Source organism: Adiantum capillus-veneris, chromosome 18 (assembly GCF_014529385.1).
Source record: "Adiantum capillus-veneris isolate H3 chromosome 18, ASM1452938v2, whole genome shotgun sequence".
In the NCBI taxonomy this organism is placed as follows: domain Eukaryota; kingdom Viridiplantae; phylum Streptophyta; class Polypodiopsida; order Polypodiales; family Pteridaceae; genus Adiantum; species Adiantum capillus-veneris.
In genome coordinates this window covers 4,835,933-4,959,544 of record NC_140948.1, presented here as the reverse complement: position 1 = coordinate 4,959,544, position 123,612 = coordinate 4,835,933, and the positions used below count along the sequence as shown (strand labels likewise).

The window sequence follows — 123,612 nt, the reverse complement described above, 5'->3', positions numbered from 1 at the left end:
TCTTTGCACAATGTACGTTAGAATAACATTGTGTACCGTACCAGGAAAGCAGGATGCCCCAGCCATGACTTTACATCCTACAAGCGCACCAGCTACAAATCCAAAAACGCTGGCACTCCCCACACAAAATAGGTAGAAAGGTCCTGTTGCTGTGCAAGCCTCTGCAGCTCCAGCTATGAATACTACAGTACCCGTAGCAGCACCTAAGTCAATGAAATTGCAACATCCGTTTAGATAACTTTATCAATTGGACAACATACATATCAACAAATATTACTTTAGTTAAAACCTTCACAAATATTGATAGAAAGTTAGGCTCTCATATACAGGATTTTTCCATGTAAAAAAGAGGAGTTTCTTAATTTATTTTTAAGATTACTTCCTAATTAATACTACGCTCAACATCATGTGTTGTTGCTCATGCACAAGAAGATTTAGAAATTTTCTCATGTAGGAAAACGGAGTCTTTTCCAGTGTTTTTCATACAATGAATAACATCATGAGCTTTTGCTCGAGAGGCACCGCATACCTAACTAGGTATGATTGGGGGCAGGGGACCCCCGGCCCCACCACCGGGCTGGTGGTCCCCTGCCCCCAATCGTACCTAGCAAGGTATGCGGTGCCTCCCTCACAGAAGCTCATGTTGTTCAGGTAAGTCAGAATGTGGGAATTATTGTGAGAACTTAATTCTTGTGATATGAGGGGCCATGCACGTAACTAGCTAGGCGCAATTGAGGGGATTAAGGGATCTCCCTCATAACCTACAAGGGGGATTATGGTCCTGTGCACGCATTGTGAGATGTGAAGCATGCTTATATGTCACATTATAAATATACTATAAGTCTCTTCTTGATACTGCATATACGACCAAAACTGCATTGTCATCAATATGGAATCATGATTAATGTAAAATATACCTGCAAGAAAGCATCCTGCATCAAGAAGCTTCCGACGTCCTCCTCCTCCTCCTATTGTTGCTACTCCCTTTGACATTGCTCCTTGGTAGTATTGTGTCACATCATCTCCGGTTGCATGAATTTGGCACCCGAGGTCTTGAGCATTTTGATCGCAAATAACCTAGTTAATGATTGTAAAAGGGAGTTGTGATCAATATACAGGCAATCGAGTTTATTTTACTACTACTACAATAATAAGTTGACCAAAGATTAGGAACATACTGCAACAGTGTCTCCTGATTCATCTGTGTATACTAGCTCAACGCCTTGCGGAGATGCAGATGAGGCATCACAACCACCAATGTGTTGAATCTGCAATCATGTCATGCCCACATACTTTCCAGCTAATATCACTGACAGTATCACACTAAGGACTAGTATGTCAAGACATGCACTTCTTCTGTGAGCAATCACATGCAAGCAACATGTAACGTGCGGAATTAATAATAGTTTTTAGCTTTGGAGATAAGGCAACTATGGTTGTAAGTGGATACTTTCAAGTAATTGTAATTGTTTGTTCTTTAATGCTAACTAAATCAAGACAATTCTCTTTACTTTTGCACTGGGGGGAGTCCACTTTAAACAAATTACATATAGCACATGCAAACAAGACGTATTTAAACAACTTTACCTGTATATTTTCAAGTATTGTAGGTATCCCTTATGCAGGCATTTTTGTGAAAAAACTAACCCTTCTGTATAAAAATTTTCACTTTTACTTTGCAACTTCTATCCCTTTTAGAAAAATTCAAGAATACATACCCCATGTCATCTCTATGTCAAGTAGGCCAATTTTTCTACCTCTGTAAGATGTTAATAAAGAATATTTGTTTCTTTGTTTCCCTTCGTGTCAACCTTGTCATTCTCAAAACCTTTCTCCTACTGGAATCTCTTTAGTTAAAAGCCTCTTGGCCCTTCTCATGCTGGGCACATTCTACTCTCAAAGATTTCCAAGAGAAACATGAACCACGACATTCTCTTTTGGTGTTTTTTTCCATGGAAAAATCAATGGTAGGCTTGATTTTTTTCCCAAAATTCCAACCTAAACTCTTATCATGATTTTGCATGTCCATGTCCACTTCTCGCATGAAGCTAGATGCCTTTAAGATGCAAGCACAAGTGATTTCATTTGGATACCCTCACTCAGTGTTCGGAAAAATGTGCCTCAGCTTAATACCGTGCCGTTTTCAATTTCAAAATGCCGGTTGAGGGCAAGGGAAAAAGGAGAAATTCCGCCCCAAAATAGAGAAAAATAGTGTAAAAACTTGAAAAAGTAACCTAATTTTCTAAAATTTCCTCTTCCCAAATTCATGGAAAGGAATTTTGTTGAACATTGCCTCACTCTGAAATTAGTGAAGAGATTTGAATTTTTCCTTGCCATACCTTGTTGGGCACATTTTCGATGTCCATGTCAGCTTCTTGTGTGAAGCTAGATGCCTTTAAGATGCAAGCACAACTGATATCATTTGGAGAGATATCCTCACATTGAAATCACTGCTAATATGAACAATATCGAGAACTTTTGGCATACACATTGCAAGCGTCGCTGCCGCAATACATCAACACCACGACGTCGACATCCGGTCCTACATGTAGCATTTGGAGTTCATCTATCCCCAAGAAAGTTGAGGTGTTTCCTTGTATCTATTTTGGTTGGATTGTTCAAGAATTTTTAATCTTTATTCCTATTTGGCAATTGAGATCCGTTTTTGAGTGCTTAGCATGTAATTTGTCACAAATTACCTCGCAAAAAAAGTCAATTATGTCCAAAAATAATGAAGTGATTCATCTCCAAAGCCTAGATAACCAACTCAAATTCTAGTTTTAGCATCTTGTATTGATAGACAATCAGTCTACGGCCTATGAAAAGCGACAACTTTTTTAATCTTTGGAGAAATTTCAGCTCACGACCAGGGGTATTTTGGGAAAATTGAGAAATTTGAAGGGCATTTTGGGAATTTATGACAAAATATTGGGGGCATTTGAGAATTTTTGAAATTTGAGGGGTATTTTGGTAATTTTTCCTTCATTTAAACCGTTCTATCATTTCATTGAAGCAAGCAGTCATCGATCCTTAGTTTACTGAGCCAAAGCTTTTATTAATTAAACTTGCAACTTTCATTTAATTGGTGTTTATATACGTCAGACATACATTCACTTGTATGTAAGTGAATATTAGCTCTTAGGCTTTTTTATGGCTGAATATTTGTTCTGTTTTCTACTCATATACAAAGAAGCAACTTATGAAGAGTGTGAGTCCTAGGAGTAACATTGTTAAGTGCTTTAGGTGGGTTTTTGAAAAGTGCTATCCTGTTTTTAAATATGCCACGATCTTGTCATTGTTTAAATTATCTGAGACATATTCAATGTGGACAGCTTAGGGTCTTTTCAATTTAAAACAAAAATGGTTTATTACCATAGGTGCTATATGTGGCTTGTTAAAAAAATAAGTAAAAAGGGTTTATCAAGTATATTATATGATGTAGAAGTATCATTTTGGGTTCATTTGCACCGCTAAGGATTTTTGGCTCGCTAAAGGCCTTAGTATCCATATGGGTGAAGGTCATTCAAATTTGTTTGCTTGACATGTGTCCCTTTAAAAGTTGAAGATCAGAAAGAAAGCATTTCCTTTCAAATGCTATATATTACACAAAGCAACTTCATTGTATTTGGCATATTGTTGAAAAAGACTAAAGAACAAAGGATCAAAGAGTCTCCATAGGAGTTTGATCCATATATGATGTGAAGTATTGATTCAAATTTTTGGCTTTTTAAAAGAAGCCTTAGAGGAGAGTTAGGTTAGGCATACTTTCAATGTTTTGAGTGTGTGATGATTGAAACTTACAGTAAGTGTTATTTTAGATTTAAAATAGTAAATGGATCTTTTGATGTCACCTTTCATTTCACATTCTAACATCTCTCAACTTTTCTCACATTCTATTGTTTTAAAATGTTAAAGTGAAGCTTCACCTTGCATAACTTTAATAAATTCAGTAAAAACACACACACACATATATTGGAGAGTTCTTTTTATTTCACATTTCATTTCACAGCTTCACATGGCTTCACTATTCTTGCATTCTATAAATTAATTCTAGTCAATATTTGAAAATGTCTCTTTTCTTAACTGATTGGCGGCCGAGTCTCCTCCTCACAAAGAAACGAATCAAAAATATTAGCATAAATTTAAATTTTGCAAGATTTTTGAACTGTTTTCTCACATATTTCACCGTTCTTCTTGCCTTTATCATGGTTTACAACCGGCTAGTCTCGATTTTCAAGCGGCTCAAGGCTAAGCTAAGACAAATTGCAATCCTTTTCCGTAACACTGGTTCCATTTTAACTCAGCCTAATGAATTGCTCACTTTCCTATTTTTAAAGAAAGCCACTTGTTTTATTTATACTCTCACTTGTAAAGAGTCCTTTTTTAAAAGACTTCAGCAAGATTCATTTTATTGAATTATTAAATTGATTTATTATTCTCTTTGTTTATTAAAACTATCTTTTTTAATGATAACATTAATATATTCTTTTGTTTTAGTGTTAACGTGTTTTTTATTTTATTACTTTATTTTATTTTGTTTTCAAATAATAATGTGTAATGTGCACATTTCACCTTATTAATTAAGTACGGCTTTTCCTGATATATAAACCATTCGAGATTATAGTTGGGTTCACCAGAGCCGATGAAAGTCATTCAAAAAGGAATGTGCCTTCACCATGATGGATGCTGTCCGTTGGCACAAAAGGAAATTATACTTCTCTCGACGCACAAAAAAATAGCTAGCCTTCCCCCGTCTTCAGAAGAGCAGTTCTATTGTCCACTTTTCAACACAAACGTGAATCGATGTGATTGAATTGAATCCAACATCTATGTACAACACTACCACTACACTATAGCTCATTGGACGTCAAAATCATACATAATAAATTTTATAGAGCTACCTCCGTCCCTTGTGAATGAAGAGAGAGGTGGAAGAAAGAGACGAGGTTTTTGCCAACGACTCTTCTGAATTTAGCTTGTGTATGTATAATGAATATATGATGTATATTTAATTTTTCGTTCAAATGATAATGTGCAATGCGTATCTTTCACCTCGTTATTTAAGTGGGGCCTCTTCTAATATATAAACCATTTGTGATTATATATGTATACTGAATAATTTTATATTTAGACACAATAAAAATTGAATGTGATTGTAGGCACTCATTCGAATCTTTCTTCAAATCTCATTCCCTCCCTTAAATTAGCAGGCCGTCGTGTCTCTTCACCTTGTTTGAATAAAAAAAAGGGTTTATTAAGTATATTATGCCTTCTTAATATTGAGTTATTAACAGTTTTTACAATATTGGTGAAATACGTTTGCATACACTTGAAAGTACAAACATATATGTAGAAAGCTTCAAATGACATAGTATTGCGGTTAAAAACCATGTTCATACATTAAGTAAAAATGTGGTTTTCGAAAAGGATAATATAAGTGCACGCCCATATCTTTCTAACAAAGTAAAGTTTTTACGGTGGCCTCAAGAAGACAATATTTTTAACTGCAATGAATTGTGTGTGTGTGTGTGTCAGTGTTTGAGAAAAATCATTTTGAAAAACATACAAAATTTCCTTTGGAATAGATTCAAAGAGGAAATTTTACAAAATAATCAACATTTTTTGTACTTTTACTCTATTTTTCTAAATTTTTCAAGCGGAATTTCTCCTTGTCCCCCTCCCTTCAAGCGGCTAATTTGGATTTGCAACCGTCTCAAGGCTAAGCTGAGGCACACTTTTTCTGAACACTAGTGTGTGTGTGTGTGTGTGTGTGTGTGTGTGTGAGAGAGAGAGAGAGAGAGAGAGAGAGAGAGAGAGAGAAAGAGGGAGGTAGTGTTAGAAAAAAACCGGGGTCCAATGTATTTTAATTAGCTAAAATTATAAAATCTCGGTTAGATTTTGAGCTTGCCTTTAAGAAAATTGAGAAATTTACACAAGCTTCAGTGTTATTACCGACAAAAGATTCATATTTTGACCTAGAAATTAAAGAATTTCTTGTTTATCTTACTTTCACTGGTTAGGGAGAATCTATTTTTTAACCCATGGAGGGTCGAGGGAGAGGGAGAGGATCTTCTTTATACATTTTTAATGCCTTACATCAGCACCAATATAGAGACAACTTTTAAAAAACACTAAAGTGAAAAAAAAAACCATATTGTATCTAATGAGATGGTGATAAAAAGACTAAAATGCAAACAAAGGTTATATTACCTTTAATGTGATAGTGAAGCTTTTAATGGTGAGAGATTTGCACGTTTCCTCCACCAGTCCTCTGTGACCTTCTTAGGCTAAAACCACCGTATGACTATGTTTGTGGTTTGCTCATACATTAAGCAAAAATGTTACGTGGTTTCAAAAAGGATAATATAAGTGCACGCCCATGTCTTTTTAAAAACATAGTGTGACGACCATGCTCAGGGTTTTCTCACCCATATATGTGCTTACACTTATAAACTCGTATGTATAAATGCACTCAACTACCATCTAATCAAAGACACGTATTTGGATTAATTTGAGTTCTATTTAATCACACTATAAAGCTATTTAGCTTTGATGGATTGAGCTAGTGAATTATCTAATTGTCTATACTAGTTTTAAAGCTAAAGTGGATCAAGTTTGGTTAAAGAAAGCTTAATTTCCCTTGATTAGCATTGAATTGTATCAAATTGCATCGAAACTAGATCTTCTTTTAAAAGAATTACATGACATAAGATTTTCCTCATGCTCTGTGATTGATAGCAAGCATAGTGCTCATTCTCAAGTACATGCATATGTAAGTTAAAACAGGAATTGCAATAGTAAAATGTGATGTTGTTGGGCTAGCCCTTCATTTTGAGGGGCTTCGGACAGTTTGGTCTGATAAACAGTTCTATGTATTGGAGAAAGAGACCACCAATACCTATATTTAAGAATAGTTGTAGATGACACTTGGTGTTGGCGAGTGAATTTGGATTTAGTACACTTCAGGGAAAAATGGGACCCTCAACTATTGATTGAGGTGGTCGATATTGACATGGTGCTTAAAAACATTGCTATATTGAAGGATGACTTTGGGCCAAACTCTGTAGAATCAAAAGGTGGTTAATAGGAATCTACCCATGCTTTTTTTCATTGTCTTAAATAGGGTCACCTTATAAAAGACTACCCTGCATGAGCTCATAAAAAAGTAGCAAAAGGATGCAAAATAAGCTGAAAAAAGTAAAGGAAGTAAATGAAGGCTTTCAGCAAGTTAGTAGACGAGGCACTAACATAAATAAAGCTACTACTAAACCCAATGGAAGTAGAAATGCTAACAAATTTGGTGCCTTATCGGATGAGGTTTTTGATTCTTCAAATATGGAAGGATTTGATAGAGATGAATGCGAGGACTCAACTACTCATCCTTTGGAGCCAACCAAAGGAGACTTAGAAAAGGCTAATCTAAAAATCTAGATAAATCATCCCTACATAAAATGATTCACTCCCCTTTGAGCTCATCTAATATTCTCATGGAACATGCTACAGAGCAGACCCTCCCGCACAAGCAGCTTCGAAAACCTTAGAGGAAGAAAGAATCATCCTTGGACCCAAATATAGCTTCCGTGCCTTTAGTCAAACCCTCTAAAAACTCAAAGAAATTAATACTAATGTTATTGGTGTTTCCTTTAACTATAAAGGGCTAATTACTCATATATTCTTGTAGGGCAGCTTGTATAAAAAGAGCCGGAATACTGATCTACAACTGGTTTTTGATCTTATTTTTTTTACAAGAGGTTAAGGCTAGAGAGGAAGCTCCATTTTTTTACAAGAGGTTAAGGCTAGAGGTGAAGCTCCAATTTTTAGCTTGAAAAAAAATTAGCAATTAATTTATATGGTTTTCTTTCACCCATGTCCCTAATAAGGGAGGGACATTTGTGGGGATTGCTAACAAACATGAGCATTTGATTTGTGAGGTACAACATAGTGAAAGGGGTAGTTGGGTGGAGCTCTCCTTGAGGGAACCCTTCGATTGTGCATATATGCTTCTAAGTCCCTTTTAAAGAGCTGCTGATGGTCTGAACGTACTCATCTATTTTTACTCTCTTATTTTGTTAACAAGTGATTTCACCATGGTCACTACTATCAATGATAGATGTAACTCCCTTGTTCATACCATCATACAAGGCATAGAGAAGGAAAGTTGGATAATATGTTTGATAAACATGCATTGGTTGATTTTTCACAAAACGCTGGCTTTACATAGTCTTAACAAACAACATGTTAATTGTTTCAGATCTTGAAGGTTAGACATATTTTACATATCTAGAGATGGCATTGCTATGCAGGATTACTAGCTTGTGAGTTGAAAAATTTATTATTCCATCCTCATATCTGATCATAAACCTTTGATTTTTGAGCTTAATAAAAGTGAACACAATTTTAAGTCAGGGTGGCCTCACCTAGATAGTTCATTCTCCTCTTACTCCTTGGGATGGCTCGCTAAAAGTCTTATGCAAAAAGGAAGATTCATTAAAGCTATAGATATTCCAGGCTCATCATAGTAGTTGTGTTTAGAACAATTTGTAGATGATGCTAATGCATTGGAAAGAAATGATCGAGGAATGATGCACAATCTATTGAAGCCTTTTAGGAATGCCTTGATATCTTTTTCTTAGCCAATACAAATTAAAGAGGAGCACATGGTAAATGTTCTTCTGCGGTAGCATAAGTTGGGTGTCAACCAATTATGGATGGAAAACTATTTAGACTGCTTGCAATTCCTATGGGGTTTCATGCTACTTCCAACCAAAGATGGAACTGGGTTCTCGATAATTTAAAGACAAAGTTCTTTACCTGGCAAAATTACCAACCTAATCTTTCTGTCAGAGGATTTGTGCTTAATCATTACCTTTGTCTTCTATTATATTTTTTCAATCTTGTTGGTTGCCTTCACGATATCAACTTAACATGTTGTTCAATCTGGCTAGAAGGTCTTTGTGGGCTGGCCGGTGGAACTCAAGAGATTAATATAATTCAAAGAATCCTTGAAATACCTACTACATGTCTAAGGACAGAGGGTGTCTACACATATTAGACATTCATAAATTGGCCATCAAATTATCTGCAAAATGGATTCTCAAAGTAGCTGACTCAAATGGTTTTTGGGCCTGTTTTATCAAGAGATCTATGCATTTCTTTCATATAAAGGAAAAGGGAACCTAGAAAGATTTATCTTCTACTCACATACGGTATTCTCATGCTAATGTTGTCCCAAAAGGTTCTAACTTGGTGTGCAGATACTGGAAAGCCCGACTCTCCATCAAAAGCTATTGGGTTTCTCCTAGAGAATTACTACTATCTAGCCACAAGTTTGGTTGAATGAATCCACATGGTTTGGTCACTTCCTCAAAGACAACCAAGATCTCCTCTCAAGAATGGCACATAGCTAATACAAGGTTGGGATAAGATGCTCGAAGGAAGTCTTCAAGGATAAAAGTGGCTTACAAAGCCTGAACTTCTCCAACACTACCAAATATCAAAAGCTTGTGCATATTTTCAACTAGAAAAAATGGAGGTAATGAATTCCATAGCTCCAAGATTCTTCAAAGAGAAACCACTTTCTATAACAAGGATCTGTTTTACCATCTACAACTCCACAAGTGCTCAAGCCAAAATGGACCCCTCTTTGATGAGTCAAAATTGAACTCCGGATGGAGGATATCTTGGAATGCAAACCAATGGGCCTATAGATTCAAATGCTTGTGGGCTTATCCTTTATCTATCAAACACAATAGCCTCATGTGGTTAATCCTACATCACGGTTTATGGACATGTTCAAAAGCCAAGAAGTTTGGTAGCTCTAATGGGGTTTGTTTTGCATGTGTTATCTTCAAGAGAAATCTCTTCCTCATTTGTTTATCAATTGCCCTCTCAACTTCCACTTTACAAGGGAATTACAAATAGTGTGTGTAGATGACATGTTCCAAATATCTTGGAAGTCTATTTTTTAAAAGGAATGTAAACATATGGACATCCCTGTTTGGACCTATGTTAGAAGCGCATACATTTGGCATGTATGGAATGAAAAATATAAGCCAGTCTTTGGAAGACCTCATAATACTAATCCCATCTAGTTAAGGACCAACATTTTGTACATCATGAAGGAGAACAAATCTCATATAAGGGATGCCACTTAGTTAAGTACTAGTGGTATCCAAAAGTTTGTCTGTTAGCAAAAATGGAGAAAGTGTACTTTAGTTTTCATTAGTCTTCCAGATTGTACAAGCTAGATCCATGAGTTTATGGGGTAGGGAAAGCTCAGTAAATGACCTTTCCATGTAAAAAGTGCGACCCCATTGCGACCGGCGGGGAGCCGGGAGCCATGGAAGGAGCAATTTTTATGAGGGAAAGGTCATCAAAAGACCTTTCCTGCCGTCAAGGTCTAGGGGAGGGGGGCCAAGCACTGGACTCTGACGACGAGCACGTGTAGTCATGCAACGGAAGTACAGGCAGCCATTTTTCCACATGCTGAGGTGTCGCAAAATGATTGCCAATCATTGCCATGCGTGATTACACATGGTGACTTGTCTCACATCTGACGGCCCATGCTGAAATTATTGTCAATAATGGACAGTAAATGAGTGGTCGAGATCCCTTGCCCCGCGACCTTGGACTTTGATGGATTGGGTGCAACATATGTAGTCAAAACCCTTTCCCACTTTCTTGTTTCATAGGACAGGATAGCCCCTATCTTACTTTAGGGGCAACTGTCCTTTAATTGAATACAACAATTTTTCCCCAAAAACAGAAGCGGACTCACACACAAACACTCTTTATGCAACCTTGAAGAATGAACCTCGTGCCATGTCACCTTGTTTTAAAAAGCGATGCCAGCATAATTAAACAAAATGATTAAATAAAAACCTGGATCTGGTGGGTCTGCGTGTTGCCTTGGACGGTGACTTGGGCGTCGAACGACAGCTGCCCGCCCTCCACATATTTACACGTGGCTTCCACCATGTCCGCTGGGACGGTACCCAGGAATGCGCCGGGTGTACTGGCAGGCAGCAGGGAAGTGGCCAGGAGGCTAATCCACGTACTGAACTGTGCGCTGGACACGTCTTGCAGTGTGGTCACCGTGAACTCCAGCTGTGCAGCCACCTGCATATTCCCAGGCATTATTACTAGTGCAAGCAACCCTAGCAATGCCGCTGCCCAGAAATCAGCACGCAGCCGACGTCCACTTGAGGCGCTCGCTGCAACTTCTTGTCGTGCTGCGTAATACAGCTGCCGGGGAGAGTCTGCCTTTGCCATATCTCTAATTCTTATGCGCTGGAGACCTTGAAAGCTTATGAGATATATCATATATATAGCTGCGCCGTCGGTCTTTGTGTACCTCATGTACTTGACGACGCTGGTGCCATCAATCGGTTGCATCGTTACACGTTCAACACGAAGTTCGATGCAGGCCTCGTAATTTGGAGTAACTAGGTCACCTCATGCAATACGACAGCCCCTTACATTAAGACGGTATAATTCCAAGTTTGATAATCTCACTATGACGTGAGATTTGTGACTTTTATTTGATGTTGCAAAATAATAGTCACCCTTCGCTTTAATAAAATTTGGGATATGAGGGGAACAGCATCCTTAGGAGTGTTAGAACAAGTGATAAGATCACTAGCCCTGCCAGGCATGTAGAAATTTCTTTTGACATGCAATTTTTAAAGCCCCCTTCCATATGCTTTGTGTAATGCGATCAACTTATATAATTTTTCATATATAACGTTAATGTATAAACACAAAAAATGATAGGCAATTTTGAGATTCTAGCATGTAAAATAATATGAGATATTTTTAGAGCACTTGTTTTGATAGGCAAAATAGTCCTTGACAAAAAAATTAAAAGATATTCCTAGTTCAAAGATTCCCTTCAACAATAAGAAAAATGATGTGTTAGTTTATAGCAAGTAGGAGATTCAATTGATTTAAAGCAAATGAAGCAGAGAATCAAGGGCGATTCTCCAGTGTTGGCAAAATTTGAAATTGCCAAATGAAGGTGAGTTTACTGCCACCCATCACCACAACAACCTGAGTTCGCGCTTGTGAACCTCAGTTCGCATGGGAAAGGTGGGCGTCAAACCTCAATTCGCATGGGAAAGGTGGGCGTCAAACCTCAGTTCGCATGGGTAAAGTGCCTTTAATCCAGTGCATGGCATTTGATAGCGGGAGGGGCTGCCGTTGGGAAATTAGTCCCGCAGGCAACGCTTACAGTGGTCGCGCAGGCAGGAGGTCTTGCCGTGAGGTATTGGTCGCGCAGGAAGGAGGTCTTGCACGAGAGCAAGACGCACAGTGGTCGCGCAGGCAGGAGGTCTTGCCGTGAGGTATTCAATTTATTTAAAGCAAGTTGAAGTAGTTTTATTTGCCTGCAATGACACACAATGTGATTCAATTAAACACAGTTTTATTGTGCCTGCAGTCACACACAATGTGATTCAATTAAACAAAGTTTTATTTGCCTGCAGTCACACACAGTGTATGCAATTTGATTTGCCCGTAGGAGATTCATTAAGAGAAATTAAGCGAGGGCAATTGGAGGTGTTTCACGCAAACAAAAGGTAGCCGGTGATTCAAATAGAGGAACTAGTTGCAGCAGCGAAAGTGTTCTTGAAGGTATAATTTCATGAATCAGCTGCTTGAATGTCATGCTTGGTAAAATTTGTGAAGCGTGGTGTGGTTCGATTGGTTTGTGTTTATGAGGGTCCAATGTTGTAGGTTAACATGGTGAGAATGAAGAAAGCTGCATGTTCGGTTGGTGATATCGGGGATGCATCTGCCTCTTTGGCCCGTACGGGTAGACCTAGGAAAACCGAGGAGGAGTTGTTGGCGGTTGAGAGAAGGCGTCCGAAGAGGCTTTTCGAGCTAAGTATCACTATCTCCGTTGGGGAGGCGGATGTAGACACTGGCTTGCTTCCTGTGCTGAAAGAATTCCTAGAGAAAGAGACTATTGCTGGAATGTGTTCTATCGAGCGTAGCGGAACGGTATTCCACTTGCACTTCCAAATGGTCGTGCGTATTATGTCCACATCTATTATAGTGGTCAACAAAAAGGTGAAAACATACTTGGGATGGGATAGAGAATCGCCTGTGGGTGCCACTGTTATTTGCAGGGCACTAAAGCAAAAGAACATGCACACATTTCAGGGGATGATAGGTTACTGCTTAAAAGACATAGGTAAAGATCATTTTGAGAATGTTGGCCACAAAATATCTCCTGATGGCATTAATAAAGGGATCGAGCTTTACACGCTTCATGGGGTAGACGACATGAAGAATAAAGTCTGCTTGACAAACACCAATGTGTTTGATAGGGCTTTCATGTATTGGAAATGTAGTTTGAATCATCCTTTTGGTCATGACTTTCTTGGTATTTGCACCGCATGATTAAGAGCGGTAAGTACTATCCGTCGTCCACTTGGATCACACCTTACCAAGGGCGTGGAAAGGAGCAATGGAAAATTGCTGTTGTATGGAAGTGCATGGCATTTCTGAGCACAGTTACGTACAACGACATACTCGATATTTTTGTACTCCAAGGTGCCACTCATCCCCGTTTGGATTGGTCTGAATAGATGGCAGAACAATGAAAGGTATTCCATTAACTGCTCCTCTGTAATGTGACGGCCTAATTATTGGTGTTATTATTTCTCTTTATGAACCGCAGGGAGCAAGGTGAGAATACGGCAACGAAGAAAGTGGTGAACATATCTGATAGCGAGGACGATGATATTGATGCTGGCATTGGAAGTGACTTTATTCCGCTGCTGAAGAAAACTAAAACTGACGTAATTGCATGCTAGGTGCGTTGCTACAATTTCATTTTGCTGCATTTGCTTTGTTTGTCAATCACTTTTTCTTTTATATGTTGGCTACCGTAGGTGCGAGCGATGCAATCAACGGAGCCTGCTGTGGAAGCCGAGGGAACGCAAACGGATCTGAGTCAACATGACAGTGTAGACGATGCAGTATTTCAAAGATTAGAGGACGTGCTAATGCAAATCTGGCGACAGCTCTGTGGTGGCAATGAAGATGACAATGATACTCTCCATGCTTGCATAGTCAAGTGCACACAGAGTGTCACAAGACATGTTGCAGGATGTGCAGCTTAACGCTGCTGATGTTCAAGTTGTAGAAATGCAGCAACAAATAAATGCATTGTCAAGGGAAATAGTTTCTTTCAAGTCACAATCCGCTGCCGTGGGTTGTCTTGTAATTCTTAAAATTAATGCAACTGTCTATGGTCTACTGCTTGGATTTAAAGATGAGAATCACTACAAGAGGCTATTCATATTAGCGACGCTCAAAAAAAAATTTCCCGGCGTCGCTATGAGCGTCGCGAATTTCTTTGTAAATTTGCGACGCTCATAGCGACGCCGGCTGGGCTAAAAAAATAAAACCAGCGCGCCCAAAAACTCAGATCTCAGATCTGAGTTTTTCGGCGCCCTCAAGCAAGGAGCAGGTAATGCTCTCCCTCTCTCTCTCTCTCTCTCTCTCTCTCTCTCTCTCTTTTTCTTCTCCACACACACCACACACACACACACGAGGAGAGGAAGGAGAGCCAGGTATGCTCCTTCCCCTCCTCATTCTCATGTTCCCTTCCCCTCTTTCTCTCTCCCTCTCTCTCTCTCTCTCTCTCTCTTTTCTTCTCCACACACACACACACACACACACGAGGAGAGGAAGGAGAGCCAGGTATGCTCCTTCCCTCTCCTCATTCTCATGTTCCCTTCCCCTCTTTCTCTCTCCCTCTCTCTCTCTCTCTCACACACACACACACATACACACACACACATAGTGTTTTTGAAGAGAGAGAGAGAGAGAGAGAGAGAGAGAGAGAGAGAGAGAGAGTACAAACAAAAACAAAAACCACACATCACATACATAAACAAAGAATGCACACACACATTGAGAGAGAAAAAGAGAGAGAGAGAGCATGCATAAACAAAAAACGCACGCATTGAGAGAGGAAAAGAGAAGAGAACATGCAAAACAAAAAACCGCACACATTGAGAGAGGAAAAGAGAGAGAAAACATGCATAAACTCCAAAAAAACGCACACACATTGAGAGCGAGAAAGAGAGAGAAACTAATTTAACGTCGTAGGAAACTAATTAAAAATTAAAAGAACTAAAGATCTAGCCGACGAGGAGTTGAACTCAGACCTATTATTCAAGAGGGAAATGGCCATAATCAATCTATCAGACTTGGCGTGGGTGATAGAAAGGTTATACCATTTATCTCTTTTTTATTGGCACACACACCTATACCATTTATCTCTTTTTATTGGCACACACATCCACACACGCGCACACACACAAGAAGAAGAGAGTTATAACGTCGTAGGAAACTATCTTAAAAGACGTTAAAGATTAGGTTATATGTAGACTTACATTAAATTAGATTTAGGTTTATTTTATAACTAGATTTACGTTTATTTACACTAGATTTAGATTTACGTTATATTAGATTAGATTTAGGTCTCCATAGACTGCGATGCCTGCATGGTCTCCATAGACTGCGATGCCTGCATGAAGCGGGTGAAGAAAGCCCTCAATGGAATATAGGTATTGCTGCCTTCACTCAGGTGGGCTCCGTCGATCCAAAAGTACTGGTGAAATGTCTTCAGAGATAGGGAAGAAGGTGGATCTTCAGGGCGGCAAGAGTCACTACATCCCCACACAATGACCATCTAGACAACCTCTAGTCATTCAACAGCAACTTCAAAGTTAGTAACAAGAGCAAGAACGGTCTAAAGGGCCAATTGCTGTCGTCAGATGTGGATGGAGATGAGGCAGCGTCACCCCCGCCGAAGTTAATCTCACATCTTTAGTGATGAGAATGCCAACTCTTGCCGGTTATGTGAAAAATTATGTGTTAAATCAGTTTTAAGGTTCTTATAATTTCCTGTTAGTTTAGTTCTTTGTTTTTAATATAACATAATATATTTACGTTAGATTTAGATTTATGTTATATTAGATTAGACTTAGGTTTATTTATTTTTTAAAAAACACCTACCCTCACACACACCACACACACACACACCACACACACACAAAAGAAGAAGAGAGTTTTAACGTCGTAGGAAACTATCCCAAAAGACGTTAAAGATTAGGTTAGATGTAGACTTACGTTAAATTAGATTTAGGTTTATTTTTAGTTAGATTTACGTTTATTTAGATTTACGCTTATTTACGTTAGATCGAGTCCACGCAAGAATTACTTACGGTTTAGGGTTTAGAGTTAGACGAACAGTGAAAAGATCTACTGTGAAAAGATGTTAAGATGCTGTGAAGTGCTACAGCTAGAGAAGAGGAAAGGGTTTTGTCCACTACATGCAGTATCATGTAGACGTGGGTGTGTAGATTTCTTGTACCCACAAATATAGGTATTGACCAATAAAGACGAGATTATAACCCGGTGGTTCTGATCTCCATGCACCTCTAGACCGAGGTGTGCGGGGATTGGACATGACTAGAGAATGTGAGGTAAAGAGAGAGAGAGAGAGAGAGAGAGAGAGAGAGAGAGAGGAGAGAGAGAGAGAGAGAGAGAGAGAGAGAGAGAGAGAGAATAAGAATGAGAATGCAAATATTGTAATCCAGGTCTAGTTATAAGTTTTTTATCCTTATGAGAGTAGACGAGGATGTGGGACCGTCCAACCAACACCTACCTCTCTCAACGAGGGTCTTATCCTTGTAATCAATGCAAGCATGCTGTGCGACGGACAAGACGTGTTTCTTTGCAGCACGTTCGTGAATTTGGCGAGTTCGATCCATCTATTATAGATCGAGTTGTTGCCAATTATAACTCGTCGGACTCTGACGCTGGCCAACAAGCAGCAATCTTGCAACCCAATAGACGTGTTCGCAGGCGCTTTGGTCAAGCAGCATATGTGAGGCCACAAGATGTAGCCTCTGACAGCTCGGGGGATGATCATGCAGAGCACATTCCCAACGAGGCAATGTTTGAGCCCGAGATTGATGAAATGATCGAGACGATCATGGATTCAGAAAGGCTTATCTATGATGATATGAAAAGTGAAGCCGATACGCCATTGTATAATGGAGCACGTATGTCTAGATTGAAAGCACTCCTGGTTCTTCTCAACATGCAGGCAAAGTTTGGATGGAGTGACACTAGCGTCACAACGCTTTTCAGGTGATCTATTACAATTAGTTTACTTTAATAAAACTCTAAATGTATAATGATCTGATAGATTTTTACACGACTGTATCATATTTTTATGTTGTGTAGATTGCTGAAAGAGCACATACTACCAGCTGACAATGTGATGCCAGATTCCCGAGATGAAGCAAGAAAGATTTTGCGAAACTTGGGGATGGATTACAATTCTATCCACGCTTGTCCTAATGACTGCATTCTTTTCAGAGGGGAATACATAGACATGGAGAAGTGTCCGAAATGTGATTCCGAAAGATATCGAGTAGATCTCCACGGGACAAAAATTCCACAAAAGGTTTTGCGACATTTCCTCTGCTTCCTCGCATCAAGCATTTCTTCGAATGTAAGTCCATGGCCGCCCTAGCATCATGGCATGAGGAGAATAAATCTTCGGATGGTGTGCTACGAATTCCTGCAGATTGCGTAGCGTGGAAACATATAGATGGAACATGGTCGGATTTTGCCAGGGAAGCTCAAAATTTGCGCTTAGGCCTGGCTATGGATGGCGTAAATCCATTTGGTCAAAGATCAACATCTTACAGTGTATGGCCCGTTGTCATCGTCAACTACAACATTCCCCCGTGGTTGACTACGAAGAAGGGGCACCTATGGCTAAGCTTGATTGTGCCAGGGCGATATAAAGTGGGGAATATGGATGTGTATCTTCGTCCACTATTGGAAGAGCTACAACAATTATGGATTGGCATAGAGGTGGTGGATATGAGCCGACACACAGGACGACGGAATGCTTTGATCAGAGGCATTCTAATGTGGACCATGCATGACTATCCCGGGCTAACAGAATGCTCAGGTGATCTATTGACACTCCTCACTCAGACACTGTAAATCTTGTTTTTTCCATAGTTGATCTATTATCATGTGTATACATGCAGGCTTCAAACAAGCGGATACAGAGCATGTGTCACATGTGGACCTAGACTGAATGCACGTAGGGCACCCTCACTGAAGAAGCAAATCTACGAAGGTCATCAAGCGTATCTTCCAGAGAATCATGTGTTACGCGACGGCTTTTTGGGAAGAGAGCCACCAAGGATGTCTGCACAAGCATGGTTAGAGCAGAAGGAGATGTGCGATGACGGATTGCCTCCAGGGATGAAGAGACTATCTCTATGGTACGAGTTACCATACTGGCCCCGACTCATGATCAATCACTTGCTCGATCCAATGCACATATTCAAGAATGTGGGTAATCTACTATGGGACCATCTGACCGGCAAGAAAGATACTTTGGGAGCCAGAGTTGACCTCAGAAATGTGGATCGTATGGAGCAATATTGGCCGCAAACAGCGTCTGATGGATCGATAAAACTCCCTAAAGCACCATGGATTTTCACAGGAGCCCAAGAACGCAAAGTAAAAGAGACCATTCGATCTTTGCGGACCCCCACTGGCGTAATGCACTCGCTCCGAACGTGTTTTACTAAAGAAGGAAAGCTTACCGGTTTGAAGTCACACGATTGGCATAAAATGTGTCAGGTACGTTCATAGTGGACTTTAATATCATTGCATAAAATGTGGACTTTAATATCATTGCTGCACATACTTTACAGTTTATTTTACCGGTTGCCATTGAGGGATGTTTGTCTCTCGACATCCGTAACACAATCTACAAACTTGCAAAGCTGGTGCAATGGATCTCACAAAAGGAGATCAACGTAGACTCCATACCTTTCGCCAAACTAAATGCTGCGGAGCTTGTGTGCATGTTTGAGAAACATTTTCCTACTACAATGCTAACCATTCAGGTGCATCTTCTTGTTCACATAGTTGATGAGGTGGAAATAGCTGGCACAGTTCATTCCAGATGGATGTTCTTCTTAGAGCGTTTCATGAAAACACTTAAGGGATATGTGCGTCAAAAGGCACGTCCGGAGGGTAGCATGGCAGAAGGTTGGTTGGTATCAGAGTCCCTAGTGTACATTGGAGAGTGGCTAGACGGATTTGATAAATCCCGGGACACGCTATGGCGAACCATAGATGATGAGCGCATATCTGGGATTGTCATGTGCAATCTCGGTGTTGAGAAGAAGATGACGGAAGATCTAGAGGCTAAAATCAACCGATTTTGCATGCTTCACAATCCAGTGATGCAAAAGTGGATTTCACAATATGAGGATGCAAAGCAAGAGCGACAAAGGGCACGAATCGAGTGGAGACGGGGAAGACGACCACCGATGCACTATCCAGCGGTTCTGGAGAGCCTACCAACCTTTATGAGCTTAAGATGGTTGCACAACCAATTGAAAAGCGCACAACAATGCGGTGACGAAGTGACTGAAGAAGAGTGGGAGTACTCTCGGGGTTGCGCGACCAAGGTAAGTTTGCAATGTACGACTAGCAAGTGACTTTATTTATAAACGTTTGAACGGCCACTCATAATCTTTGTTCGTTGTAGTATAAGTCATACACAGCAGCATGGTGTAAAGGTCGACATTTTAGGGTGGAACGAATCGACAAAAAGCGTTTTACTCAAGATTGTGGAATCATGGCAAAATTTGAACAGTCTAGTCGACGACGTTCCTCTGATGCAGATCCTGTGGTGGCGGAACTCACTTACTTCGGCACGCTGCAAGAGATTTTGAGGATCGATTACAGAGGATTTTTTGTCGACTTGTTCGACGTGCAATGGTTCAAGATAATCATGGAGGGTCGCAACGCTACTGTGCGTAGAGGAGAGTCTGGTTTTCTTGAGGTGGATTCTACTAAGAAATGGACTGACCTAAGAGACACTTTCGTACTACCCGAGCATTGTGAACAAGTAAGTATGTAAATAGTTAACATCCCCCTTTTACAAGTTATGTGCTTGAAAGCTCTCATGTAAGTTATGTGGCTCTGGCAGGTAATATTTCATCCTACAAAGTCTACATCAAACTGGTGGTACGTCATAGAGGTAGCCCCTCGTAGTGCAAGGACGTATGAAGGCTACCATGTGCCAATCACAACGACATCAATGGAGGAGATCAGAGAAGATGCTCAATCAGAAGCCGCTGCGGTGGTGCCAGACGAGCATCAAGATGCTACTACTCTATATGGGGTGCATGCAGAGGAGCTACAAAATGAAACAGAGGATATGTGTTTAAACGGAGAGCTCTATATAGATATAGGAAGTTATGCTGAGTTATGCGAGGATGAGAGAGAGATCTCTTAAAGCCACAAATATTGTATTTGAACAATTTTGAAAGCTCTGGCTCTCTAAGTACCTTCCATGGTGTATAACGCTCTTTTCTACTCGCGCTCACATCTTTTGATTGAAAATTTTGAGTTTTCGACTTGCCTCTTCTATCACTCAATTCATTGCGTCATTGTATTTATATGCGTCATTACGTCATTGTATTTAATGGTCTTTGCGTCATTGTCTACTCTATTCATTCAATATTAAGTTTAAATATTCGTGTGTTTAATGCAGGTATGGATGCTGAGGAGTTTCTTTCTTCTTTGTCACCGCAGCAGAGACAGTGGTACGTGGAGCGTCATCGCTCTGGCGCATCATCGCGCGTTCCTACTCCATCCGCATCTCCCTCTCTTTAGGAGCATTCGGCGCGCTCCGAAGCTTCAGCGTCGACGAGACGAGCTTCACACTCGTCTAGACACCGGCGCTCTAGTGGTGGCGGTGGCGGTTGTTGTGGGGATTCCGCCACCGATGCCTCCACACCGCCTCGTGTTCGAGAGGCTCTTTACCCTCCCCTTCTTTGCCCGCCCCCACACCAGCCACAACATTGCTATCTACGCCAGGTTTTGCACGGCTAACTGTTCCTAGAAGCTACACACCTCTACCTACTCCGCCAGGAGCCACCCCACTCGACACTCCTCGCTTCGGGGCCCAGACGCCGGTGGAGACACCTGACGTCCGTACCCCCATCGACACGCCACTAGAGACCCCTGCCGGGACACCCAGGTTCACGCGTCACCGGCCAGAGGGCTTGCCTTACTCCGTCGACATCAGCGGCGGCATCATCATGGATGATGACGGCAAGAAGGTGATCTCGCGCATGCGTGGTCTTTGCTCTCAGCTGTTTAGACACTACATACTAAACAAATGGAGTGAAGTACCAAGTGATTTAAAAAACAGAGTCATCAGCATACTTCATGATGAGTTTCCCGTTCCAACACGGGATCAGCGCTTCAATGAAGACCTGATGAAGATTCGAATGCGCGAATACTGCAAACACAAGCGTTCCGAAGTGCAAAAAGCAATCAAGAATGGGTGGAACAGGCCAGATTGGCTGGCCAAAGAAGATTGGAAGAATGCGAAGAAAGCAGCGCGCGAGAATCCCGACAAGTGGAAGCAACAAAAGGATGCAGCCAGAGCGCGAGTAGAGGCAGGGAGCTCGCATCACTTGGGGAGCGGTGGATGGGCATCATTTGAGGCCGATTTTGTAAGTGTTTTCGCATTGCTCTTTATGTTCGATAGTTTAGGGTTTATGAGTTTTTTAATTCTAACATAATGAAATCTTTGTATGTTTTGACAGTGGTCGATGACACGACGTGATCCCACACCGTACGAGCGCAAGTACGCAGGCAGGAAGGGCTTAAACGCCCTGATGGACATTCTCAGTTCTCGCGGCGGCATGGTTAGTATTAGGGTTTACTCTTTTTTATTTTTTGTATTGTTTTATAAATGTCGTTATATGTTTATACTTACTGAAAGCTGTCTTATTGTCTTTTTTTGCAGAATCCGACAGATACGCCGCTTGGACGCGATGAGACGTCTGACTAGACGACGTCAGTTTAGCCGTAGCTAGATAGCATTAGTTTAGGGTTTCTCATAGCTTATGTATCATGAGACGGATTTTATACGTCTTTTTGAACCATGTATATTATTACATTTGTCACTGCAGTTCCTTTTGCCAATCAATTCTTTATGCCTATGATGTTGTACAATTGTCATTATTACATTTGCCAATCAATTCATTTTGCCTATGATGTGTACAATTGTCAATTTTGCAAACAATGCGTCTTGTGGGTGACTATTTTGGGTCTATTATCTATCCTTGCACTTTTTTTAAAAAGTGAATCAAGTACAATATGGTTGATGGGTGGCAGGGCATTCAATGTCCTGCCACCAAAAAAAAATTCTCTCGGACGTCGCTATAAGCGTCGCTATTTATGGCTCTGTAGCGTCGCTATGAGCGTCGCTATAGTCTTCTGTGTAACCGTCGCTATATATGTCGCTATGAGCGTCGCTATGAGCGTCTCTATGGGCGTCGCTATATAGCGACGCCTATAGCGACGCAGATAGCGACGCTCTCGTAGCGACGCTGGTAGCGACGGTTTTAGCGACACCGGGGGTTATAAAAACCCAGTGTATTTCCGTCGCTAACAGCGTCACAAGAGCAAACAACCTCTTGTAGTGAATCTTGAAAGATATGAATTTCTTTTATGCAGAGCGAGTAGTGTGAATGATATGAGAATGCTTTCACATAGCTTGACTAGCAAGTAACAACAAGCAACGACGAAGCATATAGATTTGCAACAATATTAGCTAGGAAGGACGGATACTACAAATGTCTTTTGAGTTTCCACCTTCATTGTCTTTTGACTTTCGGCTTCATTTGTCTTTTCATTTTCTAAACTCTGTTTATTTATAGACTTGATATGTTTTGAAAGAATTTTTATTTTTTGAAGATTGGGGAGACCTGCCCTTGACAAAAAAAATCCCACTTTAAAAGATCTAAAGTTCTAAGTCCTAAAACTCTAGTGTCTGAGAGTGACCCTTCCCCTATCTGTGGGTCCATGTAACCTTTTTACTTTTTTTAATTCAAAGTTTTGTCTTCTTTAAAAAAAATTCTAGGTCCTCATTGGATCATTGAAGACCTTACTTTAAAAGTTATACATCCTTAAGTTCTAGACTTAGCTTTAAAATCTTAGCTTTAAAATCTCTAAAGATAAAAATAAAAAGTCTCTAAAGATTAAAGCTCTAGAGAGAGAGTAGGCCTGCCAATTTTTGAATGTGGGGTTATTTTTAAGAATCATAGAAGATCCTCTTCACCTTTTAGTAGAAAAGGGGGGGTGGGGAGGGAGGATGAGTTCTTGCGCTTGTGTCTCTCGCTCCATGGTGGGCAAGCGAGGGAGACAACACAATGTTCAAAGATCACGATGCAGAGGTGGAGAATCCACCGCGCAAGAATGCTCTACTTATTTTGCTTCAAGTTCAAAGATTCCAAAGTTTGGAATCGAATCATGCAAATTAATTAATGACTTTGAGAATGGATGCGTGATTTTTGGGCCGATGATCGATGGAGACAAGCGACGACGTTGCATTAGAAGTGGAGGATTTCCTTTTTGAGAGAGAGAGAGAGAGAGAGAGAGAGAGAGAGAGAGAGAGAGAGAGAGAGAGAGAGTACGTTTGTCGCATGGGCCAATGTTCGGGGAAAATGTGTCTAAGCTTAATATTGTGCCGTTAAGGTCAAGGGCAGAAGGAGAAATTCCGTGACAAAATAGACAAAAATTGTGAACACCCAAAAAAACTTAACTTGATTTCCTACAGTTTCCTCTTGGCCAATTCAAGGAAAGGAATTTCGTATGTTTGAACCCTAGATGGGGCTCACGCAGCAGAGGGCGCGTGGAAGAGAGAGAGAGAGAGAGAGAGAGAGAGAGAGAGAGAGAGAGAGAGAGAGAGAGAGAGAGAGAGAGAGAGATGTGCCAGCTGCGAGGGCGCATATAGAGATCTTTTGGCTCTGCAATGGATGGCGAGGAGTATGGGTACAGAGAGATAGTGACGAATGCGCGGAAGAAGCACCAGCACAGGGCCCTGTGTGTGTGTGTGTGTCCGCTTGCAAGCAAGTCAAGAGATCAATCCGCGAATGCGATAGCAAAGGCTTCTCTCTGATTGCGTGCATGCATGCATTTTGAAGGCAAGGACCTCTCTCTTTCTCTCTCTCTCTCTCATAGTCATCTACAAGCAACGTGCTGACTAAAACCAGAGGCTCTCTCTCATTCTCTTTCTATTGCATTCGTCTGCAAACTCAAGATCCCTTTGTGAGTGTGCTTAGGTCTGGGAGGATACATAGGACCTGTGGGGCTGAAGATGCAGGGTGGTGACTCGCGAGGGAAAGGGTAAACGGTGAGGCAGGGCATCTACAGGGTAGGAAAGGGCTGGAACAACATCATCGGGGCAATAGTTGCAGAAGCAACTAGATCGTAGCAAGGTGGGCATAGCAAAGGGATCAAGATAGGTGCAAGATGAGGTCGTGCATTGTTCTGCAAGGTGCAATTGTAGCTGTGTGATTGACAAAATGACAAGGGGGATGAGCTTGCTCATGATGGTGCTATGGTGTTGCCCCTGCTTGTGATGTTGCTATGGTGTTGCCCCTGCTCAGCTTCTGCGCACAGTGTCCGCCCCTCTCACTCTGCATCTCATGTGCTGCTCGTCGACCTTCACGACCTTAGGATTTGTTATTAAAGTTAAAGTAGCAAGGAATCTACGCAACTATTTAATTAGTGAACAAACTTTAGAGAATAGATGCCTTCCTTAAAGTTTGAACTAACAAAAATGATAACTTTAATCTATCACCTCAATTTTCAACGGGTGAAAGAACTTTTCAAAATGAAAAGAAGAGTCTTTGGATTTGTGGAGCCTCTAAAGCTTTATCATTTAACCTCTAAGGCTGCCAACTTTATTTGTGGAGCCTCTAAGGCTTTATCATTTAACCTCTAAGACAGTCAACGTTTCGTGTTTTCAAAGGTAGCCCAAAATCCTTACCTTGATAAGTAAGCATTCATTCATATTTCAAAACCCAAGACATCTCTATCATTATATTTACACACTCTTCATTTAAAAGAGTGTCCACTGTCTTATTTCAACCAATCATCTTATTTAGCCTATCAAAAAATGCTTGAAAATAAACTCAATCTTTTTTCTATTTTAGTTCAGCAAAAAGAGCATGAATCACTATAGCCTTGCTCTTTGGGCAAGCCAAGAAAACCGGGGTCTAGTATATTTTAACCAACTGAAATTATAAAACAGCGGTTAGATTTTGAGCTTGCGCTTAAGAAAACCAACAAATTTACACAAGTTTTAGTGTAATTACCGACAAAAGCTTCAAATTTTGACCTCAAACTAGAAGAATTTTAAGTTTCCCCTTATTTTGATCCGTTAGGAAAATGTAATTTTCTAGCCCTTATCCTTAGCATTCGAAAAGCTGCAAACACAATGGGATTTCTTTCTACTAAGAGCCCTTATAACACTATAATAATAGTCCGACCAATAAAAAAATTTAAAGGTATTCCTAATTTAAAGATTCTCTCAACAACAACAAAAACAATGTGTTAGCTTATAGCATGAACAAACGGGTGCAATGACAAAGCACGTAGATTTGCAATAGTATCGGTTGGATGTAAGAAGAAATGATATAGCATTCGCGAGAGAGAGAGAGAGAGAGAGAGAGAGGATGCTTTAAAGAGAAAAAAATGCTAAAGGAAAAATGAAAGAGAAGAGGAACACAAATAAATCAATGGGAAGTAGAGCACCTCTTTATATGGACACAAAAAGTCTTTTGACTTTTCATCTTCACGTATCTTTTGACTTTTCACCTTCATGTGTCTTGTCATTTCCTAAACTCACTCTTCACCTATGCACTTAAGATGTTTCGAATTTTTTTTATTTTTTCGAGATTGGGGAGACCTAATAGTCCAACCAATAAACATTATTTCCAATCTTCACTGATCAATATCGTGCATGATCACTTTTTCAACATAAATGGCAAGTTTATCTTTTTATTTAGCTCTCAGTTTTTGTGTGACACCATCTCACTCTACTTTTTAACGCTTGATGCCACTAAAACATTTAATCATAGGGAGACGCAACTCTAAGTTAAAAACGGTCTCTTGTTTTATGATCCGCCAGTTTAGTAATCTCAATAAGGTTTACGGTAATAGAGTTCTTTGAGCTTCAATAGCCCCTCAAATTGTTTTTTTCTTTCAAAGGTAGACACAAAAATTGTCATTCTATTGGGTAGAATCATACTTAATAATCTTTTAAATTATTTAGTAAACTTCTTAGTGTTTTTTAAGTCGTGAAATCACTAAAAAAGCCTACAAATAAGACAATTTAGTTCAAAATTATTTTGGTGTGGATATTATAATATAGCTCAAAAGTTTAGCAAAAAAGAAAATTTAGTTCCAAATTGTTTTGATGTGGATGTAATATAACAACACTCAACTCTAAGGGTTCTTCCATATGCTCATATGACAAGTACATGACGTTTAGATTCGGAAGGGTCAATACATTTAAAAAAAATGCCTATCACGTGGGTTCATTGGTAAGGACTGTTTCATTCTATAATTTGTTATAGAATTATAAATATTTCTGGTGTGGATGTAAATTAACAACACTTAACTCTAAGAGTTCTTCCATTTGCTCATATGACAAGTACATGACGTTTAGTTTTGGAAGGGTCAAATACATTAAAAAGATGCCTATCACGTGGACTCATTGCTAAGGACTGTTTTATTCTATGATTTGTTATACTTTGACATACAAAAGGGTATGGAAAAACTAATCTTGCGAAAAAGAAGAATAAAAAAAGGATCCCTTTTATTGGTGAAAAATTCACAGCTAAAAAGTTTTATAGATAGTTTTTGACTCTTGTGATATATAGATCTTACATATAGTGACTCCCTTGAGCGCTTAGTATCCATGTAAACTTGCATGTGGCTCATAGGGGTTTGGGTGTCCGCCCATGTGTATGCTATTTCTATGTTTGGAGACATGTCTCCTACGTGTTAGCGAGATTAGCAAAGTGAAGGAAATAGTGTTGAATGTTAGTCCCATATTTCTTATTTTATTTCATTAAAATAAAGGGAAGAGGTAGGTCTCTTGAAACTAATTAGAAATTTCCTACTATAAAGTATTTCTCAAGTATTAACTTTCTTGTTCATGGAACTATCCTTCATTGAATATTCAATCAATTTTTCAGCTTGGATGTAGAGACGATGTAAGCATTTGTGACATCGTGACAAACATGTGGAGGTTAAGAGCTAGTAATGTGACACCAAAAATCATGTATGTCATTTATTTACAAGGATTCATAAAATCATAGTATGAACATTTGAGTCCTTCACATAGAATTGCATAAACATTACCTCCTTTGTTACACTTGAAAGAAGCCCCAATGGACACTCCCAAACCCCCTTCCTATTTGATAATATCTTTGAGATTCTTCGAGATAATAACCCCGAGAACTTTACGGTGACAAAGGGGCATGGGATTGAGCAGAGAAAAGAGAATAGCAGGAAAGAGGGCATCGAAGATGAGTGCCTTGAAGTTGAGGAGTTTGTACCCTATCTCAATAAATGGAAGAATTGATCTACAATCCCTGGAACGTGAAGGGGAGAAACCCAAAAGAAGAGCCCACTTTTTTGGGAAGAAGTCAGAAGAAGTAAGGGGATCAGCTTCTAGGCTATCCAAGAGCACAACCTAGATGCCACTTGCAAAAGAAAGCAAACATTTAGTAAGAAATTGGCCTTCTATGGAGAGGGAGCCAATAGATTCAGTGGAGTCCTTTCTATTGTGGATAGGGATCTTGAGCCTAAGTCAGTCTTCAATCATCCCTCAGGGAGGGATTTGTGAATCAAGATCAATTGGGCTGATCAAATTGTCACTATAATCAACGTGTATGGTCCCTGTGTAGCAAAGGATAGGGCCAAACTAAGGGAGCACCTAAAAGATATCCATGTTGAAGGAGAATGGCTCTTGGTAGGTGATTTCAATATGGTGGAGAAAAGAAGGGACAGAAATGGCACATCGAACATGTTAGCTGGTTCTAAACAATCCAAATGGCTAATCCTTTGTGAGAAGTGGGCATCGGTGGACATGTGGGAGTTAGGCCCATGGAGCAACACGATCTTACAATATGCCAATAGGACTTTCCAATTGGAGCGGTGCTACTACTCTCATCAAGCTGATTGGTTACCTTCATGCTTGAAAATGAATGTGATCACGTCACCGTGCTTATCAGATCACTTTCCGTTAAGCATAAAATTGAAAAAAAACAAAGGAGCAGATCATTGCCCTCAAGGTTCTAAAAAGCTACTGTCAACAGGGGCCCACCTACTTAAAGACCCTCTTTTCAGAAGCCTAGACCTCAAAGCTATGAGGAAGATACGTAAAGATGTGGACTCAGAAAGCCCTAGTGCCAAGAGTATCCAAAAAGCCATCAAAACTGCATGGCCCAGAAGAAGGAAAAAACAAGAGGAGCAACTCAATCAGCTTGTAGACAATTTTGAAATCTTAACCACCAAAAACATGAAGGTTTCACTTTAGAGACAGAGCACAGAAGATGGCTAGAAGATAAAGCAAAATTAATCGATCTTTAACTGGAGGAGGTGAGGAAGGCCAGAATCCTTTCCAGAGAAACCTTCCTCCGGTCGGAGGAGGCCAATCATACTCACTTCTTTAGAGCCCTCAAATTTAAAAGATTCGGGGCCTAGTCCACTCTCTCACAAATATGGATGGAAATGATATTGAAAATCCTGATGAAATGGCTGCATTAATGCTCAACCACTTGCAGCAAATCATAGTCAGCCTGAGGCTTGCTCCCCTGAGATAGATGCCGCTAGAGCACTCTCCTTGGGAGCGTCAAAAGAACACTTTCCCTCTCTGAAGCAACCCTCCTGGAGAAGGCGTTCACCGAGGATGAATGCTCCCTTGTGTTGCTTGCTCTAGGCAAAGAAAGATCCCCTCGCGCTGGGATGGGGTGACTATTGAGTTCTTCATTGAATTTTGGGAAGATCTTAAGTCCCCCATCATAAAAATGGCAAATCAAGCCTTTGGGAATGGGGTCATGGATGTTAGCATTAAAAGAGACCTCATTAAGCCTATCCCCAAACAAGTCTGTTGCTCCCAACTTAAGCATTGGCGCCCCATAACAATGATGTCAGTAGCCTATAAAATTATTGCCAAGACTGTCACCCTCAGGCTATCCCCCCTCCTCAACAAAGTTCTCACTCTCCACCAGCATGGCTTCATCAAGGGAAGGTCAATCTATGACAACATATTGTCTGCAATGGTCGGCATTGAATATGCCGCTTTCTCAATGCAAGAGTGTATCTTAATGCAGTTGGTTCTTGATAAAGCTTATGACAGGATAACATGGTCGTACATTGAAGATGTCATGAAGTCATTAGGCTTTGGGCCATGGATGTGCCGACTAGTTAGCACCCTAGGTGCTGGAAGCCAATCAGAGCTCCTGTTTAATGAGAGAATTGTGGGTGCTTTTGAGGTTAGAAGATCCATAAAACAAGGATGCCCACTTATGTTCGCCATTGGTTCCCACCCTCTGGTTACGATATTGGAAAACAATGCTCCTAAAGGAGAGATTAAAGGATTGGCTCTGCTGAATAACAACTAGCTACTGGCAAAGATTTTTGCGGATGATTCCTTGCTCTTACTTAAAGCTTGCCTTGAGGTTATCAAGAAAGATCTGGAAATTGTGCAAACGTTTGCCTTAGCCTCAGGGTCAAGGTGTTGTGTGGAAAAATCGAGATTGATTTCTCTCTTCGAGAATGACAGAGAAGATTTTTTGTCACCTAGGATCCCCGATGGGGGTGGGAGTTACTCACAAACAGAGGTTCTTATGGGCTATGGAGAAGTTCAAGACTAAGATGCGCAGGTGGGAGTACGTGCTTCTCCCCTTCCCAAGCAGGATAATTTTTATCAATTCCTTCATGTTACCCTACATAGCCTTCAGTGGTCCGCTACTTAAGCTAGCTAAATGCAACTGGAAAGAGTTCTTGAAACCAGTAAAGAGATTTCTTTGGAAGAACAACACTAAAGACACAACACCCTGGCAATGGGCAAAATGGGAGACGGTTGCGAGACCAGTGGAGCAAGGTGGGCTTGAGATTCTTAACCGAGCACTCACACAAAGGCTCAATGTGCCAAGTTTTTGGTATCCCTTGTGAAGGAACACCAAGCTTGGGCTATTATCGCGAAAGATATGATGGAAAACTCCAAAATTCACTCACAAGGCAGGCAGTGGAAAGAGGTTGAGGTGCACAGCAAGCTGTTGGCCCCTCAATGGGTCATTCTTAAAATTGGGAGTATGACAAGTGAGCTTGCCCGTAATGCAACAGAGTAACATGGTCTTTAGAATGGGGAGAGTGGTCAAAATACTTACACAACTCTATATATTATTGGTTCCCTTGGCTATCCAAGGCTGGAGGCATCCTTTTGACCCCTTTTTGGAGGGAAGTGGCCAAGAAAGTTAATAACAAAGGTATTAGGCATATAGGTCAACTGTGGGACTACAACAGAGGCTGTTGGAAAGAAATTGACTAACTAGCTTATGAGTTTAGCCTCGGTGGGCTAGAAAGAGTGATGATCAGCAGAGTCCTTGAACAACTCACTTTGTGGTATCTGCCAGACTGTGCGTCAACAAGCGTGGCACTGGCCTGTGAAAAGACATTTTCTAAAACCCCAAACAAAGACTGTGTATCTTTCTCTTATGAAATCACACGATTGGTTCTCCCCACTCAATAAATAGTGGGGAAAGAATTGACCAGAGTCAAGGTGGGAAACGATCATCAAGAACATTTGGGCCCTCAATGGCCGGATAGGATGAAGGTCTTCTTATGGAAGGTGCTATGGGGAGCCATGCCAATCGTATTAGAGGTCCTTGCTAGGGGTATTGGTCCATATAGATGCTCGCAACGTAGAGTAGCTTGTGAAGATCTCTCCCACCTGTTTAGGGAATGTCCGAAAATCTGTGGACTTGCAGGAAAGATTTGCAAATGGATCCAAAAAACCTGGAAAATAGAATTCTTCAAGAATGATCTCTTCTTGGGAGGGAAGATGTTTAAGAGTCATACACTGCTCCACAAATTGTGAGATATTGCTACTTTAAACACATCTGGAAGGCAAGGAATAGTCAAATTTTTGAGAACTCTCTGGAGGTAGCTAAGTTTGAGGAGATAGTCCAAGAAATCAGGGTAACGATCATCGCCATTGGTAAGCAAAGGAACTCAGAAGAGTGGATCAAGACCCTTGGGGCTGTTGGAATGGACGTGCAAAGGTAAATGTGTGGGATCATCCATAATCATTGGGTGACTCCCCCTTCAGCCGATGTATATAGAATCCTTGATGTGGTCATGGCTTGTCACGAGCATGACAAGAATCTGTAATTTCTGGATCTATTAATATAATCCACTCACCATTGTGAGTTTTGCAAAAAAAAAAACGAATTGCATGAACATTGTTATGGAGAGTCCTGAAATTAAGAAACTCATAGAGAACATATAAGTGAAATCTTTCCGGATGTCTATAGTTAGGAGATCTTTTTGAGTTTGGGAACTTCACCTCTTAGAGATGTTTGGTATCAAGTGCGTTCATTGAGTAGAAAATCCCTCCCATTTACATGCCACTTTGAATAAAATGATGCCTTTTTCTTCATAAACTTATAGTGTGTTTCAAGTTTGATCAAATAACCCATCATGTAGATACAAATTGTAATATTTCAAAGTAATTTTACCCCTTTTGATGAACGCACAAGGTAAGCTAACATATTTCAGGCAAAGCCCTGGGGATTCTAAGTTTAAAATGACTTAGATCAGATGGCCAATTGATTATGAAGTAGATCATTTTAGCTTTTTTAGTAAATGCAATGCAAAACCAAGAAGGTCCTACTTTATGCAAGGTTGAAAGGATGTTAGATGTGCGTAAGAAAAACTTGTATGCAATGAAGAAAGCACTCAATGTTGCACATGTTAAGGAATCCTTGTGTTTGGTGTGTCTCACCCAATAAGAAGGAAGTTGAGTGCTTGAGGGTTGGATTCAAACAATACATTCAACATTCAATCCATTATTTCCATGAAACAATTTAGTGAGTTGTAGAAGTTTGAATTTGAGAGTTGATGAGTGAAGAGAAAAAGATCCCACATGCCATGTACTTCTCCTATGCCTCATGTCTCGTACAAAAAGGGATTCTTATTTCTCTATGTTATTGGCTTTCTAAAAGAAGCCTTAGAGGCCCGAGTTGATTTAGGCATACTTTCAATGTTTTCAGTGACGATTGAGACTTATCTTAAATGTTATTTCAGTTTTAAAACATTTAAATGGATCTTTTTATTTCACCTTTCATTTCATATCAAGACATGTGTTGACTTTTCTTGCATTCTATGGTTTTAAAATGCTAAAGTGAAGCTTCACCTTGCATAATTCTATTAAATTCTATATATATGTATGTATGTATGTATATATACATACATATATATATATATATATATATATATATATATATATATATATATATATATATGTGTGTGTGTGTGTGTGTGTGTGTGTGTGTGTGTGCGCGTGCGCACACACACACCTTTCATTTCATAGCTTCACATGGCTTTATTTTTCTTGCATTCTATAGCTTAAGTCCACACAGTGTTCGGGAAAGTCTCTTTTATTAAGTGGCCACCAATTGACTTTCTTTCTCGCAAAGAAGAAAATAAAAAACACCATCACAAATTTTAAAATTTGCAAGATTTTTGAACTAGTTTTTCACATATTTCACCAGTTTTTCTTCCCTTTACCATGGTTTCCAACCGGCTAGTCTTGATTTTTAACCAGCTCAAGGCTAGGCTGAGGCTTTCGGAACACTAATATTTCTAGTTAAAATCAACCTAACAATTTTATCACTTTCTTATTGTTTTAGAAAGCCATCGTGACCCTTTCACTTGTTATCCAAGTTTCCTTTGATGAAGTGCAATACTTGTGGGAACTTGTGATCACTCACTTTAGTCTCAAGATTGGCTTTATGAGCTCAAGCTTTCCATCTTGGTACCTAATTGACTCTGTCTATATCTCACTTTTTCACGCACTCATATAAATGCTACTCTTTCTTTTCTTCCAAGGATTTAATGTTTATGTAATTAGGTAAATTTTTGTGTGATCACAATGTTTTATTAATATATTAACATCCTCACACTTAACATGATCACAAACAAGCCGGTTGAGGAAAACCTGGGAACCCGTCGGGCTTCTTTGTTTTCCTTGTGGGCACGCTGGGATTTATTGTTTTTCCTATGCGCCCGTTAAGAAAATGAAGAAGTTCGGTGGACCCACAACTAAATATATAGAGGGGCCCGATCGGACTCATTGGGTGTTATTTTGTGCGCCACACACACACACACACACACACACATAATATATATATATATATATATATATATATATATATATATATATATATAAAGAAAGAGAGAGAGAGAGAGAGAGAGAGAGAGAGAGAGAGAGAGAGCTTGTTTGCAGGTACGTCGAGAGGAGAGAGGGGGTCGTGTGGGAGAGTACTTTGCATCGCATTGCATGACAACATCAGAGTACTTAACCACAAGACTCGAGAGAGTGTGTTGTGTGGTAGTGTGCTTTTTGTTGTATTGTATGGCAATAATAAGGTACCTTATCACACAATGTGAGTGTGCGCATAAGCTATTCTATAGAATAGTGCTTACCATGCGGGTATCATCTCGGTTACATGGGGAATATGATGTGCTTGTGGTAAGTATTGGCTCATCGTTTGGGTACTACGTCGATAACGTGATGATATAGGTATCCTTATGGTGAGTCAATTTCCCTTCCCCTCGCCAAAAAAAAAAAATGGGCGTCGATCGATAACGCGGCCATATGATGCTCGTATGAAAACCATTGTTGCTCTTTAGATTCAAGCGACACTCGATCAGTAACGCGGCTATAGATTCCGTTTGTTAGAAGCATTTGAAATACTTGGTTGATAACACGACCATGAAGAGTATTTCATATACAAATGTCTAAATTGTCCCCGTGATTGTTATTTTTAAGTGTTCTTGTCAAAATTTATAATATCTAATCATATTCAAAAGAAAGTTAATTCATCAATCATTGTTGGTTTTAAAACATAAGTCATAAAAATTATAATATATATGGTATCACTTTTATACAACCTCAATAGTGTCTACAATACTAATGAATGCTATCTTTGCAAAACCAAATGTTTACTAAAATTCATACTCTGCTTTTTTTTAATGTCTACAAAATAGCTAATAAACACTTAATTTAAAAAGATATATGCACACCTTTTGGATGTAAGACGTTCTATTCAATTTATGAAGTGTTTGTTGTTAGCAGATTAATCGAACGAGTGCCCACTTGGCTGGACACGTAGTCGGATGCTACATTTGTGCTTTATTATTTTTCGAGCTAGCGTAGTGATACTCTGTGTAAATCCTGATTCAAGAGTAGCAACTCAATTCCTTGATCTGCAATTTTTTCATGACATTTGCAAAAGTCCGACCACTGGCCATTTAAAAATCCCTGGGTATAAAGGCCAATAACTTTAATGTGAGAGGGGGACTTATCTTTTGGAAGAGAAGAGAGCTATGCTGTATGTATGCTCAAGCGACTACGAAGCTCCAACTTGTAAACACTTTTTCTAATGATTGGGTAATCCATTTTCAATCCTAAAACTTGCAATGGGTTCCTCTTTCCATGCTCTTTCATTCAAGTGTAAGCATTGTCAGTTTTGTTGAGGTTTACAACTACACATTAATCATCAGATTTGAGTGCTTAAATCATTGTTTTTTGACGTTTTGACCAAGACCATAAAGCGACCTTTCCAGATAGTTTTATTGTAGTTTTCAAGACCTTTTTCATGATGGATCATGATTTTGATACCTTGTCGAAATGCAACTAAACTTGGTAGGATAGTACCCCTAGGTGTCTTAGACCTCCTCCTAAAATTTTGATGTATTTTGAGTCCGTACGAGTGCCGAAATGGCTTGATGACCTACAACACTGAGAAAAGACATAAGCAGAGTTACTGATATTTGAGTGATGGTTTGCTTGTTGAATTGGTATGTTTTCTTTCTAGGTTCACTTCTTGACATTGAAAAACCTCAAATAGTCTTCGTGCCCCATCCAAGTCTCTTCCCTGAATATTCACATTATATTAATGCTATATAGCTATGCTACAAACGTCCTTCACGGCGACCTTCCACTAAGATTGGCGCCGCTGTCGGGGAGAATGATCCTTAGATGGTGAGTAATCGAGTGTGTATTTAGAGCATTCTTATTCGAAGATTTGTCTTCCATTCCATTTACACCTTAGCAATGAAGCATCTAGACATGGGATTTAGTGCTTGGTAGAGTCTAGAAGTCAAGGACTTTCTAGAACTATTCTTGAAAGGTAAAGAGGGTTGTGAGTGAGATAGCCAAAAGCATTCATTCTATAATTTTCTCGTTACTTTCAAAGTGTTGTACCATTTTTTGTTTTGAATTTATTTTGTACCATTTTGTTTGTTTTTCTTCCTAGTTTCATTTTAGTACTTAGGAGTAGGGTAAGTAGAAACTACCACCATCAAAATTGGCCTGAAAGATCAGAGAAGAAAAGAGTGAAAACGATATTTAGGCCAAAATGACCATAACTTTGAAATTCGGAAAATTTGATGTAGAGACCTGGAAAGTGATCCAAATTCAAAAAATTGTTGATCAAAGGCATCATAAGACTCTCTAGAAGTAATCTAGAAAGTTTGCGCAAATACTGTGGAGAAACATGGATCCCAATCCATGATTCCCAGAGACCATTTTTGCATAAAAGTAATCAGTGACACTATGCATAAGTGGGCATACTAAAAAATACTCAAAAATCACATTAGAATTGGCTAATAGGGCAAAAATAGCAAACAAGCATTTGCGACTCAAAGTCTGGGATTTTTTAACTTGTTGGAATCCAAATAAAAAAAGAAGTAAAAATCTGATATCCACAGAGTGTAAGCATACTACTGACCAAATTTCATATTTAGATGTGGGGGAACATGGATCGCAATCCATGTCTCCCTTGACCATCTTGAGTTGAGATTTGACTAGTAGGTAGCTGATACCATTTAAAACAACTTTCTCAAAAGGCAGAATAGCACAAAACAAAACACCCAAACAACAAGGGGACAACAACAATGAACGTTGTAGGAGTGATGCCTTCTTCAAGCGGATCTGAGGTAGAACCCATTGTTCCTTTAAAGGTAATGACTCAAGCTCAAGCTCAAGAAGCTGCCAAAAACGCAATCATTGAGGAGGAAAACATATTGCTGCCTCAAACAGAGATTGAAAACATATCGGTGAGAATTGGAAGAAAATCTTGGAAATCCAAACAAGACAAAATGAAAGCAAAAAGGCTAAAGGAAAAAATTGCTTTGGAAATGAAATTGAACCAAACAAAAGAAATTCTTTGACACGAGCAAGAGAGAATTAAGAAAAATTAAAAAGGGTTGGAAGAGTCAAAGACTAACTCAGGTGGTTCAATCTTGGTGGAAAAAAGACATATTTAAGAAATTTGGGAATTATTTAAGTTTTATTTTTTATAACGCTACTTGCAAACTACACATTATTGTGCAGTTTGATATTTCATTTGTTTGCGGGCACACTCAATTAAATCCTTTTTTTATTTAGATGGCACATTCATTTTGACGTACTTTAGCTATTTGAAAAGCCCATTACTTAATAATATTCTCTAAATATTGTGATGAACTCTCCTCTAGTTATAATATAACAAGGACGTTAGGGCATTTGGAGGTCAACTAGAAGGAGTTTGATTCTTGTTGATGAATTAAATTTAGGGCACTTGAAGGTCTATTTGAAGGCGTTAGATGCTCATTATCCCACAAAAATAACTCCTCTTAAAACACGTTTTTTTGATACAAAGTTAACAATTTGTTAAGACTAGTGGCCTTTTTGGAGGGAAAAAACATACATTTGGTTCGAGTTAGAGGTAAAAAAATTATTTATACATGGAAGCCAAGCTACCTAGCATAGAGATTTTATATATGACAAGCACTTTCAAAACTATCGAGCCTGTATCATGGCATGTATGAAAAAGGTGTGCATGCTCGAACTTAAGTGCGAGCATCCACATCAGGTTCAAACTAAAGACTGAAACTCTACTACCACTAGGTACAAAAATGGTAGAGGCTAAACCCCTATCAAATAGAAGAAGGCATAGAGGCTTGAACTTAAGTTCGATCCTCTACCCTTGCTAGATACAAAAATGGTAGAGGCTAAATGAAAGGGTGGTGGTAATGCGTATGCTAGTCTCCACCCAACCGTGCTATCTTATAGCCTCCCCCTAGCGTACACATTGTCCAGACGTGCCGGTGGCCTTGCCCATAGGACCGATGTCCTCACATTTACCCCCCCCCCCCTTGGAGAATCATTTTCGTCCTAAAAAATGATTGTAGGAAAATGTTTCTCAAGTGCGGAGACATTCTCCCATGTAGAACCTTCTTCAGGTCTATCTAGCCATTTTACCAACACCTGTCGTTTAACATGTTTTCTGGTGCGAAGCTCATGAGAATCCAAAATGTTTTTGGGCTGAGGAATGCTTGGCGGTTCGATACGGTCAACTAACACACTTGTGTCAATGACATTATCATTCTGTCCTAACTATTTTCGTAAACGGCTAACATGAAAAACAGGATGAACTCGTGAGTGCTCTAGAAGAGCTAACTTATAGGACACTTGACCTATCCGTTTGAGAATGGTAAATGGTCCACATAAGCGTGGTGACAGTTTAGCAACTTTTCCCGTCTTCAAACTTTTTAAATGCTCCAAAACTTTGAGGAAAACCTTGTCTCCTTCTTCGAAAGTAGCAAGACGATGATGCTCATCTACGTACTTCTTATATCGATCTTGAGCTGCTTAACATTCTGTCGAACAACTCGAAGCATGTAAAAATGGTCTTGGAGAGAATCCTTTGCTTATTGTATCTTCTCCTTAGCCAACCCCACCATAAAGGGTGATCTAGGTTGAAATCCATATAAAAGCATAAATGGACTAAATCCTGTAGTCACATGCTTTGATCTATTATAAGCAAATTCCAATATAGGTAAGTAGTCTTCCCAATTGATTTGCTTCTTGCTAACGTATGCTCGTAGCATATCCTCTAGCACTTGATTAACTCTTTCGGTTTGACCATCCATTTTTGGATGATCAGGCGTACTTAGATTAAGTTTAGTTTCCAACTTTTGGAACACAACTCTCCAAAAGTGAGTATCAAACTTTCGATCTCTGCAACGAATGATACTAGCTTGAAGACCGTAGAGTTTTATATATGCTCTACGAATAGCCGTGCTGATTTTGGTATCTTAACCGTAGTCTTAGTGGGAATGAATAACCCATACAACATCATGGCCACGATTTGCAGTAGGTAGTCCTACTACAAAATCCATAGAGATACTCTCCCACTTACCTTGTGGAATCTCTAAAGGATGTAAAAGGCCACCTACCTTGAGGCGCTCTGCCTTATTAACTTGGCCTTGTTGGCAGTTTAGTAGGTACTCTTGAACATCATGATGTAAGCCCGGCCAATAAAATTGTCGTCAAACTAAGGCATACATCTTTCAAATACTTGGATGAGCAGCACTTGGACTATCATGACACTCAAATAAGATTTGGCGCCTAGTGTCTGATTCCTTTGACACACATACTCTACCATTGTGGAGTAAGTAGCCATCATCAATGGAAAAATTCTTCCATCGCTTAAGCTCTTCCTAAGTAGGGGTGGAGCTCTATGTGTTGGAGTTTTTATCTGTGCCTGCAGAGACATGTTGATTTGGCTATATAGAGACATGTGAGTGTGAGGGATCCCTTTTTAAAACTGGACTCCACACTTTAGCATATGATTGATCTTGTGCACACTTACCGCGTAATAACTCCAAAAATCCACTCTTTATTTCCGTGAAAGCAAGTGAATTAATTTGAGGCATTGACTTAGTGCATCCACTACTACATTATATCGCCCCTTGTGATATTGTAGCTTACATGATAATCTTAAAGGATTTTGGCCCATCTAGCTTTATGACCCTTCAAGTCGTTTGAGTAGTAAACCATTTGATACTCTCATGGTCAAAAACTACTTCAAACTCGGCACCATATAAATAGTGTCGCCACTTTCGTAAAGCGTGAATTATGGCATAGAGCTCTCTCTCATAGACATAATAATTCTGCTGAGCTCTATCTAACTTTTTACTTTCAAAGGCTATAGGTCTTCCCTCCTGGAGAAGTACCGCACCAATTGCTTTATCACTAGCATCAGTCTCTACCACAAACGGCTTAAGTGGGTCAATGATTGCTAGGATGGGAGCAGTGGCTATAACTACCTTGAGTTGTTCAAAACTGCGTTTTTGGGCTTCTTCCCAAGAAAAGGTCTTACCTTTTTCTTTAAGTTGATCCGTCATAGGAACTAGGATGTGGCCATCGAAGAATGGCAGCGCCTTGTTAGTGTCCATTTTGATGCCAGAATAAGAGATCACATGACAGAGGTAATGTATCTCTGTTTTAAAGAAATTGCACTTGCTTTGCTTAGCATACAACACGTGAGCTCGTAGCTATTCGAACGCTAATTGTAAGTGTTCAATGTGTTCATCTTTAGTCTTATTGTAAATGAGAATGTCATCAAGGAAAAACAAAACAAATTTTCCAAGATAGGGATGTAAGACACTATCCATGAGTGTCATAAATGTAGCTGGAGCATTGGTTAAACCAAAAGGCATAACCAAAAATTCAAAATGTGCGAACCGTGTTCTAAAGGAAGTTTTGGAGATATCTTGCAAAAGGATACGCACATGGGGTTATCTTGGACGAAGATCTATCTTTTCATAGTATTTTGCCCCATAGAGTTGATCAAACAACTCATCCACTCTTGGCAGAGGATACTTATTCTTGATGATTATGGCGTTTAATCCGCGATAATCTACGCACATGCGCATAGTACCATCTTTCTTTTTTATCAATAGAATTGGTGATACCCAAGGCAAAGTTCTAGGTCTAATGAAACCACGGGCGAGGTAGTCAGCCAACTGACTCTCAACCTCCTTGGCTTCTTTAGCACTCATACAATAAGGTGGTTTACTCACCGGTTTAGTGCCTGGCAAGACATCTATGCCATGTTGCACATCACGTGTAGGGAATAAACCCGGCGGTAAATCACTTAAGAGTACATCACTATACTCCGTGAGTAAGTGAGTTAGCTTTTGCCGTGCAAAAGGAGAAAGTAAACTAGAGTTATGCTGGGATGGAGAATCTTGTAATTCCTGTAATATTTGTTGTACATCAGTTGTATGTTGCTCTATAGAATTAACATTGAGAGCATTGTGCTTGCTAGATTTGTGAACACTTTGCTTATCATTAGAATTCATTGCACTTTGCATACCATTACTAGAATTCACGGCACTTTGCTCTTGAGAATTCACAAAACTCGGAGACAAGCAGTAACACAAAAAGACTTCATCTATTGAATCCGTTTTCTGCAAAATAGAAATCTTGGCTTTGCATATAAGAGGTGCAGATGGTATATTTTTCTCACCAAGCAAAAGAACATGTTTACCATTGGCCATAAAGGATAAAAAGTTGTGTTTATAACTAGTGTGCAATGTGTTTCCTAAACCATGCAGCCACTCTCGTCCTAAAACTACATCAACACGGTCCATGTTTATAACTTGAAAGTCAAGGGTCATCGTATGAGCTTGAAAAATAAGCTCAACCCCTTGAACTACCATGTCCCATACTTCTTTATCATTGACAGACATCTGCTCGACCACATACTTGTGAGAGCAGGGAGTCTGTGTAAGTTTCAATTTCTTGACTAGCTTATAGTTCAGGAAGTTGTGAGTTGCACCATTATCCACTAAAATACAAACACGTTGTCCATTAATAGTGCCATGCATGTGAATCAAAGCATGGGGGCCAAAGGTGGACTGCCACATTGAAGCAGACACACATCACTTGTGCTTTTATTCCATATGAAGAACCTCTAGAACACAATATTTAGGAGATGAATCTAATGTGAGGCGTTGCACCGTGTGCATGGCCTTTTCTTTGCCTTGAAAAAGAGGAAAATCTTTCTTGTTATGCTGGTCCTAAAGACATCTAAAACACAAATTGTGTTTCTTTGCACGCTCAAAATCAGTAGTGATGAGAGACCCACGTATCTCATGATTGCTTAGGCTTCTTAGCCTCTTGTGGACATGCAGAGGTAGATTGTCTCTTATTCCTCTTGGAACGTGTAGGAGATCTACCTCGCCATTGGCTCTTAGCCACATTGCTCTTAGTAAAATTATTCTTAGAGTAGGAAACATTTCCTTTCCTCTCTTGGTCATCATCATATCTTTGAGCATGACTCATGACTTCTTTCAAAGTTTTTGGATGTTGGGTCTTGACATGAAGACGATAGTCTTTGTCAAGTCTCCTATGAAAACCCAATATCTTTTAGAATTCATCTAGACCTTCTAGTTTTAATATGATTTTCCGATATTTGGAAAGGTACTGTGTGAGAGAGAGGCCAAACATGCAGCATGCATCCCATGCTAACCAATTCTTGTCTTCTTCATTGGAGTCCAAAAACTCTTTGGAGAAAGAAGCTTGAAATGTAGCCCAAGATGGAGGACGAGCATCTATTGAAAAAGTCATCCACCACTTATAGGCCTTGCCTTTAAGAGATAGACTTGTTTCCACAGTTGTCTTTATATCCGGGGTGTGTCTCAATCTATGAATATCACTCCATTTGTGTAAGAACGTATTGATTGTATCCTTGTTGCGATCACGCTCTTCCTTGTGAAACTCAGGAATGGTGCTACCTTCTGCATCTTCTGAAGGACTTGTCTCTTGGACTCCTTGACTCATGCAAGCTTGGTTCCCTTTAACCATGCCACTTATGGCTCCTTGAGCCGTCTGTGAATTCATAAATTTCACAAGTAACTCCGTAAGATTGGTAACATTTGGATTGAGTGCATAGAGGTTGCGTTCAAGTACGCTTTGGAAATTTTCCAAATTCTTGAAAGCAACCATATCTACAAGGCCATGATCTCCTAGATCATCATCCTCATGCATATTAGTGTCAACAACACCCGTGGTGCCCTGATTTTGATCTACGTGCTCAAAATCAAAAGTGTACGTAGGTGGGATATTCTCACTGGCCATGCATTAGGGAAGCTTTGGACTCTCAAATGGGCCCTATAAGGACTTTGACTTTATCCCTCTTGTCCAAAACGGACGCACGATAAATTTTTTACAAATGAAATCAAAACTTGTCGAAAGTTTTGGATTTAGAATGTACTCATCAAGATCTATCCATTGATATATAGCATGCCATCAGATTCCTTATATTCTAGAAGATTTCATTTTTTGATGTGACAACTCCGTCTTATAAATGGAATCTCTCCCCACATTTCAACTTTAGTGGGGAGGCCATAACTTCTACAAATCAACTCTAAAATTGTCAAAATTTGGGGATTTAGACCTACTTTCTAAGACCTTTCCAATGATATGTTGGTTGATAAGGTTTTGACAAAGCGTTTATGTACTTCATCGAGTTGCCCACTTTGGACAAGAGAGGCAAAGTCAAACCTCCTTATAGGGCCCCTTTGAGAGTCCAAATTTTCCCTAATGGTAAACACACACTAATGTGAAGAGAGAGAAAAAAACGTCAACTTGTACCTTGTGAAATTGAAGTCTTTGTGTTTTGTAAGCTCCGCGATTTGCATTGCATGCGAACTTCGTCTTGCAAGAATTGTAGTGCTTCACGTGTCATTCGTCATAAGAACACCTTTGTTGATTCTTCACAAAAACTCATTGTTTTTGTGAAGGATTTTGTTCACTTTGAGGCTATCTCCTTGAGGGAAAAAGAATTTTTGGAGGAAAACTTGCCTTACTTCGAGAAGTGAAAAGGAAGGGTGAAACTGCTTCCTTGAAGTTTGAAGCTTTATCTTTCCTTCTAATTTTCTTTTAAAGACAAGTATGCTATCTTTTCTTGTTATACACAACAAGGGTCAACAGCTTGATGGTAAAGTGTTGGCCTCTTACCCTCATGGGGTGGGTTCAACCCTCCTTCATGCAAGGGTTAAGCAGGCCTTCCTACACGCATAACCAATGGAAGCCTACGGAGCCTTGATGCCATAGAGTTGCCAGTTGAGTTTGCCTTGGTTGCCCGTCTTAGTCATGCGTTGTGGGGGTGCATAGGTAGCTTTCCATGTTTGCCTTTGCACGCTGCACACAGGATACTGTGCTACTTTCTTTTTGTTGCACAATGACCACGTCCCTATCTGCCAAACATGGGAGAGAAGCACCACGTCACATGCACATGCAACCAGCTTTTCCCCTTTCCCAAAAATATCTCTGATACCAGTGAAAAGGTGGTGGTAATGCGGGTGCTAGTCTCCACTCAACCGTGCTATCATATAGCCTCCCCCTAGCATACACATTGTCCAGCCATGCCGGTGGCCTTGCCCATAGGACCCATGTTCTTACACTAAACCCTTACCAAAGAAAAGAACACATGGAGGCTCTAACTTAAGTTTGAACCTCTACCCTTGCCAAATACAAAAAGGGTAGAGGTTAAATCTCTACCCAATAGGAAGGCGTGAAGGCTTGAACTTGAGTTTTTGAGCCTCTACCCTTGCTAGATACAAAAAGGAAAATATGAAATGGGGGGGGGGGGGGGGGGGGGAGAGAGAGAGAGAGAGAGAGAGAGAGAGAGAGAGAGAGAGAGAGAGAGAGAGAGTTGTGGGGGGTGTAGGTGGCTTTTGCTATCTGTCTTCGCGCGTTGTGCATAGGAAACTGTGTCGCCTTCTTTTTTTTATCACAGTGACCATTTCGCTGTCTACGGAACATGGGAGAGAAGCAGCACGTTGCATGCACATGCAACCCGCTTTTCCCCTTTCCCCAAAATAGCTTTGATACCAGTGAAAGGACGGTGGTAATGCGTGTGCTAGTCTCCACCAAACCGTGCTATTTTATAGACTCTCCCTAGCATACACATTGTCCTGCCGTGCCGATGGCCTTACCCGTAGGACTCATGTCCTTACACTAAACCCTTACCAAATAAAAGAAGGCATGGAGGCTCAAACTTAAGTCCGAACCGATACCCTTGCCAAATACAAAAAGGGTAGAGGTTAAATCCCTACCCGATAGAAGAAGGCGTGGAGGCTTGAACTTAAGTTTGAGCCTCTACCCTTGCTAGATACAAAAAGAAAAATATGAATACTTTATTCTTCTAATTGAGTTGATGATGATGATTTTGTAGAGTGAAATGCTAGGAATTGACGAAGAGACGCAGGCAATAACTCTCGGCTGTTTTATATTCGCAGAATATTTTAGATTTTGATTTCAATAAGCGACTATGGCTTTGTAAATAATTGTAGTGGGAACCTCCCTTATGGGACATGCAAGAACTAATGAGCTTCACCCATTTACAAAAGTGAAGTGGTTGTAAAAGAGGGGTCTCGCTCAAATTTTGGCACCGTAAACTCATAAATAATATATTAAATACCAAACTCCACAAGAATAGGTGCCATGGAGTTTGGGGTTAGATTTAGGCCTTTCTCTTGGAGATTTTCTTCTCTACACTCTTATGCTATGTTTAATTAGCTGGCTACTCTCTAATCAAGTCTCTATCTCTTACATTTCTCTTACACACTCTTACAATCTTTTCTATGTCAATTCCATGTTCTGTGTGTGTGTGTGTGTGTGTGTGTCATATTCTAGGTGTGTGTGTGTTCTTGGAAATTGGGAAAAGAGGTGGACAGGTTGATGGTGATGTCTGTGAGCAAGGATAAATGGTTTTAAGCAACCGGCCTCCCCTTCTTCTCGGAAAGGTGGTACCAGAGCTACGAGTTTGAGGAAATCAACAATCAAACTCCAACTCCAAAGAGGAAACTTTCAATTGGCAAACAATTGGTAATATCAAATTTGCAAACTCAAGTTAATCGTCGGTGATCCATCGATAAATAGACAAGTTAACAAGTTCATCTTCTTAACGACAACGAGGTTCGACATGCTCAATTTGAATTTTAATTGATGGCTAATTCTTGTCGATTGTGAAAGAGAGAGAGAGAGAGAGAGAGAGAGAGAGAGAGAGAGAGAGAGAGAGAGAGAGAGAGAGAGAGAGAGAGAGAGAGGGTCGAAGAAAATACAGGAACTTGAAGATTTGGAAGAGTCTTGATTCAATAGAATTGGCAATCAAGGTCGATCTCAAAAGAGATTTACAAATTAACGACATCGACGTTGTAAATTAAGACAAAATTGTGAGGAATCCAGAAGAAGACGATGATGAAGAGCTTTGGAGGAATCCTGTGATCCGGTACCAACATCAGATTTTAAAGTGTCGAGGAGGAAAATTGATTCAAGGGCTTATCAAATTGCAACTTCTGGCTCGCACCTATCGTGGGAAGGCCCGTCTACACCCCTCCAAGCCACGGGAGTGACCTGCATGAAAACACTCGAAAACATTATCAAAAGGGTCGCCTAGGACCGCTGGGCAAAAGCCTGGTCTTTCATGCAAGCGAGATCCCTTTTTGCTCGCCATCCTGTTCCCTCTCCCTCTCACATTGTGGGCCAATCACTCCTGCATGCCGTCGACCTCATAAACCAGGTGTCCACACACATTTAATGAACATTGCAAGCTTTAAAGAAAAAAAATCCCTTTATCTAAGCCTCTAATCACCCCTTCAATCGATAAACTCCTAACTTGACTGGCCGCCCATTGGGTTCTAAGGAGAAATTCTCTCTCCAAAGCTCGACTTTTCCACTTCTCACAAGTCAGTTTTCCCCAATTGACTCAACGGGTCGGCACTGGCACATGATATTCCCACAATTGCCAAAGATATTAGATCAGAAATTGTCAGCTCTCCCAATTTAATTCCTCCTTGAAACCGACTATCACAATGGAGCTGAAAAATCACCTGCCAAGGATCCAAACATCCTCAAATTAATAGAATTTTTAATCAATTTGGATAACTTGTGGATTTGTTTTACGACTGATATTGATCTTTGGGGATACGGGAGATGATCGGACACTGCAAAACTCGACCAGCTTGCAGATGAACCATTTGACAGCTGAGTCTTTCAGCAATTTCCTAGCGCATCGCCATTCTGGACTAAACGCCAATGCAAGTTTAAGTTAGATACATTTCACTTCTATTATGTATGTTACTCTCTTTCACTTATTCCGCATATTGCATATGTAAATATTGCCATATAGCCCTTTTAACACAAGAATGGTAACCTAACAGGACATAGAAGTGTCCTTTCAGGTTTTGGGAAAAAATTCCAAAACCATAGTAGATCCACTCATTTTGAAAAATCCTTTCATGAGCTTATATTTCAATAACTAATACATATGGAAAAAATGAGAAAGTTGTAATTTTTCTCATCCCTTGGTCACTACAAGCCTCCAAAGTTGATGGACCAGTGCATTTTGCCCAAAACAACAATTTCTTACAGTTGATTGACAGTTGATTGCATATAAATAAGAGTGGGGATTTTTGTAGGACATGAGATAAAATGCCCCGTCAACTCCAATGGGTTGGTGACCAAAACACATGGTTGCTTTTACCTCACTAATTTGTTTTTGGGCAAAAGAAATAGGTACAAAAAAGTTACATTTTTTCCATTCTGCGGACCTATCATCAAAGTTTCTATAGTCACACTCAATATAGATACTGTATACATGTTTTCTTAGTTCCCTTTGGGCCTTTGGATTCAAAAGGAGCCCTGGAGCATGTCAAAAGGATAATGGATCTCTTACAATTGGAACCTTGGGGACAATGATAAAGTGCTAAATACAGCAAACATGAAAAAACTGGGTTTAGCATTATGACCTCTAGAAACCCATAGAAACTACTCAATATCTAGCCAAGTTTGTAGTCTATGATTAGATATGGTTATTACCTACAAAATACACACAATTGGCCTCAGAAACTAGCAATATTGAGAAAGTTATACTTGCTACTCTAAAATGTATCATATTCTTCAGCAATCAAAAAACTCAACCATCATCATATACTATGCTATATAGCATATTAGGTCCCCCAAAACTCAAGAAAGATTAGCTTTATGTTATACATTACACTTACACAATCAAAATTGAATTTGAATATCAAGAAAGCCACTAAAAAAATCATAAAAGTGCTAATTTTGGCCAAAAAACAGGATTATGCAATTCTTGTAAATTGGTCATAACTTTGAATTTTAACACTTAGCTCTCCCTACAAGCATCGAAACATGTTGAGAACTATGAAGACCTAACCTCTAGCCATCTAAACCTCACAAACATGAAGTTTAGAGTGGTATAGTTGCCAAAAATTGAAAAAAAAGCCAAAAACAACACCCGTTTTTTCACACAGTTTAGGTTCAAAAATGTTGTGCAAGAGTAAGGTTAATGGTGAGATCGATACTCCAAAAAAAATGCTAAGTTTTTTTCAGCTCATAAGGCAACTTTGTGGATATATAGCACCTAGAAATTCATTTTCATACTCTTCAAATAATTCAAGCAAAATGGTCACTTAACAGGAGACAAAAGTGTCCAAGGACATAAAAGTGTCATGTTACCATTCTAGTGTTAAGCATTATTATTATAAAAACACACAAAAAAAGGCAAGAAATTATGGCACACCTTCCACAAGAACCCACAATTGCTTAATAGCTTGTCAATCTGCAACAATCTCTCACATATGAACGCATGCAAAGGCAAGAGCTTGAAGATAAATTAATGCATTCTGCACGCACAAAATTTGCACCGGTACCCAAGCAAAACAAAATTAGTAGAAAAGCATTCACTTTCAAGGACTTTGGTGGCACTAAAGATACTAGCACGGTTCTAGCATGGGTTAGTCAGCTAGATGAATATTTTCATGATGAAGACTTTCTTGAATGTGAAATGGTAAAATGTGCATCAAATCATCTCACTAGCAGGCTGCACTGTGGTGGAACGCAACCACAGAGCACGAGAAAAGACCACGTACCTGGCATGCATTTAAAAAAGTGTTTTTACCTCAATTTTTGCCCACACAATACGAAGCTAAAGCACGACGCCAATGGGATTTAATTTGACAGGGTCAAAATGAAGATGTACATGGTTACACTGATCATTTTTGAAACTGTTTAATTCAATTGTAAGCTATTGAAAATGTTAGTTGCAGGAAATTGAAGCATAAGTACATATTAGCCTTGGCACTACAAGTGGTGCTGAGGTACATATGTTCGAACCAGATTCTCTCTCAAAAGCTATTAATTTGGATCTAAACACAAAGAAGAAGAAAGGTGGACAACCCTCTCACACTAATCAAACTGCTAACGCTAACCGTAACAAGAGACCTCCTTTCTCTACTAACTTTTGATAGAAACAAACATCAAAGCCGTACCTTTTTCAAGAGATGCAGATTTGACAATTCTCCTACTACTGCTCAACCTCATAGCAACAACAACAACAACAACAACAACAACACGTAGCAATGAGGCAACCAAAATTTTTCCAACCAACGTCCTGCTCAAAACTCTAATGGTAACAGAAAGGTAAATTGGTTTAAATGCTTTCAGTATGGTCACTATGCAAATAAGTGCCCAAAAGGTTCTGTTAAGAGCAATGGCCAATCCAATGGAGTCAACCAAAATCCAAGACAAAAACCCTTTAACAACAACTGCCCCAACAATGCTACTCTCAACCTCATTGAAGATACTGATCCCGACGACAATGAAGTGGAAGCTAGTTACAGTGAGGATATGATCCTGAGTATAATCACGATGACAACCCATATCAGTGTACTGCTATCTCCTCAGACATGTTTAAAGTGCAAGGCACTGTTAAGGGTGAAAGTGTCACAATTCTGCTAGATGATGGTAGTAGCCACAATTTCATTTCTACATGCTTGGCAGGACAACTCTCTCTCTCTCTCTGAAATCTCATCACCTCACAAAGTCAAAATTGTTTTAATAATCAACGTTTTAATTGTAAAACCCAAGTCACTGTTGAAGTTGGCATTGGTGAATTTACACAAACATGAACATTTCTGGTAGCACCATTGCATGGTCTTGATATGATTTTGGGAATGCCTTTCGTCATGAATTTGACCCGTTGATTAATTATAAAACACGTACTATGTGTCTCACTCATAATAATAAAAACTTTTCCATCCAAGAAATACTAGCATATCAAAAATTTCTACTCCTCTCTCACACTCAAGCCAAAAGAGTAATTTGAAAACAGGGGAAAACATATCTAGTGTTGGTAAATCAAATTTTTGCTGAAACTAAAACTTCACACAAATCTACACACGATGAAGTTCTCTCACAATTTAAAGATTGTTTTATCCATGATCTTCCACTTGGGATTCCACCTTCACGTCCCAAAGATCACAAAATAGACATTATATCGGGTAGTGAACCTCCTTGTAGAGCACCTTATCGTGTAAATCCAATCGGACACAGGAAGATACAAACTCAAATCAATGATCTACTTGACTGAGGCCTAATTCAACCTAGTAGTTCACCATATGGAGCTCTAGTATTTCTTATCAAGAAGGAAAATGGAACCTTTCGTATGTGTATTGACTGTATAGGGCTTTAAACAAGATCACCATTAAGAATAAGTTTCCTATTGCTAGAATGGATGACCTATTAGACAAACTGAAAGGGGCAAACATTATGTGAAATTTGGACTCACAAAGGGGCCCTTTAAGGAGTTTGACTTTACCTCTCTCTACCAAAATGGCCGCATGGATAATTTTTTGCAAACAAACACCAAAGTTGGTGGAGGTTTGACAGTTAGAATGTCCTCTTCAAGCTCTATCTACTGATTCTAACTGCCAACCCTCCGCCAAATTTTGAGTTTGTTTGCAAAAATTTATCCATGCACCCATTTTGGTAGAGAGAGGTAACGTCAAACTCCTTAAAGGGTCCTTTGTGAGTCCAAATTTCACCTAATGCATTTTTAGCAAAATTGACCTTAAATCAGGGTATCATCAAGTCAAAATGTTTGAACATGATGTCTACAAAACTGCTTTCAAAACACAAATTGGACACTATGAATTTCTTGTCATGCCATTTGGTTTGACAAATGCACGAGCCACATTCACACGCATGATGAACATAATTTTCAGTGACCATCAAGATTTTGTGATTGTATTTTTTGATGAAATTCCGGTATTCAATAAATCTGAGAAAGAGCATAAAGAGCACTTAACATGTGTATTTGATCTGCTCGCACAAAATCACTTGTATTTGAATCCTGAAAAGAGTTGATTTTTCCAATATGAAATAGAATATTTGGGACACGTCGTATCAGGTAAGGGAATACATGTAGACCCCAAGAAAATTGAAGCCATTCAGTCATGGACTAGACCCAAAAACTTGCATGAACTACGTTTTTTCATCGGTCTTTGTAGCTATTGCATGAAATTTATTTGTAACTTTGCTTACAAGTCACATTATTTGACTCTGTACCTATATTGAAACTGCCTGATTTTGAAAGACCATTCTTTGTCGTAGTCATTGATGCTAGTGGAAAAGGTATCGGTGTAGTCCTTATGCAAGATAACCATCCACTCGCTTTTGAAAGTTGTAAATTCAAACCTTCTGAAATAAAGTTCGGTACTTATGATAAAGAGTTGACTGTTGTGGTACATGCATTGAAAATGTAGAAACACTATGTAATGGGTACTGACTTGATCATTAAAACTGATCAACAAAGTATCAAATATTTACTTTCTCAACCCGTATAGATGATAGACATATTAAGTGGGCTGCTTTTATCCAAATTTTTTAGCCCAACATTCAATACCATCCTGGTATAGAAAAGGTTGTAGCTGATGCTTTGAGTAGAAGACCTTCACTTAATAATCTATCAACCATTATGTGAACTTCAATTGACACTATGCCTGCCACTTATGCACATGATGATGACTTCAAAAAGACATGGTTGCATATGCTTGAAAATTTTGTGCACACATTTTTGAAATACACTATTCAACAATACTTCCTTTATTCCAAACAGAAATTGTGTGTGACTAAACCTTTTCGTACATTAATTATGGAAGAATTGCACAAACCACCCTATGCTCGACATAGAGGATTTGCTGCAACTTTTCAAAATTTATGTCGTGATTTCTATTGGCCTACTATGAGAATTGATGTTAAATAGTATGTTTCAATTTGTTTGATTTTCCAAACGATCAAAGCAACAATAGGTAAGGAATTGGGACCTTTACACCCTCTCCCTATTCTTAAAAACCTTGGGAACATATTTCAATGGATTTTGTTATTGGTTTCCCACTCATGGTGCACAAGCATGACATGATTTGGACTGTTATTGACATTTTTCTAAACAAGTGTATTTCATTCCTTGCAAGAAAACACTCACAAGAGCTTTACACTGAACATGCTAACAAGCACCGCAAGGCACACCACTTTAAGGAAGGTAATTATGTTTTACTTTGCATTAAAAAATGAAGGATCAAAAGTGTTGATACAAATGTCTTTGTTAAGCTTGATCCTTGCTTTTATGGACCTTTTAAAATTTCAGCTACCATTAATGATGTTTCTTTCCATTTAGACCCACCTTCACATTGGCACATTCACAATGCATTTCACATTAGTCTTTTAAGGCCATTCAGAGGACCCCTACCTACACATCACATTTATGAAGACCCACCTTCACTTATAGACCAAGAAGAGAACCTCATCCCTGACAAAATAGTTGACCACAAGACCATCACTACACGCACTGGTATGGTTTATAATCGTTACCTTTTGACTTTCAAGGGCCACCCTAGAGAGGATGCCAAACGGATGGCTGAAAATTTCTTTCACAACTTCCCAGACCTTCTCCACATTTTCCATCACTCACGGTCCAATTGATTTGTCTATTGAGCAACTGAGGACAGTTGCTATCCCAGGTGGGAGGGATGTTACGTGAATAGTCACCCTCCTGATGTAGTCGTTAGCTGCAATTGGGATAGCTAACATAATTGTTAATTATGTGCTGTCTTTTTTATTTTTCTAATTGAGTCGATGATGATGATTTTGTAGAGTGGAATGCTGGGAGTTGACGAAGAGCTACAGGCAATAACTCGATCGTTTTATATCGCATTGTATTATAGATTTTCATTTCAATAAGCCACTATGGCTCTGTAAATAATTGTAGTGGGAACCTCCCTTATGGGACATGCAAGAACTAATGAGCTTCACCCATTTACAAAAGTAAAGTGGTTGTAAAAGAGGAGTCTTAAATTTTTGCACCTTAAACTCACAAATAATATATTAAATACCAAACTCCACAAGAATAGGTTCCGTGGAGTTTGGGGATAGATTTAGGCCTTTCTCTTGCAGATTCTTTCTCTACAATCTTATGCTATGCTTAATTTGTTGTGTACTCTCTAATCACACACTCTTACAATCTTGTCTATGTCAATTGTATGTTCTGTGTGTGTGTGTGTGTGTGTGTGTGTGTGCGCACGCGCGCACGTGTGTGTATATGTGTGTGCTTGGAAATTGTGAAAAGAGGTGGATAGGTTGATGGTGAAGTCTGTGAGCAAGGTTGAACGGTTTTAAGCAACGGGTCTCCCCTTCTTCTCCCAACAATGGAAGACAAGCTTGTTAGCTCCAACTCCGGCTTGCATGTGTGGATGCCGACCCTATCCCCCTGCGATGCCCTCATTTGCCATGTCAACTAAACCCATATGCTCCAATGTGCAAGATGGATTTGCAATCCAGGTACATTGGTGGAAGACATGCTTGTTAGGCCCAACTCTAGCGTACATGAGGAGGAGCAGATGCCTACCCTCTCTTCTTGTGATTCCATCATGCGCCATGTCAACTACATGCTCAGGCTTTGATGTGTAAGGCTACACCGCATGATAGGATTCTATTTTAGAGAATATCTATGAAGGAGATCGCATATGAACTAGAGAATATCTATGAAGGAGATCGCAGATGATCTAATTCATGACTGCCATCAATTTGGTCTGCCTTGTATGAGCACCTTTAGATCCAAGCTCTCGTATGCTATTACCAAGAAAATAGAGGCTATGCAAAAGGCTTCCCAGTGTGATAGAATTCTCTCAACATGTAGTACAAGTGCAAATAATAAATTATAAGGAACCCAAATTCGAAAGCCTACACAAACTGGTATAGCTTGTGGCATTGCACAAAAGTAGGACGAGCTTGCAGCATGCAATTCACACCCTCTGTGAACAGGAAGAGCCCGATTCTTGAAAGAGGGAGTTCTTGACGCACAACCTGATGAGAAGCTTGAGTCACCTCGGTGAGGCATGGGAAGCTAAGGCACCTCAATGAGGAGGTATTAGAATCCTAGAAATGTGGAGCAGTGACGACATGCCCACTCCCAACCATCATATTTGATGACCGTCATGTTTGAAATTCAATTTAAAGTGAACTCTTTTCACAATTGGCCATCACGTTTGCATATCATTTACCTTTATGCCTTGCTAATACTAGTTGTTTATGTTTTGAAAGGGCTCCACCTCAACTTTGAATGAGCAAGCCTCAGGGTAGGTTCAAAGTGCCCCTGTGTTGCATGCCAGCTCAAGCTTTTTTGCATCACTATAGTTCACACAAGGTGTCCAAGGCTCAATTTTGCGAATACACACATTTCAAACAACAAATCAAATATAGAACTTGGCTACATTAAGCTATAGATTGTGAGATCAACGACCACACATGTTTTCAAATGACAAAGGCCCTGGGCATAGTTCTTTGCCAAGGGTTCATGCCATCCGAGCTGGTGGCCACGGTCTAAGAAAGAAACGAATGGTGCTCCTTGAATCACTTATTGCCTCGTCATAAGAACAACCCTACACGGACCCTACTTTCACATAGTTTGAATCCAATCTTAGAAGCATGCTAGATAGTATTTCAACTACAGGAGTATCCTGTGGCCTTTGGACTCTAGAATTTGGGAGCATGATTAGAACTTTGGATAGTTCACTCCATAGTGCTTAGACAATGGCCCTCAATCTCAAGTTTGAGGGAGAGGCTCAATATCTTCTTGTCACGTCAATTTGGTTCTAAACACCATGAGGATTGAAATGTGGATTTTTGTCATCAATAAAAATGTCTACATTGTGTAGGATCTAGTCCCCATGACCCTATATTGTAACACTTCTTCCTTTATCTTTGTCAGCACAACAAGGATAGCCACATGGTTGAATACCATGTACATTTAGCAAGGCTCAACCTAGAGTTTGGGCCTAAATTTGTGTTTTGACACAATGTCTACTCCTAGAGAATCATACTTGAGGACGAAGGTTTACAAGTAGTCATTTTTCAACAGGTTTGTAGTTTTGAGACTCAAAATCTTAACGTCATAAGTGATTTTTTTAATCCATGAAAAATACTAAAAACTACATACAAAGACAATGAGCATCCTAAAACATTGTTTACCTCTCCCAAGAAATAGAGAACAAAAAGAATTGTCCTGTTTTTGTGCATTTTTTTCATGATTCCTAAATATGTCTCAAAAGGTGAACAAGCACTTAGATGCAAGGCTTGAATAACAACCAAAATTTGGAGCAAAGATTGTTATCTATTTAAAAGATGGAACTAGGAGAATTTGAAAGTGTACAAAAGACTTGTAGAAATTTCTCAAGCCCTATTATAGCCTGGAGGTCCAAAAACTCCTGGGCCTATAATGCATGAGCTGGGAAAAGAAATCACGAGAACAAGTAAAAACAAACATATGTGAAAAGTATATGAGTCAAGCATTTTGTGATGGATGTGGAAAAGATCATGTGCTCATGAATTGTGCGTAGAATCTAGATAAAAGAACCAAACCCGAGACAATAAACAAGGAAGAACCAATGACCACAAAGTTAGTTGCAAATGCTGCAGATGAAAGCAAATCTTTGGAGATGCAACCAAATCTTGAAGTGGACAAGCCGTGGCCACAATCCTTATGGGTAACAATCAAAAACCAAAAAGATGGTAGTGCTACCTTACAATCAACACCAATCCTCGAAATAAACATGGATCACAAATTTTTCCGAGGGGATATACGATCTCTAATGCTGGGTCTGTCGCATCTGAAGAGAGAAAAATACACTCTCTACAGACTTTGCCATCTTTTATAGGAGAACTCAAAATGAAGTTTGATGTTAGAGTGGTACCTTCTCAGTGGAAAGCCACATCAAAAGTGATGAATACCAAGAGCTTACATGAATTGATGTCTTCTTGTATAAGATGCACCATTACTCTTGTAGAACTTTTGAAGATCAGACCACAACTATGGGGCCAAATGAGCAAAAACCTAGAAAAAACATGGCTAAAAATCCATTCACAAGATAAATTTATAGATGAAATTGACATGGAAATAAACCAACCAGAGAAATTTAGGCAAAGCCGATACCAGTGAATAAGGTGGGTGATTATTGCAAACGAGAGGAAGGAAATACCACCTTACCACTCGAGTACAAGAAAATAAAAACGATAGATATACTTGATAGTAGGGTTGGAATAATTATTGCTATAAAGGGAATCTGGGAGAAATGGGGAAGTCGACTAGCTCGTGCATGAAGTTGCAACTAGCAGACAAATATGTGGAAAGATCCTTGGGAATGATGGAACAATTAATAGTATCCCCTTGCGGAATCGAGTATCAACACATGTTTCTATAGCTGACTTTGAAAATACAATAACTTTCAGATTATTTTGGGATGGCCATTCATGTGTCAACTCAAAATGGTTCAAGGTTGGGGCTATGAACATCTCTATTTGCGGTATAAGGGTGCCACAATAAAGGTTAACACAAAGGATCATAATTACACGGATGTAAAACAAATTTCAATAGAAGACTTTTTTGTCACTACAGACAATGGAACGCAATTAGTTTCTTGTCTCATGAAGAATGCTCACATTTGGATGTGTGGAGCATCAGAATGTGAATGTCTTAGAAAGGAGGATTGCAATCTTTAGCATGTAGTAGAAGACGACTGCTACATGAAGAAACCATTCCCAAAGGAGTTATTTGAACCCTTTGGATGGGATCAAATACTCATCGCTCTTAATGTATGCGTAAATGAGGTGACCAAAACTACATTTTGCGACAAAAATGGTTATGATATCGACGCTTCTTTGTAATGGTATCCATTGTCCAACAATCCAAAAATCTTTAAAAGGATTGAGACGGAATAGACAAGAAATTGTAAAAGAATAGTGGACAAAGTTTCCATACAGAACCTTTCACATGATGATGAGGAAACAAACCATGATTTGAGGAGTGATGTTTAAGGAAACGATGTTGAAGACAAACTTTCTAGTAGCTATGACATAACTCCCTTATTTACAATAAAAGTATTGAAGAAACCTAATGAGGTTTGTGAGTGTGAAAAGAGAAAAGGAGAGACATATATCTACATCGTGGAGCAAGATGCCAAAGTGAAAATGAAGGAAGCAAAGCAACCATAAGAATATATCGTCATTGACATAGTTGAAGAATCGACCAAAGCTGTTTCAAAGAAGCCGACATAAAAAAAAGCGCAAATGAAAGCAGATGAAGGATTAAAGTTTACAAATTCAATGTCAAATGTTCAACAAACGCAAGATCAAGCAAAGGACAAGGATAAGGAAGAAAATCGATTGTCTCCTACGATGGTCAAATTCAGCATATGTGGAAAAGAAGAACTTAAAATCACATGTTTAGCTATGAGAGATCCAGAAGTGAAAAAGAATCTAATGTCTTATGAAACATGGATAATGATGGGAATCCACCAATCAAAGAGCTAGAAGAAATAGTGTAAACAAGTTCAAAAATGCCAATTCCTAGCTTTGAAGTGGCCAAAGTCGTACTCAAGGTGAGTATTGGGGAGTTCAAGGACACTTTCTACATAATTGACTTCCATCACATCAAAGAGAGTTGGGTCCTTACAGAAAGATGGAGGTACATCTTCTTTTAATCCCAAGTAAAGGCTTCAAAAACAACATCAAAAGTCTTAGAAGAACCTCAAGCACATGTAAACAAGAAACAACCAACCCTTGTGGAGAAAGGTAAATCTAAGGCAATAAAAATCAAAGCAAAAAGTCTATCAACCAAAGTTTCCACCCCAACAAAGCCTCTAGAAAAATCCAAAGAATCAACCAAGTGTTGGTATCCAAAGAGCACATCAAAGTCAAAGATCTAATTTAGATACAACCTCAACAACAAAAGATGATAGTGGGTAGCATCAAATGAGTCAATCATGGCTCAAGGCTACTTCCAAGGAAGCACCAATGTTTGGTTCAAAAATCATAAAGTAACTGCCTCTACCTACTCACCTCAAGAAAGAAGTTCTACAAGGAGCAAATCGAACAATCAACAAAAGACCAACAACTCAAGAAAGATTTTAAAACATTGCAAAATGCATCAAAAGAGACCTTCAAATCCACAAGCAATGCGACAAGTGTGGTTATCAAAGCCAAAATTCAACCAAGATATCCATCAAACACAGGTGAAGCAGTGGATGATTTCAATAAAGCTACTTGAAGCACAAGGGTTTTACAAAGGTAACATTCAAATATGGTTACCCAAAGTAGCAGCTCAACTTGAAAGAACAAAGATTAGTAATCATGTAGCACACAACTTGACCCAAAATCAAGCAATGACAACAAAGAGCCAACAAAAGTGAACCACAACCGAGGGTGCTACAACGTCCAGATGGATACCTTGTCTTCAACTACAAAATAAAGGCTTTTACAACAAAAATAATCTAGTATGGATATCAAGCCTAGTGTCCATTAAGTCATCGACCAAAAGGAGTAAATGAAAAAGACAGTCAAACACGGACAAAAAACAAGGTGGGTTCCAAAATTGCTAGTGGAAACTCAATCACAAAGAACCCACACACATCGACAACGGCTTCTTATGGGAGATAAAGCAAAGGCTCCATTAGTCACTACAAGAGCCGAAGAACTTGTTTCACAAAGTAGTGTCTACATACAATAAGCAAGTCAAGAAGAGCCAAAGTATGCCAACCTACTAAACAAAATGGTGGCATCCATAGGCCAAGACAATGAATGGGGCCTGAATTTTGAGTTTCTAGCCTTAAACAAGTATTTCCAAGCCGCCATTATAAAAGTGAGATCTAGATAAGCCACTAAATGAGCAAGGCGTTAGTCCCAAAGCTTCAAATAATATTCTCCGTGGTCTAAGTGTCTTAGATATTATAGGTACTGCTCAACCTGGAAGAGTTGGGCATATATATGTTGTGAGACTGATGCTGGTATAGGTGAGCATAAGAGTTGAAGTCTATGTAATTTATGTCTAGTGAAGTAAAGGAGGAAGTCCAAAAGACACTTAAGCACTGAACATAGTGAGGTACAAGTGGATAAGATTCTACATTGAAAACCCTTCTTGGAAATGTGGAAGCTATTATGACGTCCTTTGATGTCACATTTGCTACATTTGTTCCTTGAAGCACCCTCAACTCCCTCTTTTGCACTGCACGCTTTTGTTTGACAAATTTCTAGGTACTGCTCAACGTGGAAGAGGTTGAGGCGTATATATGTTGCGTGATTCATGTTGGGATAAGTGAGCATAAGAGTTGAAGTTTATGTAATTTATGTCCAGTGAAGTAAAGGAAGAAGTCCAAAACACACTTACGCACTAAACACAGCGAGGTATGAGTGGAGAAGCTTCTACATTGAAAACCCTTCTTGGAAATGTGGAATCTATTGTGACATCCTTTGATGTCACATGTGCTACATTTGTTCTTTGAAGCACCCATCAACTCCCTCTTTCACACTATACGCTTTTGTTTGACAAATTTCTCATATGCATATAGAGTTTCCAATAATTGGCACATGCATTAGGCACTCTTACTTTGTTTCTCCCAAGCACTCACCTTGCATGACCAGGTACTTAAAGTCTAGCTTCTCAACTCCAATAAGAGCGTAAACCAAAGGCACTTTTTCCCCACCGGATTTGTTTCCTTTGGCCATCTAGGTTTTAGACCCTAATATAGAGACACCATCATCATCTTCATGTATATATTCTTTCTACATCAGTAATAAGGAAATGGCTACCCAATTCATTCGTCCATGCATTCGAGCAACAATTGATGCGGATCTCAATCATCCTTTGCTGAAGCAACTCTTACCTTCACAAAAAACAATAAAGCTTTATCAAACAAGGGCAAGATGAAGAATGGCATAAAAAGCCAACCGACAAACAATGACAACATGAGCAAGAGAGCTCTCAACAACAAACATAAGGAAATCAAAATCTAGTGGAGTATTGCAGGATACGAATAACAGGTCCATCAACGATCCAAAGAAGATCAGTTTCACATGGTTGTGTTAAGAGATGAGATGAGCTAGGAAGGGGGGAATGGTAGCGGATTGAAGGAATGGGTACCCACCTAGCCGGACACGTAGCCGGACGCTACAGTTTGTGATCTATTATATATTCAAGCTAGTGTAGTGATACTATGTATAAATCATGATACCAGAGTAGCAGGTTGATTCCTTGAGCTGTAATTCTGTCATGATTTTTGTAAAAGTCCATGTGAGCCGGCCACTGACCATTTAGAAAGCCCTAGGTATAAAGGTCATTAACTTTAATGTGAGAGGGGACTTATCTATTGGAAGAGAAGAGAGCTCTACTGTATGTACGCTCAAGTGATTACGAAGCTCCAACTTGTAATCAACTTTTCTAAACAATTGGGTAATCTATTTTCAATCCCAAAACTTGCATTGTGTTCCTTTTCCATCCTCTTTTATTCAAGTGTATAGAAGAGTGTTCTTAGACCATAGGGTGACCTTTTTGGATATTTCTATTGCAATTTTCAGGACTTTTTTCATGATGGATCATAATTTTGGTACCTTGTTGGATTGCAACTAGACTTGGTAGGATAGTGTCCCTAGGTGTCTTAGACCTCCTCCTTTAGTCTCATTGCATTTTGAGTCCGTTCGAGTGCCAAAATGGCGTGATGACCTAGAGGTTTATTGCAAAGATGTATAATGTATGTCAATTGTTTAAGTTTGTAAATTGGATTGTATATTTAGTTGTTACATCAAAGATGACCAAATGCATTGAAGGGCAAAGCTTAGATCTCTTAATGAACTTTGTGGATGTGTTTACACTTTTAAAAAGGTTCCTTTTGAATTTTGTGACCTTGATTAGTTTATTGAGCATGTTTTTCTAGCATATTAAAGATATGACACACTTTCAATTCTTTTAAAACTTCCAACATCCTATATTCTTGAAGATTTTGTCGAACAACCAGATTTGCATACATGGTTATTAAAAACATTGAGAAAAGTAAATGTCTTATTGAATTTAATTATATAAAATAGAACTCTTTGAGATCGTGAGACTTCAAAATCAAGAAAACCATGAACTTATAAAATTAACATTTCCATGTAAATGAGATTTAAAAACATGAATCAAATACTTAAATTTCAATTCAAAAATTGAAATTGAATTTTAAACTCAACACAAGTTCATAACAAAATAAAAATCTAAATCTTACATTTTAAAGATACAAAATCATAAATTTAAAATTATAGTTTAAATTTAAATTAAGACTTCAATTTTATATTGAGATTCTAGACAACTACAATTAATTAAGCAAAATATCATTGAAATCCTTTACCTTTCTGTTAATTTTCTAATTAAAATTTACTTGTAAAAAGAATTTCTTTTATTTTGTGTGCACATGTGCTTGGTTTGATTATGTGTATATATATCCACAGTATAGTGTAGTTTTGCAATGCATGTGTTTGTCTTTTTTTGTGAACACACATAGCGTGCTGTCAAGAAGTGCGTAGTGCGACTAGGAAAGCGTCGGCCCTCTGACTGTGAGGATTCGTAGCAAAATCAAGCAAGATGTAGATGATTTGAAGCTAAAAATACACTAAAAAAGAACAAAACTCCAGCCATGAAAGCTCCACTTTGAAAAGTAACCAAGATTAACGCAAAACTCTTGTGTATGTGTGTGTGAAGATTAGGTGTAGCCTCGCTCCCAATTGCACAAATGCAGTGCCCATTCGTTGTGACCATTTCATGAAAGCTTCATTACTTCATTGGAGAAGTCCAAGTAGTTATTTGAGGAGGGGAAACCCTAATTGGAGGCCTCACAGCCTCAACCATGTAGTGGAAGCGGCACGGGACTACACTAGCACCCTGTAAAGGAATGGCCGTATCACCCTGCTTATATGACCAAATGAGCTCATTCATGACTCTAAAACTTCCCTCTCTACTTAGGCAACAATGGCACCATTGTTGATGTGGCATATTGAGCTATTTGTAGGCCGTTTTGCTAAAAAATGTCCCTTTTTGTTCATAAAAATCACAAACGACTTGGGAAAATTCCCTAAATTTATGGAAAAATACCATTGGGCTCAAGTTTCATGTTGAACCTCATTTTTCCACTTGGGAAGCACTTTGGACACGTCTTTTACACCTGCGTACAAAACCTGCTATTTTTTGCCAACATCGCCCGCATTGAACTTTCTAGGCAAAACGAGCGTGCCACTTCGAAACACTTGACATTTGTACATTCCTAAAGCAAATTAGGCATGCTTTAATGTGTTAAAACATGAAACAAGGCCACGTCCCCGCCCTCGTCTGCCTGGCAAGGTATGTACACGCTTGTAACCATGGCATCCATTTTCGCATATATCACACTATGTACATTGTAGTACTTGGTCCCACACATTAAAAACATAAAGAGTGAGGTAGATATTTTATTTTCACATTATGCACATGCCACAACATGAAATCCACCCCCTCTAAACCTGCACATCCTGTGGCATGTGCCACACATATCTTTTTACAGCACGTTCAGTCTTCATTTAAGTCCACATACATGTCGATTTCATCATCGCTTGCAACAAAATCTAACGCATCATCCTCTCATTCTTCATCCACATCCATAACATTTTTTGTCAGAGCATTCATTCTGACTTTCCTGTGAATCAAAGGGATCTATATCATCTCTTCTTTTGAATAACTTGACTTTTCCGTGCGATGGGAATCTTCATTTTTGTCCCGTCGAACTCATGCAAGGTATAAGTTGCATTCCGATGTACATGTTGAACCACATAAGGACCAAACCATCTCTTTGAAAGATCTCTTATTGTTGAATGCTGGTTTTCAAAACTATTGCCATACACCAATACCCAATGACCTTCCTCAATAGATTTAGGTCTAAGCCTATGCCTCTTATCAAATATGTCCTTATTCTTTAACCTTGCATCTTTCAATCATGCTACTACAATCTCAATATCTTGGGGCCTTATTTCTAACTATTGTATGCACAAAGTAAGAAGGTCTTCCCTACTCATTCCATGTTCCCAAAGCAATACATTCCATGTGGGAATTACATCCTCAATTGGCATTTATAGGTTTTTGACCATACATCAACTCAAAAGGCATATAACGAGTAACTGAGCTATAAGTTGTACAATCAGCCCATAAAGTATAAGGAAATAATCTAGGCCACTCTCCCATTTTACCTTTGCATGCCTTAGCCAAAGATTCAATAATAGGAGGATGCCCACTCTTTGATTTACCCTTCCCCTCAGGATTATATTCAGTAGTGAGAGCAAGTTTAATGCCCAACCTAGAGAAAAACTCCCTTTCTTTGTCAGCATCCAACTCACCTTGTCTACTATTATTTTTCCGACACAGCCATAACGGCTAATTAAATCATCCAAGAGGAACTTACATATCCCTTTTGTGATTTTTGTTCTTAGAGCACAACCTTCAACCTGGTTGGTTAAATCTTCTTGTGCAAGCACTATGTATCTCATTTGCCATAAGCCCAATGGCATTGTAACGAGATCTACTACCAACTTGTAGTGCATGGACAACGGGTAGTAGGGTGCAACCCATCACGATGATGTACATTTGAATACATTTGATAGGTTTCACAAGACTCCACAAAGTGAGACACATCTTTATACATACCTTTCCACCAATACCTCTCTTTCATTTTAGTAAAGGTAGCCCATACGCCTCTATGTCCAACATAAAGACTCTCAAGAAACTTTTTCAGAAGCTCATTTTGAATGTCCTTATCATTCACGACTCTCAAGGGCATTCCATTTCTTTGTTTTGGACGCTTCCATAAGTATCCATCTTTCAAAAAGTATCCATAGGCCTTTCTCCGTATTCTTTTGAACTCTTGATCAGTCCACCCTTCTTGCCTTGTCAAATGCTCAGATAGTGTCCAATGAGCAACCAATCACCTTGATATAGGTCCTCTGTAAATGACTCAAGTGCATTTGATAGCCAAACATGATCACCCTTGGCATGAGCGATACTATAGAATTGTGTGCTTACAACATCGCCCTCGACAGCCATGTCTTCTTCATTTTCATACCTTGCTCTTGAAAGGATATCTGCAACTGGATTATCTTTCCCTGCAATATGCTTAAATTTTGGATTCAAGAACTTTATGTAGGCAATCCATCTCAACATAGCAATGTCGGGTGTTGAGCAGATTGTGATCATTCCAAGAAGGGATAGACAATCAGTCTCCACAATTACATTTTCTCCTATCAAATACTCTTTGTCACATTTCAATGTTGTGACTACTACCCATAACTCTCTTCTTACCTGTGGATAGTTGTGTTGATGAGCACTTTGGACTTCTGCTCCAAATCTCACCACATATCACTTGCCATCATCAACATCTTGCTCAATCGCCCATCCAATTCCTGTGGGGCTAGTATCCACTGTCATAGTTACATATCTTCCAAATTCATAGTTTGCTTTCCTCAAAGTTGGAGACATAAGTAGAAACTTCGTTAATTTTCTCATGGCATGGGTATGCATTTCTTCCCATTGAAACTTTGGCTCTTTCTCAAAAGTTGATACAAAGGTTCTGCCACATGCACATAATGTGGAATCCAGATAACATAGAATACACATGCACCCAAGAACCTTTGAACCTCAATTATATTAATACATGTCTCTTTCATCCTTTGAATCACATCAATCTTTGCTCGACAAGGCATTCTACCTACGGCCCGCACATATGTCCTACAATAAGAACTTCATTCACACCAAACATTGAATTTTGGCCAGACAAGGTAAGGTTCACCTCTTCCAACCTTGACAAGATATTATCACAGTCATTGATATGGTTTGACACATACTTTTAGAATCCCCTTGATTCCACATCCACATCTATATCTCTTACATCACATCCTTTGATTGGCGCATCATCAAGGAAAGGCATTGTAGTTTTAGGTATGAAGTCATGTAGGACTTTGTTCATACCATTCATCATATGTGCAACTGAATTAGCTGCTCCTTGAGGTAAGGTGCACATCCTTACCAAACCCAAGGGTGTCCTCATGATAGTCAGGTCCCTGCTTTCCATTGCTAGTTGGAATTGATCATACCCTGAGTACAAATCTCCATAGAATATATTTTCCTTCTTGCAAATGCCTCTGCAAATTCATCTACAGTTGGCGTTGTTCCCACATTTCTAATTGTAACCTTATTGACGGGCTCCATATCCTGTATAAAGCGTAAAGAACCATTTTTCTTTGGAATTGTGAACCACCTGTTCGAATATGGAGCACAAGATGGCTCCAAAATACCCATCTTGATCTTTTGATTAAGCAACTCAATAAGTTTTGGCAAATGTGTTGAAGATGATGAAACAGGAAACAGAAGGAAGACAACAACTCAGAGTAGGAAGAAGATGGAGAAGGAGAAGACACAGAGCTTGTGTACGAGATCTCTGTAGTCTGTCTCTCTGTATTGGAATAATAGTGTGTATACAAACTCAGAGCTACAAAGCTTATATGAAACCCTAAGAGATAAGGTGTCCTTTCACACCGGATGTCAAGGAGGAAAAACACAGTGGGAGAAAAGTGCCCCTGGTGAAGCGCGTATACACACTAACACTACTACATGTCTACAAATCCCCCCTGTAGTGATAGTGTGAATCCGTACAAGGTAGCAGATCATCATGTGTATGAGAGTAAGCCCAAAGATTTTTGGAAAGCTTCAAACTTTTCTCGTGATAACGCCTTCGTAAATAGATCTGCAATGTTATCCTGTGTAGGACAGTAAGTTAGTTTGATCTCCCCTGCATGTAGCCTTTCCCTGACATAGTGGTAGTGAACCTCTATGTGCTTTGTTCTTGCATGAAATACTGGATTCCTTGCAACTGCCATAGCACTCTGACTGTCAGTGAAAATGGTAGTGGGTGCCTGTTGACACTCACAAAGATCTGCCAATAACCTGCGTATCCATACACAATCAACTGTTGCCGTGAAAGCTGCCCTGTACTCAGCTTCACAAGTTGATGTAGCCACTGTGGGTTGCTTCTTGCTTAGCCAAGATATACATGCATTTCCCAAGAAAAAACAATTGCCACTTGTGGAATGTCGTGTGTCAAAATCACCAGCCCAATCTGAATCGCTGTAACCAAGAAGCTGCATAGAACTGTGCTTTCCATACATATCCCCCCTTGGAAAGAACATGGCAAGATTAGGGGTACCTGAAAGGTAACGAAGTATGCGCTTCACAGCCTGCCAATGATGCATACCTGGGCTGTGCATAAATCTGCTTGCTTGTGAAACCCCAAATTGAATGTCTGGACGAGTGTTGCCTGCCAAATATATCAAGCAACCAACCGCTGCTGCATAAGTATGTACATCAAAAGTTTCTCCAGCATCATGCATGCTCAACTTTGATCCAGTTTCTACGGGTGTAGAGATTGGCTTAGAATTTTGCATACCAAACTTGTCCAAAATTTTATGCAAATATTTTTCCTGCAACATGTATATGCCATCCTCTGATTGCACAAACTGAATACCCAAGTAATAATGTAGCAAACCAAGATCAGACATCTCAAAGGTTTTTCTCAAAGCATCTTTAAATGCTTCAATTTCATTTGCATTATTTCCTGTAAGAAGCATATCATCCACATAAAGTGTTAGCATAATGAGAACTCCATCTCTCTTTTTGACATATAAAGTACTTTCTGTTGGACTATTCTGAAATCCCTGGCCAATCAAATAAGTATTTATCTTCTCATACCATGCTCTTGGAGCCTGTTTGAGACCATACAAAGCTTTACGCAATCTACATACCTTTTTCTCTTGACCTTTTACAACAAAACCACTTGGTTGACTTACATAAACTTCTTCCTGCAAATCACCATTCAAAAAAGCAGTTTTGATATCCAACTAATGCACTTTCCAACCATGATGAGCAGCAATTGCAACTAGTGATCTAACTGTGGACGCACGAGAAGTAGGAGCAAAGGTTTCATCATAATCTATGCCTTTCTGTTGCGCATAGCCTTTTGCCACAAGCCTTGCTTTGTACCTGTCAACAGTACCATCTTGTTTCCTTTTTACCTTAAAAACCCACTTTGTACCAATAGGCTTTTTACCTGTAGGCAAGTCCACTAGATCCCATGTATGATTCTTATGAATAGAATCAATTTCTTGCTGCATAGCATCTTTCCACTGAACACACTCTAAAGCTTGTTCAAATGAATCAGGCTCATCTGCATCACAAAGAGTGCTAAAGCAAGCCAAATCTACTTGCTCTCTGCCAAAAGTAGTACCAGCACGTGTTTTTCGTGGCAACGGTGCATCCAACTTGCTATCCTGCAAAGTTTTCTGAACCCATTTAGGCAAGGTTCTTTCTTCCCTGAGAACTTCTTGCTCTTCACGCACAATTTCCTCTACATCATGAGGTGTCACATGCTGATCAAAAGATTGATCAAGATTATCAACCTGTTGTGATTCTTGATTCTCCACAAAAGAAGGAAGCAAACCTTCAAATACATCATGTGTCTGCATATGAGGTACATCAAAAGCAACCATAGGTTGAGCAGTAGTTTCTGCAAAAATTACATCACAACTTTCAAAAATCTTGTTTGTAGCAGGATTGTAAAGTCTATAACCTTTACTTCCACTATTGTACCCCACAAATATACATTTGATTGCCTTATCATCAAGCTTCCCACGTAACTGCTGAGGGATGTGAGCATAAGCAAGACAACCAAAAACACGAAGATAACTGACTGAAGGTTTTTTGTCATACCAAGCTTCATATGCAGTAATGGTCTTCAAGGCACGAGTAGGACACCTGTTCAAAACATGTGCTGCACAAGCAACTACCTCCATCCATAGCTTATGAGGCAAACTCTTAGCCTTGAGCATACATCTAGCCGTCTCCATTAAAGACCTGTTCTTCCTTTCTGCAACACCATTTTGTTGTGGTGTGTATGGCATAGTGCATTGGTGTTTAATGCCTTTCTTTCCCAAAAAATCCTTAAATGCACCTGACATGTATTCACCTCCTCGATCGGTACGAAGAGTCTGTACTTTGCAACCTGTTTCATTTTCAACCATGGCGACATAATGTTGAAAAACTGCAAACACATCTGACTTTGCTTTGAGTGGATACACCCAAGAAAACCTGGAAAAGTCATCAATGAAGGTCACAAAATAAAGGCTGTTTCCTATAGATGGCGTCCTCATAGGACCACATACATCACTATGTACAAGCTGCAACTTTCGTGTCGCTCTAACTGAACCATCCTGCGAAAATGCAAATCTGTGCATCTTTCCAAGAACGCAACCTTCACATACATGTCTTGGTGGCATCTCCAATAAAGACAAATCATGCACCATATTATGACGTTGTAAAGTCATCAAACTGCCATAACCAACATGCCCAAATCTAGCATGCCACAACTCAGCATCCTGCATGGCCTGAGTCTTTGTTTCTGCAATACATACCTGAATCTGCTTTTCATAATGATCTAGCACAAATAGTCCATTTTCCAGCGTACCTGTAGTGATAAGAGAATAACCATTCTCTCGATCTCGTACAATACATTTGTCATCCTCAAAAATGACCCGAAGACCATTTTTTGCAAGAGAGGATACAGACAACAAATTCTTCTTGATCCCTGGAACATATAAGACATCTGGCAAGCATAAATCTGAACCATCTGAAATGGTAATCAAAATCTTACCAACGCCTTTGATTGGATAAGAAGCATTATTTGCACATGTCACCTTCTTTCCTGCTGGAGCTGCATCCAATGAACAAAACAAATCCTTCCTTGAAGTAATATGCCTGGATGCACCACTATCAAAGTACCAAATCATTTGTGTCTTGTCAACACTGTAAGCAGAAAAATCGAAACATACTGCAAAAGCATAAGAATCCTGCACAAAGTTTGCAGACTCTTCTTTAGCTGTAGAAGAATCACCAGAAGCTGAAACAACCAAACTTGACTCTTTCTTCTTTTCTTTAGCAATTCGCTTTTTACACTCACTAATGTAGTGACCAGGTTTCTTGCAGTAGTGACATTTACCTTTCTTCTTGGACTTGTCGGACTCACCTTTAGACTTCTCTGAAGATTGTCCTGCACTAGACTTGGAGTGATGAGCACTCTCTTTACCCCTGTTTTTGTTCTGTACAACAAGAGCATGATCCATACCATCCACCTGTAAAGACTTGTTCTTACGTGATTGATCCTCCTGCAATAGCAAAGCCACTAACTCTTCAAAATGAAGAGGGTCAGGATTAGCTCGCAAAGACAGAGTCAAAGAAGTCTGAAAAGTCAAATAAGATGGTGGTAGTGAATTGAGTGTTTTGGAAACCAAGTCCTTCTCTGGAATCACTTCATCAATGCTAAGCAATTGCTCTTTAAGATCCCTGATTTTTGTAAGATGCTCGACAATATCGTCACTTTCGTCCATCTGTATTTTGTCAAGTTGTTTCTTCAAAAACTCTATTCTGGCAGCATTTCTTCCTCCAAACATAGCTTGCAGAGTGTTCCAAGCATCCTCAGAAGTTCTGCAAGATCTGATATGTGGTGTGATTGTCCTCTTTATGGTTAAGGCAATCACAGCCATAGCCTGTGCATCTTTAGTATCCCATCTCTTTTGCTCTGGAGTGACTTGTGAGGGTCCTGCACCAACAGCTGCACCACGACCAGGCGTGGCAGGTGCAATGCTACCTGGACGAACTTCATCTCCAGATACATAATCCCACAATCCTTTACCAACCAAAACATTTTTGGCCATAAAAGACCAAAGAGAATAGTTGGTACCATCCAATTTGTCTTAGGATGTAAACGCACCAAAAATCTCTTTCTCCGTAGATTGAGCCATACTGTAGATGCACACAAGAGAGCAAAAGAACCTCCAAGAGATTCACAAATTTCCTCTCCAATGCAATCAAAACTCTACACAAAATCTCAGCACAAAGCTAAGACAAGCTGCTTCCCAAAAGAACTGTTTACCTGAAGAAAATCTGTCAAAAAGCACACCCTCTTGATCTAAACGCCTCCGAAAAGTAACTTCTGCTACGCTGCTCAGAACAAAATTCTGAGGGCTCGAACGGATTCGAAAGGGGGGTAAAACCCCAGGTCACCTAATCAGAATACTCCCGGAACGTCGAGGATGCTCCCACGAGCAAATTTTTGGAAAACTGCCTGAAAACTGCGATTGCGCGCGCGGACGCGAAAACGCAAGTAGAGGCTCTGGAAATCACCTCGCTCTGATACCAATTGTTGAAGATGATGAAACAGGAAACAGAAGGAAGACAGCAACTCAGAGTAGGAAGAAGATGGAGAAGGAGAAGACACAGAGCTTGTGTACGAGATCTCTGTAGTCTGTCTCTCTGTATTGGAATAATAGTGTGTATACAAACTCAGAGCTACAAATCTTATATGAAACCCTAAGAGATAAGGTGTCCTTTCACACCGGATGTCCAGGGGGAAAAACCCAGTGGGAGAAAAGTGCCCCTGGTGAAGCGCGTATACACACTAACACTACTACATGTCTACAAAATGGACCGTTGGAAAGATCACCATAGGGGAAACAATGGATGGATCAATACACCCTATCTCATGCGGCTCAAATACAAAAGCCTTTCCATGTTTGGCAAGCATTCCTTCGAAGCATACTCTTTCAACATTTGTCAAACTGTCCTGCAACCAATCTTTAACTCCTTCAAAGTATCATGAGTAAACTCATGTCCAATCTTGCTTGGCTCACAAAGACTAGGTTGCAAAGCAGCTTGATCCATCTTATCCGTACAGTCTTTTGGTAGAGGTAATGCCACTGGTTTCACTTTCTTTTCCATAGAATTGTACTTGGTCTCCACTCGTACATCAACAACTTCAGCATTTTTGAAATCTTTAATGACTTTTGTACATTTCTATTGAGCATACTTTTGCAATCTCACTTTCCATACACAAATTGAAATCCACTAAAGACTCTAGGTCTTGCATCGTATCCACAAGTGAACACTCATCAAACACACCTGCAACGCATTCAGTATCTTCTAGCAAACCGTTCATCTTCAAGCCCCTTTGTACAATATGTACATGTTGTCATTCACCCTGCTTTAATTCGTCACACTTTGTAACAGCAATAGATCCATAGTCTGTTAATCCTACAAAACATATAGAAAATGTTTCCTTTGCATATACATCATGCGAGAAGTTTTCTCTTCTTGTAGCACTGCAATCCCGCTCTACAATGGTACATGGACAAAACCCCTCATTTCTCTGTAGTCCTTGAATTATTTGTTTGTGTTTGGCAAGGGTTTCTCTCTAAAACTTTCACGGCTCCTTTCATGGTCCACACAAATAGTAAGGAACTATACTGCACGCTTCCCATCCCTGCTCCTTATCCTAGAATAAGCTGACCCATCATCCATCACCTTGGTTTCCATGCAAGTAGCAGTGATGTATGGTTGCCCAAGGATAAGAGGGTATGTAGACATCTCTTGTACAAAGAAATTTTGGTCATCTTTCACATCCCCTATAGCCACCTTTACATTTAGACAAGCTCCGTATAGCTCCTGACGGACGCAAAGCGGACCCAGAACCCCGACGGCCTCTAAAACGCCGGGGGCCGAATGGCTCGCCTTGAGCCTGCCACAGTAAAGTGAACAGGGGGCACCACCTAGCTTTGAGCGGCTAGGACGCAAAGCCCACGATGATATGAACACCGCAAGCCTACACACACACAGAGAGAGAGAGAGAGAGAGAGAGAGAGAGAGAGAGAGAGAGAGAGAGAGAGAGAGAGAGAGAGAGAGAGAGAGAGAGAGAGAGAACACTCGCAATTGATGAAAACAACCTCAGGGGTGTGAGGGTGAGTTATTTCTGCAATATTTACAAGTAGGCATGCCATGGTGGTAGAGAGGTAGGGGGAGGAGATGGTGCAACCTACTTGGTGCATTCTCAAGGGCGACTCAATGACTGTGAATACTCATTGCCAAGAGCGTGCATACATGTGTGCATCGACCATTGGAGTCGGGAGATGGGTGTGGTTCGCTTCGCATGGTGCAATTCCAAGGCAAACCCAACACACAAGACCCCCTCCCTGTGATGGTGATGGTGTCAATCTCTCCTACTACACTCTACCCAATGCTTGGTTCCACATAAGTTGCCCCCCCCCCCCCCCCGATAGTGACCTCTCAGTGCCAATTTATAGGTGTTGGCTGCTTGGATTATGGTAATCCTAGTGTGGTTAGGGTAATCTTAATCGGGGAGACAAAGCAAGTGGTGGGCCTGGTGTGGTCGACCCTTGCTTTGTTTTGGGGAAGGTTATTAAAAGATGGGAATCTCTAGGTGGGCCCTTGTGACCATCACCTAGAGAGAGGATATTTACAAAATGGAAATTTACAATGGCTTGGGTGAAAAACTGAAGATAATGGTAAAATAACCTAAAAATTACTGGGATGGCATCGTGGTTGCGTGTTGCCGGCGAATGGTGAGCTGCCGGTGCGTCGGTGTCGAGAGTACTTCTTTTTGGAGTCGGCCGGGGCATGCCTTGGGCGCATTTTCTCTTTTTGTTGTTGGCGGCGCGTGCTTTGGATCCTTCTTCTTTCGTTTGTTGATGTCGATGGCGTTTTGCTTGTTCTTCTTCTTTTGTATTTTGTCGGTGCGTGCGTAAATGCGTGTCGTGTGTATGTGTGTGAGTGTGGGAGCATATATGTGTATATATGTGTATTTGCGGGTGAGTGCGTATATGTATATGTGTGTGCGCATGCGTGCGTGGGAACAAGGGCTATATATATATATATATATATATATATATATATATATATATATATATATATATATATATATATATATATATATATATATATATATATATAATGTATATATATAATTTTTTTTTATTTTTTTTCTTCTCTGATGCCAGCGGCTTGTTCTACTGCGCATGGCGGAAGGGAGGGGGGGGGGGGGGGGGTAGGATAGGGGGGTGTGTATGTATGGTGTGTGTGAGTTTATGTGTGTGTGTGTGTTTTTTTTTTCTTGCTGCTGCCGTGAGGGCGTGTGTGTGTGTGTGTGTGTGTCGGCTGCGGACTGCGCGCGAGGAGAGAGAGCGTGTGTGTGTGTGTGTGTGTGGGATGCAACGTGGCGCTCAGCGCATGGGAAGAGAGAGGGAGAGGGGGGGGGGTGTATTGTGGGGTGTGTGTGTGTATGAGGGAATGTGTGTGTGTGTGAGGGAATGTGTGTGTGTGTGTGTTGTGTGTGGTGCAGCGCTGCCCGCATGGGAGAGAGAGCAAGCTTTGGCGTGCTGTGGCGGCATCCGGATGAGAGAGAGAGAGAGCCTTTGGCGCTGTCGTGAGAGGGAGAGTGAGGGAGAGGGGGAGGGGAGAGGGGTGAGGGGATAAGAGATAGAGAGAGTGTGTGAAGGAGAGTGAGGGGAGAGGGGGTATGACGGGGTATGGGAGGTGTGTGGGTGAGAGGGAGAGGGGGGGGGGGGGGGGGGGGGTGTGTTGTCTTGCATGGGGCTTGAGGACGAAGGGAAACTAAGTCAATGGGGGGGGTGTAAGGGAATATATCCGCGGGCCGGGGGGGGGGGGGGGGGGGGGGATGAGGCCGAGGGACGGTGTGAATGAGCCGAAGGAGGGTGAGGCGAGCGGGTGGGGAAGAGGGAGGAGGGAATATTGGCGGGCCAATGAGGGGGGGGGGGGGGGGGGGGGGGGGAAATGAGGGTAGAGGGTAATGGGTGAGTGTGATTCGGGTAAGTGTAAGAGTGAGGGGGGGGGTTCTCACGCGGCTCACACCGAGGGAGCACGAGAGAGGGGTTGGGGTTACTTTTCTGAATTTCTTCCTGGCCGGGGAGGGTAAATCGGGGAGAGAGATATTAGGAAAAGAGGGTATGTAAGGAAAATTGGGGGAAGAGAGTGCGAGGGTTTTATCCGATGCCCGTAGGGCGGGAGGGGGGAAGAATAAGTTACGGTGGGGGGGTACTGAGAGTATGGGGGGCGGGGGGGGGGGGGGGGGGGTGAAATGAATTTTTTTTTCTTTTTGTTTACTTGATTTTTGAAAGTCGGCTATCATTAGCCCTCTCTCTTTTGGCTAGAGGCATTCATGCTTCTAGCCCTTTTTCAGTTTCTTCAGCTGTAGAGTTAGAGTGTTCTCTCTCTTCTGGAATGTCTAGCCCGAATTCTGGGTCAAACCTAAGGAAATACCTCTTCAGTCTCCATCCATTGACTCTAGTCTTGTGAATTCTCCCATCTGCTTCCATCAGCTTATAGCTGCCATTGTCGTAGCGCTTCTTGGTGATGAATGGCCCTTCCCATCTGGGTTGAAATTTCTTATCTTTCCTGGTATCAAACCTGTTGTTGTATCGCAGTACTAGCATGCCTTTTTCCAGCCCTTTCTCTTTAAGCTCTTGATTGAAAGTGAGTCGACGTCGTTCTGCCTGTGCTGCATAGTGATTGATTGCTTCTTCCCTATCCAGTTGGAGTCTCTCTAGATCCAGGATGTGGTTTCTAAGGTTTATGATTAGACGGTGGGTCTAGCTAGCCAAGACTCATAAGCTGGCTATTTGTACCTCAATGGGTAGAATTGCCTCCTTCCCATAAACTAGATGGAAAGGGGTGAAACCTAGTGATGTTCGGAACGTTGTTTTGTAGGCCCAAAGAGCTGCCATGAGATGTTTATCCCAATCTCTTGTATGGTTGTTCACCTGTTTTGTGATGATCTTGCAAATCATTCCATTTACCTTCTCTACCAGACCATTGCATTGTGGATAGTATGGTGTGGAATGCCGACGTGTGATGCCTAATTTCTTCATCAATTCTCCTACCACATCACCTCCGAATCCTGGTCCTCTATTTGATATTATCTCAAGAGGAGTGCCAAAACGGCAAACGATTTGCTCAAAAATGAACTTTGCCACCTCTTGGGCTGTAATGCGGGTGGTGGCCGTTGCTTCTGCCCATCGTGTCATGTAGTCTACACCCACTATGATGTATAGTTTACCTGATTGGGCCCTTAGTAAGGGACCAATTGCATCTATTCCCTATTTCTCAAACGGACCATATGAAATGATAGGGGTTTGTGGCTCGTAGGTTAGCGTACGATCACTGGCCACTTGACAAGCCTTACATGTTTTACACCAATGGTGCACATCTCTGTTCAAACTAGGCCAAAAGTATCCTGCTTGTAGAATCTTCCTACTGGTGATATCTAGAGCAAAATGACCACCGCAGACGCCGTCATGGCAGCTTGAAATTACCTCTGTGATTTCATTGGAGGTTGGCACCCGCCTGAGAATTTGATCCTTGCCCTTACAATACAAGTGGTCGTCTATAAGGCGGTACCTAGTAGCCTTCCTTACCAGCCATTGTTTTTGGCCTTTAGTGTGTCCTGTTGGACATTCCCTTGTATTCAAAAAGCTGATGATATCAGGCATAGCGTCACTGCCTTGGAAGAGAGGTAGCTTTAATTTGATTGCTCCTATGGGAACATCTTGTATTCTTTCTTTAGCTAGTGCATCTGCCTCTTGATTTTCTGCTCTGGGAATATGGAAGAGTTTTACTGCTTCAAAATTCTTCAGAAGGTCCTTAACTTGGCGAAGTTGACCAAGTAAAACCTGATTTTTGCACTCCCAGGTGCCATTTATCTGCCTTATCAAAAGCAAAGCGTCGCCGAACACATTCAAGTGCTGAATTTTTTGTGAAATACATTGTTCCAGCCCAAGGATTAGGGCTGCATATTCTGCCTCATTGTTAGAGTGGGAGTGTAATAACTGCCCCATGGAGAATACTCTTTCCTGTTGTTCATTGAGGATGACCATGCCTGCTGCAGACTGATCCATTGTTCTCTTGTATGCTCCGTCAAAGAAGAGAGAGTGAGCTCTCTCTAGCTTAGGGATCTCTTTATCTGGTATTCCTTCCTTTGCTTCCGTGTTGACCTTCAGTTTTTTCTCGTAGTGGCGATGAGTAAGAATTCCTGCTAGACTACCCCTGGTAGAGTTTTCTACTTGCATGGTGTAATCAAACTCTTGTAGTCTAATTAACCACTTTGAGATCCTAGATGAGACATCCATGTGTCGCATTACATAAGGGAAAACCTCTTCCATTGTCAGGATTACAAATGGTCTAGGCAGGAGATAGGAGCGGAATTTCGTGGTAGCAAACATTAGTGCCAGAACCATGTGTTCTACTTTGGTGAATCCCTTTTCTGATGGGGTCATGACTCGACTAGAGAAGTAAATAGGGCGCATGAAAGAAGTTTTGGGATCCTTTTGCATTAGCACTGCTCCCAGAGTATCATTTCCCACACTAGGGTTTACATAGAATGGCTCGTCCCACTTAGGAGGTGAAATAGTGGGAAGCTTAGATAGGACTTGCTTTACCTCAGTGAACTGCTGCTCATTCTCTTCACTCCATGAGAAAACATCCCTTTGGGTGATTTGTTGTAGGGGAAGGACTACTTGAGATAGCAGGTGAATGAACCTGCTTAAATATCTTACCTTCTGAAGGAAAGAAACCAACTACTTGGCGGTGTTGGGAGATGATAAAGATACCAGAGCCTGAATTTTGCTAGGGTCAGCCTTGATTCCTTTTGCTGAAATTACATGACCAAGGAGAGTGACCTTGCTCTCACCAATGTGACACTTGTCCACGTTGAGTTGGCCACCTAGGGTTTGTAGCGTGGTTAAGCCATCATAGACTTTGCTTAGATGAAGGGCTCGTGAGCTATAGATGCAAAAATCATCTATGAAAACCCATATTGATGTTCCAAAGTAGGGTTGGAAAACAAATGTCACATAGCGTTGAAATGTGGCTGGGGCATTGGTGAGGCCAAATGGCATCACTCTGTAGGCAAAACATCCCCAAGGTGTGATGAAGGTTGTTTTCTTCTGATCCTCCTCCGCAATGCTAATCTGGAAGTATACTGAGTAGCCATCGCATACTGTGTAGCGTTCGTGACCTGCCACTTCATTGAGTATTTCATCCTGGAATGGGGGGGGAAAATGGTCCCCCTTTGTGGCTGCATTGAGCGGTTTATAATACACACAGACTTTCCATTTACCATTTTTTTTTTGGCGTGACTACTATTGGGGAGACCCATTCTGAGTCTTCGACAGGGTAGATGAAACCTGCTTGTAGCAAACTCCTTACTTCTTTAAGCAATGCCTCTTGTTGGATTACTCCAAGTCTCCTGAGCTTCTGTACTACGGGTTTACTGCCTTCCTTGAGCTTTATGTGGTGCTACACTACTGTAATTCCTGTGATCTTATCATAGCCATCAATAAACAAAGTAGTGAATTTGCCTAACATGGAGACATACTCCTTCCTTTCTTCATTGGTTAACTCATTTGAGAGCATTTTTTGTAGCTTACCTGCATCCTCCAATGACTGCTTACCTGATGGTACCTCTTGGGTTGCTGAGGTTGCTTCAGATTGTGTTAATCTATTTGGGTCTTTAAGAATGACTCCCATTACTTCGATGCTACTGTCACTCCCATCAGTGGTGGTTGTGTCTTCTCCTGAGGTAGACGAGGAGTCGCTGGTGGACTCGTCTTCTGAAGCCTCCAAGATCATATTGCGCTGCTTTCCAGTCCTCATGTCGTAGAATATGGACTTCCCTTTAGCATCCTTCATCTGGATCATCCCGGTGCTCCAGTCTTGTTTAGCTTCCATGGCCATAAGCCAAGGCCTTCCAAGAATGATGGGGTAGCCCTCCCCTTTGTGTGGCATGACGAAGATGTCTACCTCCACTTCCGTATTGAATGCTTTTACTTTGACCGCATTTACAATGCCTACGCATTTTACTCTTACATTGTTTGCCATCTTGGCTCGGCAGGGTGCCGGCCTACTTACCTCTAGACCTAGATGGTGCATCATCTTTTCACTCATGACGCATATTTGCGCGCCACCATCTATGTAGACGTTTGAAATCCGCTGCCCTTTGATGTGAGCGTCCATGGTTGGCAAGATGTCATCGAGATCCCTCCCAGAGATAGCCCCAGCTATCCGTGGTTTTGATTTCCTGGTACTTACCATTTTCGTCCATTGCCTCCTCATTCTGGGTGCAAGGTGGAGTAATTGGGGCCATGTTATCTTCGGGCCCTGCATTAACACATCCTGAACTAAGTCATAGGGTCGTGCTTCCTCACTTAGTGAGAAGTCCACGATGTCTATCTTCCGCCGTGGTTTAGCTGCTTGCTTGCTAGACTCGGCTTTCCCTTTCATCTTCTCTTCCTTTTGAGATGCCTCCTCGTGCCTCGCACGTTTCACTCCCATAGCATCCACTTCTTCTACCTTCGCTTTTCCTTTGTGCTTCTCTCGAGCTGACTCTTCTACCTTCGCCTTCCCTTTAGCCTCTAAGCTAATGACACTAACCGCTTGGTTCACCACAGGTGGTGGGGGTAGTGGCGGAATGAGAGGTTGGGGTGGTGGTTGCTGTTGTATAGGTGGTTGCAGGATTTGGATTGTTGGGATTGGTCCTGGTTGCCTTGGTGGTGGTCTTACCCTTGGCGGAGAGATCTGATTCTGTCTCCCCCCTCTATGGAAATTCTGCCCTCTTGGGTGTGGGCAGTAGTACATTCCATGGCCGTCTTATCGGCAGTTGTAACAGTGGTATTCTGGGTTTTGCCTTCGTTGTCCTCTTCCTTGTTCTGGATTTCTGCCAGATGCATGCCCTTGCTGCACCAGATGCACAGATAAACTCTCTAGTTGGGTGGTGATGCGACTCAGCAGGTCTTGCTGTTCCTCTGCTGTCTCTTGTGGTTGGACTCTATGATTGGTTGTTGCAGCCACTGGGGTTGGTCGGGCCGAGCTTGTTTCCTTTGACTCGTTTACTCTTGCTTGCATGCGCATCTTCTTGTCTTTAAGGCGGGCTACTTCGACTGCCAACTCATATGTTGCAAGAAACCTTCCCTTCACCTTCTCTCTAAGCGGCGACCATAGACCAACAATGAAACGGTCCTTCTTCAGGAAATTAGGCGCTCCTTCGCCTTCCTCCAGTGTGGCAACCCATCTCTCCCATAAGTCCACAAACTTTGATTCATAGGTGGCGTACTCCAGCAGGCTTGCCTGCTTTAATTCTGTCAATAGCTACCATAGCTTCTCCGAGGTTGTGCCTCCACCAAACCTCTTTACAAAAGCAGCCCTTAACACATCCCATGCATTCTTGGTAGCCTGGGGCAATGCATTATACCAGGACTTAGCCTCTACTTTCATTAGTAGAGGAAAAATTTTGAGTCGTGAAGCGTCGTCATCTTTGTTGGAGACGACACAAGAAATGTCAAAATCGTCCAAAAAATCAGTGGTAAGATCCTCACCCTTCTTTCCACTGAACGTGGGGAAAGAAACACTTGCCATGGTGGTGACTTGGGAAATTACAAACCTTTTAAAAAAAAAAAAAACATCAACAGCAATGGCTCATAGCGGTTTCTTACAGGGGCGAATGGATAGGCTAAAACAGGATAAAAATAGAGACATTAAAGGAATGATGGTAATCTAGTATGGGGAGAATGATAGGGTTCGGGGAATTGAGGATTTCTCCTAGTACGATCGCACCGAATAGGTAAACGATCTTCTGTTGGTAGAAGACTTTCCTATCTACATAGATATTCACATGCATATGCTGCAGGAATCTGAACGGGAATGCCATCGGCCCATTTTCCATCATGCACAAAGGGTGAAATACTTACTTATACTCTTACCGTTCCAGTGTTGATGAGTCGGCACATCCACAAGAGGTCGTCACCTTTCATGGGCTCTATCCTTCCTTCGTTGCTTAGCACATACGGGGTGATGGCAACGCGTCTGACCACTCCCAGTCTCTTGGCTAACAACAATTAAAGGTAATTTCCGTAATTGGCGTGTTGCATGAATTCTACTCCATTCAGCTGCAGCTCATCTCCAGCCCACTGGGTCTCTCCTGTGGTAGAGAGCTTCTTCAGGATAAGTTGTACAGGGAGGGGAGGAAGGTCCTCCACTCGCTTCCCAAAACAGCGAGAGCAGTAGCCTAACCACTCTTCTCTAGGACATGGAAATCTTCTCACCACTTCTTCTTCTGGGTTGTCGAAGTGGATTGGTAGCACTCGCATGCGTCGTGAAAATCGGTAGGCAACCTTCAGTCGCTTAGCTTTGGATGACTTCTTCTTTGACAAAGTGGGTACAACCCGGCTCTCTGAGCTTGAAGCACTTGCTTGGCCAGATGCTTCTCCCTTCCGGGTCATGTGTTTCCACGCTAGCCTATCTTCTCCTTGCCCTTGGCTCGAGCAGCCCCTTTAGGCCACTTTGGGGTTTTATCTTTGGCTGCAGTTTCTTTAGGGAAAAGAGGCCTCACCGTCTGCTTTCCTTCCTTGACGTGAATGACCTCCTTGCGATGAATGTCAATGTAGAAGACTTCAGCCCTTCCGCTGCCTCCGTTGCTGGCACTCATCGACTGTGTGCCTTGGTTGACAACAAGGATGGCACCTCACCAATCTCCCACCTGATGCTTTCGATTTATAGTTAGAACGAGCGATACGAAATGGAGAATTTACCTCTTGAATGTTGATGACACTGCAGCCTGGCAGTAGCACCTCAATGAAGGCGGCTAGGGCCTCCTTAGTCTCTTCTTATTCCGTCCTCCAGTTAGAAAATTCCTTCAGCCACTCGTCCATGATTGATACTGGGCGTCACTTTCAGCATTGTAAACTGAAGGTCTTAGAAAAGACCTCCTCCGTGGGGGCACCAAATGACGGACGCAAAGCGGACCCTGAATCCCGACGGCCTCTAAAACTCCGGGGGCCGAATGGCTCACCTCGAGCCTGCCACGGTAAAGTGAACAGGGGGCACCACCTAGCTTTAAAAGGCTAGGACGCAAAGCCCATGATGATATGAACACGGCAAGCCTACACACCGAGAGAGAGGAAGGGAGAGAGAGAGAGAGAGAGAGAGAGAGAGAGAGAGAGAGAGAGAGAGAGAGAGAGAGAGAGAGAGAGAGAGAGAGAGAGAGAGAGAGAGAGAGAACACTCGCAATTGATGAAAACAACCTCGGGGGTGTGAGGGTGAGTTATTTCTGCAATATTTACAAGGTGGCATGTCGTGGTGGTAGAGAGGTAGGGGGAGGAGATGGTGCAACCTACTTGGTGTGTTCTCTAGGGCGACTCAATGACTGTGAATACTCATTGCCAAGAGCATGCATACGTGTGTGCATCGACTATTGGAGTCGGGAGATGGGTGTGGTTCCCTTCGCATGGTGCAATTCCAAGGCAAACCCAACACACAAGACCCCCTCCCCGTGATGGTGATGGTGTCAATCCCTCCTACTACACTCTACCCAATGCTTGGTTCCACATAAGTTCCCCCCCCCCCCCCCCCCCCGATAGTGACCTCTCAGTGCCAATTTATAGGTGTTGGCTGCTTGGATTATGGTAATCCTAGTGTGGTTAGGGTAATCTTAATCGGGGAGACAAAGCAAGTGGTGGGTCTGGTGTGGTTGACCCTTGCTTTGTTTTGGGAAAGGTTATTAAAAGATGGGAATCTCTAGGTGGGCCCTTGTGACCATCACCTAGAGAGAGGATATTTACAAAATGGAAATTTACAATGGCTCGGGTGAAAAACTGAAGATAATGGTAAAATAACCTAAAAATTACTGGGATGGCGTCGTGGTTGCGTGTTGCCGACGAATGGTGAGCTGCCGGTGCGTCGGTGTCGAGCGTACTTCTTTTCGGAGTCGGCCGGGGCATGCCTTGGGCGCATTTTCTCTTTTTGTTGTTGGCGGCGCGTGCTTTGGATCCTTCTTCTTTCGTTTGTTGATGTCGATGGCGTTTTGCTTGTTCTTCTTCTTTTGTATTTTGTCGGTGCGTGCGTAAATGCGTGTCGTGTGTATGTGTGTGAGTGTGGGAGCATATATGTGTATTTGCGGGTGAGTGTGTATATGTATATGTGTGTGCGCATGCGTGCATGGGAACAAGGGCTATATATATATATATATATATATATATATAATTTTTTTTAATTTTTTTCTTCTCTGATGCCGGCGGCTTGTTCTACTGCGCATGGCGGAAGGAGAGGGGGAGGGGGGGGGGGGGGGGTAGGATAGGGAGGTGTGTATGTATGGTGTGTGTGAGTGTGTGTGTGTGTGTGTGTGTGTTTTTTTTTTTTTTCTTTTCATGCTGCTGCAGCGAGGGCGTGTGTGTGTGTGTCGGCTGCGGACTGCGCGCGAGGAGAGAGGGTGTGTGTGTGTGTGTGTGTGGGATGCAACGCGGCGCACAGCGCATGGGAAGAGAGAGGGAGAGGGGGGGGTGTGTTGTGGAGTGTGTGTGTGAGGGAGTGTGTGTGTGTGTGGTGCAGCGCTGCCCGCATGGGAGAGAGAGCAAGATTTGGCGTGCTGTGGCGGCATCCGGATGAGAGAGAGAGAGAGCCTTTGGCGCTGCCGTGAGAGGGAGAGTGAGGGAGAGGGGGAGGGGAGAGGGGATAAGAGATAGAGAGAGTGTGTGAGGGAGAGTGAGGGGAGAGGGGGTATGGCGGGGTATGGGAGGTGTGTGGGTGAGAGGGAGAGGGGGGGGGGGTGTGTGTTGTCTTGCATGGGGCTTGAGGACGAAGGGAAACTAAGTCAATGGGGGGGGTGTAAGGGAATATATCCGCGGGCCGGGGGGGGGGGGGGGGAATGAGGCCGAGGGAGGGTGTGAATGAGCCGAAGGAGGGTGAGGCGAGCGGGTGGGGAAGAGGAGGGGGAATATTGGTAGGCCAAAGAGGGGGGGGGAAATGAGGGTAGAGGGTAATGGGTGAGTGTGATTCGAGTAGGTGTAAGAGTGAGGGGAGGGGGGGGGGGGGGGGGGGGGGGGGGTTCTCACGCGGCTCACACCGAGGGAGCACGAGAGAGGGGTTGGGGTTACTTTTCTGAATTTCTGTCTGGCCGAGGAGGGTAAATCGGGGGGAGAGAGATATTAGGAAAAGGGGGTATGTAAGGAAAATGGGGGAAGAGAGTGGGAGGGTTTTATCCGATGCCTGTAGGGCGGGGGGGGTAACTGAGAGTGGGGGGGGGGGGGGGGGGGGGGGGGGGGGGGGTGTGAAATGAGTTTTTTTTTTTTTTTTTTAACTTGATTTCCGAAAGTCGGGTATTACTCCCTTGATGAGTTGTTTGCTGCACGAATCATCCATCCATGATTTATATCAATTGGCCATTTTCCTTTTTGATAAAGGCCCTTTGACATGAGGTTAATTTCTGACCCATGATCTATAAACGGAATGTATGGCTCTTCTAAGACTCCCACTTTTACTAGGGTGTCAGTAGTTGCTATTGCCGAGTGACTCTTGAAGTAGTAACTCTTGTGAGTGGTCTCCACTTCATCTTCATCATCCAAGAAGAGAACGTGTTTTACTCCTCTCCTAGACTTGTAGCATCCAGCAATCGTTTCTTCACCTTGCTCGCCATGGACATGTACACCCTATGCATTTAAAGTCTCTTCTGCACCTTGTACATGGATAGATTCAGTAAGAGACTGTTGCTGCTTCCTCTTTATGATATCAATTATTTCTTCATGAAACTCCCTCTTTGCTATTCCAAGGACCTCACCCAAGGTAAATTCCACCTTATTGTTCAAAATCCTCTTTTTCGAAACCTTTTTGAGATCAGTTGCTGCCTCTATGTTAGATTGAAGTTTGCATTAGATTTCATTGCATCCTTCTTCTTTTCTTTGGAGGCTTCTTGCATAGGCACTACAGGGACAAGAATCTATTGCAGGGAACATGATCTAGGAGGCACTGTGTCATTTTTGCCTCCACTCCTCGTCGTTCGTTTGAAGGCCCTTCATCCCCATTCTCATGCCTACGTTTCTCTTCAACGATGGCCTCATTGGCTTGACATTTGGAAATGTATGCAGGCATTGATAAAGAATCTATAGGGCCGTTCCAACCTGTTATGAATGCAGTCTCTAGTGTCATGTAAAACATATGTAGTCCTTTTACCCTTCATAGCATACTTTATAGCGCATGGACATAGCTCTCCAATACCATTAGATTCTTCTTCTCCAACCTTGACTTATCCTTTTTTCTTAATAGGATCCACCTTCAACCCATAGGTGGCTTCCTCAGCCATTGAGATGGCATGGCTAGTAGCCATGTCCTCAACTACCTTCTTCATCCCGCCTTTTCTAAAGTTTGTGCCCAAGAGCTTACCTATTTTACTTAACTGAATCTTACCATCTTTAAAGAAAACAAGCTCCTTCATCAAGGCATCTTTGAAACTTTCACAATCTCTCCATGCATGGTCATCACTATCACACCATATGCAACTATTTACAAATCCTTCTCTAGTTTGAGGTCGTTGCCCTATAGGTTAACCTGATGGTTGCCCCTTCTCTTCTAGCCTTGTAAGCTTTACCTTTAGCTCTTGAATTCCTTTAAAAATATCATCTAGAATGGACTTGTCACTCTTTGGAACCACAATAACAGGCTTTATGGGATTCTCAAGAACGCTTGGGTTTTGAGTAGGATTAACTATCATCTTATCTCTCCATTATTGTCTGTTGGCTAGCAGTGAAGTTGCATCTTCAACTTCATTCCTCAAGTAGTAACTCTAGCTTCTCTTGAATATCTTTACTTGCTTCTTGCAAAAATAGCTCTATCTTCTCTGAGTTTAGGGTAGCCTTTTGAGTCCTTGAAAGTTGATCATAGCAGCGTTCAAATTCCCTTAGCAGTTCGGTAGGTGAAAGCCTCTCTTTTGGCCTAACTACCCACTTTAGAAAATTCCTCTTTGTCACCCTTTTGGTTTTTTCCGTGATATACTCTTCTTTCAAGGCTTATTTGAATGCTTCCCAAGTTTCCCCATGCTCATTTCTAATTCCCCTTACATGCTCTCTGATCTCAGGAACCACAACTAGCTCAAAACTTTGTACCATCTCCTTTACATATCCACCAAGATACTTTGTTACATATTTACCTTTAAATTGTTCCATTTTCTTCACCACAGATTGAAGCAATTTGGTTGAGGAAATCTCCATCCTTTCCACAACCTGTTGTTGCTTCATAAACACTGCAAAGCTTGAAACATTTGCATTGCGATTGGATCAAACCAAACCCCTTGTTTCTCTTGTTGCTCCATAGATCTAAATATTTAATTTGGAACCTTCAATGAAGGTTTTGAACCCTCACCCTAGGCTACTTCTCATCGGGTTCACCAAAAATGTGTCAAGAAATGCGCAGTGCGAATAGGAAAGCGTTGGGCCTCTAACTATGAGGATTCGTAGAAAAATCAAGCAAGGCGTAGATGATTTGAATCTAAAAACACACTAAAAGAGAACAAAACTCCAGCCATAAAATATCCACTTTGAAAAGGAACCAAGGTTAACTCAAAACTCTTGTGTGTGTGAAGATTAGGTGTAGCCTCGCTCCCAATTGGACAGATGCAGTGCTCATTTGACCTGTTAAAAACCCTAAATTTATGCTTCGATTCTTCATCGTGACCATTTCATGGAAGCTTTAGTACTTTGCTAGAGAAGCCCAAGTAGTTATTTGAGGAGGGGAAACCCTAATTGGAGGCCTCACAGCCTCGACCATGTAGTGGAAGCAGCACGGGACTGCACTAGCACCCTGTAAAGAAATGGTTGTATCTCCTTACTTATATGCCCAAATGAGCTTATTCCAGGCTCTAAAACTTCCTTCTCTACTTAGGAAACAATAGAATTGGCATTGATGTGGCATTTGGAGCTATTTTGAGCTATTTGAGGCTATTTTTGACCATTTTTAGCCATTTTCACCGGCCAAAAATTCCACCTTTTGTTAGTAAAAAGCCCAAACGAGTTGGAAAAAATTCCTAAATTTATGGTAAAATCCCATTGGGATCAAATTTCATTTTGAACCTCATTTTTCCACTTGGTAAGAACTTTGGACACGTCTTTTATGCCTGCGCCGTACGGAACCTTCTATTTTTTGCCAGCATCGTCCGCATTGAACTTTCTAGGCAAAACGAGCATGCCACTTCGAAACACTTGAAATTTGTACATTACCAAAGAAAATTAGGCATGCATTAATGTGTTAAAGCATGCAACGGTGTCACGTCCCCGGCCTCGCCTACCTGGCAAGGTATGTACACGCCTGCAACCATGGCATCCGTTTTTGCATATATCACACTATGTACATTGTAGAATTTGGTCCCACACATTAAAAATATAAAGAGTGAGGTAGATATTTTTATTTTCACATTATGCACGTGCCATGGTATGACAGCGCACGCAAGCGCGCACACACACACACACACATAGAGAGAGAGAGAGAGAGAGAGAGAGAGAGAGAGAGAGAGAGAGAGAGAGGTAAAACTTACCTACAACACAAAGGCAAAAGGTGGACCTATTTCTTATTGTGCGAATAGTTCAAAATGTGCTTGTGGCCACGTTTGAAGTTCTTTTCACCCTTGCAAAGTGTCAATATCACAATCGATGTGATACTTGCAATTATACCACAATGAATATTATTGATTCACATACCAACGCCATAGGGAAGTTTAAAAAGCATCGCTCTTTTTACACCCATAGACTAAAGAGTCACTAGTAGTGATACAACAAAGGAACAAGATTAAGCTGGTTTTTTACGGAGATTATTTTATGAAAAGAGGCCCATAGATACATCGGGTTTATGATGAGTGTCATGATTATGCCAAGGTATGCAACAATGCGGTTTAATTCACTTACGATTTTATTAATTGTACTAGAAAAAACTGAATGGTATGACCAAGAGTGGACTTATAGAAGCAAAGACTTGTTTTTAGGAAAGGGAGGAGCCTTTATCAAAATTTTAGAGCTATTCTGAATAGACAAGAGGTCGCAGGATTTTTGGCTTGGGCATCATTGTAGTTTGTAGAAAGGAGCGGTAGGACTCAATTTAAAGACTAGATAGATGCACAGAACTTAGTAAAACTTTATGTAAATGTGTGATGGAGATGTTGCAAGCTCTCGATCACCATCTCTATAACCAAATATCTCTTGTTCATGAGAAGTATAAGAAGAAGAACCATCTCTCTAGAGATGCATTTTTACTATATTCTTTTCTTTTTTCATGGAGAACGTGCTTTAGATCAACGTTGTGGCAAAATACTCTATGTAGATCTCATCACTGCTCTCTTGTGGAAAAGTAATAATACTTCAAATAAATGGTAATCACTCTTTGTTCATGGTAAGAAGCTGTAAACTCCATAGGCATCATCTCTTTCTCTATCTACGCTCGTTTCCATTCATGTACAAAAATTGAGCTCATAGTTGATACCTTTCTATGTACCTTGGATTGTAGTACAGGCTTGCGAAAGTGTGTGAGGTTTCTTAATGCATACCTTATCATGACTAGCATGTTGATATATATACTATGCGTTTATGATCATGTAGATACCTAAAAAGAATGTTTTTGTTTCACTTCATTTAGATGGTCGGGGCACTCTTTTGGGTGTATCTCCCAAACCATCATAAATCAGGTTGAACACTTCTTATTAGAGATTAACCACATTGTTTAGATAATTTTTTCTTTCATGTGTCTTGTGAAAATTGTGCTTGAGTGAAGAGTGGTGTTCAAAGACTATCTTGATGCCCAGTGCACAATCAATATTTTGGACCCCAAGATCCTTAGAGATCCAGTATATGCATTCACTGAATGGGGAAACCCACATAGCAAAGTCAATACCTTGATTAAACATGTTGTAAATATGTTTTGCTCACCATTATCATTTCTTGAGTGTGGTTTATTAATTGCTTTTTGCAGAAGATTACCTATACATGTACGGGTGATACCTAGGAGGGGTACCATATGGAGTCATAGGTTTGATGTGAGGTCCATATATGTTTAATGGTTTGTTTTGGTGAATGAAATTAACATATTTGATGTCCACAAACTTATGTTTTGATCTCCTTGGAGAGCCACTATATGCATTCATGGGAGGGGAATACCCACATAGAAAAGTGAAGACCTTGATGAAACATGCTATAAATATGTTTTGGTAACCATAATCAATTCTTGAGTGTACTTTATTGATTACTGCTTGTGCAGTATTACCTAGAAGGAGTACCTATTTTGGACCCTAGTCTCCTTGAAGAGCCAATATATGCATTCATCGGCAGATGGGGAAACCCACATACAAAGTCAAGACGTTTATCAAAAAATGTTATAAATATGTTTTGGTCATGATTATCATTTCTTGAGTGTGATTTATTAATTTCTTTATGCATGAGATTACTTATATGTGTATGGGTGCTTCCTAAGAGGGGTACCATATGAAGTCATAGGTTTGATGTGAGGTTCATATATGTTTAATCATTTGCTTCTTGAATGGATTTCACTTATTTCATGTCCATAAAGCATTCATCTGAATGGGGAAACCCACATAGCAAAATCAAGACCTTAATTAATTAAATATGTTGTAAATATGTTTAAGTCACCATTATCATTTCTTTTGTATAAACACAAAAATTCTTCTGACTTTCCACTTCCATGGGTCGTTTCATTTCCTAGACTCACCGTGCACTTATTCCCTTTATATGTTTTGAGAGGCTTTTTAATTTTCCAATATTGGGGAGACCTAATTGAGTGTGATTTATTAATTGATCTTTGTATGAGATAACCTACATGTGTATGGGTGCTACCTAGGCGAAGTACCTATTTTGGATCCCAGGCTGCTTGGAGAGCCACTTATGCATTCATCGGATAGGGAAACTCACATAGCATGTTGTAAGTAATTTTTGGTCACCATTATCATTTCTTGAGTGCGATTTATTAAATGCTCTTTGTATGAGACTACCTATATGTGTATGAGTGCTACCTAGGAGGACTGCCATATGGAGTCATAGGTTTGATTTGAGGTTTCTATTTGTTTAATGGTATATTTTGGTCAATGGGTTACACTTATTTAGTGTCCATAAACTCATTTTTTTATGAATGTTAAGGATCCCCTCATGTTTGTTGTGGCTACAGGTCCCTTGTATTGTTTTCTTGAGATTCAAGCCAGTTTGGCAACCTTAAAGGACTTTTATTTGGACAAGATTACTTTATTTCACTTGGATTTGGAATGATATTTTGGCATTTCTACATGCTGATAATTCAAACATTGGGAAAGATATTGTAAGGTCTCCACCTTTCTAGCTGCAGAGGGATGAACTCAAAAGTTTTAGGGGAAAGCATTGGACTTACAAACAGATAAAGCACTATTTCAAAAGAAATTAAAAATGGTATTTTTGGAATCTTAAGCACAACAAACCCCGGGCTAGAAAATTTCAGATTTAAAATCGGACAAAAACTGACCCCGCTAGTCCTTCCGTAAGATGCAATATAAATTAAATTATTAAGAAAAACTTAAATGGTTGCAGTAATCATTTAAGCATAGACTTTACTAAAGGCCTCCCATATATTTACCAGATATTTACCAATTAAGCAAAACTAGGTCAAAATATAGCAGAATTGATATTTTAAAGCTGACAGGTAATGGAAGGGGTCATCACTGACCTGCCAGGGACACAATTAGCAGCAGGGGGTGCCATCTTGAGCTGTAGGGCTGCTTGACTGCAAGAAACTACCATTTTCAGCCTATGAGAGCTTATGAGAGCCCAGAAACCTATAAATAAGACCCCTTGCTTCATATTTTGAACAGACTCGGAGTCCTGGCCATTTCTCTCTCACCTAGAGAGATCTCTACTTAGAAATCACTAGAGAGCAAAACTCTAGTTGGTTAGTCCATGATAATTAGCACTAAACCTTTTTAATTAGCAGAATTATGTTGATCTAATTACATTTTCTTAATTAGTCAAATTAATTAAGAAGATTAAACTTACTTACACTCTAAAATTCTCTCCTAATTTTTTATTCTCTGTTGATTATTGAGATTAAGCTTAGGGATACTAATCTAATTAATTATTATGTTAAATTAGGACTGAAATTAGTCATTTTAATCATAAATTAATGATAGCTATACTAATTAAACATAGATTGAGATAAGATAATTATTAGAGTAGAACAAGACATTATAAGACATTTTCTCTTAATTTTCTTAATAATTTTTGTAAATATTTAAGCAAAATTACACTGTTTTTAAGAGAAAAGTAAAGGGAAAATTAGCAAATTAAATTAAAAATCTTTGAGATAATTTTTAGAGGTAAAACACATCTTAGGGAACTCGTGATAATTATCTTAATAATGAATAATTACTTTAGCTAATTATCCTAGTAGAAAAGCACTATTTTTAACAGAAAATTAAAGGGGGAAATTAGTAAACTAGTCTAAAAAGCTTTGAGATAATTTTCAAAGTCAATACACATCTAAAGGAATCCATGATAATTAGCTTAACCATAGATAATTAGTTTAGCTAATTATCTTAGTAGAAAAACACTATGTTTAAGGAAAAATTAAAGGAGGAAATAAGAAAATTAGACTAAAATGCTTTGAGATAATTTTCAAAGTTAAAATAAATCTTAAGGAGCTTGTGATGATTAGCTTAACCACAAATAATTAGTTTAGATAATTATCTTAGTAGCAAAACACTGTTTTTAAGAGAAAATGAAAGGGAGAAATTAGCAAATTAGACTAAAAAGATTTGAGATAATTTTTAGAGTTAAAAAATATCTTAAGAAACTCGTGATAATTATCTTGACCACAGATAATTAGTTTAGTGAATTATCTTAGTAGAAAAACTCTATTTTTGAGGGTAAATTGAAGGGGAAAATTACCAAATTAAATTAAATAGCTTTGAGATAATTTTTAGAGTTAAAATACATCATTAGAGACCTGTGATAATTAACTTAACCATAATAAGTTAGTTTAGCTAATTATCTTAGGTAAAAGACCTTATTTTGGAAGTTAAATTAAAGGAGAAAATTAGTAAATCTTGTTATATGATTACATGATATTTATTAGAGTTAGAATACACAATAAAGAGGACGTGATAATTATGTCAAGGTCAGAAAAGTAGTATAGATATTTATTTGAGTCAAATTAGACAAAAGGTAAAGGGAGAAATTAGTAAATCATGTTAGATGATTACATGATATTTTTTCAAGGTATATTACATCATAAATAAGCCTTGATAATTATGTCAAGATTAGAAAGTTAGTATAAATATTTATCTAATCAAATTATACTAATTCTAGCTTAGTAAGTCATGTTATATGATTAAATTCTATTTATTAGAGTTATATTACATGATAAAGAGGCCGTGATAATTATATCAAGGTTAGAAAATTAGTATAGATATTTATCTAAGTCAAATTATACTAATTTTGGTTGAAAATTAAAGATTGAAATTAGGTAATTAAGTTGGAAAATCAAAAGATAATTACCAAAGGTCAAAAATATCCTTATCTACTTGTGATAATTATACCATAGCTAATTAGTGATTTTAGGAAATTATAATTGACCAAAAGTCCTATTTTTAGAAAAGGATTAATTAAAATAAATAGACTCTGTGGTCAAAAGTTTTCAAGAAGATTATTGTAAGTGTAAACTTATGATATAAAGTTCCAGAAATGAAACCTTTAAAAGAAAATAAATAGAATAAATATTAAGCTCAAAATAAGCAGATTCCAAGCTTAAAATTCGATGGGGAAATTAAGAAAAAGATATTGAAAATTATAAGAAAATTAGGAGAGCTTAGAAAACCCTTAGGAAAGCTTTGGAAAAAGTTATCATATCCATATAGGCAAATAAGAAATTACTAGGTCAAGAATTTACCAATTAAGACTACAAATTTAACCTAGTTTTGGGTAAAATTGGATACAAAGCTTAAGTCTAGCTTTTGGATAATTTACCTAATGATGAGACGTCCTTTTTATAAGGATAAGAAGTTATGGCAACTAAAAGGACCCGAGCCAATCCTACATCTAATGATGAGGGTAGAGCTTTAAAAAGAACTAGAGCGTCGAACGACGATGAAGTGGGCCTAGTAGTAGGCCTACGGAGGAGAGTCTTCAGCCGCCAGTGCAGCAGCAGATGGACGATCAATCCCAGGTGGATTTTCCATTATTCAATTAAATCTTTAAATAGTTTAAGTTCTTTTATAAGTTAGCATTGCATACGTAAGGAGTGAGTAAGAATCAGAAGAGGAATAATTGACCAAAGACGGAAGGTAACTTCCAATGTGCATTTGTTTATAATATAGGAAAGAATTGTTTGGGTTAAAACTGGTTGAATTAGGACAGCTTGTCTCAAGACACCTCCAACTCCTTAAGACTGGTTGATCATCCTTAAGACAGCTTGTCTCAAGACACCTCCGACTCCTTGGTATGAATTGATGAGATAATGATGGTTTTCCAGCCACGGATAAGTGGTTACCCCCATGAACGATGAGTTTTTACTCCGTGTCATGTCTTGATGTTTCTACATAAGTTAGGATACCGTTTTTATCTTAGGGGAGTCGCCTGGTTGTATGTGCAACTGGTTTGGTGTATGGGCACCCGGAACCTTGGGTGGGGGTTTATCCACTCCGATTGTGAATAAGAAATGGGTGCCGTTTTTTCACCCTTAGGTGATCTTGAGACAAGAAGAGTACTGGTCATGGTTATTATGGACAATGTTTTGATTAACAGTACCCTGTCTTAAGTTTAAAGATGTCTGGTTGTTAAAAAGATGCTTTTCAATACTATCTTTAATACTTGATTGAAGGAATTACTGTGATGGAAAGTTAAAAGAAACCATTATTTTAAATGTTAAAACAATGTAATAGTAATTAGAAAATAAATGAATCATGTGTGAGTACGGGGTGGTAAGTGGGGATTAACTAAGGTTGTCAATCATGGATGGGTGGACCTGATTAGTCAGGTAACTAGCCATCCGCGCACACTAAAAACATTTGGAAAACATCTTCACTTGGACGAGGAGCCACCAGTGGTTGTGCCCTCACATATGTTAGGGAAAAAAAAGCGTTGATTGAGGATACCTTAGCTCAAGTTGTGGAAGTTATAGGGCCGAAATAGTTTTGGACTTTTAATATGTTGTCCTGTTTCCGCTGCGAGACAAGACTAGGTCTTCTTCTAGGGCTATAGACCCAAGCCATTGTCAATGGTAAAGGTCTATTCCTGAAGGGGATCGGGGAGCACCACAGACGGAGAGTGAGAGAGAGAAGGAGACACACGACACACAGATATGGGTGGGGAGACTCAAAGGAGTGAGCAGCCCCCTATACACTTATGCTATGTATAAGGTATACAAGTCAGTGGGCGCCCAGACTCTAGGCGGCCGGGCAAGGCACAGACGCCTATACCCCAACAACCTCCCACTTAAAGGCGACTATGCCTTTAAGCAAGGGAACCTAGTCTAAAGACTACAAAAGGTGAGAGAAAACCGCTCTCAACCGATGCCCACTGGCTGGCTGTGATCGTGTGCATCCGGCTTTCCTGCTCCCGTGTACGTCCATACACCACCAGATGTACCGCACACGTACTACAAGTATGTATGCAATACCTGCATATCTCCCTCGTGCACTATGCTATCATCAGTCAACAAACGACTGACAACCCCAACTGCAAATGCTCCCACTACAACTGCGATATCCGGTCTCAAGATCAGCATCTCATACATGAGACCACCGAATGCCGATGCAATGCTAGCGGGCCTTGCTAGCTCTACGGAGCATGCATCAACATATATATCCCTGGCAATAGGCATCTCTGACTGACAAGGCGTGTCAGCCACATGCATCTCCTGACTGTCCACAAAACACGCAACAACCTGTCGTGCAACCTCAGAGCAAACCAGCTGCTCTAGATGTCTGCTGGAATACATATCCTGCACAACTATATCCCCATGCTCACTGTCGAGCATAGAAAGGAATGACTGCATAATCGCTGACATCTCAGTCTCCTCTGCAATCATCCACTACAAACATGACCACTCAATCTGCTGTGACTCACTAGAGTTCTCATGCTCTAACTCCGTATGCATAGACTCTTGCACAATGTCCTCCTGTCGTGACTCACTAGATCAAGACCGCTCTACCTGTCTATCCTGCATAGAAGTATCTCGCACAACTGACTCTCTTCTTTGCTCAGTCACTAGCAAAGCATGCATGTCTGACTCTGTCACCTCTCTGTGTGACTGATCAAGTCGTGCCCCAACTGTGTGCACAACGAGCTCACTACTCTGCACTCCATGCAAAGTACCCTGCAACCCATGAGCAAAAGAGACTCGCCTGCTCTCTCGCTCTCTACCTGGCTGCGTGATCACAGAGACAACACCGTCTCTCCCGTGATCCACATGCAATGGGTAACCTGTACCACTCCTGGCACCTCTCGCAATCACTAGCGAACCCAAATGCATCACAAAATCTCGCTCTCGTAGCGAAATCTGACATCCACAATCTCTAAGCTGACTAATCGAGATCAAACTCACTGTCAAATCTGGTACATAGCGCACATGTCGTAACAAGTAAGATGCACCACTCGGTAATGACAGTCTCACATCTCCTGCACCTGCTATCGCATGCACCAATCCATCGGTCAAACGTACACTGCCAAGCATCCCGCTAGAATAGCTACAAAGCCATTCATGATGCGACGTGACATGAAACATAGCATTTGCGTCTAGTAACCACTGCGAAGGGAGTGCACTATCCACATGTATAGCATCTCGTGCATAGCTCGAGGTAAAAGTGACATCCCCGTCACTAGTATACTCCGACACTACATGTGTCTCAACTGTCAAAGCAACTGAGTCCATGGCATCACTACATACATCTCTGAGACTGCCATGTCTCCTACGATGTCGCATACGAAGAAAACAACGCCGTCTAACATGTCCAGAATGACCACAATACCAACATGTCACCTGTCGGCGTGCTCGTGAATGTACATGTCTCACACGAGTCCGTGATGACTCAGATCTATCATACATATCATGTAATCTGCGCCAAAGTGCTCTCAAAGTAGTCTCATACATAACAAGAGCATATACAGATTCCGCAAGGTGCAAAGAGAGTGTAGATAGTGCCATCTTCTCTAGCTCCTGCCACTGATTGTCAGACATGTTTGAAGGTCTACCTACATCACCACTCAATGGTCGATGCAACCCTCGCTGTGTCAGTGCATCAAGCATACAATCTCTCCATGCTGCAAAGTCTGACCCATCAAACACGCGCATCTATGAGAGGTCACAATCTGATCGATCACCTGTCTCTGCCATGAGCACAAGTAGCAAGCTAGATAGCAAAACCACCTCACCAACAACACCTGAAAACTGTATACCAATATGGCCAGAAACACAATGTAAAACATGTGAGACACACTCCAAAATAGAGCTCTCGCAATGTCAATACAAGCCTCGCCTGCTCTAGTATCACACTGCAATCAAACGCACTACTTACAAGACGCATTCATGACGACCATAACCTTGTGCATAATCTTCACCGAATCAGCCCTGAAATTCAGCCCAAAATTACAAAATTCTCAGTCCTCTTGCATGGCCAAAAACAGTCCGTAATTCAGCCCCACACTACCAACCGTAGCGCATAAAGAATTAGCCCAAAACTTCTCCAAGAAGTTATGACTTGTTCGGTCTGAAGATCACCTGCACACACGCCGTCATAGAGCATACATCTGTGAGCTAATCACCAAGCCCACACTGTGCGGTATCGATGCATACACACGCACAAATCTCCCACCTGCAGAGAACACCGCACGCAAATGCTGAGTGCAACCCGCAATCTCTACCTAGATCGCATAAATGATACGCGTAAAACTCCTGGGAAAATTTTGCCAGAGTTTCGTCAGTAAAACGGCCACAAAACCAGTAACCAAACTGACTGCATGCTTAAAACCATGAGCAACCAAAGCGCATCAAACCGCACTCCAAATGCATGCACCAATCTCCACACTTTGCATACATCATTGCATACACAAATATCTGTTCTACCTGTGACTGCCAAAAAACATACTCGAGGCATACATTGCCGAGCTCAAAATGCAATCACATTAGTCTCCCTGAGCATCAAACCACATAAGGCATACATTGTATCCTCCCACATGTGAGGAAACTTGCAGCAAATATCACTCTCACATCTGAGAGCAAACCATGTGTGGAATCCTCGACACACAATAAACAACTGCTGCAGCAGAAAATTCAGCGTTCAGAATTTTAAAATTCTGATAAGACGAGCGTGTCCGGAGCGTGCCAAAACCCCAAGGTAGACTCCTGGATCACATGTATCCGAGTCCGGGTGTGAAAGCTATGCCAAAAACCTCCGTTTCGACCCAAAAACGCAGCATAAACTGCCAAAAGAGGGCTGAAAAATGCAGCTCCTCAACCGTAGTTCGAATGAAGTTTTTGATGGCTCGAATGGCTTCGAAAGGGGCGTAAAACGCCAGGAAATCTGGTGGAAACACTCTCGGAAAGCTGAATTTGCCGATGCCGAATTCGAAACCCTGTTTGCACTCTTGAAAGTGCGGGCGCGCGCGGACGCGATTTCGGGAATGAAACTGGCTCTCCGCTGTCGTCGTGATTGTGCACACACGCGCTCCCTCCACACCTACGCTCTGATACCAATTGAAGGGGATCGGGGAGCACCACAGACGGAGAGTGAGAGAGAGAAGGAGACACACGACACACAGATATGGGTGGGGAGACTCAAAGGAGTGAGCAGCCCCCTATACACTTATGCTATGTATAAGGTATACAAGTCAGTGGGTGCCCAGACTCTGGGCGGCCGGGCAAGGCACAGACGCCTATACCCCAACAATTCCTTGGATTTTTTTGGTTTGGAGACTCTGAATTTTATTAGGCCTAGAGACCTGTCAAGGATCCCATCCCAATCTTGGTATTAGCGGGTTGGGGAACTCACAAGTGGTATCAGAGCGTGTGTTAATTAAAGTCTTGGACCTAGGGAAAAGTTTAAGGTGCTAGGTTGAAATAGGTGATCTTTGACAAATTCAACTAAAGAGGTATTTAACTGAAACGAGAGAGAGAAAGAAAGAGAGAGAATTATCCCCATCTTTGCAAGAAGATTTCCATCATGTCTACCGCAAATTCATGGATTTCAACATTAGATTTATGAAGGCTCAATGCGAAAAGGCATAATGAAATGGCTAGACAGGAGATTTTCTGCTCCCACTTGGAGGATCAAGTGGTCACAGTGCATCTTCTAAGATCAAAAGTTACTCAAATGCAGGCACACAATGCTCATCGATTGCAAGAAAAAGGTGCGGGATTACAACAAAACGAGCCACCATCAACGGAAGCATTTGATCAAGACAAAGCCAATGTAGAAAAAGTACAAGCCATGGACACTCCCACCACAAAAGCACTCAATCCAGAAAGAAATCCTGAGAAGGTCAAGTGCAACATCACCAGTGAGAACAAAGAAATGCTATCAAGCGAAGTAAAGCTAAATTTTCAGCTAGACAAGAATTTCATGTCCTTTCGCACTTGGAAAAAATGTGGCCAACCACAATTGGAAGATGCTTCTGAATTTGTGAGCATATCTAGAGATAAACGAGCAGAATGCTGGGGAATCATCTCCACCACCATTGAAGTAAGTTCACAAATCATCATAGCTCAATTCCACGTGATTACATCAATAAATATGCTAGATGGCATCATAATGGTAATGCCAATGGCCCAGAAGATGTAAGAGATACAAAATGAAAACAGGATGCAGTCATCAAAGACAACAAAGAATGAAGACCAAGACTAGTCACTCGCGGACGACAACACAAGGTCCTTAAGCACAGTTAGATGGAGACTTATATCAAAGTAGATCTTATTGAAGATGATTCATCTCCATCAAGCAGAACTGCAAAAGAGCTTAAAGCAAATCAGGCAATATCAAGTGCAGATCAAACAAAGCAAAAAGCAGTCATGGAAGCTATTGAGCAGAGAATGCCATCAAAGCTAGAAGTAAAGAAGAACGAGGTTGCACACAACCAAGAAGAAATAAAAAGTCCACAGATCTAGACATTGTCAGCTAAATCAGCTGATGAAAGTCAGATTGCAACAAAATGTCTAGAGCCACTCTCCATAGAGACACAGTTAGATCAAGATGAAACCATGGCAAAAGCAGGATAGAATCTTCAATAGAATCAACAATGAGAATAGCTATAGTTCTTAGCAGTACAAAAGGAGCAAGCGTCAGATGTAATGCTCTACTAGATAAAGAAGCAAAGTGCAATATGGTTGCAGACAACATTTAGAGCATTCTTGAGATTACTCAAAGAAAGCCAGGTAATAGGGAAATCATGCGTAAGGCTACAAGTAAAAAAGAAATGGTTGCTAGCCTTAGCATCGAGAATCATGAAGAGCGGGTAAAGTTTCAAGTGAAGCCTTCAAAAGATATGGTTATAGATGTCATTCTTGGATATCAATGGTTAGACCAATACAAGGCTTACAAAGAAAAAATGCTAAAACTCTCTTCTCCAAGAGGTAGCTAGCACCAATTACAGGTACCGTTAATGTTAGATTCAGGGTTGCAGGAATATCTAGAATCAAAGACAAATCGTGCAGACAAAGGTAAAGCTAAAGTGGAACTTCCACGGGTTAGCAAATAAGGTGTGACAGCGTATGCCGCTACATCAAAGAACCCTCATGGACCACCTTCTTCAAGCAAGTCAGGCTTTCAAAACTTCAAGTCAAGTGCTGACCCAACGGAAACCTCCAAGGAGACACCCAGAAAAGTAAAGATATTTCAACCAAAGTACTCAAGAAAGCAAAGGAAAGTGAAGCAAGTGTTTTTTCAAAACAATTTAATCAAAGTCAATGATCCGGTTTGGGTTAAAGACGGGAAATCAACACAAAAAGACAAACACATGGGATGGATAGCATCACACTGGAGCTTAAAGGAATAGGAGTACTATGGAGGTAACAAACAAATAGGGGTGCCAAAACCGCAGGTTCAGGGCATATGAAGTAACTTCAAGTCCCTTCCAAGAAAGAAGGCCCACAAGGTATCAACCTCGAAAATATCCTAGGATACCTAAGAAGCAGATATACAACAAAACAACATTGAAAGATGCTAAAGTCAACCACAACTCTCAAGAGGATACAGAACAAAGACGGATCTCAAAGGATCTTCCTCTTAGACAAGGATTCTACACAGGTTATACAAAGATTTGGCTACCAGTCAACCGCAAGCCAACTGCAACTACACCAGACCTACATGAAGATCTAAAAAACTCAACAAGATCTAGAGCAAGGCAAAGTCAACAAAGGAGTTACAAATGTCATCAAGAGATTTGGATTCCTAAGTCCTCCAATGCTCCTAGTTAAAAGCCAAATGCCGACAGTGAACAAAGGCATACAACAACATCAAATACTCCTATCAACTGGCCTATATGGAAAATCAAACAGATAATGGATTCTTCACACTTAAAGAAGGACGACCCAACCAATGCGAATGCAGATTCAAAGATGATAAAATAGGTATGGCAAAAGAAACCTTCAATGCCGGCTTGGTCCTTCACTAATCCTCTTTTTGAGGATTCAATCTTACTTTTACCTGAAGAAATGTTTGTAGTAAGCACAAGAATGTAAAAAATCAAGTTGCCAAGGTGCAAAAAACACTCTTTGGCATAGTCAGAGTCGGGCTACTGAGCCATAAAATGAGCAAAGCATTAGTCCCAAAGCTTCAAGTCATATTAAACCCTGTGCTAAGAGTCGTAGTTATTAGGCTTACACTCAAGCTGGAAGAGTTGAGCATATCTAAAGTCATATTGCTCATGCTGGATGAGATGAGTATAAGAGTTGAAGTCTATTAACTTACAATTGGTGGAGTGTCGTAGAGTCCAACACTCATGCATAGTGCATAGTAAGATGAGAGCACATATCCTCATCAACAAAAACCATTATTAAAGGGGTGCCAGCTTGCAAAGCCATGTCATATGATTTTATAGCTACACCATCTTTCTGAAGAACCCCTTAAGAGCTCTAAAATCTTTTTTGCACAGCACATTGTTTCCCATGAATTTTTGTGTATGCATAAATAGGATGTCCTACCGTTGGAAATATGCATTAGACACTCTTTTTTGCTTCCACCTATGCACCTTGAGTGGACTACAACAGGCAATAAATGTTCCATCATGCTACCCTTTCATATTTGCTTTCTCTTTATTTCCATATCTATCAGCAATAATCCCTTGAGTACTTTATTAATATTTCCTATGCTAATAAGTACTCCAATAATGCACGTATCCCAAAGGCACTTTTTTCCCAATGGGTTTTCCCCCTTTGGTCATCCAGGTATTAGACCCTAATTTAGAACCTCATTATTCTATATCCCTTGTACATACTTTTTGTAATAAATAGAAGCCTCGTCATTATGCTATTACAACAGACAAATGCAACATCATCTCTCACATCAGACATATTCGGACCAATGAAGATGCTGTAGCAAATTGAGCCTCATCAACAAACTAAAAGACAAATGCAGATGATCATCCCATCAACAACCAATCAAAAACCTTCCACAACCACCACGGAAACTTTTAACAGTGCCCGAGGACTCAGTAACGTGCTACGGGCTCAATAAGATTTCCAAGATGTAAAGCATAGGTCACTTAGTGTACCTAGGTTGCAGATACAATAAGTGTGGAGTCTCAAAGGTCTTGGACACCGAACATTACACATTTTAGACCTTGGCTAAGGTATAACAGCCAACTTTGTAAAGATTTTATCAAGTTTTGGATAATGAAATACACAGTGTGAGCTAACGGTGCTCACTCCTCCCCTTCTCGCGCTTCCTACTCCCTCCCCGGTTGTCACATTGCAGCTGCGTTTGTTGCATTGCAACCGTAGGTAAGAGCTCTACACATTGACGTAAGAAGTTCACAGTAATTCGTAGCTTTTGGCGTCGCCGACCCGTGGTCTAATTTCATCATAACTAAGAATTTACACTTTCAAATCAAAAATTAAGCATAGGCGGGGTATTGGGGCATCATTGCTAAGAATTTAGATGCATTTTGGGTCGAAAAAAACTAGGTCAAAAATCCACTGCTGTTAATAATCACGATTTTGGAACTTGACCTAAAGTGGGGTTTGAAATCATAAGCATGTGTGCTTAGGTCTTATAAACTTTTCCTAGAAGTTTTGTTACGTTTGGATGTCATTTGATGCTGTAACGGACGTGAATTGTTTGCCGATGAGCGATTGGCTTTTGGTAATTTCAGTCACCTTGAGTGTAGCTTGAGTTAGATGCGAGTTGTTAGTTGTTTCCAAGAGATTGACAACCTCTTGTAGCCTCTATGCACTAGTCGAGTCAGTTTCATCCCATGGATTGACAATTGAATCGTGGTTCTCGCTAATACTGCAAAAAGATAGGATAGTGAGGTTAGACATGCGTCCCACAATCTATTAGATGCATCATGCTACATAGTATTTTCTTTTTTGAAGAAAATATTCATATTAAATGGTTCTGCACGAAGAATTCCAAAGCTATATGCTCCATTGAATCTCAAGGAAAACATGTCCATGCATGACCCATCACCTCATGTTGATCAAGGATCTTATCCTAGTGTGGTGGACTTCCTTATTTGGCTCACTAATTACTCCCACCTAGACATAGTTATATAGATCTCCTAATGGATTCAAAAAAAATAAAAGGCTTTCCTAATGGCTCTAATGGCTTGAAAATGCTAGAGGAAAGAAAATCAAGAAGTAAAACACACGTATAAGGTGCATTCAACTATCTCTATTTTTATGCACACAAAAAGTTTTGACTTTCCACCTCCATGGTCTTTTCATTTCCTAAACTCACCCTCCACTTATTCACTCGTTGAAAGGATTTTTAATTTTCCAAGATTGGGGAGATCTAATGGCTTCAAAAAAAAAATTATTCACTACTTACTCTATCTAGATGGACACAAAAAGTCTTCTGACTTACATGGGTCTTCTCATTTCTCAAACTCACCCTCACTTATTCAATTAAGATGTTTTGAAAGGATTTTTAATTTTGTGACATTGGGAGCCACCCAAACATTTGCTATACAATTTCTACATTTAATTCTTACTTCACCAAACTTTTCCAATGACATATGCTTTTAGTGCGGCATACTTTACAGTACATAGCTGGCACTTTGAACCATGTCATTTTCTATGAGATGAGGATATTTGATGGCCATGGCAACAAGTGCACACTTATACAAGGATGGTGCAATTTGGACTAGGTTGATAACCTTGATACTAGAATACCTACTATGGGAGTAGGGTTTACCCTTGGCTTAGCTAGGGCCAATATCTTCAAGCAACAAGCACCAATTGATCACTGTGGCGCTTTCTTTGACCGTATGTAGAGTACTAGGCATCTCGCTATGCTTCTTGTGAGGCCATTTGGCTATAGAGATTAGTTGTGGAGCTTATGTTTTCTTAATTAGCATCTACACTTCTCTAGTGAAATACCCAAAATTGCATTGTACTCAGTGTTTCACGCTTGGATGGATCCTTGAGGTTTAGTATCGCTACATCCAAGAGTGGGTGCTAATTGTAGGAGGAGACCTTTCACTTGAGCACTATTTGACCAAGGAAAATTCCATTGACATTTCAACAAAGTCAATTTCTCAGTAGATTTTGGTTTCTCACCTTTAGCTCCTCTTTGTGTGTTCAACATCTAGTGCCAAGAGGGGTGCTATCATGGACACTACTTCCACATCGATAGTACATGGCTACAGCTTGCGCACGTGCACGCATGTGCGCGCGCGCACACACACACACACACACACACACACACACACACACACACACACACTTGCCCATGCTAATGACCGTGGCCACACTTTGATGCCCATCACTACATACACACACACACTAATAGTGATAGCTGACAATATGCCCATGTATCATCAACAATCAAACTAGTGTTGTATTGTGTGAGAGGTCAAGTGCTATTTTGGGCATCTCTCTCTCTCTCTCTCTCTCTCTCTCTCTCTCTCTCTCTCTCTCTCTCTCTCTCTGCGCCCAAGTCAAGGAGTTGAAGAACGAGAACGACAAACTCAAAACGTGGCTTGCCAATGTGGAGGCATGCCTCCGATTGCTCAAATCTAAGAAGCTAGTAGAGATTGACCACATCCTAGTGAAGGCCAAAGATGTAGAGCACACATTTACCCAAAATGTGGCCTCACTAGCCACCCAAATCCAAGAGAATCTGCCATTGAGAAGGGCAAGCGCAAAGCAGCCCCAGTAGCTTCTATGCCAAGACCGTGCACGTCGAACTCGTCACGGGGAGTGAACAGGGGGCACCACCTATCTTTGAGCGGTTAGGACACGGACAACAAAGATTCAAATAAACATTAACACATCACACCGTAGAGAGAGAGAGAGAGAGAGAGAGAGAGAGAGAGAGAGAGAGAGAGAGAGAGAGAGAGAGAGAGAGAGAGAGAGAGAGAGAGAGAGAGTAGATGTAGAGGATGAAAACCCCTCGGTATGTGAGGGCAAACTTGATTCAAGGTGGTATTTACAAAAAACCTTTGTTTCGGTGAGATGGAGACTGTGGTGATAGAGAGAGATAGAGCGAGAGAGAGAGAGACAGCCTATAGTGCATTCTCTTGGGAAAATTCACGTTTGTGGAGGTCTTACTCTTGTGTGTAGCGACCCTTGGAGTCAGTGTGTGTGCATGGCTTCCCTCTCAAGCACTGACCCCAGATAGTGACCTCTCAGTGCTCTTTTATAGGTGCACACTGCATTAGTTTAACATAAATTGGTTAGGTTTAGGGAACTAAGCTGGAGAGACAAAGCAGGCAACCGAGTCCCCGATGGTTGACTGGTGCTTTGTTTTGGGAGGAATTAGAAAATGATACACTCCTAGGTGGGCCTTTGTGACCATCACCTATAGAGAGGTGGAATATACAAATGATTTTTACAAGGTTTGTCTTGAAAATGGAAAATAGATTACCCTATGAATGTTTACTAAGGAAGTGTGTCATGGACGAGATGCCTATGAATCATAGGTTTTACTGGTGCATCGGTGTAGCGCACCTGTCAACTTCGATGCCGGATGGGGAATTCCTTCAGCGTCTTTCTTTGAATCGTTGTCCTCATCGCGTGATTTTGGTCCATTTGTCGATGTATTGTCATCCATTTTTGTTGCTTTTTTTGCTTTTGTGTGTGCTGTGTGTGTGTGTGTGTGTGTGTTGTTGTTGTTGGTGCATATGGTGTATGTGCTCATGCGTGTAGTGTATGTATGTGGGTGTATATGTACGTGCTTGTGAGTGTGTGTGTGTATGGAAAGAGAGAGAGACAGCTTATTTTCTGAATGAGAGAGAGATGGAGTGTGAGAGGTAGAGAGCGAGCTGAGGGCAAGAGTGTGTGTGTGTGTGTATGTGTGTAGGTAAGTGTGTATGTGCTTATGAGTGTGTGTGTGTTTATGGTAAGAGAGAGAGAGGGCTGAATTTTTACAGAACAAGAGAGGGAGAGACAGATCGTGGAGTTTGAACGAGGGTGAGAGAGAGCAAGATTATGGAGTTGTGAGAGGTGAGTGTGTGTGTGTGGGTGTATGTAGGTGTTTGTGTGTGTGTGTGTGTAGAGAAAGAGAGAGAGAGAGATATTTTGTGCTACTTGCTGCCAACACAAAAAGAGAGAGAGAGAGAGAGAGAGAGAGAGAGAGAGAGAGAGAGAGAGAGAGCATGGATCCAAGTAAGAGAGAGAGAGAGCTGTCCTCTTTTGATAATGGAGGGAGAGAGAGAGAGAGAGAGAGAGAGAGAGAGAGAGAGAGAGAGAGAGAGAGAGAGAGAGAGAGAGAGAGAGAGAGAGAGTGGCGGCCCCCTTTGTGAGCACTGAGACAAGGAGGGGGGGTGGTGGTGGTAGCTACAACAACAACAAAAAACGTTTATTTTTTTGTATTATTAGGCCGATGGAAAGGGGTGAAACCTAGTGATGTTTGGAATGTTTTATGGTAAGCCCAAAGAGCGGCCATGAGATGCTTATCCCAATCACTTGTGTGGTTATTCACATGCTTTGTGATGATCTTATAGATCATGCCGTTTAACTTTTCTACTAGACCATTGCACTGCAGATAGTATGGAGTGGAGTGTCGGCATGTGATACCCAGCTTCTTCATCACCTCTCCTACCAGTTGCCTCTGAACCTGGCCCTCTATCAAATATTATCTCTAGAGGTGTACCAAAGCGGCAACAGATGTGATCAAATATGAACTTCGCCACTTCTTGGGCTGTAATACATGTGATGGCCGTTGCTTCCACCCATCGGGTCATGTAGTCTACACCAACTAGAATGTACAATTTACCCAACTGGGCCCTTGGCAAAGGACCAATTGCATCTATTTCCCACTTCTCAAACGGACCATATGAGATGATACGAGTCTGTGGCTCATAGGTTAGTGTTCGATCACTGGATGCTTGACAAGCTCTGCACATTTTACACCAATGATGCACATCCCTATTCAGAATAGGCCAAGAGAATCCTGCCTGTAGAATCTTCCTACTAGTAATATCTAGAGCAAAGTGGCCACCACAAACACCATCATGGCAACTTGAGATCACCTCCGTGATTTCATTGGAGATTGACACTCGCCTGAGAATTTGGTCTTTGACCTTGCAGTACAAGGTGATGTTTATAAGGCGGTATCTTGTTGCCTTTTGGACAATCCATTGTTTCTGGCCCTTGGTACACCCTTCAAGACATTCTCCTATAAAGAAGCTGATGATATCAGGCATGGCATCGCTACCCTGAAAGAGGGGTAGCTTCAGTTTGATTGCTCCTATGGGGACATCTTGTATTCTTTCCTTGGCTAGAGCATCTGCTTCTTGATTTTCTACCCTAGGGACATGAAATAGCTGCACCACTTCAAACTTCTTTAAAAGATCCTTAACTTGGCATAATTGGCCAAGCAAAACCTGGTTCTTACAAACCCAAGTTCCATTTATCTGCTTAATCAAGAGCATGGAATTGCCAAACACATTTAAGCATTGAACCCCTTGCAAAGCACATTGTTCTAGTTTAAGAATTAGGGCCGCGTACTGTGCTTCTTTTGTTGGAGTGGGAGTGTAGAAGCTGTCCAATAGAGAATACCTTTTCCTTTTGCTCATTGAAAATGACGATGCCGGCTGTAGCCTCGTCCACTGTTCTTTTGTAAGCCCCATCAAATAAAAGAGAGTGAGCTCCTTCTAGCTTAGGAACTTCTACCATTGGTGTCACTCCTTTGCCTCCTGTGTTGACCTTTATCTTCTTCTCATAGTGATAATGAGTAGGAATACCTACTAGACTAGCTCTGGTGGAGTTTTCCACTTGCATAGTGTAATCGAACTCTTGTAATCTAACAAGCCACTTGGAGATTCTAGATGAGACGTCCATTCATTGCATCACATACGGAAGGAAAGACGTCTTCCATTGTTAGAATTACAAAGGGTCTAGGCAATAGATAAGAGCGGAACTTTGTAGTGGCAAACATCAATGCAAGAACCATGTGCTCTACCGTGGTGAATCCTTTTTCTGATGGGGTCATGACACGACTAGAGAAGTAGATAGGATGCATGAAAGAGGTTTGGGGGTCCTTCTACATTAGTACCACCCCAGGTGTATCACTTCCTACACTAGGGTTAACATAAAATGGCTCGTCTCATCTAGGGGGTGCAATGGTGGGAAGTGAAGCCAGAATCTGTTTCACTTTGCTAAACTGTTGCTCATTTTCTTCACTCCATAGCAAGACATATCTATGGGTGACTTGTTGTAAAGGGAGATACACTTGAGAGAGTAAGTGAATGAACTTGCTCAAATACCTTACCTTCTAAAGGAAAGAGACCAATTTCTTAGCTATTGTGGGTGATGATAAAGACACTAAAGCTTGAACCTTGCTTGGGTCAGTCTCAATTCCTTTGGCTGAAATTACATGGCCGAGAAGAGTGACCATGCTTTCACCAATGTGACACTGATCTACATTAAGCTGGCCACGCAAGGCTTGCAGCCTAGCCAGGCCATCATAAACCTTGCTCAAATGGAGAGAGTGAGAGGTGTAGATGCGAAATCATTGATGAAACCCCGTATTGACTTATCAAAGTATGGGTGGGAGACAAACGTTCCATAGCATTGGAATGTGGCCGGAGCCACTACAAGATGTCGTGCAGACATCGACGCAGGTACCGACAAAATAAAGTTACTTTTTAAACTAAAAAGCACTGAAATAGGCCTCGGAAGAGACGCCGGTATCATAGCGTCGGTATGACCATCGGTATAGCTTACGTCGGAAAATACGTGTCGAAATAAACAACGTAATAAACATCGATATTTGTATAGCATATTCCGACGCTTGTACCATTGCTTCTACCGACGCTCATACCGTTGCCTATACTGACTACCAAACCTGCATTTTTTTTTTTGGGCAGTGAGGGTTGGGAACTAATGCTGCATGTACTGCAGCAAAAGAAAACAACCCTCTCTGCTCAAAGGAAGAGTGCACAAGCAACCGCACTCCACCTACAAGCCGACACTAAAGAGCGAGTGGATGGCAATTAGCAAAATTGTAAGAATAACATAACCTGTTAACATAATTAAAACATGAGTCAAAAACTGTAAAACCAGTAACATAACCTATTTGCCATACTATAACCGTTATCATAACTTACTTGTCATACCATAACCATAACAGCCATACCATCATCGCACAACCATAACCATAACCATCACATGATTGCTATACCATCATAGCAAAACCATAACAATCACTAGATTTCCATACCATCATTGCACAACCATAACCATAACCATAACCACAACCACAACCACAACCACAACCATAACCATCAGATGATTGTCATACCATCATAGCAAAACTATAATCTTAAGTTTACTGTCAAACCTTAACCATAACATCTCTGCCATACCATTAACATAACCATAAACCATTAACATAAGCACTACAAAACTGTACATATGCAAACAATCACTGAGTGAGAAGACCCTCATGGTAATTCCTCCCAATCGTCGTCCTCTCCCTCCTCCTGGAGCTGGGTCAAAAGGGTCATAAGTCCATGCTTGTACCCATACTTCTTCTCTTGGCGTGTTGGAAGGCGCTTCACGATAACTTCCTGCAAAATTATGGTTTAATCATTAAATAAATCTTCAAATAACATATATATTATCAATAATTTAAAGCATACGTATAATATTACAAACTCATGTCAAAGCGTATCGTAGCCTCCACTCCCAAGATGTGACACTCCAGTAGACTACAAACATGCTCTCGATGCATTTCTCTGTTGCTGAAATCTATCAGGATTGTCTTGTGTCTCTCGTGCAATCTCGTCCACTCCTCTATGTCCAACCATGCTGGCTTGGGACTGCTGTCATTGTACCTATGTCTCGCCTCTAACCAACAGTGTGAGATTGTGGACTCCGCCACGCTCAAAATCCAGTTGTTTGAGACTTGATCGTATCCCTCTACCGACCTGTACTCTCTCTGAATGGTGTCGACGATGTAATTCTTTCTCTCAGCATTGAGGTTATCCCAAATTTCCATCACAGTGTGACCAAACTGAATCGTATAGAGTTATCGATTCCTCTATTGCATGGCCTTTCCGACCCTATCTGCCACAACAACCCCATCCTTGCTCTTGTACACCTTGCTAGGATCATGCTCGTGTGATCTCCAAGGTGTACGTGGTGTGCCCATCGATGAACTATCTACTGAAGACAGTGGTGGATGCTCTCTCGATGGTGTGGACGCATCGGTAGAACCGCTACCACAGCAACCACTGCCTCAAGAACCGCGCCTACCTTGTCTCGAGGATGAACCACCCGTCAGTGTAGGGGGCACACGAGTCCTAGGCATAAGGGGCACACTAGACTGAGGTGTGGGGCCGCTCGGTGTAGAGACCACTCTAATCAGGAGCGTAGGGTCGGCTGTATTAGGTCTAGAGGGACCTACACCTTAAAGGTGTTGTTCCATCGCGATCGTCTTTGGTGAGAACTGAGACAAAAACGAGCCCATCTGCTCGGGTGACATGCCTGCCGGAGTGACAGGAAAACTAAAACAAGGAGAGTATGGCTCATCATCATCGGCCATGGCTAATTATACACAAACAACACCCACAAAATACATTAGTTTACGTAAGAAATTCTTAATCAATACAAATAACAAATCAACGAAACTACTACACAAATGACAACATCTAAAGTGTATTGTAGACTAATAAACAGAGCTTTACAAAAGGTTTCCTAGCAAAAGTCATTAGTTAAACTCTCATCCTCTATGAGATTTGATGCACCAAAGATGTCTATCTCAGTCTGTACTTCTGCATCTTCCTCATCGAACTCTACTTCTTCGTCGCTCTCCACATCAGCTTCACTATTTGACACCTCATCTCTAGGTTCAGAGAATTGCTCAATGCTAACATCCACCTCAAAATCTAAACTTAAAGTTGGAGTCGGTCTTGCACTTTGTCCATGAATCACCTCTTTGAGCTCAACATCCAATCCTTCACACTTGCTTGCTACGTGGAGCAACTTGAACGACATAGAGCCAGTAGGGTTTAGACGGATCATTCTCATCATTTTCTATCCATAGTGGATCGTGTATGAATACAACTTGTTCACAATTCTACGGAATTACAAATGTATCCCGCACATCTATCCACACCCACCTAGAGTTCACTTGAATCAATCCACTCTTGTCTTTATGCACAATTGCATTAGGGCCGCTTGTAATAACTTTGAACCACTTGACATCAAAGATAAACGTATCAAAATTTCTATAGCTAATCTTCAAGATATCTTGGATGTAGCCAAAGTATTCAAGCTGGCTAGTCTCTGTATTCTCATCCTTGGCACTACTCCTACTTTCTTGGACGAAGCTTTCCCTAAGACCACTATCAAAAGTGACCTCTGTAGCCACTTTTGCATGATGTATGAGTTGAGAAGGCAAAATCTCATAACCTTTTCTCGCATTGTGATGTCCATCTTCCTAACGATGCCTTGTCCCTGTGGCTCGTCCCCTGTCACCCTGACGTTGATCTTAGTAGTCCACATTCGGGGCATCTCTGGATAAATTGAGACAAAAAATTCACTGGTGAGGACAAGAGACTCTTGTACAAGCCATCCTTCGGCCATGCTACCCTCGGGGCGAGCCCTTTGATGAACAAACCCCTTTAAAGTCTTCATAAATCTCTCCAAGAAGAACATCCATCTGCTATGGACCACCCCAGCAACTGCAAGTTCATCGACCACATGCACAAGTACACGCATTTGGATGGTAAGAATGTTTTTTGGAAAGTACTTCTCCACCATGTACACTGCTTCAATAGCATTTAATCGTGCTGCATCGATGTCGTCTTCTCTTATCTCTTTTGAACTGATTCAGCATACCAACTCACTGATTTTGTAGATTGTTCCTCTAATGTCATCTGTCAAACAACCCTTTATGGAAATTGGTAAGATGAACTGTAAAAATTTGTGCCAATCGTGGGACTTAAGACCACTAAGATTGTCATCTCTCGTAAAATCCGTTTTCAAACATCGCATGCACCCCATGGGAGTCTTGAATGAAGACATAGTCTTCTTCACTTGTTGCTCTTCTGTGCGACTCAGAACCCATGGACCTTTTGGTATAGACCACTTTTAAGTCAAGGCCACATCTCTTGCATTTGACCCACAGTCTGCAGGTCATCTCTTTGGGCCTTGCTCTCCCTTTTTCCAGTGATGGTCTTCCATATGATCTCCCCCACATTCTTGAAGATGTGCATTGGGTCGAGCAAATGATTAATCAACAGGTCACTCTAGTACGGGAGATCATGGAAAATAGAAAGTCTTTTCATTCCAGGTGGCATCCAATCTCCCCTCTCAAGCCACATGTTTTTCCAATCGCTCACTTTCAGTGGAAGCATGTCATCTTTGCATATGTTTGGTCCATGTAGCTCATGTCCTTCAGGCAAAAATCTACCATGCTCCTCGTAAAGTGTCTTTCCCAAATGCTCAGAGCGGAGAAAGCCAAGTCGAGGACCACATTTTGGACATGCATGATTGCCCAAGTAACTCAAGCCTGAAACATCACAAAATTAAAATATAAAAGCGTTGACATAGCCATGAATCACATGTGTGTGAGGGTTTTAAAGGCACTTACTTAAGCACCCACCGAAGCCTAGCCAATCGTGCATGATCCACATGAGAATGCCTTGCACATGTACATTCCATCGTCCGATTGGTTGGGACATATCAACCACATCGATTCCTGTCCACAAGATTTGGAGTTCTTCTATAAGTGGTGCTAGATAATCATCCATGTTCTTTGCTTTCTACTTTCCTGTGACAATCAATGACAACAACAGATGGCCCTTCTTGATAGCGAGCCATGGTGGAAGATTATAATTAACCAGACAAATAGGCCACGTGCTCCATGACGAACTCCGTAATCCGAATGGGTTTACTTCGTCCATTGCCAGACCAAAGCGGATACATCGAGGCTCGTTCTTAAATGTAGGCCAACTTTCCTCTATGTGCTTCCATGCACGAGAGTCAGCAGGTACCCGCATAACATCATCTGTCAATCTAGTATTTGAGTGCCATGTCATCAAAGTGGCTATGGACTTGCACCTGAACATGCTCTTTATTCTTGGAATGGTAGGAAAGTGTTGAAGGACCTTTGCAGGGATAAATTTTCCTTGTGTATCCTCCCTGCATGTAGGCCAACTTTCCTCTATGTGCTTCCATGCACGAGAGTCAGCAGGTACCCGCATAACATCATCTGTCAATCTAGTATTTGAGTGCCATGTCATCAAAGTGGCTATGGACTTGCACCTGAACATTCTCTTTATTCTTGGAATGATAGGAAAGTGTTGAAGGACCTTTGTAGGGATAAATTTTCCTTGTGTATCCTCCATGTACCTATTTGATCCACAATTGGGACATTGTTCCAGGTTTGCATACTCATTGCGAAAAAGTATACAATCATTAGGACATGCATGTATTTTCTAATAATCCAAGCCCAAATTAGTAGGAAGATTTTTAGTGGCTAGACGGGTAGGGGGCATGTGATTCCCTTCTGGAAAGATTTGCTCATTCAACAACCTGACGTTACATGAACAAGTCAGCCCTTTGATCACTTTATATGAATTGTAATTTGCACTTTACCATGCTTAGGATAAAATATGTTTACTTGAAAAGCTCTGTCACTAAGACGTCAGGCCAACCGTAGACAGACTACAAATTAAGCATTGCCAATGCGATACGGAGAACTGAGATTTTTGCACCAGTGTAGATCGGCATGCGTGCAAGACTTTGCATCATCTCGCCCTCTTCATCATTGCTATCATGCCATCGATATGAATGGGATGGCTGAGATTGGTCCACCATACTGTGTTCAATGTTGTCACCTTCTATGTTGGAATCCATGTCAAAGAACACGTCCAACATCTACTCCATTTCTACTTTTTGATATGACGCTTTAGGCATTAGTTAGGGTGAATCATTCGATGGCTGTTCGTTTGAAAATCGTCTTCTCTAGGATGAAGTTGGATCAATATCTACTTGCGGACTTTGACCTTCAATCTCTAGACCATGAGATCGATAACGCAGGTCTTGTACTTGCTCTATCAGAAATAGACCGTGATTGCGTATGTGTTGGTCACAGATCTTTCGTTTTCAAAAGATCTAATGCTTGCAATGCGCAGAAGGACATGCCATCCTATCGTCCATACTTTATCTACCAATGATGCAACAAATAATTAAAACACTCTAGTTATTATAACTACACACTACTAAGTACATGACAAGCTTTAACAACCTCACATTTTCTAGCTAGGCCCGATCACCGCACACCTCGGTCTAGATGTGCACGGAGATTAGGACCACAGGGTAATAATCTTGTCTTTATTGGTCAATGACTATATATTAAAGTTCTTGAAGTCTGTACACTTTTGAAGTCCGATTGCATTTTTTCAACTATTTTCTGCTAGCTCTAACAACCTCACATTCTCTAGCCAAGCCCGATCCCCGCACACCTCGGTCTAGAGGTGCATGGAGATTAGGACCACACGGTAATAATTTGTCTTTATTGGTCAATGACTATATATTAAGGTTCTTGAAGTCTGTGTACACTTTTGAAGTCCGATTGCGTTTTTTTTACTATTAATTTGATGCTAGCTCCAACCTAACCTATAATCTAACCTAACATTAAACATAAACCTAACCTAACTTAATGTAACCTAACTTATAACTTAAACCTAACCTAACCGAAGTCTCTTTGCGTTTTTAGAAGTACACGAGTCATCTTTGAAGTTCGATTGGGTTTTTTCTACTATTAATTTGACGCTAGCTCTAACCTAACCTATAATCGTTATGCCTAACCTATAATTTAACCTAGACTAAAACCTATACCTAACCTAGCTTAATGTAACCTAACTTATAACCTAAACCTACCCTATAACCTAATCTAACCAAAGTCCGTTTGCATTTTTAGAAGTACACGAGTCATCTTCGAAGTCCATTTGTATTTTTTTGACTATTATGCCGTCGATAGCTCTAAGCTAGCCTATAATCTCACCTAACCTATAACCTAAACCTAGCCTAACCTTACCTAACAAAAAAACAACACAATGGTGAGGCGTTTAGCAAAATGACAAGACATACAGCTTGTCCACAATGCATATGCGATGTGGGCAACCTCTATGGCTTGCCAATTTGGCAAACGGCTCCCCATTGTGTTGTTTTTAGAGTTGCGGAGTGATTTTATGGCCTAAAAACTGCTTGCAAACATATAGACAACACAATGGCGAGCCGTTGGCAATATGGAGAGCCATAGAGCTTGCCTACAATGCATATGCCTTGTGGCCAAGCTTTACGGCGTGCCGTATTGCCAAATGGATCACCATTGTGTTGTTTTTAGGGGCACGAGGCAATTTTAGCGCTTGAAAATCGCTCGCAAACATATAGACAACACAATGGCCAGCCGTTGGCAATAAGGCAATCCATAGAGCTTGCCCACAATGCATATGCATTGTGGGCAAGCGCTATGGCTTTCCATTTTGCCAAACGGATCTCCATTGTGTTGTTTTTAGGGCAGCTTAGCTATTTTAGGGCTTGAAAATCACTTGCGATCCTAACAAACAACACAATGGCAAGCCTTTTGGCAATATAGAAAGCCGTAGAGCTTTCCCTCAATGCATATTCCTTGTGGGTAAGCTTTATGGCTTGCCGTATTGCCAAACGGATTGCCATTGTGTTGTTTGGAAGGACACGAGGCAATTTTAGCGCTTGAAAATCGTTCGCAAACATATAGATAACACCATGGCGAGCCGTTTGGCAATGCACAAAGCCATAAATCTTGCCCACAATGCATATGCATTGTAAGCAAGATCTTTGGCTTTCCGTATTGCCAATCTGATCGCCATGGTGTTATTTTCAGGGCCACTTAGCTATTTTAGGACTTGAAAACCGCTCGCGGACATATAAACAATAGAATGGCGAGCCGTTGGCAATACGAGAAGCCATAGAGCTTGCCTACAACGCATATGTGTTGTGTGTAAGCTTTATGGCTTATCGTATTGACAAACAGATCGCCATTGTGTTGTTTTTAATATGCGATGTGGATAAGCTCTATGGCTTGCCGTATTGTCGAACGTAGCTTAACCTAACTTAACCTAATGTAGCTTAACCTAACCTAACCTAACCTAACGTAACGTAGCTAAACCTAACGTAGATTAACTTAACCTAACCTAACCTAATATAACTTAACCTAACGTAGCTTAACTTAATCTAACTAACGTATAACCCAATCTAACCTAACCTAACCTAAAGTATAACCTAACTTAACAACGTAGATTAACTTAATGTAACCTAACATATAAGATAACCTAACCTAACCTAATCTAACTTAACTTATAACCTAAACTTAACCTAAAACATAAACCCCATCAACTGCATAATTTCAAAAACGACATAGTTCAATACAAAATTTCTTCAAAACAAGATTTTTTCATAAACTTAAACAAATTTTTTTCATAATTTAAAATGAAATTTCACATAACAAACCATAATTGCTTTTAAAGCATGAAATTTTCTTTTATTAATATAAAAAGTAATTTAAATAAATTTAATATGCATTTAAAGGTTTGAGCACTCATATTCGTCCTATTTGAGCAATGAATGTTGTTGTAAAAGTCTTGGAACCTGCAAAAACGCGCACACAAACACAAAGTTAACCCTAAACCTAAATCTACAAGTAAACATGAAAACAATCTTACCTTAGTGTTATGCGCTAACCCACAAGCAAGATTAGCACTTCCGATGGCTTGTTTCGCACCAGATCTGTGAGAGATGGGGAAGAGGAGAGCTTGAGAAAATGCACAGAACAAGAGAAATGCGCAGAGAAAGCCCGTGGTTTTGATTTTTGCAGGTGCCGTCGTTACAAGCGCCGGTATGTCAATTCGCACTGTCGTCAGAATAGACGCCAGAAGAAATGTCAAAAATTTCAAAATCAATTTTAAAAAAAAACCTTAGCTTCCTCCATAAATACACACACATATACCGATGCCCGCCAGTGACGCCGGTAATGTGGCACCGGAATTCAAGTGACCTCTTGTAGTGAGCGTTGGTGAGGCCAAAAGGCATCACTCTGTAAGCAAAACATCCCCATGGTGTTATGAAGGTTGTCTTTTTTTGGTCTTGATAGGCTCAGGGAACTACTATGGCTGGATTCACCGCCCAACCTCCCTTATATAACCCTTGGCTACCGAATCCCCTATTCCACACTAGCAGCAGGCCATCTACTGGCCCAGGTCCATGACCCCCACCGAGTATGCCCTTGACATGACATTACTCCCCCCCTTGGGGAAGTTTTTTCGTCCTTGAAAAAAAAAGTGGAAAACTTCTTCTTAAGAACACTAATGTTTTCCCAAGTGGCGCCTTCTTCAGGTCGATTCTTCCACTTGATTAAAGCTTGGCGATGTACATGATGACGCGTACGTAAATCATGATAGTCAAGAATTTTCTAAGGTTCATGTGGTGCAATAGGAGGTTCAACGAAATCGACCAAAATCTGTTGGTCAATGACATTGTCGTCCCCAGGTAATCATTTATGTAAACGACTTACATGAAACACCAGATGGACATGAGAGTGTGTCGGTAACAAGAGTTTGTAGGCACGATCATCAACTAGCTTGAGTATCTTGAAAGGCCCAGTCTTGAGACTTTTTGAATGCTCTGGCACACGCAAAAACACTTCTTCCCCTTCCTCAAAGGTAACTTGCCAATGTTTCTCATCAGCATACTCCTTAGATCGATCATGCGCTTGCCGGACGTTCTGACGAGCATATCCATATGGTCTTGGAGAAAATCCTTAACCTGTTGGAGTTTTTTGATAGCCAACCCCACCGTAATGGGTGACCTAGGTTGAAAACCATACATGAGCATGAAAGGACTATATTCGGTCGTGACATGCTTAACACTGTTTAAGCAAACTTAAGAAGAGGTAGATACTCTTCCCAGTTTGTTTGTTTCTTGTGAATGTATGCGCATAGCATATCTTCTAGCATCTTGTTAACTCGTTCAGTTTGACCATCCGTTTCGGGATGATGTGTTGTACAGAGGTTGAGTTGTGTGCCCAAGCATTCAAATAAAGTCCTCCAAAAATGACTGTTAAACTTGGGATCACGATCACTCACAATGTTACTTGGCAAACCATACAACTTGTACAGATTGTCCACAAATAACTTAGCTAATTTGGGAGTCTTTATGGTCAACTTGGTTGAAATAAACTTACAGAGTTTAGTCAGCTGGCGGTCTATGACCACCCATACTGAGTCATGACCGCGTACAGTGGTTGGTAAACCCACAATAAAATCCATTGAGATACTTTCCCATTTCCCGTTGGGAATCTCCAAAGGATAAGAGTCCTCCCGCCTTCAGGCGCTCTGCTTTGTTGACTTGACATTTTTGGCAATGCAAGACATAGTCTTGAACAAAGCCATGTAAACCTAGCCAGTAAAACTATTGTCGTACAAGAGCAAAAGTCTTTTTAATACCCGAGTGCCCTGCACTTGGACTGTCATGACATTCATAAATAATTTGGCACCAAATGTTTGTGTCTGTCAGTACACAAACTCTCCCCTTGTGGAGTAGGTACCCATTATCGATGGAAAAAATCTTCCGTTGCTATAGTTCATCACTCTATGGAGAAGAACTGTGTGTGGAGGTTAACGACGTACGACCAGCATTGGAGTGAGAAGAATCCTTCATTTGCACACGGCTCCAGAATTTGGAGTATGAGTCATCATGCTCATATTTGCCATGCAGAGAATCCAAAAAGTCACTGCGAAGTTCTTTGAACAAAAGGGAATTGATCTCAGGCATACGACTAAGAGCATCAATCACCACATTGTATCGTCCTTTATGATACGAGAGCTTTGCGTCATACTCCTGAAGGATCTCAGTCCACCTGGCCTCTTGAGCCTTCAAGTCTATTTGTTGTCTAAACCATTTTATGCTTTCATGGTCAAACACAATCTCAAACTGAGCTCCATACAAATAATGTTGCCATGTCTTTAAGGCAAACACTATTGCGTAGAGTTCATGTTCATAAGCAGAATAATTCTGTTGTGCGGAATCAAGCTTCTTGCTTTCCAATGCAATTGGCCTCCCCTCTTGTAGAAGAACCATCACACTTGGATTCTTTGGCATATAACTTATTTGTTCGTAACAATTCAAACACCTGCCTCATATGTTGCAAGTGCTCTTCCTAAAAAAATCTATATACGAGAATGTCATCGAGAAAAACGATAATGAATTTGCCCAAGTACGGTCTCAAGACTATTAGGAAAAAAATAAACCCTCTAGGGGTTCTTTGGGATGAGGAATCCCAAACTCCGAGCCAAATTTTTCGAGCGATGATAAAATCGAGCGGGTTAGTGAGAGTCACTCTATCAAAATACACATAGCCAAGAGTTTTCACAATTCACTCATTTCTTTAAATCACTTATTTATTCACTTGAGAGATTAAATAAATTGACCCTAAACCTCCTAAAGATGGCGGTTAAATTTAAGAATGAATACTCTAAGCAAGAGGTAGGTCCTAGAAAATCTAGCATTGGATAACTCTTGAGGTGCAAAGATTGTTGGGGGACAGGGGCTATAACATTATTTTTTTTGGGAGGCATCTCTCTCTCTCTCTCTCTCTCTCTCTCTCTCTCTCTCTAAGCTTGCTTCTAGAAAACATGTGATGAGTAGGTGACGGGAAGTGTTTTCACACAACTCTTAACAATGTGTGTCCTTACTAGAGAGGCAAGGCGAAATTGTTATTTTATGCAAGACACGGTGATGCCTTGCTAGTATCATTCCATCTAGCGTCTGCTATCTCTCTCTCTCATTATATAATTAAAAAATCTCCCTCAAAGGGTTGCGTCGGTTGCATTGGCAAAGACCCTTTCAAGGATTTTTTTTAAAAAAAACACATTGAAGAAAAAAGACCTCTCTTGCGATGGTGGTGCCTTTGGTTGGTTTGTGTTTCTGCTCTAGGAGAAGGGGTAGAGAAATCTCACAGCATTCCACCTTAAGAAATCAAGATGGAGCTACCTAGGTGTTGCCAATTTTACTTTTGGATTGAGTTAGAGGGTACCTTTGAAGATATCCTCTTTGACATCAAAAAGAAAAGTTGATTAAGGCAGGGATCTCATCCCATGGAGGTGGAGAGAGAGAGAGAGAGAGAGAGAGAGAGAGAGAGAGAGAGAGAGAGAGAGAGAGAGAGAGACGATATGTGAAAGGGCAAATACAGAGAGAGAAAAAGAGGGAGAGATATTTTTAAAAGGAAAAATTATGAAAATACCCCTCTAATTCATGGAAATTCTCCTCAAATTTCAAAATACCATTGTGTCTATTTTGGTTGGATTGTTCAAGATTTTCTAATTTCTATTCCTTCCATGTAATTTGTCGCAAATCACTTGGCAAAAAAAAGGCAATTATGTCTAAAATGGCAACTCATCTCCAAAGCGTGCACGACAGACTCAAATTCTAGTTTTAGCATCTTGTATTGATAAACAATCAGTCTTCTTATGAAAAGCTACAAAAAATATATATATATCTTTGGAGAAATTTGGTATTTTGGGAATTTATGACAAAATATTGGGGGTAGTTTGGGAATTTCCACTCGAGTTAGCAGATTGGCACGTGGAGGACGGAGAGACACACAAAGTTGATGTGTGTCAGTGTGAGGGTGGGCGCTTCGATTTTTTTGCTCCTTCATCCCGATGGTATCTAACATGCAATTATGTCTAAAATGGCAACTCATCTCCAAAGCATGCATGACACACTCAAATTCTAGTTTTAGCATCTTGTATTGATAAACAATCATTCTTCTTATGAAAAGCTACAAAAAAATTTATCTTTGGAGAAATTTGGCATTTTGGGAATTTATGACAAAATAGTGGGGGTAGTTTGGTAATTTCCACTCGAGTTAGAAGATTGGCACGTGGAGGACGGAGAGACACACAAAGTTGATGTGCGTCGATGCGAAGGTGGGCGCTTCAAGTTTTTTGCTCCTTCATCCCGATGGTATCTGACATGCGTGTGGTGCATTGTGTTTTCTCGATGGTGGTTACAAGGGAGAACATTAGCTTTCGTATGTGTTGGCTTGCAAGGAGCGCAGAATTTCTCTCTCTCTCTCTCTCTCTCTCTCTCTCTCTCTCTCTCTCTCTCTCTCTCTCTCTTGCAGTTGCTATTGAAGAGTTTTTTGCTACACACTTTGGCATGTCAGGAATCATGGCTTATGGTGCACATCGAGTTGGAAAACAAGGAGTCCCTCGCTTGGGAGAAAGACCTATTGTATGTACCATGGCTGATGAGGTAAAGAGAAAGATCATCCTTGACAATGGTTGGATCTACCTCAAAGGAACGGGTTGTAATGTATATGAGGATCGCACTCTTATGCAACAAAATGTACGTCGCAAAGCATATGAGGAAAGAAGCAAGAAGGTTAAGGTATCATCTCATGAAGAGAGGCCACTTGAGGAGGATGCAAGTCCACCCAACAAATAGGGACACATGATCTATGAGACCAACTCACGCTTGCGAATAAGCTTTTGGAATTGTAACGGGTATCCATGGAATGCGGGAATTGGCATTGATGAGCTTACCAATGACTCCGATGTGATACTTCTTGTCGAAACATGGGAGCATGATGCGCAACGAATTCTTGGATTTGACAAATACGATGTGCATTCTTTGATGTGGGCCAAAAATGCAAAGCAACGAAGAGGCCAAGGAGGCGTAGCATGTATGACCAAAAAGGGTTTGAAAGATGTTTCCATTGTCAAAGAAGATAAGTATAAATGCTACTTATGGCTGAAAATCAGCCCACCAAATGGTCAAGTCATGTTTGTGGCCGGTTGCTACATTCCTCACTATGACTCCAACTTTTATGCTTGCTTGAATATGGATAGAGATCAGCCCTTTGTTGAACTAGAGGAAGACATTGCTCATTACAAGGATCAAGGTGAAGTCATTGTTTTTGGAGGCATGAATGCTCGCACAAATATGCTACAACACGACACACAACAAGTAGACATGCCGCATGTCTCAAGAAGAATAGATGACTCATACATGTATAATCGAAGTTCTAATGATGTAAAAGAAGTGGATCACTATGGAAAGTCACTTCTACATATGTGCAATAGTACCGGAATGCTCATTGCAAATGGTGTATCTCTATGGCAAGGCACCAATGACTTTACATGTAGAAAGCACAACGGTGCTAGCGTGATTGACTATATGTTGTTCTCGGAAGCCACTCTAGAATGCATACAAAGCTTTACACTTGGTGAATGGAATCCGGAATCGGATCATAGGATGTTATGTATTGACCACAAGTGTGGTAAACGGCCCGAGCATGTAGCCTCCAATCATGATGTGAATCATTTGTACCTACGTCTAGACTTCAAACGAGCACTTATATATGCTGATATGGTGGACCAAATGTTAAGCATGATAGAGCATCAAGAGAGCCCAACATTAGAATGCAAGTGGAAAGTTTTCAAAGAAGTAATTTTCTCTTGTGCGAAGGAATGCTTTTCGGTGAAACACATGTCTTGCAAAAGGTCTAAGAAGGGTAGCACCAAGAAGAAATGGTTTGACATGGAATGTAGTCAAGCCCGAAAACACTTGCTAAGATTGGATGCAATCAAAGACAAGGAAGTTTAATTGGAATGTTCACACACATACAAAGCACTTGTTCAAAAGAAGAGGAGAAGGTGGGAAGTCGAAAAACAACTTCTTTTAGCACAAGAGAAAGCACATGCATGTGGCAAGTTTTGGCAAAATCTAAAAGGCAAGCGCGTTGAGAGCTTTGGTGACTTGACTCTTGAGGATATGTATATGCATTGTAAGAATCTCTATGAGCAACCCAATGTTGATAAGATGGAGTGTTGTAGCTCCCTTCCGTTTATGTCTCCCTTCTTTACCATTGAAGATGTATGCCGCGCTTGAGAAACTTGCTACTCGTAAGGCAAGTGATCTTCAAGGTGTCAAGGCTGAAATGATTAAATGGACAAGCAAGAAAACACGATATTGGATATGCGATATAACAACTATCGCACTATAATGGTTGGTTCTTTAATGGCAAAGTTATTTGGTTGTATCATGGAGATGAAGATAAGTGAATGGGCTGAAAATAATGGCAAACGTGCACTTGGCCAAGCAGGTTTTCGAAAGCATCATAGCACTATTGATCACCTTGTCACTCTTCGAGTTCTTATGGAAGCGTCTCGATTGAAAGGAAAAAAGTTGTATTGTTGCTTTGTGGATTTCAAGAAAGCTTTTGACATGGTACCGCGAGGAAATCTTTGGAGACGTATGCAAAGCCTTCAAGTGCCGAGAGAATTTATGCATGCAGTCTTTCGCATCTACCAAAAAGTGATATGTCGATTACGTATGGGAGATGGAATTTCAGAATTTTTTGCAAGCACTATTGGTGTCAAACAAGGATGCCCACTTTCCCCAACCCTCTTTGGGCTACTCATTGATGAATTGGAATGCATGGTTCTTGACTTTATGCAGCAAGAAGGCATAGAAGAGGTTAAGATTGGAAATGCGGTGATGATGATTTTGCTTTATGCCGATGATGTAGTGCTCTTGGCACATACCTTAGAAGATGCACAAAAGCTTATGAGTGTCTTGGAACGCTTTTGCCTACATAGCTGGCTGATCGTGAATGGATCCAAAACCAAGGTTATGCTTGTAAAGACCCTCAATGATGAAAATCCATGCATTGTATATAACAATGAGAAACTTGAAGTGGTAGATCACTTCAAGTACCTTGGCCTTGAGGTTCCATCCAATCATAAATGGAAGGATTGTGCAATGCGTCGCTTGGAAGCCGGAAAGAGGGCCTATTATGCATTTGAGAACATGTGCAATGCAGGAGAGATCAAGTGTTGGGCTCTCAAAAAGTACCTCTTTGACACATTGGTGACACCAGTGCTTCTTTATGGAGTGGAGGTGTGGGGTGGAAGCATCGGGAAGTCGACTTGGAAAGAGTTTGAGAATGTCCAAAAGCGTTTTCTCACCAATTTTCTCGAAGTCAAGACACAAACACCCTACATGCTCTTACTTCTTGAGTCCGGATTGCTTCCCATTGAGGTCTTGGGCATGCAAAGGGTTGTGGAGTACATGTGTAAGACACAACGTAGCCCTTTGCATCGACTTCCTAGAATCGCATATGAAGCAAGTCAAATGGTTCAAAAGACATGCAAGAGCAAAATACTAAGTTCGGGGTGGATGCTTGATATCAAGAAATGGTTTGGAAGATGGGATGCATGTCACTTGATCAAGGATGCGTCGATCGACTCCCAAGTTAATGAGGCCTTCTTACAACGCCAATGTATTACGGCTTGGGAGAAATCCGGAGGTTCTCGCTTCAGCCATTACAACACACACGTTGCCCCAAACTCAAATCTCTCTTCTTCTCGGAACGAGGTAACCGAAACCATTCCTACATCCTTGAGCCCATCCCGTTGAGTGCGATCCGCACCATTGCCTCCATTCGTCTTAGCTCCCATTCTCTACGCTGCGAGACAGGACGTTGGGACACTGGCGAGGAGTGTCATCGACTTTGCACATTATGCCCTCGTCAAGTGCGAGAGAGTGAGTACCACACACTACTTGAGTGCTCAGCTTTTGACCACATTAGGTCCTCTTTTCCCCATATATTCAGCCATGATCTCTCCCTACATACCTTCCTCTCCCAACCACGATGTGGACTCTCTATTGCGACGCTCATTTCAGCCATTTTTGAGCATCGAGAGTCACTTATGAACTCCACTCACACCACGTGACATGTTTATTTGGTCCCATAGGTCATATTTGACCTCCCAGGACGATAATAGAACTATCTATCTATCTATCTATCTCTCTCTCTCGCTCTCATTTGCGGCTGTGAGAAAGTGCAGGCTGCTAGAGTTTATTGCGATAAGGAGTGTAGGGGGTAACAACGATCTATCTGCAACAGGCGGCAAATTGCTCGTACAACACAAGAAGCGGCGACTTCAAGCTAGGTGAGGTGTGCGCGCCCTCAGTGCAAGAAGAAGGTGGCGTGCAAGAAGAGGCACGAAGGGCTGTTGTGAAGCCAACAGAGAGAGAAAGTAGTAGGCGTAGGAAAATCCAATACTCGATCCATAAAGGAGATGATGGTGAGCCAAGGAGAACATGTGTAGAGCCCATGATGGCAATTCCTAGTGACTCACTATATCTATCTAGAAAGCATCTTCTGTGAATTAAGAGAGAGCACGCATGAACAAGGCTTGCTATGTCTTTTGCTCTAAAATTTGGGAGATTCCAAGAATTTGAATAACAAATTAATAATCTTGCATTCCCTACAAAGGGTGTGAGAGAGAGAGAGTTTTTTTTAAAAAAAAGTCTAGTGACTTTAGTCTTCACTCCATAAAAGAGATAAAAGAGAGTTTCTATACTAATAGATAATGGGGGAGGGGATTCCGGTTCCCCCCCCGCCACGTGTCAATTTGTGAGGGCTCAGGCGCTTTCAGCCGGGCTCAGTTCAAGGCGCTTCCAAAATACCTCAGCCGGGCTCATGAGTTCAGAAAAAGGTTTTTAAAAAAACACCGCCAGCCGCCTCTTGAGTAGGCGCGCTTGGCGAGGAGGGTGATCAAAGCGGGGCGAGAGAGAGAGAGAGAGAGAGAGAGAGAGGGGGGGAGGTCTTGCAGCTTCAAAGACCTGCGTGACACGAGAGAGAGAGAGAGAGAGAGAGAGAGAGAGAGAGAGAGAGAGAGAGAGAGAGAGAGAGGGGGGGGGGGGGGGGGGGGGGGGGGGGGGGGGGGGGGGAGGTCTTGCAGCTTCAAAGACCTGCGTGACACTCGCGAGAGAGAGAGAGAGAGAGGGAGAGAGAGAGAGAGAGAGAAAGAGAGACAGAGACGCCATCCTCATCGCCATTGCGGCAGTCCGAGAGAGAGAGAGAGAGAGAGAGAGAGAGAGAGAGAGAGAGAGAGAGAGAGAGAGAGAGAGAGAGAGAGAGAGATAGATAGAGAGAGAGAGAGAGAGAGAGAGAGAGAGA

The 123,612-nt window shown here is 40.9% G+C and overlaps 3 pseudogenes; 2 read left to right on the top strand and 1 right to left on the bottom strand.

The window, feature by feature from the left end:
- The first annotated feature begins 12,738 nt into the window (after window positions 1-12,738).
- LOC147435170 (uncharacterized) lies at window positions 12,739-13,589 on the top strand (annotated as a pseudogene).
- An 81-nt stretch (window positions 13,590-13,670) lies between these two features.
- Window positions 13,671-44,327, top strand: LOC147435169 (uncharacterized; annotated as a pseudogene).
- Window positions 44,328-45,753: 1,426 nt separating this feature from the next.
- On the bottom strand, window positions 45,754-74,650 carry LOC147435168 (uncharacterized; annotated as a pseudogene).
- Between the last annotated feature and the right edge of the window lie 48,962 nt (window positions 74,651-123,612).